The 107241-nt window shown below is 61.8% G+C and overlaps 5 protein-coding genes across 6 annotated transcripts; 2 read left to right on the top strand and 3 right to left on the bottom strand.

The window, feature by feature from the left end:
* Window positions 1–10204: 10204 nt before the first annotated feature.
* GPR132 (G protein-coupled receptor 132) lies at window positions 10205–17644 on the bottom strand. The gene is made up of 6 exons (XM_061181509.1): window positions 17638–17644; window positions 16495–16742; window positions 15281–15405; window positions 14672–15115; window positions 14152–14321; window positions 10205–11226 (listed from the first exon to the last, which is right to left on the bottom strand). Exons 1-6 carry the CDS (start codon window positions 17642–17644, stop codon window positions 10205–10207), a joined length of 2016 nt encoding a protein of 671 aa, XP_061037492.1.
* A 2745-nt stretch (window positions 17645–20389) lies between these two features.
* LOC133084750 (proline-rich protein 36-like) lies at window positions 20390–36496 on the top strand. The gene is made up of 19 exons (XM_061181510.1): window positions 20390–20630; window positions 21212–21709; window positions 21885–21995; window positions 22087–22248; window positions 22354–22424; window positions 22592–22693; window positions 22868–22993; window positions 23282–23373; window positions 27256–27309; window positions 27779–27941; window positions 28096–28139; window positions 28841–29344; window positions 30081–30106; window positions 31144–31280; window positions 34261–34340; window positions 34424–34496; window positions 34676–34891; window positions 35244–35781; window positions 35982–36496. The coding sequence occupies exons 1-19, from the start codon at window positions 20390–20392 to the stop codon at window positions 36494–36496; spliced, it is 3753 nt and encodes a 1250-aa protein (XP_061037493.1).
* A 6077-nt stretch (window positions 36497–42573) lies between these two features.
* On the top strand, window positions 42574–57120 carry LOC133084751 (collagen alpha-1(I) chain-like). The gene is made up of 12 exons (XM_061181511.1): window positions 42574–42798; window positions 49989–50030; window positions 51407–51826; window positions 51929–52148; window positions 52558–52707; window positions 52755–52867; window positions 54306–54512; window positions 54722–54789; window positions 54902–55248; window positions 55666–56162; window positions 56230–56848; window positions 57017–57120. Exons 1-12 carry the CDS (start codon window positions 42574–42576, stop codon window positions 57118–57120), a joined length of 3012 nt encoding a protein of 1003 aa, XP_061037494.1.
* Window positions 57121–58284: 1164 nt separating this feature from the next.
* Window positions 58285–82346, bottom strand: JAG2 (jagged canonical Notch ligand 2). 2 transcript variants are annotated; one of them, XM_061181381.1, is made up of 26 exons: window positions 82263–82346; window positions 81739–82089; window positions 74057–74114; window positions 72022–72273; window positions 71795–71855; window positions 68184–68314; window positions 67956–68075; window positions 67694–67807; window positions 67404–67517; window positions 67174–67287; window positions 67046–67092; window positions 66767–66937; window positions 65816–65966; window positions 65569–65721; window positions 65370–65483; window positions 64977–65090; window positions 64770–64883; window positions 64513–64629; window positions 64026–64053; window positions 63859–63944; window positions 63378–63491; window positions 63164–63279; window positions 62212–62460; window positions 61527–61658; window positions 59927–60083; window positions 58285–59666 (listed from the first exon to the last, which is right to left on the bottom strand). In XM_061181381.1, exons 1-26 carry the CDS (start codon window positions 82326–82328, stop codon window positions 59200–59202), a joined length of 3711 nt encoding a protein of 1236 aa, XP_061037364.1. In that variant the 5' UTR covers window positions 82329–82346; the 3' UTR covers window positions 58285–59199. The 2 variants fall into 2 exon arrangements, with proteins under 2 accessions (XP_061037364.1, XP_061037365.1); XM_061181382.1 differs by lacking the exon at window positions 61527–61658.
* Window positions 82347–87898: 5552 nt separating this feature from the next.
* NUDT14 (nudix hydrolase 14) lies at window positions 87899–95407 on the bottom strand. The gene is given in 6 exon segments (XM_061182928.1): window positions 87899–88074; window positions 88077–88138; window positions 91131–91368; window positions 91570–91634; window positions 92247–92290; window positions 95327–95407. Coding segments are annotated over 6 exon segments (666 nt in total).
* Window positions 95408–107241: the final 11834 nt, after the last annotated feature.

Here is a 107241-nt window from a genome sequence, read left to right on the forward strand (position 1 = left end):
CCTGACTACTGTAACTAGTGCTGCAATGAACATTGTGGTACATATCTCTTTTTTTTTTTTTTTTTTTATAGCTACTTTTTTTTTTTTGCCTGTGTTGGGTCTTCGTTTCGTGCGAGGGCTTTCTCTAGTTGCGGCAAGCGGGTGCCACTCTTCATCGCGGTGCGCGGGCCTTTCACTATCGCGGCCCCTCCCGCTGCGGGACACAGGCTCCAGACGCGCAGGCTCAGTAGTTGTGGCTCACGGGCCTAGTCGCTCCGCGGCATGTGGGATCTTCCCAGACCAGGGCTCGAACCCGTGTCCCCTGCATTAGCAGGCAGATTCTCAACCACTGTGCCACCAGGGAAGCCCCGTATCTCTTTTTGAATTACGGTTTTCTCAGGGTATATGCCCAGTAGTGGGATTGCTGGGTCATATTGTAGTTGTTTTTAGTTTTTTAAGGAACCTCCACACTGTTCTCCATAGTGGCTGTATCAATTTACATTCCCACCAACAGTGCAAGAGGGTTCCCTTTTCTCCACACCCTCTTCAGCATTTATTGTTTGTAGATTTTTATTTTTTTATTTATTTTTTTAAAAATTTATTTATTTATTTATTTATTTATTTATGGCTGTGTTGGGTCTTCGTTTCTGTGCGGGGGCTTTCTCTAGTTGCGGCAAGTGGGGGCCACTCTTCATCGCGGTGCGCGGGCCTCTCACTATCGCGGCCTCTCTTGTTGCGGAGCACAGGCTCCAGACGCGCAGGCTCCGTAGTTGTGGCTCACGGGCCCACGGAGTTGTTGCTCCGCGGCATGTGGGATCTTCCCAGACCAGGGCTCGAACCCGTGTCCCCTGCATTGGCAGGCAGATTCTCAACCACTGCGCCACCAGGGAAGCCCCTGTAGATTTTTAGATGATGGCCATTCTGACTGGTGTGAGATGATATCTCATTGTAGTTTTGATTTGCTTTTCTCTAATGATTAATGATGTTGAGCATTCTTTCATGTGTTTGTTGGCAATCTGTATATCCGCTTTGGAAAAATGTCTATTTAGGTTTTAGAATGGCTGCCTTCTTTTCAGCGTTGATAACCCCAAAGACATGTTTATTTTAATTAAACCAACAACTCCAAGTTAGCTTTAATTCACCAAAATTAATCCCAGATCACATAAACCCCAAAAGCACCTAGGCCAGTCTGTTATATTTTAATTCATATAAGGGCTTGTTTGTTTTTAAACCACTTAATTAGAGCCCTTTTACAAATTAATGTTAACAATAACAACCAGAGATAGAAGAGAAAAATAATACCACACAACTACAACACATATATAGACACACATGAAAATACAGATAGATGCAAACAGGGACCTTACAGTTTCATTTAAAATTCTAGCCATGTCTTAGATATAAGCTCAAAAGAATAGTTAGATCCAAACTGTGCTGTAAGGATCCTTTTAGAGCTGTTTATGAAGTCAATTTGTCTTTTAGAAGCTTCTGCATACCAATCAAAGAACGCATTACATGGTCTCCAGAGACGTTTGGAATCCTCTCTTTTAAGGGTGCCCCTTAAGGTGGACTTATTTCAAACAAAGTTTCCCCCTTTAGAACAGGATGGTGACTTACCAAAAGGCTTCAACAAACAGAAACAGAAAGCAAGTTTTCTCTGAGAAGTTTTGGAGTATATTTGTCTATAATCAAAAACCTAGGGCAATTGCTATTTAAATCTTTCCTTCTAGTTGTTATTTGCTCCAGTTAAGGTAGAAACAATAATTAAAGGTTTAGCATTTGGATCCAATTTTAAAGGGGCAGGTTTTTGCTGAGGAGGAGAGAGGGAGATGGTGCTAAGGGCTGAAGCTGAGACAAAGGGGGTGGGGTCTGAGTCAAGGGGATGGGGCCTGAGACAAAGGGGTGGGATCTGAAACAAAGGGGTGGGGCCTGAGTCAAGGGGGTGGGGCCTGAGACAAAGGGGTGGAGTCTGAGACAAAGCAGGCAGGGAAGACAAGCAAGACAAAGAAGCTAGGGGAGGTAACACAAGGAGCCCCAGGCTTCGTAAGCCATTTTGTTCTTTTCTAGGTTTTTGTTGTTTTGGCCAATTTAGAAATGGTATCTTGCAAAGAGGCAATTTTAGAGTTTTGTGCACATTTGGAAGCTTTTAGGTGCCAATAAAAATAAATCTACCATTCATTTTGTTTAATTTTAGGACCACGGTCCTCCAGTGTAATCCTAACAAAAATGAGTTTGAGATGAAAAGTTCCCCATAATGTGCACTGTAATTCCGGATTACTTTTAGTTTGTTTGGCCCACTTAGTTATAATGTGCATATGGGGGTCCATAGTTTTTGAATATGAAACTGGCCAGAGTCCCTGAAGGCGGGCTGCCCTCCGAGAATTCAGGAGACTGGGATGCCATTTCCCTCAGTTCTCCTGGAAACCCAAGATAGTTGCTAGAGTCCGAGCCCAGATTCCAAAGGGAATAAAGGTCCCGGTTAGCGTGATCCCCAAAAGAGAACCCGGCTGCCGCACTCCAGAAAACAACTGAGCACTTACCAAGGACAAAGCCTTGAACCAGAAAGGACAAAACCTTTCCAGGTCCCATGTAAAGTCTGAGAGCTCAAAACACAAAAAGTGCGGGGTGTGGAATCCAAGAGGAGACGCACCAAACCGAAAGCAGGTGGCAACTCACAGACATGATGAGCACGAGGGGCTCAGTGTGGGCACGTCACTGCATTCCACGAGCTGTCATCTCTCGGGGTTTGCCTCCTTTGGACCCCACTTCTGACACCAAATATGTCAACTTTAATAATATAGTAGCCAGTTACTTTACCAGCAAAAGTGAGTTTATTCAGGAATAGCCAGAGGAATAGCAATTCTGCATATGCGAACTATGGTGGGCCCCAGGCAAATCCAGAGAACAAGGAGGAGGAACTTGCTTTTATAGGGAAAAGAAGGGAGTTGGGCGGGGCTGTGATACCCAAAGGGTGGGAGCGAGCTCAGAGTCCCGAGTATGAAGGCTTCTCATTGGTTGGGCTGTCGTGGGGCAGAGAGAAGTTTTCTTCTTCCTGTTGGATTGTAATTGGAGGCACCTTTTGTGTGAGATGTAGGTAAACGTCGTTTCCTGTTTTGGGTAATTGATAATGCATAGTAGGCATGAGAGCTTCCCCTACAGGCCTGTCCTGGCTCCTACTTTAGTTTCTTTAATTCCACAAAACTGTGTGTGCTGCTTTTCTGTAGACTGGAAATTATTTCAAAACTAATATTTGGATAAAAGTATATACACAAAATAATTCTATATAGTTTCCATGGGTACCTATATAGGCAAGCAAACGTTTAGGAAAAGTGCAACTTCTATAAGTATACATGGATGTAATAATAAAGGAAAGAAAATGGTGTCCTTGTGAAACTGAAGAGACACGGCAGGGGAGGCAGCGTGAGAGAGCTGAAGGAAGTAAAAGGGGTCGATCAGCATGTGGCTGGCACACCTTCTGATGTGGAGCAGGCCCTGGGCACAGGAGCTGTGGTGGACTGGAGGCAAATGCCACTAGCCCTGAAGAGGCCAAGGAGCAGGATGGGCAGGTGCAGAGCACAAAGGTCCTCCCCTGTGTGTGGGCTTCCTGCTCAGATGGCTTTGCCCCCAGAGTCTCAGAGTGGCTGCAGCAGCACCAGACCTTGCACCCAGTCTCACAGGAGTTCTGGGGAAAGAGAGAGCCTTTCCTCCAGGAGGCAAACTGAAGTCCTGGCCCACCTCTCACTGGCCAGAATTGAACACATGCCTTTCCGATGGTGTTTGGCTTAGGGCAGAGGTTCTCCAGGTGTAGGCCTGCAGCCCCCAGCAGCAATATCTTCTGGGAACTTGTTATGGATGCAAATTCTCCAACCCAGAAGCTCTGGGGCTAGGCTCTGTCTGTCTGTGTTTCAACAGGCCCACCAGGGGATTCTGATGTAGGCTGAAACTTGAGAAGCAATCAGAGCCCACCCAGAGCCCACCCAGAGCCCAAACCCAGCAGTGGAGGGGCGGGCAGGGCAGGATGGGCTGTCATCTCCAGGCGGGTCAGGAATGGTCATGATGGAGGAAGGTGATTATCTCCTGAGCATCAGAAACAACAGGTACCCTGCTTACCTCACCTGACACCCTGGGGTGAGGCTGGGAGGTGGTCTGGCAGGGCTGAGGGCAGAGCCCACTGGGGACCCTCAGCCACCCTGCCCACCCTGCCTGCCCATTGCCTGAAACCTAGGCCTCTGTCACTAGGGGGCTGTGGAGCCCCAGAGCCATGAGTGGGGGATACATGGGGGCCACTGGGGCTGAGGCCTCTCAGCTCACCCTCCTTTGAGCTGTGGTGGCCCCAGAATGTCCCTTCAGGGGCCTTGGGGCTGCAGTCTGGATGAAGGGGGTCTGATGTTTCTTTTTTTTTAAAACAGCTTTATTGAGATGTGACCACATACCATACAGCTCACCCTTTTAAAGTGTACAAGCCAGTGTTTTTAGTGTATCCACAGATACGTCAATGTTAGAACACTTTCATGCCCTCAGAAAGAGCCCCCTGCCCTTTAGTTATCACGCCCTACTGCCCCGCCCCCAGCCCCAGGCGACCACTCATCTCCCCTCTGTCTCTATGGATTTCCCTATTCTGGACACCTCTTAGAAATGGCATCATGCTTTATGTGGCCTTTTGTGTCTGGCCTCTCACTTAGCATGTTTTTGAGGCTCATCCACACTGTAACAGGTGTCAGAACTTCATTCCTTTTCGTGGCCGAGTAACAGTCCGTCGTGTGATAGACCACGTTTTGCTACGGACACCTGGCTACTGGGGATAATGTTGCTCCCAACATTTGTGTACACGGATGCTTTCAACGCTCTTGGCTACACCCTCGGAGTGGCGTTGCTGGGTCACGTGTAAATGTGAGGCACCGGCTAGACCGCGTCCACAGCAGCTGCCCCGGCTGGTGGCGGGTGCGCTCTGGGTGCCTCCCGGGAGGGCCTCCCTGCTGCGCGGCCCTGGCCACCTCCGCTCTGCCCGGCGCCCAGGGACAGGGCCACCGCCGGCCCTGCTGGTCCCCGCCCTCCCCGCCCCAGGGGTGTGCTCCCATCCCCCGGGGCCCAGCCCCGAAGCCCCGTGACCCTGCAGTTTCTCCGGATTCGCACGAGGCCGGGAGCACCGGTTGATGTCACCGTCAACCATCACGTCACTGTCACTTGTCACCGGGCGCAGGGCCTCTCTCGGCTTCTCTTCCCCTTCTCAGACCGGGCTTTGGGCCCGGCTCCGCACGCCCTGCCTGCGTGGCCCCGCGCGGTTTCTCCCGTTAGAAACGCTCTAAGGGGTCCGGATCCGGCGAGGAAGGGGCGCCCAGACCCAGGCCGCGGTGGGGCCGCCTAGTCCGCCGCCGCCGCCTCGGGTGGTGCTGCCCCCTGGCGGCCGCGGGCCGGACATGCACGGTGCGCTCAGCCTCGCGGGCGCCCTCTAGGGGCCGTCACTGGGACGGGCGGGCCTTGGTCATCAAGAACTTGGGTCTTCGCAGGACCCCGGGGAAAGACCACCCAGGAAGGTGAAGCGAGGCTCTAAGTTTTGAGCGCCCACTCGGTGTCAGGCACAGCTTAAGCGGGGGACAGACATGATGTCAGTGAACGTCCCCAACAGCCCTGCGGGCAGGTCCTGTGGCCATTCCCAAATCACAGGTGACAACGCTGGGGTGGCGGGGGTGAAATACCTCGTCCAAAGCGAGCTGTCCTCCAACGTCCGGGGTTTCCGGAAGGTCTTAGAGTAACACGGGGAGCGCGGCTGTTTCCCCGCTAGGACCGAGCGCTCCCACGAATGTCAGCGTGCTTTCCTGTCTGCTCAGGAGGGCCTCCCCGGCAGGTCCCTCTCGCTGGGTCAGGAGGCTTTGGGCAGCAGTGTGCCTTCCTGGGGCTGTGCCGCCCCCTCTAGACCAACTCCAGACCACGTGACCCCAGGATTCCCAGCCAAACCGTTCAGAACTCACCTCCTCCGCCGCTGCCGTGGCTTCTCCTTGGGCCTGTCCCCACGGGGTCCGCCTGGTGTGCACACCTGTGGGCTGCGGCCACTCGCGAGCCCGGCGGAGTGAGGGTGGGCCCCGGAGGGGGCCTGACCCTGCACCGGATGTGCGGGTGTATCTGTCAGGGCTGGGAGCCGGGATGTGTCTGGTGGAACGGGGCTGTTAGGTTGTTGGCTTTTCAAATATTTGGACACATGTGAGTGCTGAAGTGTCGGGGGAGCCTGGGTGGGTCTCCCCAGCTGGCAGGGTGCTCGCCCACGCACGCAACCATCGGTCCCTCAGGGAACAGCAACGGGCCCTGCTCGGGGAGCTGGGAATACATCAGTGAACAAATAGCAGGGTGTCCCTCCAGGGAGCGCTGGTCTGGGACACACTTGAGGAAAGAGCCCAGGAGTGTAGGCTGGGCTGCTCGAGGTGGCTGGGCAGCCCCGAGGGGTCTCGGGGCTCCCCTCCTCAGCTCCTGCCTCCTTCCATGGACCCCAGGACAGCAAGGGTGGGCCTCACTGTGCCTGGCTCCCTCCCCACCTCGCAGAACCGCGGGGAGCACTTTGTGGAGGGGTGGGTGGAAGAGGGAGGAGGGAGGGAGGGAGGGAGGGGGTGGACGGAAGAGGGGGAGGGAGGGTCAGAGGGAGGGGGGTGATGGAGGGAGGGGAGGCTGTCTGGCCGGCTCTCAGGGTCTGTAACCCCACTATGAAAGTGAGAAGTTTCCCTGAGCAACGTGAGTCAGACGAAGGAGAAAGGTTGTGGTCGGTGAGGGAAGGTTCAGCCACGATAAGACCGCCCTGGGGGGAGGGGAGGTGTGCGTCCGGGAAGACTGTGCCTCAGGCCAAGGTGAGCCCTTGACCACCGCCTCCCCAGCTGCTCCCCAGGGTCTCGGCCGCAAGGGCAGGGCCGCCTCACGCCCTGGGTGGCCCTGTGTCCAGCACGGAGCTGGCAGGTGACTGGAGCCCAGCCCCTCCCTCGGGGCCCCCCCGGGGCAGCCCCTCCACTAAGGGCTGTGGATGGCGGATTGGGATCTGGCTGGGCCCTGAGCACGGAGCCTGCCCTCCCCAGCAGTGACAGCCCCTGCACGCAGCCACCTTCTAATTTCATGTGGCCCCATGTCATCCTGCAGGCACCCTTTGAGACTCCCGGGGGCGGAGACCCTCCAGGCCACCCCTCCCGGCAAAGTCCTGGCAGCCCCTCTCCTGAGCCAGCGGCTCCGGGGCCTGAGCCCTGCCTCCACCACAGTGGGGAGTTGGTGGGCCGGGCAGCGCTTGATGGGATCCTGCCCGGGAAGAAAGGGGCCGTTTATTGGTTGCATGATGTCAGCAAAAGATGGAAAAGTAGGCAGTTCCCAGCCTGGGTGTGAAGAGGTGGTGGTGAACTAATGGGGAAGCCCCTTCGCTGGGGGCTGGGGGCTGGGGACTTGCGTCCAGGGTCACATCACACACACACACACACACACAGGCGGTCCTCTGAGACAGTCCCGTGAGAGGACAGAGGGAGAGACGAGGGGCAGGGGGGACAGGCCAGGCCCACCGCTAAGGCTCAGGCACCCACTACGCCCCGGCCAGTGCAGATGAAGCCCCACGGCCCGAGGGTGGAGGGTGCGGACCCGTCGGGCACAGTTCTCACCCAGCCCCCATCCAATTCCCCTGCGCCTTGCGCAGCCTGGGCTCCCTGGTTCGGGCGAGGCAGGCTCTGAGCTCCCCAGGGAGAGTGGACAGAAAGCAGTGCCCCGCCACAGAGCCGCTGGGCCAGGATGACTGCGGACCCGGCAGGGCCAGCGCCGGGCGTCCAGACGGCCACTGGGGCCCACCACGCGGCCTTGAGATGGAAGGGGCAACCCGGAGGGACACAAAAGGGGGCACATGAAGACAGAAGCAGAGATTGGGGTGATGCAGCCACAAGCCCAGGGACCCCTAGAGCCACCAGAGGCTGAAAAAGGCAGGAAGGACTGTCCCCTGGAGCCTCTGGAGGGAGCGCAGCCCTGCCGACACCTTGATTTTGGACTTGGGGCCTCGGAGCTGTGAAAGGGTAAATTCGTGTTGTTTTAAGACATTTCATCCTGGTTTGTGATCCATTTGTTTCGGCAGCCCCGGACTTTCATGGACGGGGAGGTGGGGACCCTGCTCACAAGGCCCTGGGGCTCCCCTCGGTGGGAGCACGAGCTTTACCTCCGTGACTGAAATTGAGGCGTAAGATGCCGAAACCCCAGGGCCAGTGACGCTGCCCGAGAGGCTAGGGTGCAAGGACGGTCCTGGGGGGCGGTTTGCCAGGTGAGGGGGCTGGAGGGAGAGCCCCAGGCTGGGATTTCGGATGCCAGGAACTTTTCCTGAAACTGCCAAGGAAGCGGCATGAGGCTGCCAAGAAAGGGTATTAATGAAAAAGACAGAGAGACTGGCATCATTCTTTTTCTTGTACAGCAGGTTTTCGCAGCAACTGGGACTCCAGCGCACAGCCGTGGGGTGCTTGCGCGGTAACCGTGTCTTCCCACGTTTGTCACGGTCACCGCCAAGTAGACGGTGACAGGTGCGGAGCGACAAGGGGTGGGCGGTGGGTCTGGGGGCCACTCCCCCCCGGGAGCCTCAGAGCAGGATTCTCGCTCCTTCCTGCCATTCGTAGTGGATAGACTGGTGGCCCGCGGAAGGATCCGCCTCGTACTACTCCCCGGAATCTGGGGGGGGGGGCCTTATTTGGAAATAGGCTTTGGCTAAGGATGCAGCGCTGAGCTCACCCTGGATTATCCAGGGGAGCCCTAAGTCCAAAGAGACAGAAGAGAGACAGAGAGGGGGGTGAACCTGGGGGGGGGCGCGGCAGTACCAGAGGCCGAGAGCGAGGCATGGAACCCGCTCCCCTGAGAGCCGCCAGAAGGAGCCCTGCCCACGCCTTGATCTCCGACCTCCAGCCCCCAGAAGGCTGAGAGAATCCTGTTTGCTTTACGGCCCCCAGTTTGCAGTAATTAGTTACAGCAGCCCCGGGAAGTCATACGTCAGATGTTGTTGAAACGTCCTGTGATCCCGGCCCTGAATACTCCAGACTGTTCTAGAAGCCGGCCCATCACCTGGAGAGCCCAGGCGCACGCCCCTCCCCCAGGGCTTGGCCCTCCAAGCGGTCCCTAGAGGGAAACGTTTGCCTGAGAAGATAAAATGACATTACCCCAGGTTAGGAAGTTGGCACCGACGAGTATTCTTGCGCTTTTATTTCTAAACGTATTTTCTGAATCACATATCCTCTCAGGGTCTCTCACAATGCAAAACATCAATCGCTGCCTTAGGGAAATGCGAACATAAGCGGTGGGTGTGGTCAGCCCCCAATGCCGACCCGCTGAGGTAGGTGTCACTGGCCCTGTCACGGATGGGGGAACGGAGGTAGCGCTGTGACCTGGCCTGGCCCTCGGCGGCTTCTCCCCGACAGCGGGGCTGGGAAGCCTCGGTGCGGAGGACTCACCGCCGTCCTCGGAGCCCGTTGGCGGCGTGTCACCCTGCCTGGGTTGCCCCCCGGCCCTCCCGGCTCATGGGCATTCCTGCCACGAGCACCTCCCTCCGGAGGCCACGTGAGTGCACCCCTCCCCCCGGCTCCCGTCAGGGTCTGCAGCACAGAGAGGCCCCAGCCAAGGCCCCACGAGCAGCCACCGCAGGAAGGGGCACAGTTTGCACTGACGATCTGGGGCAGAAGAACAAAGGCCCCGCCGTGTACTATCACAGTCATCCAAGCAACGCTTGCAGAAAAGCACTGAAAATAAAGCCATCACGCAGAGGCTGACAGGCACCTACCGCACGCACGGCCTGTGCCAGCTGCCGGCAGCACCAAGCAGTCACACGGCCTCTGCCTGCGACCCTGCGGTGCGCTACCAGCCGAGAGCACCAGCCAGAACAAGCCCTCCTGCCTGCCACGGGCTCTCCCTGCAGCTGGCAGACTCGCCTTACCCTCGGCGTCCTGCCTCCTCCCTCGTGGGGCTTCTGCTCCCAGTGGAAAAGCCTGGGGGGCTGGGACCCCCAAGGAGCAGAAGCTCCAAGAACGAGAAATCTGTGGCATGTCATCCAGAGGGGGCTCCGCAGCCAGTGCTGTGGACACTGGCGGGCAGGCTCCGTGGGGAGCCGAGCGATTGGCCCTGGACTCCCATGCTGGGTTCAGCAAGGCTCCTCAGTCGGGCCCTCCAGGGTGCATGGCGAGGCCCACGTGCCCGGCGGTGGCCCTGGTGGGCGGACAGGCTTGGGGAAGGCGTAGCCGTTTGTGAGCTATGTGGGCGATCGTGCCTCCTCTGAATCCTTCGAATACGTGAGCTTGGCGACGTCTGTCTTCATGGACCACTTTTTCCACGCCCCGTGGATTCTGGACACTTCTTGGCGTGAAACTTCCGTGGCCAGCACATATATGATGGGGTCAGCCACGCTGTTCACCGTGGCCAGGCTCAGGAACACCACGGAGACCGTGTACAGGTTGACTTCGAAGGCGCACACAGGGCCCGTGTCTCCTTTGTAGTAGGAAAAGGCTATGGCTTTGCCCAGGAGCACCAGGTGGTAGGGAGCGAAGCAGAACAGGAAGATGGTCACGACCGCGATGGCCAGGCGCTTCACCTTGGCCTTCTGGGCGGCACTCAAGCTGGTGCTCAGCTTGATGCTCCTGAAGATGCGCTGGTTGGTGAAGGCGATGATGGACAGAGGGACGGCGAAGCCCACGGCGAAGCGCGTGTAGTAGTACCCGGCAATCTCGCGGTCCATCGGCAGCGTCTCGAAGCAGGTTTCCTTCTCCTCCATCTGAAACACCGGGTAGTGGACGAGCCCCACGAGAACGAAGACAGACACTGAGACGAGGATGGCGGTCTTCCGGTGGCGGTGGCCTCGTGTCTCCAGCGCGTACACCACTGCCAGGAAGCGGTCGCAGGAGATGCAGCACAGGAAGAGGATGCTGACGTAGAGGTTGCAGAAAAAAACGTAGGCGGTCACCTTGCAGGCCCGTGGGCCCAGGGGCCAGCGGTGCCCGTTCTGGATGTAGACGACCCAGAGCGGCAGGGTGCTGATGTAGAGCAGCTCGCACAGCGCCAGGCAGAAGAGGTAGACGGCCAGCACGTGGCCCTGGCGCACCTGCAGCAGCGTCAGCCAGGCCGTCAGGCAGTTGGCTGGCAGGCCCAGCATGCACACGGTGCTGTACACAGTCACCAGGAACACCCTGCTGTCGTTGAAGGGCACCATGCAGTTCTGGGGAGATACGCCAGTCAACAGGGTCCCTGGCAGAGGGCTGGTCACTGGCGTGGCGTTTCCTGTGGGGCAGAGACAGCGTGAGGGGGCGTGTCGCTGGGAACCCCCTGAATCAGATGTGATAGTGCAAGAAGAGGCAAGAAGGCTCTTGTCAGCTGCGGACTGGACGTGCCAGGGTTAAAGTTTTCCAGATGGTTTCCTAATGTGACCCTAAATCATCCACCCCCCAGCCGATGGCCTCGAGGATACAAGGTCGGCAATACCGCGTCCTGGTCACTAACAGAGTCATTTTCCAAAGTGTTGTTTGTGGGCTTGAAGAGAGTTTATTCTCTATTCGCCTTCTGTTATGAGTTGAATTGTGTGTCCCCAACCGCCAAAGAAAAGATATGTGGAGTCCTAACCCCCAGGACCTCAAAACGTTACTGGATTTGGAGATGGGATCTTTACAGAGGTGATCAAGTCAAAATGAGGTCTTTAGGGTGGGTCCTAATCCAGTATGACTGTGTCCTTATAAAAAGGGGACATTTAGGGGCTCTCCTGGTGGCGCAGTGGTTGAGAATCTGCCTGCCAATGCAGGGGGCACGGGTTCGAGCCCTGGTCTGGGAAGATCCCACATGCCGCGGAGCGGCTGGGCCCGTGAGCCACAATTACTGAGCCTGCGCGTCTGGAGCCTGTGCTCCGCAACAAGAGAGGCCACGATAGTGAGAGGCCCGCACACCGCGATGAAGAGTGGCCCCCGCTTGCCACAACTAGAGAAAGCCCTCGCACAGAAACGAAGACCCAACACAGCCATAAATAAATAAATAAAAATTTAAAAAAAAAACACAGAAAACAAGTACCTGGATTCTTTTTAAAAAAAAAAAAAGGGGGACATTTAAACCCAGGGACACGTGTGAACGAAAGCCGATGTGAGGACAGGGAGAAGACGGCCATCCCAAGCCGAGGAGAGAGGCCTCGGAAGAATGCAGCCCGTCCACACCTCCATCTCGGACTTCCAGCCTCCAGGGCTACAACAGAAGAAATGTCTGTGATTTAAATCATCTGGTCTGGGTTTCCCTGGTGGCACAGTGGTTAAGAATCTGCCTGCCAATGCAGGGGACACCGGTTCGAGCCCTGGTCCGGGAAGATCCCACATGCCACGGAGCAACTAAGCCCGTGCGCCACAACTACTGAGCCTGTGCTCTAGAGCCCATGAGCCACAGCTCCAGAGCCCGCGTGCCACAACTACTGAAGCCTGCATGCCTAGAGCCTGTGCTCTGCAACAAGAGAAGCCACCTCAATGAGAAGCCCGCGTACCACAACTAAGAGTAGCCCCTGCTCACCACAACTAGAGAAAGCCCACGCACAGCAACGAAGACCCAACGCAGCCAAAAAATAAAGTAAAAAAATAAATCACCTGGTCTGTGGTCCTTTGTTACAGCAGCCCTAGCAAACAATACATCTTTTGGATTTATTGAGTTTAGTTTTTAGTCTATTTCTCCCTTTATTGGTTTGGAGATTATTAAGCTATTTTTAATCTTTTCGAGAGTACCCTGGATGTTTTAATGTGCATATTTAGTAGTGTCTAAAGTTAGAAAACCTTAACCTCCTGGTGGGCACAAACCCTAGGACGCTGCTGCTCTAATGGCCCCACGTTTGGCTGATGTGCAATTCTGGTCCCAGTTATGTGAGTCATGTGGGTTCTTTGCCTGTTTAACCCCATAGGTCAGATGTTATTATTATTACTATTCCTGCCATGGTTGTTGTTGTGACTTCACACTGTCCATCCCTGTTCACAGCTGCCCACATGTCAGCCAGTCTTCTGCCCGCTCCCTTTCCTTCATCTGCTGCATTTCCGAGGTCATTCCCTCCTTTCCTTGAAGACAGCCCTCGCAAGCCCTGTGGACGAGATCCTGCCCCATCTTTGGTTCATCTGAAATGCACTTTTACCCTGATTCTGGAGGACGGTTCCCCCAGGGGTCTGATTTAGCTCCGGCCCCGCTGCAGCCCATCTTCTGGCTTCTGAAGCTGCGACGGCGGCCGCCTGCTGTCTAGTTGCCGTGCCCTCGGACCCCTGAATCTGAGACTCTGTACACCCCAGTGCTCCAGATGCCCCTCTGTTTGCTTCCTGGGGCTCTGGTCAGGCACGTGCTGGACCTCTCGCCCCGTCCTCACCTCGCTCTGCACCCTCCCCCCCGCCCCCATCCTGCAGGACCGTCCTTCTGTCCAGGCAACCTACTGACATTGAACTTGAGTTTGTGAGCTCTTTGTATCTGTGTCTAATTGGCGGTTTTTTTAAACTCATTCACTGCGTTAAAATTCAGGGATCATGTCTTTCATTTCTAGACACTCCATCTGGCTCCCTTTCGAGTCTCTTGTTCTCTGCTCATGTTTTTCCTTCCGTCTCTGATCTCCTTACATTCACCCAACGTACTGATGTCACTGTGCGTGACCCTCCCAGCACCTGCAGTCTTGGAGGCAGGACCCCCGCCACGGCACAGTGCCTGCACACCCTCGCACAGGCCGGCTCCCTCGCACGTCTTGTGGCGGTTGTGAGCTCACGCCTGATGGGGCGTTATCCGTGGGCGTTTCCTGAGTGGGAGGGGCTGTCCTGCGAGGGGTTGTGGGCTGGCTGGAGCCGGCCGCCTGGGACCTCTGCCCCAGCTCGGGTGGCCGGAGGGCAGGAGTGCTTGGATTTACTCCAGGGCTGGTTTCCATCCAGGCCTCATAGCGGGGCTGAACTTTGGGGTCCCTGTGCAGGTGTCCCAATTCAGAGCCCACGCCCTCCCCACGTGGGAGCCAGGGCTCACCTGCTGTCCCCTCAAGAAACAAACGATAAGGAATCAGTCCATAAATATGAAATGAGCCCTGAAACCTTAGGCCTGTCAGCGTCCCTCTGTTGATTCTAGGCGTCAGTTACACGGGACAGTCGCCACCGTCAGCCATCATATGAAGCCCAGCTCAGAGGGACCTCGGCATCACACAACCCAGGGCTCCCCACAGCCCACGGCCCGCTGCCCGCTCCCGACTTTCCTCCACCCCCGTGGGCTCAGCCAAGCTTTCACGACGCTCTTCAGATGTATCACCTGGGCTTTGTGGGGTTCGCACTGGGACCGTGCAGAGCCGGGCTGGTGGGCCACAGCGTGGGAAGTGGAAGCTCACCAGGGCTTTGGAGTCCCTGCTGGGATGGGGGGCTGGGAAGAACCACAGACTGGCACTGGGGGCTCCTCCAAGCTCCAGTGCCTGCTTGTCATGGAGGACCCAGGAGGAAGGCAGGACCTGGATGCCCACCTGCCCTCCCCTTAAGCCCCGCCTGGGACGCCAGTTACCACCCCTCTCAACAGGGGGAAAGAAGCCAGTGAGGAGGGGTGCTCCAGGCCCCAGGCACCTGCGAGGTGGTCCCCTCACCTGCCTCCCCACCAGGTGTTTCCGAGGGGACAAGGAATGAGTCACAGGACAAAGGGCCCTGCTGTAGGGTTGAGCCCCCTGCCCCCCGTCTAAGGATCCACGGACACTGTGGTGACTCACACCGGGGGCTCCCCAGGCTGAGAGACCCCACACGACGTGGGGAAGGAAGCCAGCGTGTCCCAGGCGCCCTCCCTCTCCCGCCCAGCCTGCCTCTCCTGGGTCCCTCTCGTGGTGGTGACCCCAGCACCCACTGCCTGACCTGTGCCTGGAGCCTCCTGGACCCTCTCCCTCCTGACCCGCCCCTGGGACCTGCCATGCGACAGGAACATCTGGGTGGCCATGGGGGGACACGCTCCTCCCAGAGCCTGTGCCCTGGCCTCAGGAGATGCTGTCCCGTTTAGGCCCTGTGCATCTCCGACAGCAGACTGTGGACGGAGCAGCCCCTTGAGGTCAGCGGGAGCCGCAGGCAGCGCCCGGACGCAGTGGAGCTTCACGCTGCCGCCCAGCTGCAGCAGCCTCTGGCGGTGATGGCCCCGTGATCCGGCCAGGGGAGTGGCCAGCAGGCTGGACAGGCCTGGGGTGGCCTCAGTGACAGCGGAGAATGTGGCCCTTGCTGCCGCAGCCCAGTGACCCCTGAGGCCTGGAAGCTCTTTAGATGCTTAGGTTGAAGACCCCTGGACCTTTCCACATGCACATCCAACAGCCAAGGAAACCTCAGTGCATCCCAACGCTGACATGGCCGTGGGGTCGCGGGCAGCCGTCGGGGATCCCTCGGGCTTCGAGGGCCCTCCCGAGGGACTCAGCCCCAGTGCCCATGCATGGTTTTCAGCACCCTCCGCCCCCAGCAGGGCGACCTGATGCAGAAATTAGCGGCAGGACAGTGAAGGCGGGCAGAGAGCAGTGCTTGTTCTTCAGCTGAAGGCTCGCTGTGAAGGTCCCCAGGGTGATGGAGCTGTCGGCCCCCCAGTGTGCTCCCGACACCCTTTTGTGCCACTCACTTGTTTTTCCCAATTTTTAAAATTCTGGTAAAATATACATAAGATAAAAGTGACCAACTTAACCATTTTAAGTGTCCACTTCTGTGGCATTAAGTTCACTCACATTGTTGTGCAACCGTCACCATATCCATTTCCAGAATTTTTCATCTTGCAAAACTGAAACTCCGTCCCCATTAAACACTCACTGCCCACCCCTCCCCCAGCCCTTCCTGTGAGTGGATCGTAAAGAATGTGTCCTTCTGTGACTGGCCTCTTTCGCCTTGCGTCATATCCTCAGGGTCCATGTGTCAGAGCATCCTTCCTTTTTAGCACAGAGTAATAGCCCACCGTGTGGATGGACCACATTAGGGTTTTCCACTCATCTGTCTCTGGACACTTGGGCTACTTCCACATCTTGGCTATTGTGAGTAGTGCTGCCACGAACATGGGTGTGCAAATACCTCTTCCACACCTGTGTTCACTTCTTATTTATTTATTTATTTATTTTTGGCTGCGTTGGGTCTTAGTTGCCACACGCAGGCTCTTTGTTGTGGCGCGTGGGCTTAGTTGCCCTGCGGCGCGTGGGATCTTAGTTCCCTGACCAGGGATCGAACCCGAGTCGCCTGCATTGGAAGGCAGATTCTTAACCACTGGACTGCCAGGGATGTCCCAAGTTCACTTCTTTTTTGTGGATTGCTGGATCGTATGGTGATTCTCTTTTTTAGCTTTTTGAGGAGCCTCCATACTGTTTTCCCCAGCAGCTGCTCCATTTTCCGTTCCCACCAACAGCGCACGGGGGTTCCCATTTCTCCACATCCTCGCTAGCCTTTGGTATTTTGGTTTTGACAGTGGCCATCCCGATGGGAGCGAGGCGGTGCCTTCTCTGGGCCCCCACCCATGGCCCTAACCTCTGGGACGTGGGCTTCATTCCACGTGCAGACGGAGGGTGTCGGGGAGTCATCAGACCCGGCTGTCAGCTCTCCACACGAGAGTCGGGCTGCACCAAGCGGAGGGGCCGACGGTGCGCAGGGGAGCACCGGGCCGCGGAGGACGGTTCTCAGGTGGGAGAAAGGTGACCCCTGTCTGCCCAGGCTGGCCCTGCTTGGACGGCTCCTCCCTCCCAGCCATGCGAGTCCTCCAAGGCGCCAGCCCAACGCCCTGGACCCCAGCATTGCCCTGGCTCCATCCCAGCACCGACCCTGTCTTGCCACACTCTGGGGGGCAGAGCGCAAGGGAACCCAAAACCCAAGTGGAGGCCCAGGTGCGGCCTGTGGGCCCCTCGCTGCTCCCAGCCACCCCCACCAGCACTGCCCACCCCTCCCAGGGTGCCGACTGGACTCAGTATAGCTAGTGCAGCCACATGCCACCTGCTGGGGCCACGAGGCTGGCACGTGGCCTCCCGTCTTCACCTGCCCACGCCCAGTCCCCTCCCCCAAGCCGTCTGGTGACCAGCACTGGGCACACAGGTGAGAGCCTGCCCCTCCCACCACGGGGCACTCAGAGGACCCTGACTGCTTGGGAAAAGAGTCTCCCGGGCTGGGGGCACACGAGCCCCCAGGAGGGGAAGGAGGCTCTGTGGGGCATCTGTGGCTCGGCACGGGGTCTCTCACAAGAAGTGGGCAGGATACGAGGCCCAGGTGGACCCCAGAGCCTCCACTTCTCCTTCAGTCCTGTTCTTGGTTCTTTTCTAGCACTGCAAGAGAATTAAGTGGGTGCTTCCTGACGTCTTGATGGAAAGCCTCTGGCTTTATTGTTGCTGAGTTAGTTTTTATTTCCAGAAGTCTACTTTTTTTTTTTTTTTTAATTTATTTGGCTGCGTCAGGTCTTAGTTGCGGCATGCGGGATCTTTTTAGTGGCGGCATGCGAACTCTTAGTTGCAGCATGTGGGATCTAGCTCCCTGACTAGGGATCGAACCCGGGTCCCCTGCATTGGGAGTGCGGAGTCTCAGCCACTGCGCCACCAGAAAAGTCCCTCGAGAAGTCTACTTCTGTGTGCTAATTTTTGAAGTAATTTTCCCTGTTATGAGACAAAGTACATTGGTAGAAAAATTCTCACGGGCTCCCTCCTAAATGTTCCAAGTCAGAGGAGGCATGGCGTGGGGCTCTCACCTGTCATGTCTGCCAGCTCTGGGCTCAGGATAGGGCTGCGGTGTACGTCATATGACGCTCCTGTTGAGACGTTTCCTCCGAGTTTCACGTGACCTGGAGAAAGGGTGGGTTGAAATTGCTTTAGGGAAATCAGATTAAATCACAAATTAAGTTATTTGACAAATGGTTAGTGAGCATTTGTTAAGTGCCAAGTCTTGTATTCATCCTGTGGGATACAATAGCCAAAGCTTAATATAAAAAGGACTCCCACAAATCAACAGAAATAAGTGTCAAAGCCGGTCATTCACAAGAAGTAAAAGTACCTCCTACAAATTGGAAAACGCTCACTTATATGGTCAAAGAAATGCGAACGTAAACAACCAAACAGTGGTCTTTTTCTTGCCTATCAAGTTGGCAAAAATAAAGAACTTTAATTCTTAGTGTTGGCAAGAGAGTGAGGAAGTGGGATCCTTCACTGTGTTGGGAGCATAAATGGGCACAGATGTTTTCTAGCACAATTTGGTAACATGTCTCAAAAATCTTCAATGTGGGCTTCCCTGGTGGTGCAGTGGTTAAGAATCCGGCTGCCAATGCTGGGGACACGGGTTCGAGCCCTGGTCCGGGAAGATCCCACATGCCGCAGCGCAACTGAGCCCGTGTGCCACAACTACTGAGCCTGCGCTCTAGAGCCCGCGAGTCACAACTACTGAGCCCACGTGCCACAACGACTGAAGCCTGCATGCCTAGAGCCCGTGCTCAGAAACAAGAGAAGCCACCGCAATGAGCAGCCCGCACACCACAAGGAAGAGTAGTCCCCGCTCGCCGCAACTAGAGAAAACCCGCGCTCAGCAACAAAGACCCAACACAGCAAAAAATAAAATTAATTAATTAATTAATTTTTAAAAAGTCTTCAATGTGCTTCACTTTTTTTAAAAAAATAAATTTATTTATTTTGGGGCCACCAGGGAAGCCCTGTGCTTCACTTTTGAGCAGATAAAATCCTTTCTAGGAATTTTTCCTGGTGAAAGAATTACCTGAGATGCAAAGTGCATGGACATTGCTCCTGTGAAAGGGACCGGGACCCCTGGGAGACCGCCCACGACAGAGGTGGACAGGCTCGGGGGTGCTGGCAGATGGGGCAGAATCCTGGCCCCCCCATCTCTCTGCTTCCTTCCTGAACCAGAGGTGCCCGTAACGTAAGCTCCATCCTGTCAGCCAGAGAGGGTCTGGGGGAGGCGGGCTCTCTAAACCCTTCCTCAGCCAGCCTGGAGCCAGGCCCAGACCCCACCCACAGCCCCTGTCAGGGGGAGCCCCCAGCCCCGTGGGGCGTCTGCAGGTGCAGGCCCCGCCCCCCAACACTGGGAGGGCCGGCTGTGCTGACAACAGATGAACCACCAGGAAATAACAGAAAGCCAAGGTGTTTACCTGAAACTGCAGAGAGTTCATCGACTTAGAATTTGTAAGCAAGACCTCGAAAATACAGACAAAGGTAAGGCGCTGAGGCAACAAAGAATCAAGAAATGCATTGACCTTTCGAAACTGACGTTCTGACGGACTGGTGGGCATGGGCCTGGAGGGTCAATGGGCCTCCCCCGTCCATCCCTGCACCTCCTTGCTCAGTCAGCCCCCTGCAAGCGAGGAAGTGAGGAAGGGGGCCACCCAGGGGTGCTCTGGCCGAGGTCTACGCCTGGCCCTGAGACCCGCAAGCCGAGCGAGCATTCTGCCCTCTGAGGAGATGGCCCAAGGTGCTCAGGGTGGCCCCCAGCGGGGTCAGCGTGGCACGCGGGTCTGTGGCCCGGTCAGCTCGGGGGTGAGGGAGGGCTGAGCCTGATGAGGGGGGGTCCAGGAGGGCCTCCAACTGTGAGGGGGGCCCACGTGAGCTGCAGGGGGGCCAGCCCACCTGGGAGCTGTCCAGTCGCCCCTGAGCCCCGGGAGCCTGGGAGGGACACAACAAGCCTCACCCTGGGCCCGATTCCTTTGTCAGAACGGAGATTCTGGAAAACTGGGAGGTGGTCCCTTCCCCCAGGGGCTGCACCGCCCACTCTGCCCTGATGCAGATGGCAGCAGAAAGGGGACCACTGTCTCTAGAAACCACTTCTGCAAAAGCCAGAGGAAGCGGCCCAACTGACACTGTGCGGTCCTGGGGCCCCTGCTCGGCCCCCCCGCCCTGTGCAGCCTGTGCAGAGCAGAGCACTGATTCCAGATCCGGGGCCGCGTCCCTGACTGTCGGGCGCCCACAGTCTGCCTGCACTGGCGGGGTGCGGGGGTCACACTGAGAGGACCGGGGGCCACAGGAGGCCCAGGCCGGAGCAGCCAGGCACTGGGACCGCCCCACGCCCCGGGGTGCGGTCCCGCCCTGCTCATGCCCACAGGCCCGGGCACCTGCCCCCGTGCCCACCCCCGGCCTTTTGCCCAGCAGAGCTCAGCCCAGCCTTGGGCTTCGTCCTGGCCTTTCCCTGCCCAATGGACACATGGCTTCAGGTCTCCGCCCCGGCCTCCTCCCCGGGTGGCCGTGGACTGTCCCCTCCTGGTGTCCCCACCCTGCCAGCCCCAGAGTGCCCGTGGCCCCTCCCCACTAGCAGCTGGGGCTCTTGCCGGCCAGGAGCCGGTAGGCCTGGGTGCCCCCTTGTCCTCTCCCGGGGTCGGGTGCCAAGAGGGATGCATCTTCCACGCCAGCAGCCTCACCACCCTTCCTGCCCAGCATGCCAGCCTGGTGGGCTCAGGGCCTCCGTCCCTGCTCTGCGCTCCAGCGGGGCTGTGACAGCCACAGGCCATGGGGTGGGTGGCCCAGGTCAGCCCGAAGCCCCTACGCACCCACCCCTGGGCTCGAGCGGCCCCTGCCTCCCGCCCCCACCCCCTCTGGCTCTGGGCACCACCCTGGTGCCTGCACATCCCCAAAGGGCCCACGGAAGCCCCACAGGAAGCACTGCGTCCGGATGGACGCTCACATGACATGGTAAAGAGTGACCTGGCCCCCAGCGCTGGCCCCTGGCGCCCTATGCCCTGCGTGTGCAGTGGGTCCCTCCCGTCATTTAAGATACACTTTCAGACGTTTCACTCTGGAGCTTTTCAAACAAACGCAAAAGCACAGAGGACGAGCCCACGTCCAGCAGGCGCACTGCCCTCACCTCCCGGTACCCCATTGCGCGCCGTGGAGCCTGGTCCCCAGCTACTGAGCATCGCTGTGGGTCTGCTAGAACGTCTTTACCCTTTCGCTACGGCTGGACCTTTCGGGTTATTTCCAGCCTCTCACTCCCACCTCCTCACACTCAGAGCTTTGACTTTATTTCTGTCCCTGTGCGTAGGTTACACTTTGGGGAGGGAGCTCCTGACTTACCAGCCCCTGCAGCCCCTGAGCGCCTTGCTCTCAGGCAGCTGAACCGAGGCCCCCATCTCACCAGCACAGCGGGAGTCCATCTCCATTTCTCCCATTTAGATAGATTTTTTTATAGTGTGCCTTCTAAAACGCACCTCCATTTCTTTGATGGCTAGGGAGGTGGAACACCCGCAACTTGTCCCACCGTCGCCGGAGGCACTTCCGTCCTCTCCCTTCCGCCTGGAGGAACCCCTAAAATATCACCTTGTTGCCATCCAGGCAGAGACGCCAGGAAGAACCCCTTCCTCAGTGCCCAGCCCCTGCCCACCGTTCTCGGCAGACACCTACGGGAGCCCCCCCAGCTCCTGGCGCTGGACACCGTCCCAAGAAGCCTGCGAGCTGCCCAGCCTCAGGACCAGGCTGGCTGCCCACCCCAGCAGAGACCCCCTGGCCTTCCGTCCCTCCTCTCGCCCACGTGCCTCTGGCCCCACCAGCCCCTGGAGGCCAGGGTGGCCGCGCATTATACCCACCCCGCCAGCTTCCCCACCACCTCCGAGAACCAGCGACAAGCACGCAGCCCCTGGGAAGTCCCTGAGTGTCTGGGCACGGGGCAAGGAGAGCTTCCCGGGCGGATAAGCCCCCGGCTCCCGTCTCCGAGCCGGCCCAGCCCTGCGGCCGGGGGGCGGGGGACTCTGCAGAGGGGAATCTCAGCAACTCGGAAGGGACAGCAGAGGGACTGTCCCTCCCCCCGTCCCCTGCCCCCCCACCACATTTGTGGTGCCCTGGGGTCTCTCTCGGTGAAGGAGCCCAGGTTAAGACCCTCCACCAAGCCCCCACTTTTATGCCAACGAATCACTCTGCTTTCAGACCCCCACTGCGACTGCTCCCCGCACAGGGGCCCGGGACTTACTCAGGGCCCCCCGGGCGCCAGCCTCGTGCTCCCTCCCTGCAGGCGCAGTTCAGAGCTTTCAGGAAGTAGCAGGAGTGTCTCTAAAACTCCCCAAACCGCAAACAGAGCGAGACCCGGGGTTGGCCAGCCCGGCGGGGCGTCTTCTCACTGGTGGTGAGACTGTGGTCTCATCTCTTTCCTGAAAACGGCCTCAGTGCCCCTTCTCCTCGTGGTTCTGGCAACACCCAGACCTGCCTTCCCTCAGGACCTTCCCAGGCGGCTCGGGCCGAACGTGGGACCCGCTCGCGTGAGCTGCTGGTGCCTAGTGTTCCCAGACAGCTGCGGCTGGACACCCAGGGGCAGGGACCCCCGGGGAGACGGACCCCAGCTCCTCAGGCTCAGGCCTGGCATGGCCCCTCACAGGCTGGTGAGCACAGAGCAGGGCCGCCTGCAAGAGGCCTTGCCTTCCCAGGGACACCCGTGGGGCACTGGGAGCAGAGATGCTGCCCGGCCCTGCCCACCGTGGCCCCAGGACAGCACCTATCCCCAGCGCCCAGACATCTCACACGGAGCCCGCCCTCCCCGCTCCCCGTCCTGGGGTGGGTCAGCACACCCCGTCTGGGTGGTGTCTCTGAGCCCCTAAAGCCGATTCCAGCCAGGCCAGGTGGCCTCTGAGGGTGGGTTTCTCTTGAGAGGCCGCGTGGGATCCCCCGGGGACCCAGTGTCCACGCTGGCCGTGGGGGGTCTGTGTGTCTCTCTCCGGCTTGCAGGATCACAGCCTAAAGCACACGGCCAGTGTCCTCGGAAGATGCGGGGGGCTGCAGGCGACCGCCACCTTGCCTGACCACCCTGGGCTGGTTCTGGGTTTCGGGGTGAGACGGAGGCACCGTGGGCCCCTCCCTGCGTCCCCACTGCAGACCTGGCTCTTCAGCCCAGGGCAGGGCTGGGCCCACCAACATTTGTGGGTGATCTGTGTCCAGCACCACAGCAGGGGCGGTAGGCGGCATTGGAACTGAGGCCACCGCCCCCCTCATGTCCGGGGCCAGGGGAGCCTGGGAGGGCGGGCCCCGGGCCCCAACTCTGCACTTTCCCTCGGGACGTTCGTCTGGCGGCTGGAGGCTGGCTCCCTCTCGGTCCCCCCACCTCCACCGCGCCGCAGCTTCCCAGGATGGGTGGGGACGTGGAGCACGTGCGGGTCTGAGCACAGGCCCCCCTCAGCCTTCCCGGAGCACCTGCCCAGGGCAGCTCTTCCCCGATGAGCAGTGGCAGGGAGAGCTGAGGTCTGGGTGGGCCGGGTGGCTCCCACACCCCTGGGGTCCGAGTGAGGCAGGGCCTCAGCCGGGGCAGAGCCCACGTCCAGCCAGTGGGCCAGGCACCCTCAGGGATGGCGGGGGACAGCTGTCATCATGGGGGCGGCCCAGGCCCTCCCCGGGACTGTTCCCTTCTGCACGCCCACCTAGAGGTCCGCGTATTCCCGGGCTGCCCCGCACCCAGCCGATGGGCTCGGGCGTGAAACCCTGGCCACCGTCACCCTCTGTGCCGCGGCTGTCGGGTCAGGGGTGGCAGCCGAATCCTCCCCTTGGGGTCTTCAGGGGGGTCTGGGAAGGGAAGCCTGGGCCCCTGGGGTGGGAGTGGAGGGCTGTGAGCTGGGGGGGTGGCAGCTGTGCCCACCCCACCCCCTTCCGAGCACAATTCCTGACCAGCAAAGCAGGTGTGGGGAAGGGGTTTCGGGGGGTGAGGGGGCTGGGTGCTTTTCCTGGAGGCTGAGTGTCTTTCAGGCAGGACAAAGGGGGACCCTGTAGCCCCCTCTTGACAATGTCCCGGGGGCCCCCTTGAGAAGAGGCCACTAGCTTCCGTGGTCCCACTTCCACCAGGCAGGTGTCTGTGAACCCAGAAGGGTTTCCTCACTGATCCTGTCTGCAACCTCACTTTCGTCACCTCATGACAGGGGAACATTATTCACCATTTTAAGTGGGTCGAATATTCATGGATTCAAACTCGAGAAGAGGTAAGAGGGCGGGCGGTGGCGACCCTCTCCGGCCATCTGCCGGGCACCGTGCACCTCCGGGTGACGTCTCCACTCTCCTCACTGCTCCTAAAGGTTTTATAGGGGACGGGGGGGACCACCGCCCACGTTCAACAGGCACGAAGATCCCCTGAGATGGGCTTCTTGTTTGTGAGCAGAATCGGGGCCCTTGGCTCGGCACCCAGACCCTCCAAGTTCACCTCCAGAGCCACGTGCGTGTCCTGCCCGCCCTCCGCACCCCTCGGCCCCCAACAGCCAGGCTGGTTGTCCCCAGGTGTTTACAGCAGGGACGGCGCAGCTGGTTGATGTCAGGCCTCTTGGTCTCCTCACTCGGAAGCAGCACCCCGACCCCTTGCGCCCATGACATTCGCTTTCCGAAGGGACCTGTCTCCTAAAATGTCGCACATTCTAGATTTGCTTGATTGGGTCCTCCCGGGATCATTGTACGTGGTTCTCCATCACGGGCTTCCCGTGACTGGGAAGTGGTTCTAAAGCCCCGGCAGGTTCAGTTCGACGTTTCTGGCACCGGGATCACGGCGACAACAACCACTGCTTCGACAGGGCCGGTGATGGGTGGTGGGGTGGACCCCTCCCCGGCACCCTGGCCGCCCCTCCTGGCGCTGTACCCCCCACTCCCCATCCCAGGGCAGCCACCTTGCTTGGTCGGCTAAGTGGTGACTTTCCCATAATGTGACGTTTCCACCTGTGTCCTCCGGCAGGTTCAGGGGGGAAATGAGTGTCCCCCCCCACTCCTCCCACCCGACAGGCAACGGTCGCCTCCTGCTGTAGCCCAGGTCTGGGACTCTCTCTCACCCTCTCCCCGAGTATCATTAAGGACTCGGGGATTTTTATTGTGGTAAATTATACATAACGTAAAATTTACCATTTTAACCACTTTTAAGTCAACAGCTCAGTGATAAATATACTCACATAGTCGTGCGACCACCACTACCGTCATCCCTGGGACTCTTCATCTCCCCAGACAGAGACTCTGTCCCCATTAAATACTCACTCCCCATCCCCTCCTCCAGCCCCTGCCCCCAGCATCCTACTTCCGTCTCTAGGACTCTCTCTGCTCTAGGGGCCTCATATGAGTGGGATCACACAGGATCTGTCCTTTTGTGACTGGTTTATTTCACTCAGCATGAAGTCCTGGAGGTCCACCCATGTTGGAGCAGGTGTCAGAACTTCACTCCTCATTACGGCTGAATCCTATTCCACTGTGTGCATGGGCCACATCTGTTTATCCATCATCCGTCCATGGACACGTGGGTTGCTTCCCCCTTTTGGCTGCCATGTGTAACGCTGCTGTGAACACGGGTGTGCAGGACCCGTGGGTTTTTGTATCTTCAGTGTGTTTCCATCGACCACAGTCGTTACTCTCGAGGACACTCAAATTATCCCAAACTCGATGAACCATCCACCTTGCCTCTGTGGGGATGATTACATGGTCTGTCTCTTTAGCTTTGTTATTATGGTAAATTTTGTCCATCGATCACCAAACACCACATGCCTGGAGTGAGCCCTACTCCGTCGTGTGTGTCAGTCCGTTTGTGCGACGCCGGATCCCATTGGCTGAGATGATCGTTTTTTTTCTTCTTCCAGTAAGTCTGCCAGGCTTCCCTGACTGCTGACCTCTCCCCCCTCCCCCACTTTTGAGCCTCAGTGATGCTGAGTCACTGAATCGCGCTGGGGGAGGGGGAGGCAGGGGGCTTCCGGGGGTTTCCATGGGACTCAGTGCTTTCATAAGAGGGCAGGAGTTCCCCGGCACCAGCCAGGGAAGGGGCTTTCAGGGCAGTTTTCCTGAGAGAGAAGAGGCTGGGAATGGAAAGGGGCTTTTGAGAAGCTGTCACCCCAAGAGCCTGGTGATTCTGAAACTCATTACCAGCCCGTGTTCCTCTGACCAGGGCACACTCTGAGTGTGAATCATGGGTCATGGTTTCAACAAAGTTATAGTGTGCCCTAGATCAGCCCAGGACAGGCTACCCATCACCTCAGAAACCCCAGACAACCATGCTGAACACACAGGGGTTTTCTCTCTCTCTCTCTCTCTCTCCCTCTCTCTTGGGGCTGGTCCAGCAGCTTCCATGGCCTTGGGAAACCAGGTGCCTTGTCTCTTGGTCAAAAATGGCTACTTGAGCTCCAGCCTTCACATCTACATTCCAGGTGTCAAGAAGGAAGGAAGTGGAGGACGATGGGGCCCCTCCCCTTTGAGGAGACATCCCAGAATCCCCACCCAATGCTTCTGGTCTTGCCTCCTCAGGAATGCAGTCCTGTGGCCACGCCCAGCTGCAGAGGTGGCTGGGAAATGTGGTCTTTGATTTCACTGTGTCCACTGACCCTGGGTGCTCTTCCTAAGCAAGAAGGGGCATTTGGGTATTGGGGGTGTGCTGCCTTGAGCACACATGGTCACCAGCTTCCCTTCCACCTGGCGAGGGCAGGTCCCAGACTGGTGGGTGAGGCGCACACTGCCTAGGCCCAGGGATGAAACTGCCCCCAGATGAGAAAAGCATCCAGAGGGGGGTTGATCTGGGAAGAGGACCCCAGAGACCAGAGAAACTGGGAGAGGGGGTTTGGGGGAGGGATGAGGAGGGGAGATGGAGGGGAGAAGCCCCCAACGTAGAGGCTGGATCAGCTCCTCTGAAGGTGGCTTTCTCCCCCCAGAAACCCCAGGAGACCCACCACCCCCAAGCCTGGGAAGCAGGACCCACATGGAGAACCGAAACCATCAACCCACGTGGCTTCTGGCCCACGTGGCTCTGGCCCACCAGCATGAACAGGATTTGCTACACCCGCCTCCACTGACAGAATTGTTCTCCTCCCAGGGAAGCTAAATATGGCAAATAACCTTACTGTTCATTCCAGAATTTCCAGAAGGACCCATCAGCTCTTCAGTAGAAAGCATCAGGGGACTTCCCTGGTGGCGCAGTGGTTAAGAATCCGCCTGCCAATGCTGGGGACATGGGTTCAAGTCCTGGTCCGGGAAGATCCCACATGCCGCGGAGCAGCTAAGCCTGTGCACCACAACTACTGAGCCTGCGCTCTAGAGCCCGCAAGTCACAACTCCTGAGCCCACGTGCCACAACTACTGAAGCCCACGTGCCTAGAGCCCATGCTCCGCAACAAAGAGAAGCCCGCGCACCGCAATGAAGAGTAGCCCCCGCTCACCGCAACTAGAGAAAAGCCCGCGCGCAGCAACGAAGACCCAACCCAGTCAAAAATAAATTAATTAATTAATTTTAAAAAAGAAAAAAGAAAGCGTCAAGTGACACTTTGGGTGATATTTTGGGGACCCATGATCACCAGTGTCTGTTGGGGGCACCAGCGGGTTCCAGACATAGGACAGGGTCACCGTCACACCGAATCCTGCTCGTATGACAGGGCCTCCCCCTCTGTCTGTCCCTCTAGTCCGGGGGATGCCTGCACCAAGTTAACCCACGACGACAGAACAGGAGAGCACAGGTGCTACAATTAACAAGAATTAATACTGAAGGTTTGCGAGGAGCTTCTGCAGGTGGAGACGTGCAGGGGAGAGGCACCGGCATCTGCGTGGACGTGGCCCACGGCCCTCTAGCCACGGCGGGTCCACGAGCCCCCAGGGCGGTCCCTGGCCTCCCCAGGGAGGGAGCCTCAGCAGGCAGACACCCGGTGTCCACGGTTCTCAGCACGCCTGGCCGGGGACCCCGAGCCAGCCTGGCCGGCAGGCACTCACCCTGTCCAGGGCTACCCCCCGAGGACTCGGGAAGGCGCCGGGTGAGCGAGCCTCTCTGCAAGACAGGATGTGCACAGGGCCACACAAGGAGGCCATTCACTCGGCCAACAGCTGTTTTATTAAGCACCTACTGTGTGCCAGGCCCAAAGCAGGGGCAAGATAGTCTCCCCACCCCAGGTAAGGGACCCCTGCCCTCCCTCAGCCCTGCTGCCCTCCCAGGAGTGTGGCCCTCGGGCCCTTGCGGTCCAGCCTCAGCGGCCTTTGGGAGCTGCTTGTTTTGCCCTACGGATCCCATGACACAGGAAGGGTCCCAAAGACCAGGGCCACCCCCAGGCCGCCCCCAGAGGGACGGCAGTATAGCCTCTGCCCAGCAGAAGTGCAGGTGCGTGCAGCCCTTCACCTGCCCTGCCCTGGCGCTTTGGAAAGCTCGGTTCAGCGAGAGCTGAGGCAGAAGCGGAGAGGCAGCCAGGAGCAGCCCGCATGGCAGGGTGGCGCGGCTCACAGACATCGTGTCCGAGCGTCTGTCTTCTTTCCAGTCTGCCTCCCGGCTCAGCTGTCCAAGGTCGGCCGCAGATGGCAGGTCGGGAGTGAAAGCAGAAGCCTTCCCACTGGATCCCCTGCCTCTGAGGCCCCGAGGGCCTCACTTCCTTGCAACCCATCCAGGCCCAGGACCTTGCCCGGGGTCCCCAGCTGGGGCGATTTCGTCCCCAGGGGACATTGAGCCTTTCTGGAGACAGTTTTGGGTTTCACAGCTGGGGTGGAGGTGCTGCTAGCATCAGGTGGGGGAGGCTAGGCATGATGCCAGACAACCCCTAATGCCCAGGACAGCCCTCTTCCACCACAAAGAATTTTCCAGCCCCAAATGTCGGCACTGCCTTCGTGGTAGGGAGCCCCGAAGGCCTGTGGGCGGGTTTAAAGCAGGCCCCCTGTTAAGAATTGCTCTGATGCCCCCGTGGGAAGAGGGTGGGCGGGGACACAGGCTGCCTGGTAGCCCTGCCAAGAGGGGCTGCCCCTGACCCACCACCAACCCAGACCCGGGAAGCCCGAAGCTGCTGCGAAGCTGCCGAGGTGCCAGGAGGGCGGGGCGAGAACGTGCTTCGAGGTTTGTAGCTGCCCAGCAGGGTCTGAGGCGCTGTGCCCTCCCCCACCTGTCATCTGCTGCCACTGAGTAAAAAGCAGAAGTGACCTGGGGAGGAAAACTGCCAGGGGTGGGGCTGCCGGGGGTGTGGGCTGAGGCTCCCCTCCCCTCTCGCTCCCTTCTCGCCCCACCCCGCTCCCCAGACAGACGAGGCAGAGGCGGCAGCCCCACGTGGAAGACACCCCGGCTGACGTGGGAGCCCGCTGCTGGCGCCGGAAGCGATCGGTTTCCTCTGCAGGGTGCTGGAGCTCCGGCCAGCCTCCTTGCAGCAGTCTGGGTGACACCCGGGGGGCTGCTGGGCTGGGGGAACTAGGGCTGGTCTGGCCATCAGCTCAACCCAGTGAGCGTTCGCGGAGCACCTGCTGTGCGCGCTGCCCCGCGGAAGGTCCTGGGAGGCAGGGGTCACGGCCCTCCAGGAACCCACAGCTGGAGGAGGGCGTCCCTCAAGTCAGCAGGCACCGGAAGAGGCACTGTGGCCGCCCTGGGAGTGTGACCACAATCCTGGTGGGTGGGCTGAAGCATTGCAGCGGGACCTGGGGCCTGCGGGCGGCGGGCGCAGCCGAGGGCGGGAGGACACGGTCGGGGGACCGGGGGGAGCGCGAGGGCCGGGCGTCGGGGGAGGGCCAGGCCTGCAGCTGGTCTCCGGGGTAACCATGTAGGGAGGTGCAGCCAGCCCACCGAAGGGGCTTTGCTCAGGGCTGGGGAGAGTCCAGGTGGGAGAGGCGTGTGCGTGTGCGTGCGCGTGTGCAGCCATCTCTTCCACTCCAACCGCATAGGCTCCTCCCACCTCAGAAAATTCAGGTCAGTGGCAGAGCTGCTCCCTCCCACTTCCTGCCGCTCACCCGAAGCTCCGCACCGTGACCTGTCACTGCCCTCACCCACCTGGACGGGCCTCTTCCACCCCAGCCCTGCTGGCACCCCATCAGCTTCCTCACCACCTGTGACACCAAGGCTTGCTGGTTTACCCACACACGAGTGAACCCGGGGCACGCGCGTGTGGCACGTAGGCTCACCTGCACTCACACGCACACGCACGCTGTCGCACACGGACGCGCAGGAACCCTGGCAAGGGCCCCAGGCGACCAGGAGGAGCTGGAGCGCTTGGAATCCCCCCCGACCCCCACCCCCCCGCCCATCCCCGGCCCATTTTCCTCCCTGTGCGGGTCAGGTGGCCTGGCTCCCCCGGTTAGGATGGGGTGCGGACAGGACCCCGGGAGGGGCGTTAGCACCTGCAAGGTGTGGGGCAGAGCCGCCCCCGGCTGAGCTGGGACACTGACGTCAGGCCTCGGCCGCAGACTTGGCTCCCCGTCTGTCCGGCTTCCTTCCCCGGCGTGGCCCGGTCCCTCCTGCACCCGCCCCCTTGTCCCTGTGCCCTCTCGCTAGGTCTCTGCCGGCCAGGCTCGGGGGAGGTGGGGAGGCATCCATCTCTGCCCCAGGAGGGTCAATTCCCTGGGCTGCTTGGGGTCCCTGAGGCTCCATATGAATTTTAGGATGGACATTTCTGGGGGGAAAAATGCACATCACTGGGATTCGGGTAGGGTTTGCGGTGACTCTGCAGATCACTTTGTGAGAACGGTGAGCCCTCCGGTCCCTGCGCGTGGGATGTGGGCCCTTCACTGTGTCTTTCTTCACTTCTCCCAATTCACTTCTCCGTGGCTTCCATTATACAAGGCTTTTCTCTCCTTGGGTCAGTTCATTCCTAAGTATTTTATTATTTTTGATGCCACTGAAAATGGAACTGGTTTCTACCCCAGACCAGCCACATCAGCTTCCCTAGGGAACTTGGTAGAAATGCAAATTCTTGGGACCCACGGTAGGAGAAAAAGAAAAGAAAATGGAACTGATCTCTTTATTTCCTTTCCAGTTTCTTTGCTGTTAGTGAATAGAAACACAGCTGATTTCCAGGTTCACTTTGTATCCTGCTACTAAGCTGACATCATCTCTTTGTCCTAACAGGTTTTTTGTGGAACCTTTAGGATTTTCTACATCTCAGATCACACCACCTACCAACAGAGGTCATTTTACTTCTTCCTTTCCCAGCTGGATGCCTTTTGGGGCCAGTTCCCCAGGGATGGCCCATTCTACTGGTTCTGCACAGAGAGCCCTCTTCGTCCTGTTTACAGCAGTGTGACTGCGTAGGAAACTTGTATTTCCTACTTTATTCTGCAAAAAGGCCCCGGGCTCCACCGTGAACTTCCCATTATCACTGGCGGCTGTGTGCTGGCCCCCGAGGCCTTCCTGCGGGCAGAAGTGACAGGGCCCTTCTAGAAGTGCGAGTGCTGCTGCTACCTTCAGCCTTCACGTGTCCTATCTTGCCTTCAGGTGCCACAGTGGCATCTGTGGTCCCAGGCTGAGCCCCAGAAACCCCGATCAGCGTCGGGGAGACAGTGGGCAGACTTCCGTCCCCTGCTGTGGCCATGGGCTACCGCTTCCGCCTGCGTGCCAGGCTCCCTGGCCCCCCAGCCCCTCCCTGCCCGTCGGAGCCAAGAGTCGCCTGTCAACGTGGTCAGGAGAGCTGACCCTGGCTTTGGGTCCCTGTCCTCCACCCTTTGTGTCTTCACTTCCAGCCCCAAGTGTCCGCATGTGAAGACTTTTGAATACTGCTTCAATGGATTTGCTAGTCATAGGGCCATTCAAGATTTTTATTTCTTCTAGCCCATTCTATTTTTCTAACGATTTGTCCATTTCATCTATGTTTTCAGAAATGTTGACATATGGTTGTTTACAGTACTCTCTAATTACCCCTCTTTTTAAATTGATATGTTTGCACTTCAAAAAATTTAAATGTGTATACAGTAAGATTCACTCTGCAGCGTTCGGCTCTGTAGGTTTTGACAAATGCATACGGTTGTGTATCCACCAGAGTGATGCCACAGAACAGCTCCATCACCCCAAATTCCCTCCTGCTGCCCTTGCTAGACAATCCTTCCCCGACCCCCAACCCATAGCAACCACTGATCTATCTCCCTCTCTCTCAATTTGTCTCTTCCAGAATGTCACGTGAAGGGAATTGTACAGCCTTTTGGGTCTGGTGTCTTTCCCACAGAAAAGGCACTGGAGGTTCATCCCTGCTGGGCCCGCGGAGAGCCCCTTCCTCTCACTGCATCTCGTGGACGGACCTCAGAGGTCACCTCCTCACCAGCTGGAGGACACCTGCTTTGTTTCCAGTCTGGGGTGATCATAAATAAAGCTGCTGTAAAGATTTATGCATAGGCTTTTGTGTGAACGTAAGTTTTCATTTCTTTGAGGAAATACTGGGAGTAGAAATCCTGGGTCACCAGATGGTGAGAAGTGACCCGCACTTTTCCACGGGGCTGCACCACTTTGCATTCTCACCTGTGATATGTAAGAAATTTTTGCTTCACAATTTCGTCAGCATGTGGTATTGCCATTTTATTCGTGTCACTAGTTTCCGCCATTCTCATGGGTATGCGGTAGCATTGCACCCGTGGTTTTAATTTGCATTCCCCTAATGACAAAGGACGGGGAGCATCTTTTCATGTACTTATTTGCCATCATCCATGCTGTGTTCAGATCTTTGGCACTTTTTTTTGGGGGGGGGGCTGCATTGGGTCTCCATTGCTGAGCGTGGGGTTTCTCTAGTTGAGGCGAGCGGGGGCTACTCTTCATTGTGGTGCACAGGCTTCTCATTGCAGTGGTTTCTCTTGTTGTAGAGCACGGGCTCTAGGCGCGCGGGCTTCAGTAGTTGTGGCACGTGGGCTCAGTAGTTGTGGCTCACGGGCTCTAGAGCGCAGGCTCAGCAGTTGTGGCGCATGGGCTTAGTTGCTCCGCGGCATGTGGGATCTTCCCGGACCAGGGCTCGAACCCGTGTCCCCTGCATTGGCAGGTGGATTCTCAACCACTGCGCCACCAGGAAATCCCTGGTCCATTTTTAAATCAGGTTACTTGTTCCTTTACTGTTGAGTTCTGGAAGTTCTTTATGTATTCTGAATACAAGTCCTTTATCCGATACACGGTTTGCAACCATTTTCCAGCAGTCTGTGGCTTCTCATTTCCTTTTAAATCTAAAATTGTATCTTCTTTTTGATTCACGTTTTTTAATTTGTGTTTTTTCTTTCCTTTTTTTGTGTATTTATTTTTCTCAGAAGTTGGTCTGTTTCGTTGGTTGATTCTTTTCAAAGAACTAACTTTGTCTCCACGGACCTTCTCCATCACACCTTTGCTTCCTATTTCATCCATTCCCAAGCTTATTTTTATCTCTGTTTTCAAACTTTCTTTGGGCTTATTCTGTCCCGCCCCGCAAAATCTTCTTTTTTTCCCCCAACATCTTCTTTTTATTTGATTTACAAAATTCAGGGATACCTTGCATTCAGTGTAAAATCTTCCCTCCTGCCCCTTTGCTCCCCCCACCCCACGCCCCCTGAACTTCCTATGACGGGGACGCGGCTCACAAACCCTGTGGCTTCCTTCTTTTCCACACATGCAGCTGGATACGCAGTGTTTTATATTCTCATTCAGCGCTAGGTATTTAAAAATTTCTATTATGATCTCTTCTTTAGCTCACGAGTTTTTAGCAGCGTGTGTATGTGTGTTACAGTGCTTGTCTATAAACATATCCCCTACACTGTATTATATTTTCAAACACACGGCACAGTTAAAAGAATTGTACAGGGAAACCCCACATACCCACCACCTACGTTTTACAGTGCACAACTCACTGTCTCTTTCATTCATCTCTCCATCCATCCATCCACCCATCCACCCCTCTGTTCCTCCCTCCTTCCCTCCATCCACCCTTCCATCCACCCCTCTGTTCCTCCCTCCTTCCTCCATCCATCCATCCATCCATCTCCCCACCTCTCTATCCATCCACTGTGCCCCCTCCCTTTTCCCTGTAAGTCCCACTTTCTTATCTTGAGAGCCTGACTACAACTGGGGGTGCTTCTTCCACACCCTGTGCCCTGGTAAACGGGAAACCAACGACAAAGACCCGATGGCTGGATCCTTGGGGCTGCTGCCTGCCCACCACCCACCCAAGGGCCTACTGTGGGCTCAGGACAGGGGTCTCAGACATTCCAGGGGCTCAGAGGTTGCCTCCTAGGAGCCAGGCAAAGGCTGAACCTTTCTCTTGACTGTGCAGGGTGTGGACAACCCTGGCCTGCGGGGTTAATCCTGTACTGCACAGGCTCTGAAAAGGGTCCTCTGAGGGTGACAGTGAAGCCAAGCCTTGCAGGGTGAGTTCAGGGAAGGGCTCAGAAAAGGCTGAACACTCGGCGACTGGGACATGGGGTGGGAGTGAGGTGGGCAGGGGAGGGGCAGGTGAGCAGGCCCTGGGCATTGCAGGGAGTGATGGCCGGGCTCGGGCAATGCCACAGCTAGAAGTGGGCTATCCAGCCAACTTGCTCCTCCCTTCGTGGGGCTGGACCCTGGGAAGGCAGGTGTCTGGGGGGGGGGGGTCCCAGGGCTGGAGGTTGGCAGCGCCCACCAGAGGGAGAAACCTGCTTTGAATGCAGGGCTGGTTCCTGCAGCTGAGCTTTGGTACAGGGTGGGGGGCACTGCTCTAGGCTGGGCTCCCCCCACCTCCTCCCCCACTGTTCCCCAGAGTGGCCAGGCCCTGGTGACAGACGTGCCCTCCCAGCTGTCCAGCCCCAGGCCCAGGCCCCCACGGCCCCCAGGCTCAGGGCAGGGTCCTCTGGTCCCTGATGACCTCTCCTGGCTCAGCCACTTCCCCAGCTGAGCCTGGGGCCCAACTTCCCCTCCTCCAGCTGGGCCAGCTGTCCGCCCTCTCCGCCCTCCAGAGGCCCAGCGTCCCCACAGCCTGCTTCTCTTCGGAACAAGGTGCACCAGCACCCAGGGAATGCTCTTCTCTCCCCGCCCCCCCTCCATTTCCAAAGGGGAGACAAAGGCATAGCCTGGGCCAGGTGCTTAAGGTCACCTCACAGAGACACAGCTGGGGACCCCAAGTTTCATCCACCTAATGCTCCACATAGCCGCCTCCCTGTTCCCCTCTCGCACAGAAACTCCAAAATGAGGCGAGGCGTCCGCATTTCGGGAAGCCGCGGGCCGGCCTGGAGAACCGTATCTGCTCCGCTCCGCCGGCCCCATCGCGCCGCCTGGTGGCCATGGCCGGCACTGCGCCCTCCGGGCCGAGCTCCCGAGTTCCCTCTCGGCCGCCGGCGGGCGCCGGCGCCTCCCTCTCCTCGCGGCCCAGAGCCCCTGTCCGGGAGGCGCCGGTGAGGGCAGAGGAAGGCGGAGGTGAGGTCCAAGACCACCGACTCGGCCAGTGCTCAGGGCTTGCTCCTCCCCCCAGCGCCGCCAGCGTTCCCATCAGCAACCCAGGGGGTACCCCTCAGCACCCCGGGCGCAGGGACACAAAACCCCACCCCCGCCAGATGCGCTGCAGACCTGGACCCTTCGTTTCCCCCGCAGTGAAACGCGCGTGCGGTGCCCAGGGGCACGGGGAGGGGCGGGGCATCCACCGGAGGGAGTTGAGGGTTCCGGGTTCTCAGCCGGCCCGCAGCCCCCTGCCCCATGCGGGATCCCGAGATGCCCTTCTCCCTCCCCTCCTCCCATCACCCCGTCTAGACCCTGAGCCTGCTCGCTTCTCCCCCGGCCCCCGTCGCCCTGAGCTTCCTTGCCCCCTCTACCCCGGCCCCCGCCCGGACCCTCCCAGCCCCTACCCCCAACTCCCTGCCCCTTTCGCCCCCGACCCCTCCACCCCTACCCCCTCCCATCCCCTCCCCCGGCCTAGAGCCGCCGCTGCGCCCTCCGATGCCCGGCTCGCCCCGGGCCCGCCGGCGGGGCAGCCAGGCTGCGGCGCGCACCCACCCTCGCCCGGCGGCGGGCCTGAGCGCGCCGGGGCCTGTTGAGACCGCCGGCAAAGCAGCGCCGGGGCGGGCCTGGGGCGAGCGAGGAGATTTCGGTCTTGGCGGCCCGGAGGGGGCTCCAGGCAGCCCCCGAGGGAGCCAGGCGGACAGAGCGGAGGCGCGGGGCAAGCGGGCGTCCTGGGTGCCCGCGCGAACGCGCGCCGGAGAGGACCGCGACCGGGTTCCCAGGCAGGACCCCATCCCGGGCACAGACGGGGTTCCCCGTGGTGTCTTTTATTTGCACAATACTCTGCGAGGTAGGTACTGCTATGGTTCCCATATTCCAGATGAGAAAATCGAGGCACAACTGGGATTCGCACCCAAGATCCAGACGCCGCCCCCAACTCACGTAGGGGTTTGCACAGAAACAGTTGGTGGGTCATGACCTGGGGGATCGTCACCGAGCCCCAGGGTCTCACCTGTCGGGCAGGACCCGCTCCCCCCCCAGGGTGGTGAGAATTCCCGGCGCACGTGCTGGCACCCAGGGCCAGGGGCGTCCACTTCCGCAGTCAGGGTCCTCCTGTGCCAGCCCTCCCCGCCCCTCCCCGGGGGAGCGGCGACCCCTCGGGGCGCGGAAACTGGGAGGCGGCGGAGGGGAGACCGGCTCCTGCCAGGGCCGCTCTGGGGGTGCAGGGCTGGGCCCCCGACCCCGCCGTAGGCCCGGGGGCCTCCCCCGCCCCCTCGGGAATCCAGCTCTCCGCAGGGGCCGAGGGGGCCGAGGAGGTGGCGAAGCCGAGCGCGCTGACACATGCGCCTGGAATTCCCGGGGGGGCCGCCGACCTCGGCGACCCCTCCGAACCGGGCCGGCCCCAGCCCGCGGCGGCAAGAGGAGGCCGGCTCCCCGACGGGACGGGGCGCGCACCGAGCTCCTCCTCCCCTCAGGGCCGCCAGGCCCGGTTCCTCCAGGTGCTGCAGCCCTGCCGCCCTGCGCGTCCCCGCCCTCACCTCACAGCCACCGCGCCACTGGTGTGAATCCCAGCTGCCTCGGTTGCCCGCTCTGTGCCAGGGGCGTTCCTTCCATCACTGGAGGGTTCATCAGGGTCTGGGAGTTGATACATAAACGGTGCCTGGAACGGTGTCTGGTGAACCCCCAGTGAGGGGGTCTTGTTACAGCTGCCGAGGAGAGACAGGCCGCGGGACCCAACCACGGAGCCCCGTCCCCACCCCTTTGGGTCGGCTCACACGTGCGTGTGTGGGGATGGGTCATATAAGGGTGTGTGCCCTGTGCTCCTTTGTGTGTGACGGTGTGGGCCTGTGAGCGCGTGCTGGCGTGAATGTATGCTCACGCGAGCGTGCATGTGTGTTATGGTGCGCGGAGGCCCCGCCCTGGAGGATGCCGGGAGTGCCCCTGCGGTGAGGGGGAGAGCTGAGGGCCTCTCCCCGCACAGGGCCACACCAGAGTCTGTCCTGCCGCGGGCCCACTGGTGGTGGAAGGAGCAGCGGCCACAGGCTACAAGCCAAGCCTTGTTCTTTTGCCCTGTGCCCAGAGGCCAGGCAGGTGTCCCTGAACCCCAGCCCAGCCCTTCACCCAAAGGCCAGCGCGGCCCCATGGACTGGCCCGGCCCCTCTTCGGCCTGTGACCCCCGCCCTTCAAGGCTCCTCTCTGTGCTCCCCCCCGGGGTTTTGGGGGCCGGTGGACGACGCTGAGTTCCGTCCACCCCCAGCCTCGTCCCTCCTGCCCGCGACCATCACAGTCTGCTGGCTCTGACCAGACAGGCAGCATGGTGCCTGTGGCTGGACCCCAGGCGGGGGCGGGGAGGCAAGGGGGGAGCCCGGGCGGACTGGGAGCCCCTCCATCCATTCACTCACCAAAGTCCCGTTCAACAAGCACGGTGGGCCTCCCAGGCCAGCGTGCTGCTGGCCGCTCAGGGACAAGTTAGGGTGGGCCTCTGAGGGGGGAGGAGCAGGGAAGGCCTCCCGAGGTGACACGCACTCGGGTCTGAACGGGAGTGGGCGTTGCAATCTCCCGAAGACCTCGGGAGCCTGGCCAGCTCTTCTCCCAGCCGGACTGGCGGAGGCCTCAGACTGACCACACCCCACAACTGAGCACCCCCCGCGCGTCTGCACCCCCCATAGCTGGGGCCGCCCTCCTCTCAGGCGCAGACCCAGCCCTAGTCCCTGCTTCCCCTGCGGTCATCCTCCAAGGGACAGTTTGCCTCGGCCCTAATGGCCTTCAGCTACCCACAGGATCCGCTCCAAACTCCTGACCGGTTGTTTGCAGCCTCCCCTGCACGGACCAGCCCCCAGGGACGCTGCTCCGGCCCAGCAGCCCCACTGCCTGTGGCCCCCACAGCGCTGTCCCCGGGGCCTGCCCTCTCCCCTGCCCCTCTCCCCCTCCCCTCTTCAGGTCCTTCCTCACCCACCTGGCAAAGGCTCTTCCCTCACCCAAGGGCAGAGGTTGGGTGGGCTCATGCCACCAGTGGCCACCAGGGGGCGCCATGTTTTGGATGTGGAGTTGGGGTGCATCAGAGCCTCTTACCTGGGAGCTGGGAGTGGGGACTGGGGGCAGAAGAGACTGACTGTTGGCTGCCGCCTTCTGGGCTTCTTGAGGGCTCTGCCAGGTGGTTACTGTGAGCCCACTCCCCAGGTGAGGAAACTGAGGCCAGAGACGGGGATGCCACCCAGCCTGGCTCTTGGGAAAGTAAGGTTCGGGTCTCTAAGGGTTCTCCAAGTCCACCTTGTATCTGCTGTGTTGCCCCCACCTTGCTGTGTGACTTTGGGAAAGTCACCTGACCTCTCTGGGCCTCAGTTTCTCCACCTGTAAAGTGGGGGTGGGAAGGCATTGCCTTGGCTGGGCAGGGCCAACTACTAGTCAGAGCACTGGGCTCTGGCCTCCAGCCCGTGCCTGGCTGGTCTCCGTCCCCCTCCTCTGGAGCAGGGCTCCACCCCCCACTCCCCCAGCACGGGTGCCTCTGAAGGCCGCGACCTCAGCAGGCCAGGCCTTGTGCCCATAGGGTGGGGGTCTGCAGGGCAGTTCAGCTCTGCTCCAGCCAGCAGGGAACAGCCTCTTCCAGGGTGCTTCTGGGGCTGCAACCAGGACAGGCGAGGCCGCCTTCCTGCCAGCGAGCAAGTCGCCGCAGGCTGAGTGCGTACGTGTGTGAGCACATCTGAGTGCGCCAGGATCCTGTCCCTCAGCGTGACCCCTACCAGGGCGGCCCACCAATACCCTCTGCCTTCCGAGGCCGCTGTTTGCCCAGACGGGGCAGGCTCTGCACCTCCCCTGGGTGGTGAGAGTGACCCTGCCATGAGCAGAAGAGACCCAGGCCCCACCCACTGCCTTGCACCCTGGACCCCACTTTGGCCCCACAGAGGCCCTGACCCCAGGCCGGCAGAGGGTGCCGCCTGCCCAGGTGCTGGCAGCGGCGGGGTTCCCACGCTCCCTGGTGCCAGCCTTGGCATTCCAGCCCTGCCCCACCCTTGCCTTGTGGCGACCAGGGCACCCGGAATGTGGCTGTGGATTCCGTCCCCCGGGGCCACAAATTCCTGTCTCAGTGGGCGAGGGTGGAGGACGGCTTTCCACCCTTTGATCCTTGCCAATTCCAGGGAGCTGGGCGCGCCCAGGCCTTGCCAGCCAGGCCACAGGGGAGGCTGGGAGGGGGGCAGGTCTCAAGCCCCTGCTCCCCCAGGCTCTGAACCCCAGCTCCCAGGGCCCGGCCCTGCTCCCCAGACGCCCCAGGGAATTCCCGCCCGCCAGGAGGTGGTCCCTGCCTCTCACCTGGGGGCCCAGATCTGCTCCCCACCTTCGGCCTGTGAGTCTCCAACACCAGCCCTGCCCCTCCCCCAGCCCACCCTGGGGTGTCCGGAGGCCCACTCCCCCCTGCCAGCTGGGCCTTGCCCTGCTCACCTCCACCCTCACGCCCCTGCCACAGCTGACCCATTCTGAGACCCCAGGACGCCCTGGCCTCATCCTTGACCGCAATGGAGCCCGTGCTGATCCTGGGCTCGTCACCCCCAAATGTGCTTCTTTCCTGCCCTTCCCCCACATTCTCTCTGAGCCGCTGACAGTTGCTACTCACTCAGTACAGTAGGTCACCTATCCCACGTGCCAGCGCCACTGAGCACCCTCGACCCCGGGACAAGGGGCACCCTCTGAGCCTGGGTTGGGGGACAGAATCTCAAAACCCCAAGCGGGAGGGATGGCGGAGGGGTCTCATCGGGAGCTCGGGGAGGCGTGGGGCTGGGGCTGGAGAGGCGCCTCAGCTCTGCCTCCTCAGCCAGCAGTCCCTGGGTTTCCGCACCTGCAGATGTTAATTACCGTAATTAGCACCCCTCCCAGAGGCCAGTGGGCCCTGGAGCTGGCCTGGGACCTGCTCCTTCAGCCTCAGCCACGTGCCCCCAGCCAAGGAGAAGGGAATCAAGGAGGGCTCCACCGAGGGAGGGGAGGGCCCGGCCTCAGAGCCACGCCGCAGGGCTCGCGGGGATCCTTCGGTGTCAGTCACTCTCCTGCCCACCTGCTGTGTGCACACCCTCTCCACCCAGTCAGGCCTTGCCCCCGACCCCTACCCGGCCACGGGACTGCCAGAGACTTGGGGTGTCCTTTCCCAACCGGGTGCCGCCCTCTGGGGACACGGAGAGGGACGGGGCCAGGCCCTCACGGTCTGCACGCAGTGGCTGAGGAGGAGGCATCCTGCGACCGGAGCAGCCAGGGACGCTTCCTGGAGGAGGGGGCACGGCGAGGTCCCTTAGGTGCAGGAACGCATTCTTGAGCAAAACTTCCACCCAAGGTGGAAAGATGGAGCGCGGCGGGGCCCACGCAGAGGCCGGGGCCTTCCACGCGGCCGCGCACCTCATCCCAGCACAGCGGCTGGGCCGGCTGGGCCTGCGGATTCCTGCGCCACCGTCGGGCACTTGGCCGACGTGGGGGAGGGGCGGGAGGACGGGACCCCGATCCCCCAACACCTGCCCGGGCCCGGGGACGGCACGGCCCCCTGGCCAGACGGGGCGGCTCGGGGCGCCGGGCGGCGGCACACCGCGCTCCAGCGCCCGCCCTCAGCCCGCGCCCCGGCCCCGTGCGCATTCCTGGCGAGGCCAGGCGCCACCGGCGGGAGGGCGGAAGGCCCCCCCCGGAAGAGGTGAATTCCTCCTCCGACAGCGGGGACCCGAGGCCGTGTCCACCTCGGGCCTGGGCCCCGGGCACGCTGGGGGTGGTGACGGGCCGAGGGATGGTCCCCAGAGGGGTGGAGTGACGGCGCCAGGTGGCAGCCGGTGGGGACGGGCGCTGCTGAGCCCGGGCAGCCTGTCTCGACGCTTCCCAGCCGGCGGGGCTCGGGCAAGGAGCGAAGCGAGAGCAGAGGCGGAAGCGCGGGCGGCCTGTGTGGTCGCGCAGGGAGTGGCAGGGGTCGGAGGTCCGAGCAGGAGCTGGGAGGCTTGCTGCAGCTGGTGTCCATCCCTTCAGCCGCGCCTCCGCGCCTCCGCGCCTCCGTTCGCTCACTCCACACGCACCTGCTGGGCGCCAGCGTCCTGCCGTGAGCTGGGCCGAAACATCCGCCACGACCAGGGCGATGGGCACCCTCTCTGCCTTCAAGGGCGGGGCAGTCTCCGCGAGGTCTGCAGGGGCCGCCAACAGCCGGGTGCGGAGTGCGGCAGGGCGTCCTGGGGCCCTGCTGGAAGGGGGGGGCCCACCAGGGAGGGCTGGGCCCTGGGGACCAGCTGGAGGGCCGGCTGGGCTGCAAGGCTGCTTCCCCCAAGCGACCAGGTCCTTTCTCACTCCCATGTGCTCAGCTCACCTGCAATGACCACCGCACCCCCAGGCCCAGGTTGGGCATTGGACACACCCGCAGGCCCCAGAGGGAGGGGATAACAGAGGAGGGGTTGGGGGAGAGCATGAGAATGGTGGCACAGAGGCGAGAGAGGCCAGAAGTGCTGAGAGGGCAGGAGAGTTGGGGTGAGTCTTGAGGGGTACAGGCAGGGACCCCGAGGAGTGAAGGTCGACCCCTGAGAAATGCCTGGTGTGGTGCACAGGGCAAAGGTTGAATGCCAGCTTGCAGGTGAGGCGGGATGGAGAAGCCTGGGCTGCAGCACAGCCGTGAGGGCAGTAGGGGCCGTGGGAGGTGCTTGCGCAGGGGAGTGATATGGTCAGAGGTGAGTTTTGGAAAGATCACCCCAACAGACACCGTGAAAGCACGATGTACAGGGTTGTAGAATAATCCGTCTCTCAGGCGGGACCCATGTTTATTGAATAAATCCCCTAATATTGGATATTAATTAAGATGGTTTCCAGATTTCCAATTAGAGGTAGTTCTGCGTGGGACATCACTGTCGCGTTCGGACTCACGAAGACAGATTTCTAGAAATAAGTAAGGACTCCTGATGGTCACCACCTGCTGGCTGGCGAAGCTGGGCCAGCTTCACACCCCTCCAGTGGCATGTCATAGGGCTTCCCCTGCCTCTCTGCCCGCCATGCCTCGATCCTCCCCCCAGGCCTCTTCTCTGGCACTAGGACCTGACACACCCTCCTGGGCGACTTCCAGGAACCCCCAGCTCTGATCTCCCTTGTGTGCCAGGGACCCTGCCCTCTGTCCCCAGCCCAGACGCCTTCTGAGCACCGATGGGGGTGTCAGCTGGCCTTGGGACCCTCCCTGATCCCCCCTCACTTCAGACGCACCCCTCCCCTGGCTGCTCAGGCCGGAACCTGGTGGGAGTCATCCCTTCCTGTCCAGCCTCCTAACCCTCCATCCACTCCAGCACACCCGAGGTAGTCCTTCCTCACCTGCCCCCTCCCTGCCCTATTCCAGCTGCCAACACAGGCACGCATGTGACAGGACCCTCCCCTGCTTTAAAGCCCACCATGGCTCTCCAGTGCCCACAGGAACAAACCTCTGCTCCCATCAAACCCCTGCTCAGCTGTTTGCACACCCCCCCTCCTATGTCCATCCCTCATGCTGGGGGACACAGAGTCTGACCTAGACTCGGGGGTGGGATGTGAAGATGTTGAGGGCCCTGGGGCCAAACTGAGGAAGCTCTAAGAGGCAAGGGCTCAAACATGGCCAATTTTGCAGACCCTGTCCTGATGCTGCCCCTCTCCTCCCCCACTCCGGACTCACGCAGCCATGGCACGCTCCGCCCACAGCCCCATACCTCCTCCCTGCCCCCGGCCCTTGCCTCTGCCCTTCCCAGGGCCCCAACCCTCTTCACATGTCACCCCTGAGCCTGAGTCAGACCCTGTGTCCCCAGCTGTGGCAGGGAAAGCCCTCACCAAGGGTCCGCAGAATGAGACCCTCAACCAAGGCCAAGGCCAAGTCCCGTGGCTGGGACTCACATCCCAGAGAGATCAGGTGACTGGCTTGGTGTCATGCAGCCAGCCTAGGGTCCAGGTGGCTGGGCAGAGGGGAGATCCCCTGGCTTGCCCCCTCCAGGCTCAGGGAGGAGCTGACTCTAGATCTCCTGCAGGGTCCAGGCCCAGGCCCCACGCCCAACATGCACACACACACAGGAAGCAGCTCTGCTGAGCCAGATGGCAGACAGGCATGCTCCAGCACGCCCTGGCATTCCTGGCCAGATGGTCTGGGAAGAACCAGTCAGGCTTGGTCACACCACAATGTCTCTCTCAGGAGCTCAGACCATGGAGGGCTGAGCAGAAAACACCAACATGGCCCACTGACCTGTGACCAATTGTGTGGGGCAGAGGGGCCAGGACGTCCTGTCCCAGGAGACACAAAGCCCAGCATGGGATGGGCAGCCTTGGGGAAGGCCAGGTCCCAGCACCATGGATTAGGAGACTAGAGCACAGCCCATGGATGCAAGTGCTGGGGGCCAGGGCAGCTCCATCCAGCTGTGGGCCAGCTGGGATCAAAGGCAGACCCAGAGGGGCCACGATGCCTACAGAGCAGTGACCCACCCCACTGCTCAGAGCCTCCTGCAGGTCTCCAAACCCACAGAAATTTGGGCACCAGAACCGGCAAGTGTGGCCAAGGCGACAGCAGCCTGAGGGCAGCAGCCTCACCCTCACAGCCTGGCCCCAACCCACAGGCATGGCAGAAAAGTGTCATCTATTCCAGTGTTCTGTTAAAGCTTGGAAAGATATTTCAGGGCTTTTTGTCCCCATAAAGGACTTGTGGATTTCAAGATTAACTCCTGAATATTTTACAATTTTTGTTCTTTTTGAAAATAACATCTTTTCTGTTATATATGTATTTTTCAGTGACTTAAAGGAATACTATTGACTTTAGTATTGGGCAGCTCTGTTAAACTCTTATTAGTACTAATAGTTAATTTGCTGATTATTTTGGCATTTTAGTGTAAGTTAACATGTTATAAAAGACATGATGATACAGTTTTATCTCCCTTCATCTAGTTCCTAAACTACTGATTTCTTTTTCTTGTCTTATTGCATTGGCCAGGACTTCCAGAATAATATTGAACAGTAAGTGTGAGAATGAACATTCTTATGTTATTACCAACCCCAAAGGGAATGCATGCAAAATGTCTCTGTTAAGCCTGCCACAGATTTGAGGGAAATAGTCCTTATTAGTTAGGAAAAGTCCCTCTAGCTTCTATTTCTTAAGTTTTGTTTGTTTGTTTGTTTTAAATCATGGGTATGTGTTAAACTTTATCAAATGCTTTATTCTGCATCAGTGTAATGATTATATTTCTTTTCTTCTTTAACCTGGTGAATTGCTGTGTTAAAATTTCTGATATGAACTATCCTTATATTACTGAGAGAAACTTTATGTTACTTTAAATATGGTTGGATTTTAGTTAGCTAAAATACTTTAAGATTTTAAAAATTCATGATCATAAATAAAACTGGTTTAGAATTTACTTACCATGTGCTTTTTTTTTTTTTTTTTTAATCTCTATACTAGCTTCATAAAATGGGTTGGACCATTTTCCCTCCATTTCTCTTTTTCTGGAACAACTTATACATCACATGGGTTATCTGTTCCCTGAGGGTTTGGTAGATATAACCTGTGATAACTGCTGGGTTAGGAGCTTTGGGGAGTGTGTGTGCATGTGCACGCTGGGAGAGAGGTTTGGTTACTATTTTAATTTTTTAAACAATTATTAAGCTCTTGTGGTTTTCTCTTCCTTCTTGTTTGGATTTCAGTATTTTCAATTTTCCATGCATCTATGCATTTTGCCTAGGTTTTCAAACTTATTGGTGTATACTTAAAAAAAACACCTCCTGTGTTTAGAATAATGATCATATGGCAAGAGTTATTTACCCTCTTTGTCCTATATTTTGTTTTACCTCTTTTTTCCCCTTAATATCACTCTTTTTTCTAAATATTTATTTATTTATTTATTTGGCTGTGCTGGGTCTTAGTTGCGGCATGCAGGGTCTTCGTTGCAGCATGGGAACTCTTAGTTGCAGCATGTGGGATCCAGTTCCCTGACCAGGGATGGAACCTGGGCCCGCTACATTGGGAGCGTGGAGTCTTAGCCACTGGACCACCAGGGAAGTCCCTCCCTTAATCACTCTTGAAATAAACTATTTAGAGAGCCAACTTTGATTTTGTCATCATTTCTACTCTTCATTTTTGTTCCCTCTTGGTTTATGTTTTTATTATTTCCTTCTTTCTTCTTAATTTCTTTGGATTTATTCTGTGCTATTTTTATAGATCCTTGACTTAGTTGATTTTTTTCAGTCTTTTTTATTTTCAGATAAACATAGTCAAAGGTATACAATTGTCTCTAATATTGTTTTAAACGTGTCCCACAAATGTTAACTTGTAAAGGTTCCATTATTGTTAAATTCTAAGTATTTTGTAATTTATCTTATGAATTCCTCTTTAATCCAAATGTTATTTTAAAACATAACACAACATGTTATGGGAGGAGAAGGGAATGGGGGGAGGGGGAGGGGGAGGGAGAGAAGGCCCATCAAGCCGAGGTGGACAGCACAGGAGGACAGACCTTGCTGGACCTCCTCGCTCCCCTCCTTTTCCAGATCAGAGGGCACTTGGCTTTGAACTGCTGCTGTGAGGGACTCTGCCCTCCCTCCCGCGTTCCATGCCCCTAGAGGCTGACTGGCCCTGGGACCTGGGAAGTTCTGCCCTGAGAAAATTGTTGCCGTGTGGCTGCACTGAAATAATCAGGTTGAACAGCAAGAAATCATTGTTATGTGTCTGACTTGACCTAAAAAAGGGCAATTTCACAGGGTTCAATCTAATGGGAAAAAGGCCGCGTGGCGTGGAGCGTGGATGGGATGGAGCTCGGCAGGACAAGGATAGATGTGCCACCCATAGCGGGTGAAGACACGGGGGTGGAGGCGGGGGGGCTGCCCGTCCGTCTCTCACTGCAGCCCCCGCCATCAGCGATCACACCGCTCCCGTGCTCGGGTTTAGAGACCCATTTAAAAATGGAGCTTCGGGGGCTTCCCTGGTGGCGCAGTGGTTAAGAATCCACCTGCCAATGCAGGGGACACGGGTTCGAGCCCTGGTCCGGGAAGTTCCCACATGCCGCGGAGCAACTAAGCCCATGCGCCACAACTACTGAGTCTGCACTCTAGAGCCTGTGAGCCACATCTACTGAGCCCGTGTGCCACAACTACTGAAGCCTGCACACCTAGAGCCCGTGCTCCACAGCAAGAGAAGCCACCGCAATGAGAAGCCCACGCACCGCAACGAAGAGTAGCCCCCGCTCACTGCAACTAGAGAAAGGCCGCACACAGCAACGAAGACCCAAAGGAGCCAAAAATAAATAAATAAATATAAAGAAATTCACCAAGACCTAAATCAATGGAAAGGTACACTACAGGGATGGGTGAGAAGACCCAATTTTATTAAGACGCGGAATCTCTCCAAATTCAACACAGCTCCAATCAAAATCCCAGCAGGAGTGGTAGGGCCATTCCTTAAATCAGTCAGACAGCTTCTTAAAAAGCTAAACATACACTTAACCTACAACCCAGCATTTGCACTCTTGGGCATTTATCCCAGAGAAGCGAAAGCCTCCATTCACACCAGTGCCTGAACACTAATGTCTATGGAGCTTTCTGTGTAACAGCCCAGACTGGAAACAGCCCAAATGTCCTTCAGCAGGTAAACAGCTGGACAAATCTTGGGGCGTCCATGCACTGGGGCAGAGCTCAGCGATACGTGGGAACAGACTGTCCATCGTCAGCTCGATGGACACAGACGAGGTGCTTCTGCGGGAGGAAAGCCCATCTCAAATGTTGCAGGTTGTGTAGTTCAACTCACACAACATTCCTGAAATGACAAAATTGCACTGGTGGAGAGCAGATTAGTGGCTGTCAGATTAGTGGCTGTCAGGGGTGGGGAGGGAGGGGGACTGGGAAAGGGCAGCAGGGTGGGTGTCTTTGTGGTGGTGGTGATCTTGGTTGTATCTAACTTGCGGTGGTGGTTGCAGGAACCTACATTTATGAAAAAGTATCAAGGAGCGATACACAAAGACACACGCACAAAGGAGCATCTGCAGAAACTGGCAATGTCTGAGGAAGGTCTGTGAGCTGGTTCATCATATCGTGTGGGTCAGCGTGCTGCCTTTGGTAACACAGCACAGTTATGGAAGATGCTGCTGGAGGGGGATGCAGGGTGATGGGCATGCAGGACCCCCTGTACTATTTTTTGCTACGTCTTGTGATTTTATAATTACTTCAAAGTAAAAAGTTAAAAAACAAAACAGAATCTCAGCAGGTTTTTTGGGGGGGAGGGGTAGAAAGTGACAAACTGATTCTGAAATTCAGATAGAAATGCAAAGGACCTAGAATGGCCAAAAGAACTTTGAAAAAGAAGAACAGAGTTGGAGGAAATTCCCTGGTGGTCCAGTGGTTAGGACTCGGCGTTTTCATTGCTCGGGCCCAGGTTCGATCCTTGGTGGGGGAACTAAGATCCTGTGAGCTTCGCAGCACAGCCAAAAAAGAAAAAAGAAAAACAGAGTTGGAGAACTAATACTACCTGATTTCAAGACCTATTATAAAGCTACAGGAATCCAAAAACTGGAAACAATCCAGATGTCCACCAACGGGTACGAATGGATTAACCAATGGTGGTACATCCATACAATGGAAAACTACACAGTAATAAAAAGGAATAAGCTACGGACTCGTACAACAGGGAATGACCTCAAAATAATTAAGCTGAGGGAAAGAAACCAAGTCAAAAAAGATTACATCCTGTATGATTCCATTTGCACGAAATTCCAGGCAATGCAAAGTAATCCATCATGAAAGAAAGCTGATGAGAGGTTGCCTGGGGCTGGGGGCGGGGGTCACAGAGGGGCACAGGGACACTTTGAGGATGATGGCCGAGTTCACTCTCGATTGTTGCCATGATTTTGCGGGTGTATACTCACGTGAGAACTTATCAAGTGTGTACTTTAAGCGTGTGCCATTTATTGTATGTCAAGTACACTTCAGTAAAGCTATTTTTTAAAGTAAGGAATATGTGATGATAACTGTAAATTTTTCTCCACAGTTGAGCACATATTCTGTTCCTTGGGAGAAGCCACGGTTCTTACAGCAGGAGTGTGCATGTAGAAAGCATCTGGGGCGTTTATGTCCCTGAAACCTAAGGTCACTGTCGTCCAGTTTGGGGAATGCCTGTGAGGTCATATTATATGCACATAATGCACATAGATGGATATGCATGTATGACACAGATAGTCATGATTTTTTTTTTTAATTATTTACTTATTTATTTAATTTTAGGCTGCATCGGGTCTTAGCTGCGGCATGCGGGATCTTTCATTGCGGCGTGCGGGCTTCCTCTCTAGTTGTAGCGCTTGGGCTCCAGAGCGCGTGGGCTCTGTAGTTTGCGGCACGTGGGCTCTCTAGTTGAGGCGTGGGCTTAGTTTGCCCAGAGGCATGTGGGACCTTAGTTCTCTGACCAGGGATCGAACCCATGTCCCCTGCATTCTTAACCACTGGACCACCAGGGAAGTCCCGTCATGATTTCTTTTAAAAGAACACACATAGGGCTTCCCTGGTGGCACAGTGGTTAAGAATCTGCCTGCCAATGCAGGGGACACGGGTGCGAGCCCTGGTCTGGGAAGATCCCACATGTCACGGAGCAACTAAGCCCATGAGCCACAAGTACTGAGCCTGCGCGTCTGGAGCCTGTGCTCCGCAACGGGAGAGGCCGCGACAGTGAGAGGCCCACGCACGGCGATGAAGAGTGGCCCCCGCTCGCCGCAACTGGAGAAAGCCCTCGCACAGAAACGAAGACCCAACACAGCCAAAAATAAATAAATAAATTAATTAATTAAAAAAAAAAAAGAACACACATAGATCATCTCAATATCACTAATCATTAAATAAATGCAAATCAAAACCACACTGGGACACCACATCACACCCATTAGGATGACTACTATAAAAAAAAAAAAAGACAAAATATTGAGTGTTGGCGAGGGTGCGGAGAAATTGGAACCCTTGTGCACTGTGGATGGGAATGTAAACTGGTGCAGTCACTGTGGAGAACAGTATGATGGTTCCTCAAAAAACTAAAAAATAGAACTACCATATGACCCAGCAATCCCGGTTTGGGTATTTATCCAAACAAATTGAAAGCAGGATCTCAAAGAGAGATCTGCGTTCCCATGTTGATAGCAGCGTTATCACAACAGCCAAGAGCTAGAAGCAATCTGAGGTCTACGGACAGATGAAAGGATGAACAAGATGTGATCCATTCAGACAACAGAATATCGTCCAGCCTTACAAAGGAAGGAAATTCTGACACGGGTTACAACAAGGATGGCCCTTGAGGACATCATGCTGAGTGAAATAAACCAGTCACAAAAAGATAAATACTGCATGATTCCACTTGTATGAGGTACCTAAAGTAGTCAAATTCCTAGAATCTGAAGCCGGGGCTCCAGGGAGGAGAAAATGCAGAGGTGCTGTTTAACGGGGACCAAGTTTCCGGTTTGCAAGATGAAAAAGCTCCGGAGAGCTGTTGCACGACATTGTGAATCTACTTCACACTACTGAAGCACACGCCCAAAAACGGTTAGGATGGAAGTTTTACATTGTGTTTTTTGCCACAATTGAAAAAATTTTAAATAAATCATGATGGTTACACAACAGTGTGAATGTACTTAATTCCACAGAACTGCATGCTTTAAATGGCTAAAGTGGTAAATTATTTTATGTCTATTTTACCACAATTTCTTAAAATGGAATTAAAAAAAGAACACAGAATAGATATCATGACTCCTTTTCTGGATCTTTCTTTTCCAACTCAGCCATCCAGTGGGGCAAGCTTCCCAAGGCTGCGGACAGCGCTTCAGTGCGCTCTTTGTAAACCTCGCCACGTCCCACACCGCATAGGCTGTCGCAGCTTGGGTGGCCCTCCCCGACGGGTGGCGTGGTTTGGGCTCTGGTTCTTGGTGACTACTGGCCACGCACTATAAACAGCCCAGCCTTAGGACCCTAATGCTCGGTGCTCTCAGGCTGCACCAAAGGGCCAAGCACTGGGCGCTCGTCCAAGTGCCAGGTGCTTTCCCGACGGCTGCAGCTCTTCCCCCTTCTCGGCCACCAACCGTCCGCTCCTGCCACCCCCAGCTTCCCTCCACCAGCCGGGTGCGCGATCCTGATGAGGTCAAGGTGCTATTTCACTCTGAACTTAACTCGCATGTCTCAGATGGTTATGAAAGTGGAACGGCTTTTCTATGTTAGTTTCCTAACACAACAAATCACCACAAACTTCACGACTTAAAACAAGACAAATGGATGATCGCACGGTCCTGGAGGTCAGAATTCCAACCTGGGTCTTGCTGGGCTAGGATTAGGGTGTCAGCAGGGCTTTGTTCCTCCTGGAGCCTCCAGGGGAGAATCTGTTCCTCACCTTTTCCAGCTTCTGGAGGCGCTGCGTTTCCTCGGCTCGTGTCCCCTCCTCTGTCCTCGGCAGCTCTCAGTGGACGTGTCTCTGCCCTTTCCCGGGGCATCATCTCCCCAGCTTCACTCTCTCCCCAGCCACCAAGGTTTTCTAAGGACTCATGAGAAGACCTTGGCCCCTCCCGCATCTCCCAGGACCATCTCCCCATCTCAGATCCCCACTTAGTCACATCCACAAAGCCCCTTTGCTCAGGTACGGTCCCATCTTCACAGGTTCCAGGGATCAGGACACGGAACTGCCCACCACACTTTTTCCTTTGTTGCCGTTTGATTTTCTCTTCCAAGAATTCTTTCCTCACCTTCCTCACCTAGTTTTCTATTAGGCATATTTGTTTTCCTGCTCGTCTGTAGAAGCTCTTTGAATATAATAGATATTAGCGCTTTGTCAGCGTTATATTTAAGTCCTTATGAATTTTGTTGTATAGAAGGTGGAGCCATGTGTGCGAACTCCACTTACTAAACGATCGATCCGTCAAATCCCACTTTGTCACGTGGGTTCTCTTTATATCGGCGTCGAATTTTAGACTCCCTTCCGCTGAGGAGTCAACGTGAGCGCCTGTGAGCCCGATGAGCACATGCAAGCGGGAGCACGGCTGGGTTCGCTGGGCCGGGAGCCGGAATGGCAGGACTCACCGCGTCTCTCTCCTCCTGAGCTCTGCCCCTCCTGGCTCCTCTTCTTCCTGCTCTGGATTCCGAGGATTTGATGCCCCTGTTGTTCACTCCTTATCTCCCTGTTCACGGGAAGTTCTGCTCTCCCATCCCTCTCATCCCCCCCTGTGAGTGGAGACTTACCTGCTTTTCTGTTCAGACATGACTCTCCTGCTGTTAGCAGCTGGGCAGCCAAACACCTGTGCCCTGACCTGCTTCCCGCCACCCCACACAGCAAGGATGAGCCTGTGGGATCACACTCCCCCCACCCCTCCATGGGATGAGATGTGGACACGCCCACTACCCCTCCCCTCCCCCACCCCTCCATGGGATGAGATGTGCACACGCCCACCGACCCCTCCTATCCCCATGAGGTCCTCACCCTGACTCTGGCCGAGCTTCCCTTCATGACACTTTCCCCCTCCTCACCCTGGCAGCGTGGCCACTCCCGCGGGACCCTGTCCCCTCTCCAGCCGCCCAGCTGCTCCCACCTGCGCCCCACCACCGAGGGCAGCGGCCAGGCTGCAGGGTCCCTCGTGCGCTCTACACTCGTCAAGCCCCCCACACCCTCTCATATCCCCACCTCGGGCGTCCACACCGAGGATTCCTGCAGCTGGGCAGGCCCCCAGCCAGGGCGAGGGGCGGGCTCCCTCCTCCAGGCGCCCCCATCTCTCCTCACAAGACCCGGGGGTCGACCCCCACTCCTCTCCCCGAGGGATGGGGAGGAGAAAAGCCACCTGCCCTCAGGACTCCCTGCAAGGAAGGCAGGTGTCTCTCCAGCCCCCGCCCCCCAGGCCTGCAGCCTGCACCTGGGCCTCGGCCTCGGGAGGGAGGCGCCCTCCAGCCTGGTGCTCCAGGTGGGGCCTGGGAGCCCACTGCTCTGACTCGGGGGCCCAGCTGGCTGGGGAGCCCCACCCCACGCCCGGCAGCCTCTCCTCCTTCCCTCTGTCGGGTGACAGGTGCGGGAGGGAGACAGCCGTCCAGCGTCCTCCGCATCTGCTCGTCTGGGGCTGGCCTGGCTCTCTGTTCTGGACACTTCCCTCCTCTGTGTGGGTCGTGAGGCACTCTCGGGGCCCCCGGACCCCGGGTCTCTCCCGCGCCGGCTGCAGTGGGGTCCCCGCGCCGGTCCCCCTCCCTCGGAAGCCTGCAGGGGTCTGGGCGCCCGGGGTGGCGCTGGACGTCTGGTGCCCTGTGCGCGTGTCAGGTCGGGTCGGGGGGCGGCCGGCGGCGCTTTTTTTTTTTTTTTTTTTTAATTTATTTATTTTTGGCTGTGTTGGGTCTTCTGTTCGAGTTGGGTTTCTGTGCGAGGGCTTTCTCTAGTTGCGGCGAGTGGGGGCCACTCTTCATCGCGGTGCGCAGGCCTCTCACTGTCGCGGCCTCTGTTGTTGCGGAGCACAGGCTCCAGACGCGCAGGCTCAGTAGTTGTGGCTCACGGGCCCAGTTGCTCCGCGGCATGTGGGACCTTCCCAGACCAGGGCTCGAACCCGTGTCCCCTGCATTGGCAGGCAGATTCTCAACCACTGCGCCACCAGGGAAGCCCCGGCGCTTTTAAATATGTTGTGAGTCCTCCCCCCTTGGGTGTGGGCAGGACGCCCAGGTGAGCTGTTGCAGCGACGGCACTGGCAGGTCAGTCATCCAAGCCTCGCAGCTTCTGTCCTGCGGGTCCCGGCCCCCGGCCCCCCTGTGAGGATGCTGTGGGGGCCACCGGGCGAGGTGCTCAGGCCCCACCAGGAGCCACGTGAGGGAGCTTGGAGGCAGAGCCCCTGGTTCCGGCCAAGTCTTCAGAGGACGCGGCCCTGGCCGACACTTTGACTGTGGCCTCGGGAGACCCCGGGCCAGGACTGTCCCACGAAGCCGCTCCCAGACCCCTGACCCACAGAAACTGTGAGATGACAAAGGTTTGTCATTTTAAGCCACTACATTTGGGGTAACTTCTCACGCAACAGCAGATAACCAATCCTAGCACAGACAGACCCTGGAGACGTTGCAGTTCAGGTCCAGACAACCCTGATAAAGCAAATATTGCAAGAAAGTGAGTCACATGAATTTTTTTGGTTTCCTAGTGCATATAGAAGTTATGTTTACACTATACTGTAGTCTATTAAGTGTGCAATAGCATGACGGCTAGAAAAAAACTGTACAGACGTTCATTTTAAAATAATGCTGTTGGATGTACTGAGCCTGCGCTCTAGAGCCCACAAGCCACAACTACTGAGCCCACGTGCCACAACTACTGAAGCCTGCGCGCCTAGAGCCCCGTGCTCCGCAACAAGAGAAGCCACAGCAACAAGAAGCCCGCGCACCGCAAGGAAAGAGTAGCTTCCGCTCGCCGCAACGAGAGAAAGCCCACGCGCAGCAGTGGGACCCAACACAGCCAAAAATTAATTAATTAACTAATTAAAAAATAAATAAATAAAATAAAATAATGCTGTTGGATGAATGGCGCTGATGGCCTTGCTCGACACAGGCGTGCCACAAACCTTCAATTTGCAAAAACGCAGTGTCTGCGAAGTGCAGTGAGGCGAGGGTGCCTGCACAGACAGGACGTCCAGGGCCCTGTGCACGTCGGGCTGGGAGAGGAGGTGCAGCAGGAAGCAGCAGCTCCCAGTCTCGGGGCTTAACACACACGTGGGCTTCTTGCTCCCACTGGGGCCGGCTGCGGGCTGGCTCGGCGCCCAGGTCTCAGCTGGTGGCGGGTCCCAGTCACCGTGGGGCTCGGTGGGGTTGGAGGGCAGAGAACCAGGGTGACAGGTCACTCATGCATGTCACCTGCCTGGGGAAGGAAAGTACCAGAAACGCCGGGGGCATCAGTGCTGCCTGCTGCACACTCCACCTCACTCGTGCCCTTCATGGGTTGGGCTCATCTCCCTGGATCCATGCGAGCCTCCTTCGCTTCCAAGAGAACTTCCCGGCGCCTGCTGAGGCACGGCCTGGGACAGGGCCCTTCCCTCGGAGCCAGGGCTCTCACTTTGTGTCTGCTTCTCCCGCCTGCTCCTTTCTCTCTTCCTGGAGCTCCTGTGACTCACGTCACCTCCCCTGAATCTCCACCCAAGAATTTCATCTTTTCCCTTGTGATCTTCAAGGCACTACTTTGCATCTCAGCACTGACCACCTGTTCTTTCGATCCTGCTGTTGAATCTCTCGCTGCGACCTCGTGTTTTAGCTGCAGAGCCATTTCGAGCCATGCTTTGATCTCCTGCAATGCTTTCTCTCTCTCTCTCTCTCTCTCTCTCTCTCTCTGTCTCTCGCTTTGATAATTAGCTCTGTGGCCAGTTTCTCCTGCAACCGTTGTCTCATGGGGCAGGTACTGGGGGTCCTGACGGGGCCTCCCTCTAGATACCGACCCCCCCGAGGGCTATTTTTGTGTCTGGTTCTGGGGGCCTGGGGGGCCCGTGGGAGCGGAAGACGCAACAGCTCTACCCACAGCTGGAGGGGAGGGTGCAACAGCCCCCAGCCCCATGGGGACCTGGGAGGATGCAGGAAGGGCTGGGATGTGAGGTGCGGCTGCCACAGGACCTCTCGGAGGTTTTCTCCCAGGTGCAGGTGCGGGGTGGGGGGGTGGCCTAAGCGTGAAGAGGATGACATTCGGGAGCTCGGGGGTGCAGGACCCCCACGTGGCGCACCTCTGCTTGATGAGCGGTCTCTCCCACCGGAGCAGACCCCCGCCCCCCCGCCCCCCACCCAGCTCAGAGCCCGTTTCCTGACCTTGTCTGAGCATCACCAGCCCCGTCCTTGCCGGCTCTCTTGCTCAGGCGCCGCCCAGCTGCCACCCTGGCCTCGTTGCTGGCCCTGAGCCTGGTCGAATGTCAGCAGGGCTCCGGTGAGCCCTCCGTGGCCCCATGGCAGGCTTCCAGAATCCGCCAGGGCCAGGGAGACCACAGACTGTTGTAGCCAGGTCCTTCCTCTCAGGCCTCAGTCTCCCTTTTGTATAGTGGTCTCCACGGCCCTGGCACCCAGATGCTGTCAGTTGGAGACCCTCACAGGTCCCTGACGACCCAGCACCTTGGAAGATCTGGGTCTGGGGGTCTGATGAAGGAGGGGCAAGCCGGGCTGGGTCCCAGGATAGCTGGAGCTGGGCCACCACGAGGCCAACACCAGCCCGGCCCGCAGAGGTTAATGGGCCCGGCCGCCCTGGGGACGAGTGTGGAATCTCCTCCCCGCTCCCCAGGGCCCGGTTTCTTCGGAGACTCGGCAGTCAGAGCTGTCACCAAGCAGAGCCAGCTGCTGCAGTCCCTGGGGCCGAGCACTGAGGAAGCAGCGGGCAGCCCTGGGGTGGCGGGTACAAGAGGCCCCGATCCTGGCCTCAGAGCTGCTCCACGCCTGCAGTGGACGCAGGGTCGTGACACGGCCCTTGGTCCAGGCCCGGCAGTGATGGGGCACTGCTCCCTGCTCTGACCACGTGGGGATGAGGGGGTGGGAGAGGCTGATCTGACCCCAGCCTGAAGGAGACAGTGTCGCCATGGGTGGGCGCACCGGTGCCGCTCCGCCCGTGCCGTGGAACGTGCGGTGATGACCACTGTGCACTGGCCACTCTTCACCAGGGGGACACACCGAGGCTCCCTGGACTGGGTCCCCTGTCCGTGGAGAGAGTGCCCACTGCCCGGGGCAGCTCCAGTCTCCAGCACCTCTCCCAGCACAGCCTGGCCAGGCTCCCACCTGAGGCCTCGGACTCCACCGGTACCCACCCCATCCCCAGGCCAGCGCCTCAGTGCACAGCTGAAGCCCACCGACCTCCCTCCCGATGACTGCCCTGACCCCACCAGCATCCTCTCTCGACTAGACAGCACTGCGGTCATAGATGCAAATGAGGGGGACACGGAGACCCTGCTGGGCCCACTCAGCCTCCCCAGACCCCAGCTGGGAGCAAACCAAAGGTCCTGGCCAGGCTGTCCTCTCAGGGAGCCCCCGGCCCCCGAGGCCTACACCCCTGAGCCTCACGCTGCCCCCAAGCCCACTGCCCACCCGGCTCCGGGGAGGTCCAGACCCTGCTGTGGTGACACGCACCTCAAGGACAGTGAAGAGGCCCCCTCAGCCTCCCCGTCTGGCTCCCCCAGACCCACCGACCAGGAAGGGGAAGAGGCGGGGCCGCTGGGAGGAGGCCCGCAGGTGCTCCGAGCAAGGCGGCTGCAGAGGGGACCCGGGGACCCCGCACTGCTCCTGGACTTCACGCCCACTCTCAGCTGCCACAGCTGGGCGCTGCTCCGTCACACGGGCAAACGGGGGAGCCTCAGTCTGGGGGCCAACTGTCCCACGGCCACAGCTTCTTGCTGTGCCGGGGGAGTCGCAGGAGCCCGGCACCAGCCTCGGGGAGACGCGGGGCAGCCTCGGGGACAGCACCGGCGCCCGTGAGCGTGCTTTCCTTTGTCTGAACTTCCTAATTAAGCGGCTGTCCCTCTGGGGGGTCAACTGCCCACCTACCCACCCAGGAGAGGACAAGGTGCTGGCAGGGGTGGGACAGAGGTGCCTGACCCTTGCCGTGGGGGCCGGCCTCTGTGTAGCCAGGCTAAGAGAGGGCAGAGGCCGGCAGGGCGAGCGGCGCCCTGGGGCCCGAGGGGCTGCAATCCCACCCACCCTTCGTGGTCTCACCAAGAGCAGGGGAGGGGGCCGTGCTGGAAGTGAGAACGAGCCCCACCAGCCAGGGGCACACCAGCAGGAGACGGCGGAGCATGGGCCGCGCCAGTGCGGCCGGCAGCGTGAGCTGGGCCTGGGGAGGCACGTGGACGGCCCTGTCCCCACCGCTGCCGGGCACCGGGTCACCCAGGCCAGGCCTGAGGTGGGCTCAGGATGCTGGCGGCAGGCTGCACGTGAAGGTGCACACGTGGGCATAGCGTGCACAGTGGCCTGCGACAGCCAGCCTCCCCCCAAGCAGGAAGTGTCCGGTGAGCCCCCCAGGCCCAGGCCAGGCCCACCCCCTCGAGGTCACGGGGGCTTGCCCAGAATGTGGGGGACCCACTGGCGTCGCCCACGGCACATGTCCTGAGGAAGGGACTCAAGCAGCCCAGCCACTGCTGCCTCTGCCCCCTCTCTGCTCGCCCCACACCCGCCAGGCTCCGCTCGCCTTGGGACACCCCACCGGCCCCCCAGCCACGCCAGCCGCTCACAATCTTCCCACCTTCTGCCTCTGGGCTGCCTGGGGACCCCTTTCTTCTGACCTCTTTTTCACTAATTCTTTCTTCAGCAGCATCTCAAAATGACTGTTTAGTTTTCAGTTTAGGGGATGGCGCTTTGTCATTTCTAGAAATTCCACTCATTTTTTTTTCAAACCCACTTGGTTATTTTCCAGCTCCCACCCGGCCTGTTGGCATGGCCCAGCTGTCTTGTTTGAGCACGGCCAGCAAACACTTTTTTTTTTTTTTTTTAGTATTTATTTATTTGGCTGCACCAGGTCTTGGTTGGGGCACACAGGATCTTCGTTGCTGTGTGCGGGATCTTCAGTTGTGGCATGCAGGATCTAGTTCTCTGACCAGGGACCGAACCCGGGCCCCCTGCATTGGGAGCGTGGCGTCTTAGCCACTGGACCACCAGGGGAGCCCCAGCAAACACATTTCATACTCTGGGTCCGAGCATCCGACGGGCACCTGCAGCCTGGCACGGTTCTGACGGCTGTTGCCCCTGGTGCTGGGGTTCCCTTCGTGCTGGGTCTGGACTGTGGTCTGTTCACTGACTTTGGAAGATCACGAGGCGCAGACAGTTCCAGAACAAAGGCCATTGGCATTTGTTTCTCCCAGGCACCTGGGGGCCCAAGTTAGGTAAACATGGCTTAAAAGGAAACCGGAAGCTCCGGATCTTTCTGGCTGCCCGGCGGTGGCAGCATGAGCGCCACACGTGCGCGAGGCTGGCGTAAACCGTGACTTAGTTAGCGACCACCTGGTCTTCTCAGCGACCTGTGCACAAACCGACAGGTGCCAGAGCCTTCAACGGCCGCCCCGAGGCCACCACGCTGAGTCCCAATTTGCCCAACCCACGGGAGCCAAGAGCCACTCACGGTGCAGCGTCTCACACTCTCAAGTTTTGACCTAATTCCTTGAAACCTTGAGAGCTCTTCATTGCTAAGTGACTTGACACAATTTACAAAGCTCTGCTCACCTGTTTTCAGTACGGAGCGGATGCAAAGCGCCTCCCTCGCCTCATTTCCAGGAAAGCTTCTGTCAACCACACGGATGCGAACGTGTTCCCGGCCCCCAGGGGCCCTGGGGCAGCAGGACATTCCACTGCTCACACACGGCCCACACCCCCGCCCCCGCGCCTGGCTCTGCGCCGTGGACGCCCCCCTCCTGCCCAGACTCGAAGTAACAAAGGAACAGCACCCAAAGAACAAGGGAGGACAAAACATTTAAGTTATTAAATCAAATATACAGAGTGATTCATTTAATATGTACATATTTACAAAAATGCACTTTCACGAGGAGGGGCGGCCGGGGCCGGCAGGTGGGCAGCGGCCTGGTGCCCACGGCAAACGTTGACAGTTGCGAGGGGAGAGTCTGTGTGAAGGCACTTGTCACAAGCTTCAATACTGCCGCCGTCCTGGGGAGAACAGAGCAGTCAGGAAGGGCACTTCTGAAAGCACAGTTGAGAGATCTCTGGAGCGAGTGCTCTGGCAGGAGCAAGCGAGGACAGCAGACTGGAGCGCGGACGGACTGGCGAGCTGGCGAGGGTCTGCCCACGGGCCTCAGGCCACGCCGACCGCCACGGGCCCCACCAATGACCTCGAGCCCCACTGCCACCACAGGTGCCACCAACAGCCACGGGCCACGCCGAACATCACAGGTCCCACTGAGAGCCACGGGTCCCGCTGTCAGCCTCGGGTGGTCCCACCGACAGCCATGGGTCCCACTGGCTCTTTGGCCTGGAGCCACTGAGAACCCCAAGTGAGGAATAAAGGAAGATTCTGTAAACAGTGCACCACCTCTGGGAACAAACGCTCAACGACTTGGTGAGAGCACAGACATCCTTGCTTTTCCCTGCCACACGGCGAGTGCGACACACAGAAACGTTACAAAAATAGCAACTATCCGAGAATACTCCGTTGTTTTCCGCCTGACAGTTATCCAATAATTTATACAAGGTTAAAGAAACATAGAAAATAAACATCTGCTTTTTGCTTTTGGTGTTTTTTTTTTTTACACAAAATAAAGAAACTATGCACACGGCCTCGGCCTCCTGTGGTCCGGCGGGTGGCGTGGCACCCGGCGAGGGGTCCCGGGTCCCGGCCCAGCTGGCGGCCGCGGCCCTACTCCCGGACGGCACGGCACGCGGCGCTGAGGCTCCCGACGGCGCGGTTGTCCACCTTAGGGCCCGAGGCCCAGCAGGCCGGCCTCCCAGGCGAGCGGCCGGGGTCTTTGGTGAACTTGCGCGAGAGGAACTTCTCGGCCTCCGGGGAGTCGTGCTCGCCGCGGCCGGGCTCCTCGTCCTCCTCGTCCTCCCTGCTGCCCGCCGGCCCGGGCAGCGCCTCCCCCACCCCGCGCGGGGCCGGCGTGAAGTTCTTGCAGGGGAACAGCGGGTCCCTGGGGCCGCCCGGCCGCTCGATGGGGTTGCGGATGGGGTTGAGCGGGGCCCACTGGTTGTTGGCGCCCTCCTCCCGCGGCAGCCGGCTCCTCTCCCGCTCTTTCCTGCGCTTGCGGGTCCACCACACGCAGACGGCCACGCACACCAGACACAGCACGCTGAACACGCCGCACAGCACCGACACCAGCAGACCTGGGGCGGGGAGCCGTGAGGGGACCGTCGGGCGAGGGTCCTCTGGCTCCCGGTGGTGGGCTGGGGAGGGGGTGCGTGGGGGGCTGGGGGCCCTTCACTGGCAGGTGCACAGCAGCTGCAGCGTTGTGTGGATTGGACGGCCCCCCGGCAGGGCCGGGAGAATTCGCAGCCCCTCCCCTCCAAGCCCCACGTGCCTGAAAAGATTCCCACAGGCCCAGGGGGCCAAGAAGCGGCCCCCCTTCCCCCTTCGTCCTGCTCACCTGTGGAGGAGCTGCCCATGACGACCGTCTCCACCTTGACCTCGGTGACAGCCAGCAGCAGTGAGCTGTTCCCCCGTCGGGTGATGGCCGCCACGATGGCATGGGCCGCACTCTGGATCAGGCTGCTGTCCGGCAGGTCGCGGGCCGGGCTGAAGGACTGAGGCAGAGGACAGAGCTGAGGGGCAGCCCGCCGGCGTCCGGGGGCCTGTGACCCCCACACCCCGTGGGACAGCGTGCCCGGCCCCGTGTGCAGCCCCAGGGCACACTGAGGTTCCCATCCAGGCCAGCGGCTCTCGGTCAACGGCAAGGAGGGATGCGGGTGGCTGTGGTTCCACGAGCAGGGCCGTCCTGGAGCAGAGTGAAGGGCTTGGGAACCTGCGGCCCCAAGGCTTCCTGGAGGGAGGCTCATCGAAGGGGGATCCTGGGGTGGGGATGCCCCACGCTGGGCAGTTCATGGGGAGGTGGATGAGGCCTGGTCTGCACTTTCCTGGTCTGGACCCCCCTGCACCTGGGGCTGGGACGGCTGTCCCTGCGGGTAGGCTCCCAGCCCCAGCCAGCCACGCCTGGAGTCCAGAGGATACCACAAACCCAGCACTGGCCCCCGATGCCGGGGCTCCCCTGAGCCCTGCTGGCACCGTGTGGCCCTGCTGCCCAAACACCAGCACCCAGCCAGCACCCCGAGAAGCTGCTCTGCCCCTTCCCCCTCGTCTCTCCCCGCACACCCCCAGCCACAGCCTCCCCCGACCCCGTGGTGCCCATTTACGTCGGGTACCCACCTGGGCCCCAGAGCAGGGCCCCAAGGACACCCACTCAGCCGAGGGCCCGGGCGGGTGGCCAGGCCCTGACCACACATCCCAAGGCGGCCTGAGACCACAGGCACCCCTGCTGCCATAGACACCAGGAACACAGCACAGGCGAAGTAGGGGGCCGGGTGCAGCCGAGGCGGCAGGAAAATGAGGCTTCCACCCACAATCCCGCCCGCCCCGTCCAGTCGGGCAGGCCCTGGCCTTAGCGCCGCACCCAGGCCACAACTGACCCCCATGGTCCCGAGTCAGGGTCCCACATGAGGGCTCCCCATCCTGAGGCCCCGGGCTTACGAGCTTCCTCACTCCCCCCACCCGGCCCTCAAGGGATCCTCCAGCTATGCCCCGTTGCTGTCCACCCTGGCCCCTGACCCCTCTCCTTCCCTCTCTGAGTGCTGCCTCTGTACCCCGACTCCTGCTGTCACCCGGGGCCTCCCACAGTTCTGCGGACCCCTGCCCAGACTCCCAGCTGCACGCGCTGGCCCCGCGGAGCTACACGTGCGCCCTGCCTGGCCCCTCCTGCCCCCCTCGCCGGGCTGACAGCGCCCCTCCTGCAGGCCCGCCCCGGCTCCGCCGGCCTCCAGCAAGGGCACAGGGAGTTGCCACAGCCCTACACCGCGCAACTGTGCCGGAGCGGACTCCTGGGTCTGTGGTCACCCCGTGTCCCCAAGTAAGTACCTGGGAGCCAGCCTGGCCTGGGCCCTCTGCCCCAGTCCCCGCCAGGCGCACGTGCAGAGGGGGGACCCTGGAGAGGGGGGCGCTGAACAAGGGTGGCCGCCCCACCCGCCAGTACCCACCATAGCCACCTCCACTGCGCTGGCCTCCGAGGACGGCCGGTCACAGAGCAGCACGAGCCGGCGGTCCCAGGCCACCGCCCTCGTGGCTGGTAGAGCGCGGATCCCTGAGCAGACGGCGCCCACGGTGGTGCCCTGAGCAGAGACGGGCGGCACGTGAGCACGGCCCGGGGACCGAGGATCTGCGGGCGTTCACCCCCAGCTGGCACCTCGGGCAGGTGGTGGGACACGCCCTACAGCCTGTCTGAGGGAGCAGAGCAGGGGTGCGGGCGGAGGGGGAGGTACTGGCTCCCACAGCGGGACACAGGCCACCACCGTGGTCAGGGCTGGCTGGGGCCTCACCCGGTGCTTAGGCCAGAAAGACGTGAGGACAGGGACGCAGCCGGAGTGAGAAGTGCCCGCGGAGCTGTGGGCTGCCCCAGCCTCCCTGGAAGGCCACCATCAGCCCAGGCCCCGGGACAACTGGAGGGACAGGCACCTCGGCCCAGGCTGGCCACTCCTGGCCACTCCCCTGGGACCAACACTCCACCTCCTCCGACCGCACTCGGCCAGGCTCCCCAGCCGCCCTGACCCCACAGGCGCCAGGCAGCCAGCAGGGGTCTTGGGCCATCCCGGTGGCCACTTGAGGAAGGATGCGGCGCCGGGGCTCTGCGGACCTTCGCGGTGCCCAGGGGACGGCGCTGCTCACCTGGGGCACCTGGTCGCGGTTGAAGTGCAGGGTGAGGCGGGCGCAGCTGTTGTCCAGGTGGCCGGAGCGCGGCCGGCAAGGGGTGCTGGGCAGCCAGGGCTCCTCCGCGCCACACTCCCCCCAGGCCATGCAGGGCGGCTGCAGGCACTGGCCCGGGGCCTTCTCCTGGCACTGCTGCCCAGGTGGGCACTGGGTGCTCAGGGTGTCAGGCCGGCCAGCCAGCAGGCAGGGCTTCCGGCCGCACCACACCTGGGTACACGCAGATGGGACCCGCAGACACACCGGCACCACGCGGGGAAAAAGACACTGTCGGGTCAGCGAGTCCCAGGGCAGGGCAGGGCAGGGCAGGGCAGGGCAGGGCAGGGCAGGGCAGGACGGGGCAGGACAGGGCAGGGCAGGGCAGGGCAGGGCAGGACGGGGCAGGACAGGGCAGGGCAGGGCAGGACAGGGCAGGACGGGGCAGGACAGGGCAGGACAGGGCAGGACGGGGCAGGACAGGGCAGGACAGGGCAGGACAGGGCAGGGCCCCGCCCTACCCCCAGCGCTCCCAGGCTGAATGTGGCACCAGAAGGACCCCCACCAGAGCAGGGCAGGGCAGGGCAGGGCAGGGCAGGGCAGGACAGGGCAGGACAGGGCAGGACAGGGCAGGGCAGGACGGGGCAGGACAGGGCAGGGCCCCGCCCTACCCCCAGCGCTCCCAGGCTGAATGTGGCACCAGAAGGACCCCCACCAGAGCAGGGCAGGGCAGGGCAGAGCAGGCCCAGGTCTTCCGGAGCCTGGCTCACCCGTCCCCCTCCCCCAGCACCCTCACAGGGTCACGGATGAACGACGGGGACCCCAGACCCAGGGCACTGGGACATCAGACCCAGCAGGGCAGTGCGGGGAGGCCAGGCAGGGAGGGAGGGCCGGGCAGGGCCGGCTGGAGAGGCTCTGGGGCAGGAGCCCCCTGCACCTTGCTGCAGTCCCGGCGGCCGTCCAGGCAGCGGCAGCTGTTACAGTCCTCCACCCAGGAGCTCCCGTGAGGGAAGGGCACTCCCTGTGACCAGCAGGACCTCCCGAACACGATCACTGCAGAGAGGAGGAGAGGTGGGGGCAGCCGTGAAGGCCAGGTCTCGCCCTGCCCCCACCTGGCATGGCCCTCGCCCACTATGTCCCCCCACACCTACCCTCCTGGCACCGCGGGCCAGACCGGCCAGGAGGGCAACTGCAGCGGTAGCCGTTGATCTCGTCCACACACGTGGCCCCGTAGGCGCAAGGTGAGGACTGGCACTCGTCAATGTCTGCAGGGAAAGCGGGCGGGCTCAGCGGGCAGCAGGAAGGTGGCTGGGGCAGCATGGGAGGCCCTGGCGAGTGGGAGGAGCAGCCCCCGGCCAGCTTGGGCCTCGGGTTGCCCTGGGGGGCCCTCTGAGCCGGGCCTGGCGCCATCACTGTCACCAGCCCGAGGCTTCGATAAGCACCACCCCCATCTGCCTCTGGGACGGGGGAGGGGGGGCCTCTGGGTACAAAGACCTCAACCCAAACTAGGGTCTACCCCCTTGCCGGGCGGCGGGGGACAGACAGAGGAAACTGCGGCTCAGACTGAGGTGGGAGCAGCTCCCAGGGCTGGGGTCCCACAGCCCTGCCCGCCCGGTGCCCCCGGCCCCTCACTGATGCGGCAGTCAGGGCCCGCGAAGCCCGGCGCACACTCGCAGCGGAACCAGTTGATGCCGTCCACGCAGACACCGCCGTTGTAGCTGCAGGGGAGAGGGCGGGTGTCAGGGGGCCCAGGACAGGCCGAGTTCCCCGGCCCGCCCGCCTCAGGGGCTGCCACTCACCAAGGCAGAGGATTGCAGTCGTTGGTATCTGTGTTGGCGGAAAAAGAGGACAGTGGGCACGGCATCCACCCGCCTGGCACCCATCCGTGCCGAGTCTGGGGCACCCCAGGCATGCAGGGCGGGAGGATACCGAGCTCCCCGCCAGCCCACCGTGACCAGGCCGGAGGTTGGGGGGCCAAGGCAGCTCTGGGAGGAGAGCCCATCCTGGAGGCGACTGGCGTAGGAGTGCGGGGCGTGCGAGCAGGACGCCCAGGCCACAGGGCGAGTGGTTGGCGGGCGACAGACAGAGGGCAGAACACAGGGGAGGGAGCTGGGCTGCGGAGCTCAGGGGGTGTTGGAGGTGGCACGGCAGATCTTGGGGTTCAACTGGACTTTGGTGGCCAAGTGCAAGGGGCAGGTCTGTGAGGCAGATTCGAGAGGGAGCAGGACCCGGAAGCTGGGGGAGAGAGGAGTGGGTCCCACCCCACGCCCACGCCCACGGGCTCACTGTGTGTGCAGGTGCGGCCCTCCCAGCCGTCCCGGCAGATGCAAGAGAAGGAGTCCCCGCTGCCCACACAGGTGCCCCCATTCACGCAGGGGTTGGGCAGGCAGCTGCTGTTCTTGGCTGCAAGGGCGGAGGAGGAGAGGAAGGAGAAGGAGGAGGGGGGCTTTCATCTGGGCTGGGCAGACTGGGGGCTCCACCCCACGCCTCCAACCCAGACAGCAAGGGACAGGCACGGCCAGCGTGCCCTCGGGGCTCCTCACCGACGGTGCAGGTGCTGCCCTTCCAGCCCGGGGGGCAGGCGCAGCGGAAGGTATCGCCACTGTCGTAGCACGTGCCACCGTTGCTGCAGGTGTAGGCGTCACACTGGAACTCACCTGCGGGCACACGGCCGCTCAGGGGGCGCCCGGAGCAGTGGGCGGCATCCCGGGGGGCAGCCCCCAGGGCAGCAGGGGCTCGCGGGCACTCACGCGAGTGGCAGGTCTTGCCCTTCCAACCATCGTCACACGCGCAGTAGAAGTCGTTGACCAGGTCGTAGCAACGGCCGCGGCTGTGGCAGGGATCGGGAAGGCAGTCGTTGGGATCTGGGGGTGAGGACGCCGGTCAGCGGGGGGTCACCGGCGCTCAGGGAGGGCTGCCCGGGGGAGGAGGCGCCGGAGCTGGGCCAGGGAGAGACAGAGGGGGTGGGGAGGGAGAGCGTGTGCCCCTCTGCCACACACACACACATACACACACACACACAGGCGCCGCTTCCGGTCACCAGCTCGCCACGTGGAGCCGGTGACCACCTGGGGCCGCTGGGGCTGAGGTGTCCGGTGACAGGCCACGTGGGGCCCGAGGGAGGGGCAGCACGGCCCACTCACTGGTGTCACAGAGCTCGCCCTCCCAGCCGCTGGGGCAGAAGCAGCGGAAGGCGTCCACCTCGTCGATGCAGGTGCCCCCGTTGCGGCACGGCTGGCCAAGGCAGTCGTCGACGTCTGCAGGAGGCGGGCGTGAGCCAGGTCCCCAGGCCTCCCGGCCCCCGCCCGGCCCCCGCCCGGCCCCCGGTCCACAGCCACTCACTCTCGTGGCAGTAGGTGCCTGTGAAGCCGCTGTCACAGACACAGGAAAAGTTGCCCCCGGGCTGGCTGACGCAGTGTCCATGGGGGCCACACACGCCGGAGGGGGCCACGCGGGCCACCCTGGTCCCGGCCTCGAACCCGCAGCCATCAACCACTGCCACAGAGATGGGAGGGGTCAGCCCCACCTCTGCAGGCCCCACCCACTCACCCTACCCCACCCCTTCAGGCCCTGCCCACACTGCACCCACCTCTGCAAGCCCCGCCAGGGCACGGCTCCCGGGGCTCAGAGCAGTTCTTGCCGCCCATGTCCTCGGGGCACGCACAGTAGTAGTCGCTCTCCAGGTTGTAGCAGCGGGCCCCGTCCTGGCAGGGGCTTGGCTGGCAAAAGTCAATGTGCACCTGGCGGGGGGGCATCCATGAGAGCCCAGGCCCTACTGCTGGTGCTGGACGACGAGCCAGGCCTCTCTTGTGTCCATACAGGGAACCCCCAAGATCCAGGCCCCATCCGGACTAGACACCCAGGCCTTTGCAGCCAGAGCCTGCAGGACCGCCCAACCCAGACTGCCCAGGCCCCTCAGCTGGACGGAAACACCTGCGGGGGCCAAGCCCCTCCCACCACCCTCGCCTCCAGGGCAGCCCTCTTCCGCTGCATCCGGCCTTCGCCCCTCCTACTGGCAGGAAGGCCAGCTATTGGCCCCCCTCCCCAGCCACCAGGGCCGCCCTGAGCCCTGTCCGTGGGTCCTTCCCAGAAGCATCACTGCCAGGCTCCAGACCTGCCCCTTGCACCCCTGCAGCCCCACTACTCTCCCCTGCAACGACCAGGGCAGGTCTGAGGGCGATGGGTGCGCGAGCCTCTCCTCAGACCAGCGTGTGGCACCCCCACCCCACCCTAGGGCCCCTCTTTCAGGGGCCCACGTGCCCCACCCCGTCAAAGCCACCTGCCCTCCAGCCACAGCGGGAATCAGACAGACAGGGCTTGGGGCAGCCAGCTGACCTGCCAGGGCTCCCGGCCCACCCCGCCAGGAGGGGCTCGTCCTGACAAGCAGTGACCCTGCAACCCTCCTCTGCCCCTGCCCAGCCAGGCAGCCCGGACTCTCTGCAGGGCCGACGCCCACTGTGGCCCCTCCTGGCCACTCGGACGGGCCACCTGGGGCAGCGGCTGGAGGAGGGGGGAGGCAGGCAGCACGCGCAGGCCTCACCTCGCAGAGCGGCCCCGAGAAGCCCTGGGGGCAGTGGCAGCGGAAACCGTCGACCAGGTCCTCGCAGAGGCCGACGTGGCAGGGGCTGCTGGCACATTCGTCCAGCTGGCGCTCACAGTGCCGGCCCCCGAAGCCCCGTGGGCACACGCACTGGTAGCCGTTCACCAGGTCCTGGGTGGAGTGGGGGGAGTGGGGGGTGAACCTCCCGCAGCCGCCCCCGCAGGAGGCTCCCCCCGACGCTCCCCCGACGTGCGTGCACGGCACGGGGCCGGCCCTCACCTTGCAGGTGCCGCCATGCTGACACTGGCCCCCACAGTCGTTGACGTCTGCGGGCAGAGGCGCGGGTCACGGCTGGGTCCCCCTCTCCCCCAGCCCTGCCCGCCTGCGGCCCGCCCACCCGTACTGACTGATGTGGCAGTTGGCGCCCTTCCAGCCCGGGATGCAATCACAGTAATAGCCACCAATCAGGTTTTTGCAAGAGAAAGCATTAAGGCACGGCTTCCCTTCACACTCATTGGCGTCTGTGAACGAGACAAGGGCAGCGATGGGGCCCGGGCCCCACCTGCCCCGGCGCCCGCAGCAGCAGCGCATGCCCAGTGCACAGCCCATGCACACACGCGCCCCGCGGGCCCCTTACCCAGCTGGCAGGTGGCCCCCCCCCACTGCTCGGGACAGATGCACTCGAAGCCGTCCACCTGGTCCACGCAGGTGCCCCCTGCCGCACACGGGTTGGAGGTGCACTCGTCAATGTCTGCAGAAGGTCAGAGGGAGAGGTGTGGGGTGGGAAGGAGGGACACGGGCCTGGCTCTTCCTGTCACCCCTCCCCTGACCACAGCCAGCCGCGTGGACGCGGCCACTCCACCCCCACCCTCCAGACCCCTCGGATGCCAGGCTGAGTGCCCCAGACGCACTGGAGTGGGCACTCACCAAGCGCACAGGTGGGCCCGCTCCAGCCGGATGGGCAGTGGCACTCGAAGCCAGAGGGCACCTCGTGGCAAGAGCCCCCGTTGGCACACGGGTTCGAGGCGCAGGCATGCTCGGCTGTGTTGAGAACCACAGGGAGTGGGTGTGGCGGCCCAGGCCCCCTCCTTCCTCCCCAAGCCCCCAAGGCCCCGAGGTGGGAGTGGAGAGTGCCTGCCGCACAGAAGGCCAGAGAGGTGGGCCCCGCCGGCTCCCGGCCCCGACGTACCCCGCTCGCAGTTCTTGCCCGAGTAGCCGTCGGGGCAGGCACAGCGGTACTGGTCGGGCTCCGCGTTGATGCACGTGCCCCCGTTGGTACAGGGGTGGTGGCTGCCGCAGTAGTTCAGGTCTGGGGGCGGGGGTGGGCGCTCAGGGAGCAGACCGAGACCCTCGCTCCCTACCTCCCCGAGGCGCCGAGCTGGGGCCTCGCCACCCGCCCCTCGCCCACCAGGCGCACCTTTGTTGCAGAGCAGGCCGCCCCAGTTGGTCTCGCAGCTACACTGCCAGGGCTCCACACAGCTGCCGTGCACGCAGCCCGGGTACGGGACGCATTCGTCACAGAATCTCCCCTGCCAGCCGTAGCTGCACCTGGGGAAGGCCGAGGGCCGTGAGGCCACGTGCGTTGACAGCGGACCCCAGGAGCTCTGGCCGCTCCCAGGGTGGCTTGGGGACACGGGCGCAGAGTCACATGGGCCGCCCGGGGCCGGCAGCCTCAGCCTTTCAGCCGGAACGGGCCCCAGGCCAGGCGGGGGCGGCGGTCCCGCCGGCCAGCCCGCACCGTCACGGGCACTCCCAGCCGCCGGCCTCGCACGAGTGGCCGCAGCTGTCCAGTCACTCCTCCCGGAGCTATTTTGGGACTCACCCCAAGCAGGGCCCCGAGAGCAAGCGCCAGGCAAGGAAGGCGCTGCTGGGACCCCAGGAATGAGAGGGCCAGGTGCTGCCAGGCCTGGGCAGGCCAGCGGGCCATCAGGAAAGGACTCCTGGCCTGGCCCCGGCCGGTAACCTTGGGCACAGCACGTGACCTCACCTGTAACTCAAGGGCAGTAACTTCTCTCTCCACAAGGCCCAACCACGGGCACATCTCACAGATGGGGACACTGAGGCCCACAGGCTGCCCCAGTCCAGCCCTGAGAGAAGCCAGATTCAGGGCAGTTCTTGAGCCAGAGGAGTCACCCGCTCCCTGGCAAACGGCCTCAGAAGGCCTCTTGGCTCCAAGGCCATGACCCCGAGGCCTGGCCCTGCCTGAGCTGTGGGCCAACGTCCTCTCTGGGAAGTCCTTCAAGAGGAGGGGCAGAAAGACGCCCAGGCCATCAGCGAGGGCCCGGAGCTCAGCCAGCCGGGGGCACTGCTCTCGGGGGAGAGAGACCAGCACCCTGTGCTGGACGCCCCAGGGCCCGGCGGGCTGCCCTTCAGGCCCTGGACGTGACCCCCAGGGGACCCTCCCTAGAACTTCGTCCCGCAGGATGGAGTGACGTCCGTGCCATCACCCACCACGTGGATTTATTTTTGGAAAAGGAAAGAGCCATAGCCCTTCCCGGGCCGCCCCCGAGTCCCATGGCACCCAGAAGGGACGCTGGCCACCTCAGCCAGTGCAGGACAGGGAAACCAAGGCCGGTGAGAAGGGGCGCCTCCAGCCCCCGTACCCGGGGAGGGGTGGGCGGTGTGTGTGCCGGCCTGGGCCGCACGCCCCCACCCACCACCCTCCCTCCAGGGGACCCCCGCCAGGGAGCACTAGGGTGCCTCGGGCATGCTCTCGGCCCTGGGTGGGGCAGCCCTCTCCAGGCCCCCGCCCCACCCCAGCTTTCCTGGCCCCAGAAGCCCAGGGAGGAGACGGCAGGAAGGCACGGCCATCTCCGCAGCATCCGGTGGGGGTTTGTCCTGCGCTGAAACCTGAGCCCTGAGCCACGGGCGGCAGCTGGGCCTCACCCACAGGCCAGGGAGAGAGGCGGCTAGGGCTCACCTAGAGCCTCCGTCCCGAGAGTCCCGCGCCGCACCCCCGCCCCCTCCGCGCCTTCCTGCACAGCCCACACTGCAGTGGAGGGCGGGCCTCTCCCACCCTCCTCCCACCCGGCTGCTCCGTCACCGGCCACCCAGGGCCGTTAGCAGGGCCCCAGGACTGAGCTGCCCACGGGGCGGGGCCAGGGTGTGCGGGGCTGAGACCCAGCCCCACTGTGCTGAGGACCCAGCTGCGGACCTGTCTGCCCGGAGTCCCAGGGCTCATGCCCACCACACAGGTCACAGGGCAGGGCTTCAGGGGAGGGCCCTGCCCAGGGCAGAGAGCAGTCCCGCACCCAGTCTCCCACCCAGGATCTGGTTCCTGGAGGTGCCTGTCCCTCAAGACATGAACCCGCCCTGGGCCAGGCCCCCAGGTGCCCTCTCACCGGCGCTGTGCTCCCCACGCCACTTGGAGACCCACTCAACTTGTCTGAAACCTGGCAGAGTGAGTGGCCGGGTGGGTGCAGCCCCAGCCCCCCACCTGTCCCTGGGCAGCCTGCCCGCCTCCCTGCCCTGGGCCTGGCGGGTCTGCTCCACATGCCACTTGCCAGGCCAAAGCCACCACAGGACGAGCAGAGGGTCACCCTCCCGTCCCGGCTGCCGGCTCCCAAACACTGCCCTCCCTGTCCAAACTCAACGGGGGAGTTACTAAATTTCTCTGCTTAGCGCCCTTATCTGAAAAGCACAGCTGGGAGCAAACCCGCCCCCCAGAGGGGGTCCTGGGACGAGTGAGACCCAAGGCTGGGGCAGAGGCCTCACTCACTGCACCTGCTCACCTCTCTGCCAACGTGCAGGCCCCTCCCAGGGGCTCGCCCCTGAGCGCCCACCTGGCCCCCCAGGCCCAGCTCCTGGGCCATCCTCATGCACCCCCGGCGCCCACCCTTGCTCACACACCCTAGAGAGCCCTGCTCTAAGCCCTCCCAGCTCCAAACCCCGGCCCCGCCCCTCCAGCTGTCCCAACCCCCCACCTTCTCCGCTCACTACCTGGCAGAACTACTCCTCCCTTCCCACAGCCGCCTGACCCTGCCCAAGCCGGCAACTCTACCTTCCCCCCAGTCAAGGTCTCCGATAGCCTCCACTGTCTGCACGAGGCTGCGGGGACCCCTCACTCTCTGGCTCCCTCTGACCCCCGGCCAACCCTGTGTCACTGCCCGGTTCCCTCTGACTCGTGGCGGTGGCCTCTGCCCGCTCCTCATCGTACAGTCACCAGCAGGAGGCTGGGACGGGCTCCTGGACCTCTTCTCCTCTCCAACTGCCCCCAGTCGGCTGTCAGCACCGCCCGTGTGCCTCAGGGGCCCACCCGTGTCTTGGGCCAGGCCTCTCCCCGCAAACCCAGGGCAGGGCACCTCCACATCCCCTGCCGCTCTCACCCCTGCCTGCTGCGCCTCAGCCCATCCCTGTGTCCAGTGGCACAGGATATAGAAGGCTTGGGGTCCTCCCCGATCCCCCCCTCTTCCACTCCAGGACGTCTGCAGGACCTGCCCACCCTTCCACCCCCCACTGGACCGTCACCATCACACACCCCCTCCCCAGCCTGGCTCCTCCCACACAGCAGCTGCTCTGGTCCTTCCATCCCACCTCACTCAGCTCCAAACTCTGCAGCAGCCCCCCCCTTCTTTTCTAGGCCCCCCCCCACACTCGCCACCCTCCCCCTGTCCTCCACCCAAGAGCACAAGCCTGCCCTGGGCCTGGCGGATCTGGCCACTGTGCCCTCTGCACCTCCTGTGCTGCAGACACCTGCCCTCGGGGGGCTCTCTGCCTCCCGGCCTCTGCCCCTTGTGTAAGACCGTCCCAACCAAGTTACGTGAAATGGCCCTGGCCGCCCCCCTCCCCAGACCCCCACCACCTTGTCCTCGTGGGGCTATCGCTGTCGGGCACGCCCAGGCTCTGAGGCTGCGTGCGTCCCTGCACCGATTATAAGCTGCGTGGGAGCAGGGCCCGTGTCCCCACTCACTGCGGCCCCAACACCCAGCTCCCCAGCGCCGCGTACACAGCAGGCGCTCAGCCAAATCCTGCTGAGGGAGCAAGTGTGCCGCCTGGAGAGCAAAGAAGGGGCAGGCGTCTGGCACTCACCTGCACTCCCCAGGCACAGAGCATCCCCCGTGGAGCAGGTTACATCCTTGTTTACACATGGCTGCAGAGAGAGAGATCAGAGAAGCGCCGCTGCTGCCAGCCATGCACGGGCCCCCACAGCCCTGAGGCAGGCACGGGGTGGGGGGGGGCCTCCAGGTGGCGCCCCGCACAGCCCCCCGCGTGGTACTCCTGCGGCCCCTCCGCGTGGCCCCGCGCAGCCCGCTCACCCTCCTTGCACTCCTTGCCCATCCAGCCGTCCATGCAGGCCTTGTTGCCGTACTGGTCGCAGGTGTAGTGGCCAAAGAAGTCGTTGCGGGGCCGGCAGAACTTGTTGCAGGTGGCGCTGTAGTAGTTCTCGTCGCAGCGCACACGGATCTTCAGCTCCAGGTGTGCCACGTGGCCGCTGAAATGCAGGCTCTTCCAGCGGTCCTCCGGGTTGATCATGCCCGCGTGCGACACCCGCTCGATCAGCAGTTCCTCTTGGGGGGGCGGCAGAGTCAGCCAGCGCAGCCGCCCCATCCCCCTCGGAGGCGCACAGCCCGCGAAGCCACGCGGCCAGCGGCCTCAGGCCACAGAGCCGGGACAGCAGGGCCACCGCAGGAAGCGCGGGGCTAGAGGGGCCTCCTGCTCCCCAAACGCAGGCGGGGCCGGCAGGGCTGGGCGGGGGCGTCCCCGCCTGCGCCCCGCAGCCCGCGGCCCTGCTCCTACCGGCACCCCCACCGGGCACCACGCCCACCCCTCGCCACTGGACGTCGCTGGCCACCCTCCCGCCCCTGTTCCGGGACCCCCTCTCTCTGAGGGCCTTCCCGGCAGCAACCGCACCGCTCACTACCGCCCCCTCTGAAAACAAGCCTCTCTCGGCCCGAGAAGGCACAGATCCAGCGACCCGATGGCTGGGCCTCCCTTCAAACCAAGCTGCCGCGTGGGTGGAAGCGCCCCGAGCTGGCAAGCACAGGCACAGGGCTCGTGGTACGTCTCCCTACACGTTCGTACCAGTTTGGGGAAGGTTGCAATAAGAGGCTAAGGATCCCGTGCACCCCCCGACCCCCGAACTACAGGGAAGGCCAGGCTCCTCCCAGAAGCGTCTCTCCCTGCACCGACCCATCGCCGCCCGCCCAGCCCCGCTGACCGCCGCTTCCAGCCCAGCCCCTCTGCGTCCCCACAGCATTGTCACCTGTGGGACCCAGAGGCTCGGTCTGCCTTGGCATCCAACTGCCCGCGTGACACTGCCCCCAAACGCAGCGCGTCCAAACTGTGCTCCGGCCCGTCCACACGACGGCTTCTCGGCCCTGCGGCTGCTCAGGTCACCCCTACCTGCTCTCACCACGTCCAGCCCATCAGCAAGCCCCGTGCCTTGACCTTCAGAGCGACCGGAGCCCCTCTCACCCTGCAGGCTGCTCCTGGCCCCAGCACCCCCAACCGCCACCTGGGTTCACACAGCGGCCTCCTCGCCCATCTCCACGCCGGCCCCGCAGCCTGCCATCCACGCAGCAGCCGGAGCAACCCCGCTCCAGGAAAAAGCCAGCCACGAAACCTCCGCGACCCAACCCCGGCCTCGCTGACCTAATCGCTGCCTCCACCCTGCCGCAAGGGCCCCGTGCTACTCTCCGAACACATCGGGCTCACTCCTGCCTCAGGGCCTCGGCACTCACTGCTCCTGCCGCGCGTGCAAATGCTCTTCCTTGTCTGTCCACGGAAAACCTCTCTGCCCTACCACCACAGGGCCCCGCAGACGCCGTGCAAGGTCGGCCAGCCACCAGGTGAGCCTGTGGGGGAGGGCCGCCAAGCCCCACGTTCCAGGGCAGATGGGCAGAGAGGGGCTCAGAAAGCCAGAGAGAGCTCTCGGCAGCAACCCACTCCGCTGTGCCACTGACCCGGCCTCAAAAGAACAGGCTTGGGTTTGGGCATCAGCAGGAGGCTACAGGAGCACTGGGGAGGCCCAGGTGCGGGCCCTCGGCCCTCGGCGAGGACACATGCCCATCAGAACAACACAGGGGAAGCTGAGACTGGGGAGGAGGGCAGTGCATGCGCAGCTCAGCAAATCACAAGTGTGGCAGAGCTTCCTGGCAGCCAGGGCAAAAAGGGAAACAGCGCAAAGATCCTCAAGGTAGAGGCAGCTTTCCTGCCACGTGGGCCTTTGTCCCCAGCAGGCAAAGGACCAGGAACCTGGCTACGTGCACCTCCGTGAACGAGGGGGTCAGCCTCCCAGTGCCCTGAGGAAGGCCTTGCAGGCAGCGGTCCACCCAGCCGGGGCTAACTCACCATCCGGGGTGGTGCCATTGTCCCAGTCCCAGGCCTCCACGATGAGGGTGAAGGAGCGCTGCGGACACAGGGAGGGGCCCGTCAGGTACCCGAGGCCCCGGCCCAACCCTCCCCGCCCCGTGCCTCGGCCACACCCCCACTTCACCCCTCGGCTATGAGGAGGGGTCTCCTCAGCAGACCCCGAGATGACCCCCTGGAGGAGAGAGACTGCCCCTCCAGGTCACGAAGGCTCAGGGGGCGTGAGCTCGCGGCTCCTGCAGCCCCGTGGCCCACCGGCCAGCCCGACCGGCTTGGGTCAGGACGGAGAGAAGGGAGAGTGACCCAGACGGAGCAACGGGCAGAAGGCGGGCACAGCTGGAGCAGCTGCAGACAGGGGTCCCGGGTGGCCCAGGACCAGAGGGGGTTGAGTGGGAGCCCCCTTGGCAGCTCACGGGGGCCCAACCCACCGTGGGGAACAGGAGGTCCCACCCCCAGCCTGCCTGGGAGGGACGATGCCCCGTCACCAGGCCACGGGACGGCAGGGGCAGGCCCGAGCGCTGGTGCCGCCCGCCCCCCCCGGGACACAGTGAATGTCTGCCCCACTAGCCCGCCTCACCCAAGACCAGGAAAGCGGCCCCTGCTGCACAGATAGGGAAACTGAGGCCCAGGGACTGCCCAAGGCAGCCTCAGCCTATGCTCTCTCCCCCTCCCTGCCCCCAAGACCATCCGGCCCTAGGGCGCCAGGCAAATGATGGGGTGAGTGATGGGGTGACATCACTGAGCAGCCCCAGGACACCACCGCCCCGCCTGCCGTGAAGACAGCCAGTCACTCCCAGGCACAAGCTCGCGCCTCGCCTCACCCCCCCCCCCCGCCCAGCTCTTCCCCGCCCGGGACCCTCCATGGCTCCCCCCTCCACGCTGCTCGGCCCCCTCTTCGGACCAGCCACGAAAGTGCTGACTACCACCCACCCAGCCCTAGCCCCACCCGGGCTGGGGGCTCACAGGACAGGGCCACCTCTGGGACCACGGGCTGGCCGGCTTGCTGCCCGAGGGCTACTGCCCTGGGGAGGCCAGACTCCTCCCCACCCTCGGCACCCCCATCTCCCAGCTCCTGCAGGCTGGTTTCTTCGCCCCTGCAGCCGCCTGCCGGCACCCCACCCCACTCAGACCTGGCTCTGCCGTCCCCCACATCCAATCACATCCAGCTCCCTGCGGGCTGCCTGCCACATCCAATCACACCCACAGCTCCTGGACACCCAAGCGTGGTCTTCCCTCGGGGACCCTCCTCTTGTCCCCTACCCCGTGCCTCCAGCTGCCCTTCCTCTTCCCGCCCCTCCCACGACACAGCCTCAGGGCCCAGGACACACGTGCCCACCCTCAACTTCGCTCAGCTCACCTACGCCGCTGCCCCTGCCCTGAGCCCAGCCCCCCAGCAGCTGCCTCCCAGACACCCCTGGATGACCCGCAGGAGCTCACGCTCACAGCCGCCACCCTAGGACCCACACCCACCCAAGAAGCATGAGCAGGAAGCGGGGAACCATCCTCCATCCTTCTAGAACCCCACCCCCCGCCCCCATGGAGCTGTCCCCAGGCTCTCAATCCCACCTCTTGAGTCTCCCTGAAACCCATTCCCTCAATCCTGCCACCGCCCTCTGCCAGGCCGTCAGGATCCGTGCCCAGGCTGCCCATCCCCACCAAAAGGGCTCCCGGCAGACACTGGGGCCTCCACACCCCCGTCCACACCCCCAATGACCCCCAGGGCTCTGTCCACATGTCCCCCACTGCTCAGCCTTCTTGGGGCTCCCCGTGGCGTGCGCCCTCCTCACAGGTACCCAGCACGCCCACCCTGCCCCTGGGCCTTTGCACACACAGCTCCATCCCTCTGCCTGGAATGCCCCCCTCAGGCCAGCCTTCCCCTGGCCATTCCCACTCTTGGTGACAGCCGGAGCGCCCAGCTCCTCCCTAGGCCGCCCTCACTCGTCCATCCATCCGTCCATCCATCCATCCATCCATCCATCCATCGGTCCGAGTGTGCACCAGGCACAGCTCAGCCACCGGGGACCGGAACCTCTGCCCTGGCGGACAGGTGAGTCAGCGGGGCACGGAGCTGCTGTTCTAAAAGGGGGTCAGGGCAGGCCGCGGAGAGGGTGCCTCTGCGCTTGAGGCTGCAGAGTACGGAAAGAAGCATCCCAAGCGGGAGCCACGTGGCAGGGCCTCGGGCTGGAAGAGCAGGGATGTGGGGACAGGCGACTCAGAGTCAGACTGCGGGGCTGCCAGCCCCTGTGCCAGTTTTGGTGCTAACGCTTTGGAGCAAAGTGGGTGGCTGCCAGGTGGGTCTGAATGAGACCAGAGACCAACGAGGCTTCAGCAGTCGTGCTGGCCACCTGGCAGAACGGGCTATAAGGGAGGACACAGGAAGAAGCAGGGAGCTGACGTGGGCTGCGCCCAAGAGGGCGGGACCACGGCGGTCAAGGCCCCCAGTAGGGCAGGTGGAGGAACGCCCCAGGCCGGGCTGCCCATCCCACGGGGCGCTCACCCTTTGGGGCAGCCGGAGTCCACCTCCCCACACCTGGGCTTCGGGGAGTAGGGAGAGCCTCCTGGCTCCCAGGAAACCCCACGCCAGCCACTCAGGTAGGATTACCGCCACCTTCGCCAGAGCCCAGGGCTCCGGTTACCTGCTCCCGCGGGGACGTGTGCTGCCCGCCCACCCGCAAGGGACCCACCGCCCGCCAGCTGGGTTCTCTACACCTGGACGGCAGGAAGTCATCCAGAGAGAACCTGAGCCGGTGGGTGGGGCGGCACCAGTGCTGGGCCTCCACCTCTCTCCTCCTCCCGACTGGCCTCTAGGACTCAGCTGCCCTTCTGCAAACGGCAACCTTTCATTCCAGTGGTGCTGCCTTGTGGGCCACGGGCCCGGCAGGGCTTTGTCAACCCCAGATCCCTACAGAACAGGAAAAAGGCAACGGGCCTGGACGGGAGGCCTCGAAGGGCGCCCTGTCATCCCAGGGACCGGGCTGGGGGTTGGGTGCCTGGGCAGGGTCGATGACAGCTAGGGGCCGGGGGCGGGTTCCCTAGTAAGCAGGCAGAGGAACACCCCTGGCCAGGCACAGTTGGGCCACCAGCCTGCCCAACCTTGAGAGGCCCACCCAGCCGGCTGGCCTTAGTCCCTGAAGACCCAGCCACACCTCTTCCAGAAAGCCTGCCCTGACCTACCCGCACCAGAATCCCAGCCCGACCACGGCCTTCTTCCTGGCCCACCCCCAAGGCCAGGTCCAAACCCTTTGTCTGACCCCCCAGAAAGGATGATGGGGCAGCCGCCCAAAGACATGGAAATGGCACAGGGCAGACATGGGGCCGGATGTACCACACCCCACGGCCCAGGGCACCCCAGGCCAAGAAGGCCTAGCACAGACCCTGGACCCACTGCCCTGGTCCACGGGCTCCACCTTGGTTCCTCTCCCACAGCACCCTGCATCAGCGCCCGGCCCCCCACGGAGCAGAGCTTGATGCCGGGCGCCAGGAGCTCTAAGCACAGATACATTTCCTGAAACCCGAGCTTTAGAAAGGCCCAAGCCTCTGCCTCCATTGTCACCCGACAGGGAGGGGAGGGGGCCGCCTCCCCTCAAGGCGCTGGACCCCAGGCGCCCCGGCAGGAGGAGTGGACCAGCAGGAGCGGACCGCCGGCCTCCCCACAAGGGAAGCCAAACGCCCACACTCCGCACCAGGGACCAGCCAGGGCCTTGCCTGGGCGTGCCCCTCCCACCCCACTGCGGGCCGGCAGCCCACGGTCTCCCGACACCTCATCACACGCACGTTGCGGGACCGCAAAGCCCACAGTCAGGTCGACCCTGGTCACACCAGGCTCACGGTAGCCTGGGGGATGAGGACCCCGGTGCACCTGGGGTCTGGGGGGATGCGGACCCTGGCTTAGGCCTGAGGATTAGAGATGCCTGTCTCCACCGAAAAGCCCCTCATTGGCCCAGCCTGCCCTCATCCAGACACCACCCCTGAGAGGATCCCTGAAAGCCACAACCCCTCCACGGAGCCCCTGCCCAAACCCTCCAGCAAGCTCTTCCTCGCCACGCTGCAGCCTTGCTCTCCAACCCACCTCTCAAGGCCCAGGGACAAAGCCCCAGCCCGTATCCAAGCGCTCTGCTGGCCGGTGCAGCCCTCCCGGTGTCCCCACTTTGCCCGAGAGCCCCACCCTGCTGCCCCAGTGTCAAAGCCTTGACCAAGACCCCTGACGTACGAGGCAGGTGACTGGGCATGGAGCAGGTGCAGCCTGCCGAGCCCCACCTGAGCAGGACCCCAAGGCCCGGTGGGAAGGTATGGAGAGGAAGGGGGCAGCGGAGGCCCCGGGAGCAGTGTGGGGAAGGGGCCAGGGTCCACGTTAGCCCCCCCCCCAGTCCCCAGCTTCTTGGGGGTCGGGAGCACACGGAGGGTGGTGCCACACACCACCCAGGGCAGCTTAGGCACTCCCAGGCGCAGACCTTGGCCTGGCCCACCCTGGGATGGGGGCTCGTGCTGCTGACAAGCCCCCTTGGCAGTTGGACATGGGGGGGCTGGGCCCCGTGTTCACATCCTGGCAGACCTCCCCCTTGGGTGTGCATGTCCCCGACTGGCCCAAGTCCCCCGCCCACCCCTGAGTGCATCACAGCCCCCGCAAGGGACTCCGGCCTTCTGCTGGGCAGCCAGCGAGGAAGGGGGGAGACTAGACCAGCCGGAAGGCCAGGCTGGGCACTGAGCCCTGCAGCCCTGTCCCCCCCCTCACAAGACCACACGGTTGCACCACGCGGCCAGGTCCCAGGACCTGCTCTGGCCCACGACCTCAGGTTGGCTACACCGTCAGAAACGGCATCAGGCCTAGGCCCACCTAGGTTCTCCTCACGACTCCAGCTTGGCCTTCACGAGCGGCCACACCCCATCCGTGCCACCACACACAGCCACCCCCTCAAACCCACAGGGCTCGCTCCAGGAGAGGGGCCCTCGACCTGTGGGCCAGGTCCTGGGGTCCCAGATACCAGAACGTAAACCAAGTAGGCGGGTGTGGCCTCTAACTAGGCAGCACGTCCCCTCACTCAGGGCCCCTGACGCCACACTGCACCTCCATCGGCCAGCCCCACCCGGCCCCTCCAACACCCCCAATGGCCACCTACCACAGCCAAACAGAACTCACGTGTGTGCACGTGTACACACATGTGACCAAACATGGCCTCCGCCCTGCTAGCGACGGGTCAGGCACTGGGGCCGACAGGGCATCACCTACCTCCTGGGGGGACCAGCGGGACGCATGCGGACATCCATGCGGCGGGATCAGGAGAGAAGGGGCAGGCCTCACACCCAGGCTGACCCCACCTCCCTCACCTCCAAGACCCTGGACACGCCTCTCTGCAGAAAGCTAAGCCCGACACCAACCTGAAACCACAGGCGGTAGACAGCGCACGTGCCCCGACCAGGCCTGGGGCAGCGGCGGAGGGGGGCGTTTGGGACTGGCTGAGGGTCACTGGGGTAGGTGCAGCGCCCAGACCAGCTGCCGGTCCTCCCCCTCCAGGGGCCTGGGCCAGGTGCAGAGGACGGGTCCCGCACCCGTGCACCCCCAGCCACCTTCAAGGCCCTGCTCACACCCCTACTCCAGGGTCCTGAACGGGAACCCGCCCACCTGAAGCCCCGAGGCAAGGCCTTGCCCCCTCCTCGGTCCCCAGGGCACCAGACACAGTCCTTGCTTTCTCCGGTCAGGGTCAAGGGCCCTAGTGGGCACACTGGGCTCCCAACTCGCCCCAGCCCAATTCACCCCAGCTCACGGGATGAAGTTGGACTTGCAGCAGGCAGAGGCAGTGTGGCCCCAGGGCTGCTGCTGGCCGAGCGGAAATACCAGTGCGTTGGCATCGCCGCACCAGCTGCAGGCCTGGCAGCCAGGCCACACTACCGGCAGGGAGGAGAGGACAAGAGCAGCCCCCCCAAACACACGGCTACCCCCCCAGCCTCACCCCCGCCCAGAGGGTGGGCCACCTGCTTCCTCCGAGAGGACCCAGCTGGGAGCAGGAGGAAGGGAGGCGAGCTGGCCCAGGACCTGGTGCCCAGTCTGCAGGCTCCTACCTGGGGAGACCAGGGCCTGCCCCGTCCCGTTCCACCCCTGGCCGGCCAGCAGGGCCGAGCGCCTGAGGGACACGCGTTGGCCCGCCACATTCCTCCAGGCCTCCCTGCCCCCACGCCCACTGCTGCCAACTCGAGCCGAAAACACATCCTCAGGTAGCGATTTCGAACCGTGCTGGCTCCGGCCCAAGTGCAGATGACAGGCTGCGGGCCCTGCTCAGACCTGCCTGCCGCGCCGCTGCGGGGGCGAGGGGGCTGGGCTCATCCCGGCGCCCGGGGCCTCCCAGGCCGCCCCTGCCGTTTCCACCCCAGGGACACATTCCCCACCCGAGGCCCCGGGGTCAAGGGAGACCCCAGAGGCCAGCCAGGTATGTGGGGGCAGGGCTGTGGCCCCAGGGGGCTGTAGCCCGGGGTCAGGAAGGGGGTAAATAGGGTAGGGGAGGCCCCCAGCCCAGGCTGAGGAGAAGGTGCCAGCACAGGGCCCGGAGCCGGGTGGGGGAGGAGGGCATCGGGCCCAACTTCAGCCAGCCCGACCTCAACCCCCCGTCTCTTCCAGGACCGAGACATCAGGTGGACATATTCCTGTTGGCTCCCGCTGGCTGGTCCAGCCAGAGGTCCTTAGTCAGAAAGACAGCCCTTCAGTCGGAGCCTGGCATCCTGCTACAGCCAAGCCCACCCCAGCTGCGGGGACCTGCTCCTGCACACCGAGGCCCCGCTTTACAGGGTCCTCTCTCATCCCTGCCCCCACCCAGTTCCATGCATGCAGCACAGACACCTGGGAGGGCCGGGGCCCGGTGGCTTCAGGCCACATCAGGCAGCAGGAGGCCTTGACCTGCCCAACCACAGCTCCCTGCAGCCCACGGAGATGAATCACATCCCTACCAGCATTCTCAGGCCCAAGGCTCCTGCCTGACAGGCCAGCCCCAAGCCCCCTCCCAAAAAAGAATAAAACCAAAAACGCAAGACTGTAAGGTATAAGGAGCCTGACAGAAAACCACTGCACCAGGGCCCGCTGAACCTTCCCCCCGGGTCTGGGCCAGAGGCAAAGGCTGCCACCAACACACGTGCCCGAGGTCCGCTGGGACCCAGGTCCCCCGGCGCCCGCCGGAGCTGCCCCCCCCCCACCCCCGCCCCCGGGCATCCAGGAAACTGCAGGGCGGGCGCAGGCTGGCCGAGGGCCCGGGCGGCTCCGCCAGGGCCTGCCCCAGACCAGCCCCAGCACGCGCGGCGCACATGCCTCCGCGGCCTGCCCGGGCCCGAGGCGCCTGGCCGCGCCTCCCCACCCAGACAGACACGCGCAAAGCGACGCAGGCACACGCCGCGGGCCGCCGTGCACACGGGCCGAGGCCACCCCGCCCCGCCGCGACCCCCGCGCGCCCACGTGGCCGGGCGCGGACCCGGACCCGCGGAGCAGGCGCCCGGGGTCCGCCCGCCGCGCGGCACCCCCTGCCGGCCCCACCCGCCGGGTCCGGGCGCGCGCGGCTCGCACGCACGGCCGGGGCCGCAGGTGCCGGGAGGCCGAGGGGCCGAGGGGCGGCGGGCAGGGCGGGGCCGGGGTCCGGGCGCGGAGGGAGGGGAGGGCTGGGGGAGGGGGGTGGGGGCGCACGTACCGGCCAGGCGAACTGGAAGGGGATGACGACGAGGCCGGGGTCCTGGTCGCCTCCGGCCCGGGCCCGGGCCCGCGCCCGGTCCCCCGCGGCGCCCGCCGGCGGCAGGTAGAAGGAGTTGCCGCCCAGCACGGGCGTGGCGCCGTGGCCGTAGCTGCAGGGCCCCGTGGGCGTCACCTTGGCCTGGTACTCCTTGAGGCACACGCGCACGTACGTGTCGCACTCGTCGTGGCCGCAGCCCCCCGCGCGCGTCGTCCGGCCGTCGCCGTCACAGCAGGCGCCGCTCAGCAGCTCCCCGTTCACGTTCCGCAGCGCGCTCAGCTGCAGCTCGAAATAGCCCATGGGCCGCGCCGCCTAAAAATAAGGCAGAGGGAGAGCGCAGGGAAGCGCGGGCCGGGGTCGCGAGCCGGGGCGCCCCGCCCCCACCCGCCGCGCAGCCTCGAGGGATTCCGAACCGCGGCGCCCGCAGGCGGTGCCGCCGGCCCCGAGGGACGGCCCGGTGCGCCCCGTCCGCGCCCCCCGCTCACCTGCACGCAGAGCGCCAACAGCAGCAGCAGCTGCCGGGGCAGGCGCCCCCGGCCCCGCGTCCGCATCGCCTCCTCGACCACGCCCGCCGACCCGCCGCCGCCGCCGCCCCTGCGCGCCCGGCCCCGGCCTCCCAGTGCCCGCCCGCCCGCCCGCCTGCCCGCCCGCCTGCCCGCCCTCCGAACGCCGGCGGCAGCGGCAGCGGCAGCGGCAGAGGAGGCGGCGGCGGGCGGGGTCGAGGCGGCGCCGCGCGGGCCCGGGCGGCGGGCGCGCTGGGGCTGCGGGCGCGCGGGGGCGGCGGCGCTCGGGCTCGCAGGCTGCCGCGCTCCGGCCCGACCCGGCTCCCTCGCGGCGGCGGCGGCGGCGGCGGCGGCGGCGGCGGCGGCGGCGGCGGCGGCGGCGGCGGCGGCGGCGGCGGCGGCGGCGGCGGCGGCGGCGGCGGCGGCGGCGGCGGCGGGTCCCGGCCTCGGCTCTGCGCGCCCGCGCTCCCGGCGCCCGCAGCCAACAAGTTCGGGACGAGACTGACAGCTCGCTCGCCCATTCGTCACCCGCGTACCTGCATATGCATGAGGGGGCGGGGCCTCGCCGCGGGGTGGGGCTGGGGGGGGGGTGCCGGGGGCGCCCAGGATTTAAAGGCGGCGGAGGACTCCTCCTGCTAGCGCCTGTACCCGGCGCACGTTTCCCGGCGCCCTCGGGCGGCGGGGCGGCGGGGCGGCGGCGGCGGCGGCGGCGGCGGCGGCGGATCCACTAAAGCCTCCGCCGAGCCGGGAGAGCGGGGCCGGGCGCCGCAAAGCGGCTTCCCCTCGCCCGAGCCCCGCCGGGTATCAGGAGCCAGGGGGTGGGGCGCCCCCTGAGGTCACCGCCGTGGTCCCCTCCTATCGGTGCGCCGCCGCCGCGCTGCTCGCGGTCCCAAAGGAGATGCCGCCTCCTGCACAAATCAGGGCTCGGCCCCACGCGGGGCGGGCGCGCCCTGGGACCCGAGCCTGCCCGGCCCTACTGCGCGCTCCCCTTCCCCCGTGAGTGCCCCCATCCGTGCCGCTCCTACCACCTCCACTCCGGCCGCAGGGGGCGCTGCTCCCCTCCGACGCCCCGGCCCTCCCCGACTCACTGCCGGCGGGTCAGGAAGCCAGGGAACGAATGTTCTTCCAAGCGGACTGTGTGCCCAGTTCGGTGCTGGTGCGGGGGTCGCCAGGCCATACTTTCGAGGAACGCCCAGGACGGGTGTCGGGGCTTGGGCGGGGGGCTGCGAATAAAGGACGGTGGTGCACCCCCAAAAGGACAAGGTGAGGGCCGCCGAAAGAGGCTGCTGCTGCTTTCCCGGTCGCCATATCCCACCCTCTGTCATCACCTTGTTGCCCTCTACTGGAGTAACCTCGCCTCGCCTCCTCCGAGGCTCCTTGTCTCCAAACAACCCAGCCTCTCCGCCAGTCAGCGTTCCTTTCAAGGCTGGAGCTCGCCTTGGCCGTTAGGGATACCGCTTCGGTCCAAAGGGGTCTTCCCGCTCAACTTCATAGTAACTGGGCTTTCTTCATTCCCCTGGCTCCTCCGGCCCTGGGCTGGATGCTGGGAGTGCAGCCCCTGCCTGGAGCTAATCACTGCTACAATTTGGGGGGGGCGGGTGCTGGAAGCCTTCCTGGAGGAAGAGAGCTTTGAAGGAGGCCAGGTTCAGGGGCAAGGGCAATGGCAGAAGGAACGCAGAAGCACGGGCACTGCCCTCTCTCACACTAGGGTATGTAGGTGCAGCAGCAGCCTAAAGGACCTAATGCCCTGGTCTCACCGCCCAGCCTGCGGGGCCAGGCCTCAGGGCCTAAAGAGGTGGGCCTGGCTTTGCTCACTCCAAGCGCCCATCCCTACCTGAGCCCCTCTGTAGGCTGGGAGGGGGCAGGACACAAGCCAGGCACCGCCATGCACAGTGACCCCCACCAAATAAGGGAATGTGAGCTGTGTTCAGAGCCTTCCAGTTGCTTTCTTCCTGAGGGTGGGCAGCGGTTACTGCTGTGGGGACAGGGGGTTCCCCGGGGAGAGGCTTCCTCCTCTTTGCTCTGGCCCAGAGACAGTACTGAGTACTGGAGGCTCTGTCCCAGGGGTCCAGGGCTCCAACCTTGCCCATGCCCACTGTCCTCCACCCACTGCTCTCCTGCACTCAGTCAAGCGGTGAGCAAGGCAGACACAGCCCTTGCCCACCCTCAGGCAGTTCCCAGTGGGGACTGAGGGACGGGTGGGCAGAGAACATAGACAAACAATGTAGAACAGCAAACTGTAAGGGTGAGGCATGCAGCAACACATGGGGAAGAAGCCTGCTAAGACCCAGAGGGCAGGCCAGGGTCAGCCAGGTGAGGGGCTGGGAAGAGCACATGCAAAGGCCCTGGGGCTGAGGAGAACACATGGCCAGGGCAGAGCAGGTGAGGGGCAGAGGGGGCGGCTGGAGGTGGTGGTGAGTGCCGGCTGTGCTGGGCCTGCCTGGCTAGAGTCTTCCTGCTAAGACTGACGGGAAGTCACAGAAAGCAGCTGAGCTGGGTTGGGCTGCACGTTTGTGATTTACGTTGTCACAAAGATCCCTGGCTTGGGGGGAGGGGCAGCACAGGGCGAGGTCAGCAGGGAGGCCATAGGCGGCCACTGCCATAGTGCAAACGAGAGGGGCCGGTGGCCGGGCCAGGGCCTGGCCATGGAGGGGCGGAGGAGGGGGGACTTCCAGCGCCAGTAAGAGGCGGAATCTGGAGAACAGCCCCCCCCCCCGTGTGCCCCTCCCTCGTCCGAAGCTTCCTGCTCCTGGCCAGCTGTGGGAGGAGACGATGGCCTGGACTAGCTCACACGGTGGGTGGTGTGGCTGATGCCGGGCTTGCTGTGTGGCCGGTTCCAGAAGCTGCTGCGTTTCAGCTGAGGCTCTTGCCCTGCTCAGGGCTGTCTTCAGCATGAAGGCACCAGTGAGGGATGCTCACCCATCTCAAGGTTCCAGCTCAACCTGCCAGGGGATGCGGCCGCCCTGGAGCCCTTCCCACTGGCCAACCCTGCCTCAGGGATACAGGGAGCCCCTGCCCGCCCTGAAAGCCTGGGGAGACAGTGGTCCAGCCCCATCTGCCTCCATCCAGGCCCTTTGGGAGTGGGACGGGCTCCCTGCCTCCTGGCCCAGGGCACAGAAACCCCCTCGCGCTCATGGTCCCCTTCCCCCTCCTGCCCCCTAGAAGCCACAGCCCAGACCTAAGGGACCCAGGAGAGTTTCAAGACAGGAAGCTGGCCGCTTGAGGGAAGGGGCAGGCATTGGGGCTGCTGGCAGAGGGGATCCTCCCTCCTGGGGTCCCCTCCTACAGGGATTTCTGCACCCCTTGGGCCAGAGGGCTGGAGATCCAGAGGCAGCCAGGCTCTTGCCTCTTCCCTTGCTGGGCCAGGCTGCCCTGACTCTTCCAGGAAGACCCCCAGCATTGTTCTGGGGCCCACTGGGCCACAACACCCCTCAGTCTCCCCGCCCCACCCGCCCGCTGACCCAATGGCTCCCTCTCCAAGCTCCCCACACCAGCAAGTTCTGGGATGGGTCTCAACTTGTGCCGGACAAGGCACAGACGAGGTGGAGGCTGCTCCGCCTGGCCAGGGGGCTTCAGGACCAGGCCGGGGTACAAGCTGCTGGGCGTCTGGACAGAGCCGGCGGGGCTCGGGAGTGAGCTGCACTTCCGCCCGTGTTCTGCGGTGCTAAATATAGCGGCCAGGGAGGGGAGTTTCCGGTTACAGCCCCCCCAGCCCTGTGCCGGGAAATCGATGCCAGCTCCATTAGGTCCGGCGGTGGTGCCTGCTGACCCGCCCCATCGGGCTGCCGAGCAGAGTGCGGGGCTGGACTGCACCCAATCCGGGCCCCCCCCGCCGCCCCGCCAGGCTGGAGCCCGGCATGCTCCCCGGGGCACGGAGAGCCCCCAGCCCCAGCCAGTACCCACTAGGGGCCCCTCTGAGATGCTGGGCAGCGCCTGCAGCCCAGCCCAGAAGGCCAGCAGAGCTCAGGAGGTGGGCATCAGGCAGTCCACAAGACGCAGGCAGGGTGGGGCGGCTCTAGGCTGGGCAGAGCTGCTGCCCTGGGAATTCTCCAGGTGTCCTGGGGCCCGGGGCGGCCCACTAGGCCTCCTCTGGATGGGGCGGAGCTGGGCTGCTCAAGACCCCAGTGCAGCGCGACCCTGCCGGCCCCCTGGACGCACACCCACGCCTGAGTGCCCCTCCCCAGCAGCGTGTCACTGCCTGGCTGGGCTCCCAGGAGGCCCCACCTGGGTGGCCCCACCTGGGTCACAGCCGGCATTTGCATACAGGTGATGCTGTTTGAGTGGGCCCCTTGGGTGCAGCTGTCCCAAGGCAGCCTCAAATGCCAGGCTTGGGGGGCTGTTGGCACTGAGCCACTCCCGGCGGGAAGGCCAGCGGGAAGGAAAGTGCCTGCCTGCCTGGGGTGGGCCTGGGGTGGGCCTGGGGCGGGGCAGGGGGGCACAGGAGGGCAGGGGGACCTCAGCCCCGGGGAAGTGCCCCCACCTGACAGCAGGGTCTCAACAGAAGCCAGGGCAGCATGTCCTGCCTTGGCGTCCTCTACCATTCCAGCCCAGGGTCCAGTCCCAGGGGACACTGGGCACAGGGCACAAAGTCAGGTTCACGGCAAAGCTCCTGGTCACTCCAGCTCCCACGTGGCTGGCTCACCTGCCTGTCGGGCAGCATGCCCTGGACACCTTGCCCTCTCCAGGGTCAGTGGGCCATGACCCAGGCTGCCCCCCTCCCATCCCCTAGGGCACTGCCCAAGGGGCTGACCAGAGGATTTGGGGGCCTCTGGGAAAAGGCCAGGCCAGGTCACCACCCTCAGAAGGGGTCAGGCCGGCCTTCCCTCCAAGAAGCCTGCCTGGCCCTCAGGCTGGGCCCTCATCCCCAACTGATGGCCCAGCCACGCCCACAAATGCCCATGACCATGGTGACCAGCACACATTTTTCACGGTGGGCTCCAGCCCACCCGTTATGTACAGAGATCTTACTCGGTGCCTGGCTGAGCAGACATCCAGCCCTCCTGCGGCCCCAAGTGCGTGCCAGTGTGCAAGGCAGGGGTCCTATGGGGCTTTCAGGCTACACCACACACAGGTTGGCAGGTGGGATGAGACCTCATCACCAACACAGGGGACACAGGGCTACTGAGAGCCCCAGTCAGGGAGGGGACCCCTCACTGGCCCCAGAAGCAGGGAGCACGTGCCTTGTGGGTCTGTCCGCATCCTCCCCTGACGTGGCTGGCTCAGCCACCACTCCCGAGGCCATAGCTCCATCCATTGCCCAGTACCCAGTGGGCCCTGAGTGCTTGACATGGCTGAGCCCGTCCCCAACCTCTCCTACCCGCATAAGTGGCACTGCACGGCACCATCCTCCCTGCCCCCCCCCAGCCTGTGGCACTACCCGGGGCCTGGCCTAGCCCTCTGTCAGCCGCCAACTCCCCACTGCCCCCTGCACAACCTGCAGCCGAGGCTTCCGCTCCGGTGGAGCTGCGGGGCTTCCACGTAGACCGCGCCCTCCCCTGCCCCCCAGCCCACCCCGGTCACAGCTCGCAGTCAGTAGACACAGGCTAGAGCTACACCAGCCTTTATTGGGTTTGCAGGGCAGGTGTCCAGAACTGGGCTCGTCCAGACACCCTGGAGTTTCACTGGGGACCCAGGCCAGGGGCCACGCGGCTAAGGAACCACGAGATACCAAAGATGACGCCGAGGGTCTTGGGAACATGCGGGTCATCTGCGCAGGCCCGGGCGCCATCCGGGGGCAGGTGTACAACCTCAGTGTGCTCGCCCCCCTCGGCCGGGCCCCCGCCTGGGCCCCCCGCTGGGCATCTGTCACCCCTGCGTAGAGCGTGGTCTGGCTGGAGCCGGCCACTCCCACACCAGACCTACGGGTTGAGACAGCATCTGCTGAGGCATCCACACAGGCCCCGCTGGCCACCCCTGCCCCTTCCACAGCCCTCTCTCGTCCGCTCCTTCCAGCGCCTGGTAGGCGTGCTCCAGGATGCCCCCGGCCCCCCAGATGCCCCCCTGTGGTGTACACGCTCCGTGTAATCCCCTCCCTTCAAGTGTGGGGGAAACCTAGGAACATGTTGGATGTGACCTCCCACCGTGAATAGGCTCCCACGTGATGAGGTTAGGTCAGGTGATGAAGGCGGAATTCTGCAGATGTAATTAAGGGCCCTAATCAGGTGACTTTAAGTTCATCAAAAAGGGAGATGATCCTGGGTGGGCCTGACGTAATCAGGCGAGCTCTTCATTGCCAGTTTAGGGGTCAGAGATGGAAAGAGTCAGAGAGACACTTGAAGACAAGGTAAGCCACCATGCTGCAAGAGGGCCACGTGCCAGGGCCTATGGGCTAGGAGCCGACCATGGGCCCCCCGGCGGACAGCCAGCGGGAGACAGAGCCCTCAGTCACGGCCACGAGGAGCTGGGAAGACAACCCTCAGCCCCAGATTAGACCTCAGCCTGGCCAACGCCTGACCGCAGCTTGGCGGTCAGGCTGCGAGACCCTGAGCAGTGGGCCAAGTCCCCAGCAAGCAGACCGCTGACCCACAGCAACCGTGAGGTTGTACACGGGGGTCGCTGGGAGCTGCTGAGTCCGGCAGGTGGTTCTGTGGCACCAGCACTCTGCTCACGCCGGGCCTCAGCCAGGCCTCTCCCCGCACAGCGGGCCCCGGTTCGCACCCGGGGCTCTGGCCGGTGCAGCCTGGGTCTGCGAGCACTCCCGTGTGGGCACCTGCAGGACGCCTGTTCTGGGCTGGGTGGGGGGCTGGGGCTCACGGCAGGGTGGGGCGAGGTCCCCAGGGCCAGGACCAGGGTTCACAGGGTGGAGGGGGGTGTCAAGGAGTCCCCTCCCTCCCTAGGTGGTGGCCGGGAGGGGGCTTCTGGCCACCAGGAGGGGCACAGGCACCCAGGCAGAGGGCAGGGGCCCAGACTGGTGCCGGTGGAGGTCAGGAGTGCACAGCCATGGTGACTGCTGGCCATGAGGACGGGGTGACAGACAGGAGGCGAAGGGCTGAGCATGGTTTGCAGGCGGAGAGGGGAGCCAGAGGGTGTCTGGGGAGACGTCCAGGGGATAAGGGAGACCCCAGGCCAGCCCAGGAGGTTAGCTGAGGCCAGCCGGGGCCTGCAGGGTGGAAGCGGCCCCGGAGGTGCGCCCCGCACTTGGGGCAAGGAGCAGAGCTGGAGGAGCTTCCCTCCCACTCCCCAAGCCTCCCACCCCCAGGCGGGGGCCCCACCCAGACTGACCTCACCCAGCTGCTTCCTCCGCCCTCCGGCCCCTTATCACCCTCGGACCCTTCCTGACAGCCCATTTCCGCCGGCAGCTACAGCCTGCGCCTTTGATGGAAGCAGCGGTCTGTGGGGTTTCCAGTCCCAGTTTCCGCCGGCGTGTGACGGACACCGGCGCCGAGAAGAACGTGCCCGGCCAGGCCGGGCACTGCCTCTCCCTGCTCACTCAATCACGTCCTCAGCTGGGGGATCTCAGACAAGCGCTGGGCCTTGTCACCTGGGACGGGCAGGTGAGTGGCCTGGCTCACCCCCGGGGCCACGGAAGGAAGCCGTGGGCCCTACCACAGGGCAGCACGAGTTCCTGCTCATGCAGCCCGCCGTCGGGCTCCCGGGGAGAGCTGCCCTGGCCCCCACTCCAGCCCCGTCCGGTCCTGCCTCCCCACAGCCAGCCATCCTCATCTCTAAAATGCAGTCTGAGCAGGCCACTCGCTGTCCAGAACCCTCCTTGGCTCCCCAGTACCCTCAGGATCAGGCCGTAGCCCAGAGGCCAGGGCCGCTTGTCCCCTTGCCCCTGAGCCTTTGCCATGCAGCCCCTCTGCCAGGACTCCACCCAGACTCACCTGCTCGGGGGACCCCAACCCTCCAGGGCACCTCCACCTGCCTTCCTCCTGGCCTGCCCGCTGGCTCAACCCCTACCCGAGGTCAGGCCCCTTGGATTCTCCCGACCCCCCGGACCCCCAGCCCAAAGGCTCAGAGGCCAAGTGGCCACTGGCCAGCCACGCGGAGGACGCCTGCAGATAACTGAGGCCCCTCACACCAAGATGTCTGGCTCTTTGGTGTAGAAACCCCACGTTTAAGTTCCCCGGACTAAAGGTCAACTCCCCCCCCACTCCCAGGCCGGGGGCGCCCGGACGAGGCCCTGGGTGTCGCCGAGGGGGCCCAGGCCCAACACTGAGCGGCCCCTTGATGGACTGAGGAGGGTCCCTCCACCCCTGGAGAAGGCCGCCAGGGGCTCAGCATCAGGGCGACACCGTGAGACCCTCCTCCTGCTCCCAGACTTCACCAAGGTCAGGGACCCATCGCGGCATCCTCAGGCCAAGGGTGGGCTTCACCCCGACATCCTGCCCTGGGAAGACGGCCCCAGCTGCCGGCCTCACGGGGGGAATGAGGGGCAGGCGGGCACCTGGGCTTTGGCGGGGGCGGGCCGCACTTCGCCCCCCAACCCCAGCCCAGGACTCGGCCTTTCCCTCGCCCCTGAGCCGCTGTCAGAGCAGACCTGTGACTCACCCCCACCCCCAGCGCTCGGCGCTTAATCCCACAGGAAGTAGAGGCATCTGTCGGCAGCAGCTGCCACCCAGAGCCGGAGCCGAGCCGGCCCCGCCGCGGTGGAGGGCACGGGGCCAAGCACGCTGCAGGACCAGCCCTGAGGGCCCCGGGTTCCAGCCCAGATCACGCCCTGAGGTGCGTTCCGTCCAACCTTCCCCCAGTGTGGGAAGGTTGAAAAACAAGGAGCAATCGCCCTGCTTGCACACCCCTGGGAACCGGGTGCTCACTGCCTCCCAGGCAGCTCGTCCCATCCCCTGGGCTGCGCTGGCAGCAGACGGCCCTTCCCCAGCCCCGCAGGCCCACGGGCCCAGCCCCACTCACTTGTACGTGGCGACCCGGCGCAGGTCGGAGGGGGCCGGGTGGTAGCCGCACTCCTCGCACGCTTCCTTGCAGGCCACCTCCTCCAGCGAGAGCCCGGGCTGGTCCACGAGGCCGGCGCACAGCTCGAACGTCACCCCTGCCGAGCCCGGCAGCGCGGGCCGCAGCTCCCGGGGCCCGTCCTGGTCCACGGCGGCCAGGGACCCCGGGAAGAGGCGCTCCACCTCGCCAGCGTACACAGCTGGTCGGGGGAAGGCAGACCGCGGTCACCGCCCTGTGGTGGCCAGCTCCACGTGACGCGCTCTGGCCGGACCCCCTTGCCGGGCCTCAGTTTCCTCTAGAGCCCTCTCCCCACGTCTGCACTCTGACCCTAGGACCCCAGGGGCCTGAACGTGAGCCTGCAAGCCTCCCCTCCCCCCATACCCCACTTGGGCCGCCTCACCTGGCCGGAACTGCTTCACCAACACCAGGCTCCTTCGAGAAGAGTTGAACATGAGAATGGTCACACTGCAGGGGGAGGGACCCAGCTCAGCATAGAAGCAGCCCCCTCACCTCACCCCCCTGGGGGCCCAGCCCACCTCCTCTCCTCCACAGCCCAGGAAGGTGGTGTCCCTTGCTCAGATGGGCAGACTGAGGCCCAGGCTGGGTCACAGCTTGCCAGGGTCACACAGTCAGGCTAGGACCCAGGCCTCCTGTATTCCAGCTGGCAGGACGGGGACCGGGGGGTGGGAAGGACATGCTGGGCAGCTGGGCAGGCCGGGGGTAGAAGCAGCTGAGGGCGGGTGACTGACGGGACACGTGGCCCCTTCTGGCCAGCTGCCGCCAGCCACACTCCTGAAGCCACGCTGCCATCCGGCCCATACTCCCGATGCTCGGGGGCAAGGGCACCTGGGCAGCCTCTCTCAGGTCCAAGAGGGCCTGCCCACCACCATGGTCCAGGTGGCCTGAGCTGGGACCCAGCTCGGGCTCCAGGCCTCGGGCTGACCCCTCAGTGAGAGGACAGGGAAAGTGGGGACTTCAGACACACAGAGGCGGGTGGGGCTCTGTGCCCCTGGGCCCGGTGTCCCTGCAGACGTCAGCCTGGGGCTTCCCCGGCGGCCAGCCAGGCTGGGCCCTCACCTGTCATGGGTCTTCATGAAGTCCCATGACTTCTGGGTACCATTCTGCAAGAGGCAGGGCAGCGGTCAGGGAGGGCTGAAGGGCTGGCAGCGCGGGTGGAGGTGCTCCAGGGAGTGAGAAGGCCACACAGACCCACTGCACCAGGCCAGTCATGGCCCGGGCCCATCGGGAGCGAGGAGCTGCAGCGGCGGGGAGGGGGTAGCCGCCAGGGTGGGCAGGGAAGTCAAGGACAGCCTGATGCTCTCAAGGGGTGAGGCAGAAAACTGGGGCAAAGGGTGGGAAGGTGTCCCAGGCACAGCATGAGCCGCCAGCCAGCACAAGCTGAGCATGAGAAGCTGCAGAGAGATGTACGCTGTCACCAAGTGTGGGAAGGACCGCGGGGGTGTGGGGGAGAGGCAGGCATGACATGTCCTGACAGTCGGGGCGAGGGGCAGGAGGGGTCCCAAGTGGGTAGAGCAGAGATCAGCTTTTCATTGCTGAAGCTCCCTTGGGCCACTGGACAAAGGGCAACAGGAGGGCAGCAGGGGCAGGCGGGCCTCCTGAGAGCGCAGCAGCCCCGGGAGCAGCTGGGGAAGGGTGTGCCTGCGCCGGGCAGGCGCTCAGCCCGCAGGACGTGATGATTCAGCGATGATGACTGGACAGTGGATGGCCCTCTCCCCGGCCCGGCTTCTGTCTCGGGCTGTCTCTCCTGTGTCCTGCGGTCCTCCTGCTCTGTCACTTCCTTCCACCCTCCTGCTCCCCGACCCCGGACACCCTGTCCCAGCAGCTCCCAGGGCTCTGAGCAGCATTCAGTGAACAACAGGCAGTGCGGGGGGCCAGGGCCTGGGCCAGCACCACCGGGGGCGGCCAGAACCGATGCTAACGGGGTTCCAGCCGGCAGGGGGCATGAGGGGCCAGAACCCTGCCAGCTGGACACCACTAAGTGAGGTAGGCTCCCGTCCTCCGGGCTGTTCCGCCTGGCCCTGACCCCTCCCCCAGGGGTCTCTGAGGACGGGGCTGGCCCTGGGGCCCTAGAGCCCAGCCCTGTGGACGCCCACCACCGGCCTGCTTAGCCCACTGCCGCTCAGCCACTGGGTCAGCCCCGCGCCCTGGCGAGCTCCTGGCCCCACACTTGGGGCCCCATCCGAGCCACGAAGCAGACATGGATCTGAGCACCAGAGACACCGAAAGTGCAACCAGGGCTGCAAAAGAGGGAGGACACTAAGGAACAGCCTGTGTGAGGACTTCCTGGAGGAGGTGACACTGCACCAGGCCCCACAGAAAAGAAAGGGCATTCCCAGCAGTGGGCCCCGACAGGCAGAGGCCCACATGCTGGTCTGAGGGGAGCTGGGAAAATTGGTCTGAGCTGGGCCTGAAGGCAGAGGTGTTCTGGACGGGCAGTAGCCTCGGTTTCCAAGCGGGAGGGAGAGCCGATGTCCTGTCCTGTGCAGGTCGGGCTGCCCGGGAGGCCGTTGTGAGGCACCACCCCCAAGAGGCAAGCCTGGGCCTGCCTGCAATCTGGCCACCCCAGGGCCAGCCACCCCCCAGGACGAGCTCCGGGGAAGGCCTGCCCCCGAGTCTGCCATGTGCCAGCTGTGTCCCCTGCCTCCCTCAGGGTAAGTGTCACCTCGTGCTGGTTTCAGGTACCCTCTTGGATCAAGATCAAAACATCTGTCAGACCCTCAGGTCCAGCCAAGGCAGGGTGCAGGGGAAGGTCCAGAGGGGCCCACTGAGGACCAGCCAGCCCCTCCCAGAGGGTCAGGACCCAGGCCTGGCTCATCTTCCAGGGCCCTGGGAGGGAGGAACAGGACTGGAGTTTAAACACAGCCCCCTCCCCCTCAGAGCCACGCGGGTGCCCTGCCTCTGGTTGGTCTGTCTGTCCATCCACCAGATCTCCCCTGGCCATGGGCGGCTACTGACCAAAGGCTGCAGATGCCCCTCAGTGACACTTACCACCCAGCCCAGTGTCCCATGGCCCCTGGGAAACACCACCCCAGCCCCCAGCCTGTGTCCATCGCAGCCTACCTCAGCTTTGGTTACCAGCATCCATCCACACTCCACAGGAAGTGGGGGAGGGTGCCACAGCCATAGGCCACGTGCCTGGACCGCACGTGCCACAGCGGTTACGTGCCTGGACCACCCTGCGCCCACCTGCTGCCCCCAGAGCCCCAGCCCCTGGAGGCTGTGCAGCCACAATTAGGCATCCCCGCCCCAGGCCAGCACCAGGGAAAGGGCAGCAACCTCCGTGTCCCTGCACTCTGCCCCTCAACCAACCCCGGCTTCTGCCCCAGGCCGGTGCTGCCAACTTGGGTCCATCCTGGGGATAGGAATTCCCTGTCCCCTAGAGCCAACGGGACAGCAGCGACAAGGGAGGGGGGAGGGGAGTGCAGCCTCTCTCAGGCTGGGCGTCAAGAGGGCTTCACAGGTTAGTGAGAGTAAGGGGCCTGGGGAGGAGGGGAGGCACAGGATGCTGCAGGCCAGGGACGGCCCGGCAGAGGGGCACCAAAGACCTGCACCACCTGTCCTAACTGAGGGGCAGGGAGGGCCTGCACCAGCCTCGGAGGAGTGCAGTCCTCACCTGGACGGCGTGGAGCGACTCGGTGCAGCGGCAAGCAGAGGGCGGGGCCGAACTGGACAAACAAGTGTTTCCTGTGAGCCTGCTACTTGCACAGCGCCAGGGGAGGCGGTGTGGTCCTGCGCTCCCTCCCCGGGCCGGCAGGAGGAGGTGACGCCCCGGTAGGCAGCCCACCTGGAGAGGCTCTCCAGTGCTCACCAGCTCCCTCGCCGGCCTCCTCTGCCCAGAACGGAGACCACCACCACCGGGAAGCTTTCCCTGATCCCCGGGGCGCCCGATACGTCCCACCGCAAAAAAGGGCCGGGGCCCAGCAAAGCCTCCTTGGAGGAATGAGTGGTCCCCCGAGGTGTCCCTGCCCAGAGCCGGGCGCTCAACAGGTCTGCGAACCCGGACTCGGGCAGAGCGCTCGGCTGAGAGGCGGGGCCCGCGGGGCGGGGGCACGAGCCCATGGGCGGGGCCATGGGCGGGGCCATGGGCGCGTGGGCGGGGTCTGGGGCCGGCGTCGGGCCGCGGAAGGCGGGTTCACCTGGCGGTAGTGCAGCCTGAGCGGCAGCAGGTAGGGCGAGGCTGCGCAGCGGCCCACGGCCGCCCCCTCGATGCGCTCCATGGCGGCGCGCGGGGTAGCGCGGGCCCGGGGCGGACGCGGGCAGGGTCCGCTCAGGACTCGAGCGGGCGGGCGTGTGACCGGGCTCTGGGCATGCCCGGTGCGCGCGGGGCGGGGCGGCGCGGGGCGGCGCCGAGCAGGGAGGGCGGGCCCAGCGCGCAGGTAGCACCTGCCCCGGTCCCCGTGCAGGTGGGGGGCTCGTGACCGCGGGGCGCTCCCGGAGCCGCGCAGGGCGTGAGCAGGGCGGGGGGCTCGCCAGGTGGGCCCCGCGACAGGGGGGGATCAGCCGAGTGTGCGGCAGGGCGGGACGGGCGCAACTGGAGGGGACGGTCTGAGAGGTGATCGCCGGTGCTGGAGTGGGGGGGTGACTTGGGCGGGAGAGAGACGCAGCGCAGTCTGGGGGAAGGGGGGATGAGCTGAGCGGATGCCTCCCCCACTGGGGCTGACCAAACCCCGAGACTGGGTCGTCCGGGGCGGGGACGGGCCTCCAGGGAAGGAGCGACTAGGCCCTGAAGAGAGAAGCTGGCGGTCACAGCTGCCTCGCCGCCGAGCCCGAGAGGAGGAAGGCAGAGGTGGATTGGGGGCTGCGCACGGGGTCCTGCGTGCGCCGTGGTGGGGAGAGAGTGTCTACACCTCTAGGGGCCCCTGGGTGGAGGGAGAGAAGGCTCTGGAAAGAGGGCAAGGTGAGAGGAGCCTGAGTGGGGAAGGGAGAGGGACCAGGGTCTAGGCAGAGCCAGGCCCTCCCCGCGGGGCTCCGGCGGGCTGGCGGGGAGCTGGCCTGGACCCGACTGTCCCCCTGTCTCCCCCTGCCCCACGGAGAGGAGCTGCCGCTCTCTGTCTCCGGGGCTGCACCTCAGCCGGCAACTAACTGCTCTTCCCTCCCCCAAGAAGCCCCTCCCTGCTGAGGAAGGGCCCCCTCCTTGCTTGGATGTGGATCCCAAGGACCTGCTTCAAATGCGGCCGCTGCCTCCCCAGGGACAGGCACAAATGGTGGGGTGGGGCAGCTGAGCCCTGACCTGCACCTGCTCTCTGAACTATGGCCCCGGGGGGACAGCCCAGGTGGGCTTGAAATTGACTCCCATGTCCCCGTTATCCATTGCTGTGTAACAAAGCACCCCCAAAATTCGTGGCTTAAAGCCCCCCTTTGTTCCTCTCTGTCTTGGTCTGTGGATGGCCCTGGCTCAGCTGGGCGGCTCCCCCTTGGGGCTTCTCTGCAGTGTCGTCAGGGAGCAGCTGGGATGGGATCTTCCGAAGGGATGCACGTCCAGGATGTCTGGTGCCCTAGCTGGGTGGCTGGCTGGCCGTCTCCCTGAGCGTGGCCTCTCAATGTGGCTGGCTTGGGCTTCCTGGGAGCATGGCGGTCTCAGAGTAGTGGGATTATTCCATGGCAGCTCCCCAGTCCTCGGTCACGGGGCCAAGCTTCTCACGACCCAGCCCGGGATGTCTGACAACATCATTTCCACTGCGTCCTATGGGCCAGAAAGTAAGTCCTGGCCACCCCACATCCGGGGGGGGGGGGAGGTACTTCCCGAGGGTAGGAGACCTGGGACACATGGTTTATAAGGGCCATCGTAAGAGACTAGCCATCACCCCCATAACTCTGTAGGGCAGTGCACCTCCCAGCCTTGGCCTGGCCACATAGTGTCCTGGAGGCCAGAGAGCCCATCCTAGAAGCTGGTCCCATCCTGCCCAACAGCCAGGCGGGCCTCTTCCTCCACACACGCGGGACCCAGGGTGTGCTCCCTCCCTCGAACACAGGCCATTTCCTCCTGTGTGTGCGTGAAAATGAGAACAAACCACAGAGCCTGCACAGCAGCGGCCCAGACCAAGGAGGAGCCTTGCTCCCAGCCCCTCCGCCCACTGGCTGGGCTGGCCCCGGAAGCTGCGGCGCAGATGCAGGGAAGCAGCAGCATCTCCACAGAGCATCGCTTTGCTCACATTGTGGGGGAAGTAGCATTTGACATTGATGCAGGCCGAGACAGCGTGCAGTGTAGATTGCAGAACACGTGTGCCTTCAGAATGTCAGCAAGGTGCCACCCCTGCAGGAAGCAGCCTGGCAGTGCCTCAGGCGGTTAGACATAGAGTTACTGGGTGACCCAGCACTTCTGCTCCCGGGTGTCTATCCAAGGCTTCGAAACGGACTCAAACAGATACTGGCAGTATTCACAATAGCAAAAGGTCAGAGCAAGCCGTGTCCATCAACTGATGACCAGATAAACAGTGTGGTCTAGCCACACAGGAGAATGTGACTCAGCCACAAAGAGGAATGAAATTTTTCATTGCAGCACTATTTAAAATAGCCAAGACATGGAAGCACCTAAATGTCCATCGACAGAAGAGTGGATAAAGAAGGTTGGTACCTATGTATGGTGGAATATTACTCAGTCATAAAAAAGAAGGAAATAATGCCATTTGCAGCAACATGAATAGACCTAGAGATGATCATACTAAGTGAAGTAAGTCAGAAAGAGAAAGACAAATACCATATGGTATCACTTATGTGTGGAATCTAAAAAATGGTACAGGGACTTCCCTGGTGGCTCAGTGGTTGGGAACCTGCCTGCCAATGCAGGGGACATGGGTTCGAGCCCTGGTCCGGGAAGATCCTACATGCCGCAGAGCAACTAAGCCCATGCGCCACAACTACTGAGCCTGCGCTCTAGAGCCCGCGAGCCACAACTACTAAGCCTGCGTGCCGCATCTACTGAAGCCCGCGCGCCTAGAGCCCGTGCTCCGCAGCAAGAGAAGCCACCGCGATGAGAAGCCCGCGCACTGCAATAAAGAGTAGCCCCCGCTCACCGCAACTAGAGAAAGCCCGCGCGCGGCAACGAAGACCCAACGCAGGCAAAAAAAAAAAAAAAAAAAAAAAAAAAGGTACAAATGAACTTATTTACAAAACAAATAGAATCACAGATGTAGAAAGCAAACTTATGGTTACCACGGGGGATGGGGGGGAGGGATAAATTGGGAGATTGGGACTGACATATACACACTACTATTTATAAAATAGGTAACTAATAAGGACCTACTGTATAGCACAGGGAACTCTACTCGATACTCTGTAATGACCTATATGGGAAAGAATCTAATAGAGTGGATATATGTATATGTGTAACTGAATCACTTTGCTGTACACCTGAAAGTAACACAACACTGTAAATCAAGTATCCGTCAATAAAAATTTTTTTTAAAGAGGCATGAAATTCTGACACGTGCTACCACAGTGAGGAACCTTGAAGACGTCATGCTGAGTGAAAGAAGGTAGACAAAAGGTCCCGTGTTATATGATCCATTTACATGAAACGCCCAGAATAGGTAAATCCATAGGGACGGAAAGCAGATTAGGGGTTGCCAGGAGCTGGGGGAGGGGAGAAGGGGGAGTGAGTGCTTCATGGGGCAGTTTCCTTTCCCGCCGATGAGAATGTTGTGGAACTAGGGAGCCTGGTGGTTACACAACACAGCACTGTGAATTACACAACACCGTGAGTGTGCTAAACGCTGCCGAAGTGTACAAGGTAAGACGGTTAATGTGATGTGAATTTCAGTTCACTTTTTTTAAAGAAGGAAAACTACACCAGTGAGACCGTTCCGGAGCATTCCACGCTGGCCGTGGACACCCAGCCCCGTCGGCCGCACTCCCGGGGCCCTTTGTGGCAGGTCGGGACCAGGCCCCTGCAGCCTAGCCACGGGCCTGGGGACAGGGGGCACGGTGGGGGTCTGCAGTGAGGCCTGGCGGGGCGTTGCTCAGAGGCGGGAGGCCAGAAAGGCAGAGGGAGTTCAGCCGTGTGTCCGGAGGGCTCGCTGCGGGCGGGCAGCGCGAAACTGGGGCTCGGACGGCGTTAGGACGAGAACACGGCGCCGTCGAGGGGGGCCGGGCGGCGGGGTGGCTCGCTGACAAGGCGCTGTTCGCAGAGACCCGAGGATCCAGGAGGAGGAGGAGGACGGGATGGAAGAGGGTGCCACGGCCCACGGGGCCGCCAGCCGGGCTGTGCTGGACCCCTCAGAGGGCACTGGGAGCCGTGGAAGGTTCCAGACAGGGGCACGGTGGTCAGGCTCTGCCTCTGGAAGGTCGCTGTGGCCGCCCGGCAGGGGGAGCAGGAGGCCAGTGGGAGGGACTTCGGCCGTTGTCCAGAGCGGGGGGGGGGGGGGGGGGGGGTGTGCAGGTGGGTGGCCTTGGACCCCGTGGGAGCAGGTGCAGGAGGAGGTGTCTGGGTGGGGGACAGCTCGGGGGGGCGGGGCCTGAGCCACGAGGAGCCTCTGAAAACCCGCCTCTGGGTTTGGGAATGAGGGGGCTTTGGAGACCCCGCCGAGCCGCGTTCAGAGGCGCTCGGGTGCGGCCAGGGTGAGCGCGGGCTGGTGCGCGTGGAGACCCTCACCCTGAGCGTCAGTGCCCCAGGGCTGCCGGGACAGGCCACCGCGAGCTCGGTGGCTTGAAACGGCACAGACTGGTTATCCTACAGCTGTGAAGGCGGAAGCCCTAGCGGGCCTCCCTGGGCTGAAGCCGAGGCACTGGCAGGGCTGCCTTCCGGGGGCTCCAGGGGAGAACCCCTTCCTGGCCTCTTCCAGCTTCTAGAAGCGGCTGCACGCCTTGGCTCCTGGCCCCTCCTCCACCTTCCCGGCCAGCGGCCAGCAGTCCTGTTCTCTCTAGGGCTCTACCTCCTGCTGTCACATCTCTACTCTGACCCCCGCTGCCGTCCCCCACAAGGACCCTGTGACGACACCGGCCTCCCCTATGATCCTGGATCCCCCTACCTCAGGGTCCTTCACTTAACCACGTCTTTGCCGTGTAAGGTTCCCCATTCGAGGGTTCTGGGAGTACGGTGTGGACGCGAGAGCCAGGGCGGGGTCCCGGGTGGGATTCAGTCTGCTGGGCCCTGGCAGGACTGGGGGAAACTCCTGCTGGCCGCCGCCTCCCCTTCCTCTGTAAGAGGCAGGGACGAGGTCATCTACCAAGAGTGGGGTGGGCGGAGAGGGTGGCTGCACGTGGTCCCCATGAGGTCGGGGGCCTGGAGTCCCGGTCGCCTGGTGAGTGGGGCTTCCTGCTGGCACAAGGCTGGGGGAGGCCCTCGGACGGCGCCCGGCAGCCTGGGCAAGTGGACAGGTGGACATCGGCTTCCTCCAGGGCTCAGCCTTTTCCCAGAGGGGGTGACGGGCAGCCCTTGGGTCCAGAGAGGTGAGGAGACTGGTCAGGGAGTTCCTGATGTGACAAACCCCAGGGATGGAGGGTGGTGAGGACCGGAGGGGCTGGCGGGCAGCGGGAAGCAGGGGAGTCGGGCTGGACTTCCAAAACAGGCGCAGAACTCAAGCCTGGATGCAGGCTGAGCCAGAGGGCAGTCGGGGAGGGTCAAGGTCAGGGGCATGGGCGTGGGGGCCTGCTGGCTGGTGGCAGAAGTGGGCACAGAGGAAGCCTGAGGCCGGGGCCCGAGTGAGGGGTTGGGCGGGGCTCCAGGGGTGACACTGGCGAGCTGTAGGGGTGTAGCGAACACCAGGTCCAGAGGATAGTGATACCCTGAAAGCAGGGAGTGGGCAGAGGAGGAGAGGGCCTGGGGCAGCTGGCAGGGGGCTGGGTTCACACCAGCTGGTTACTGATGACGAGCTGCCCCCAAGTGTGTGTTTGCGGGGGCGGCACCCTACCCTCTGCATCTCTGCAGCCAGGAGCAAAGGGCATCCAGGCTGGGCACCAGTGGGTCTGCCATGCCAAGCAAAGGGGCTGAGGGCCCAGGCGCAGTAAGGCTACCTTCTGGGGCTAAAGGTCTCACCTTTTGAGGTCCTCAGGGGGATGCCAGGGGCAGCAACAGAAAGCAGGGGCCGTGCAAAACCCCTGATCTTTCTGGGCACCTGGAGAAGCCTTTTCTTTTTTTTTTATGGCCGTGCCGCACCACTTGCAGCATCTTAGTTCCCCGACCGGGGATTGAACCCGGGCCACGGCAGTGAGAGCACTGAGTCCTAACCACTGGACCGCCAGGGAAGTCCCAAGAAGCCTTTTCTTTTCACCTGAGTTAGGGAGTTTTAGTGATGGTTAAGTGTTTCTTGTTTGTGGTGGATTTTTAGTTTCATTTGGTTTGAGTGTTTTGCTCTTTTTTAAGTTAATTGTTTTTCAAAGTGATGCACATACACAGCAAAAGGAAAAAGAAAAACGTTAAATATTAGTGCAAGACTCATACACAAAACTACCAGTCCCCAGCCCACCCCTCTCCACAGTTCGACCCCCCAGAGGCGGCCACTGTCAACCCTTCAGGCTGATTCTTTTGATGTTTCCCCTCCAAGTGTCTCTGCTCACGCGGCCATTTCTTGATTTACTGGTTGTGGGCATTTTCCTCTGACTGCCTTGGTCACGCCAGCTCAGCCACAGGCAACCAGGAGAGCCACCAGAATAGCTCCAACAGCGTGGGGTCGGCAGTCTCCCACGAGAACTCTAGAAGGAGGAGGCCCCAAAGCCTTCCATAGAGCACGTCCCCGTGGCACAGCAGGTCAGCCCGTACTCAACCTCATGATCTCAACATAGCTGCTGTGGCCCAGGCATCACCTACAGACTCAGTGGCATCAGTAAAGCAGAGGAGAGTCTCTTTGCAAATTAGGAGGAAACGCTTGCCCAGAAGCCCCCATTGTGAGGACCAGTGACCATTCACCTCTAAGATCTGGGCCAGGGTGTGGGGGGCACAGTGTCTTCCCTGAGCACACCCCAGGGAGGGTGAACGCCCCCAACCCCAGGCTAGGACTGTGAAGAGGAGGTGAGGCGGGAGGGAGTGGACATGGGAGAGGCGTCCACTGCCTCAGGCACGCGGCCCTGGAGGGTTCCACACCCGCACATCCCCCTCAGGATCGCCAGCTGAGTCAGGGCTGGGTGTCGCTGTCCTTGATGAGAGGGTGCACCCCGTAGCATCTGAAGTGCATTCTGGTTGCCCTTCCTGCCACAGGTAATTCTGATTTTCTGATTTAACCCCTGCTTTTTCCTCCTTTCCTTCTGTGATGTTTAATTTCATGTATGGACTTGGCTGGGCCACGGGTGCCCAGGTGTTTGGTGGGACTTTCTTCTGGGTGTCTCTGGTTGAGAGTAACATCTGAACGGGTGGTCTGAGTCAAGCAGGTGCCCTCCCCTTGCGGGTGGGCCTCGTCCAGTCCTGGAGGCCTCAACAGAGCAGAAGTGAGTGATGCAGAATCCACTCTCCCTGCCCGACGGTCTCCAGCTCGGACAGCGGTCTCCTGCCTTTGGACACAGACTCAGGCAGGACCTCACACCTCCGGCTCCCCTGGGTCTCCAGCTGGCCGGCTGCAGACCTGGGGACTTGTCAGCCTCCATAACTGTGCGTGAGCCAGTTCCTCATAATAAATGGGTATATATATCCGTCCTACTTTACACTTCTATATATAACACACTCACATATGTGTTCTGTTTCTCTGGAGAACCTGTCGCCCCCACCAAGGTCAATGCCCCGGTTGTCCTGCAATTGGTCTGTCTGGGTGGCAGCTCCCCGGGGCCCTCCTCCTTTCGCTCTGGGCTGGTGCTTCCTCCTCCAGGACCCAGGGGTCTCCTGTCTCCCAGATGAGCTGCATCCCCGGGTCGCTGGCCCCATGCCTTCCCCTTCCCTCGTTTCCTTCCGCATTTCGCTGGTGCACGTCCTCCTCGTCCTCGAAATGCCTCGTGAAAGCTGATCAGTGAGGACCTTCACGTGTGTGGAAATGTCACCAGCCCCTCACCCTGATGGATGCCTGACCAGATGGGTAATTCCAGTAGAAGTGTCATTTTCCCACGACGAAGCTTCCAGCATCAGGCTGACCGCTGAGCTGCCGTGCCTTTCTAGTCCCTGACCATTTGTGGGGAACTCCTCTCCCTCTGCAGCCATTTGGGTCCCCAGCTTCCGTAATATCCTGGGTTTCTCAATCCTTGGCCAAGTAGCAGTGACCATTTCAGTCTAGAAACAGGTGCCCTTCCGTTTGGGAAATCTTCATATTGTTTCTTTGATCATTTTTTCCTTCCATTTTCTCTCTTCTGTCTAGAACTCCGGTTAGTTGGATGTTCGATTACGTGAACGAGCCCCTAATTTTCTTAACTTTCCTCTTTATTTATGTCTCTTTGTCTTTACAGGAGAGTTTCTCAGTATTATCTTTCAGTCCATCTGTCTTTTCCATATTTCTCCCGTTGTATTTTTAACCTGATGGGGGCTGTTCTCTCTCCCACTTCCGTGTCTTCCCCCCGAGTGTGGGTACAGTTGGGTTTTTCTGGCCCACACTCACTCTCTCTGTTTCCTTTAATTCGGGGGCTGGGGGTACCCCGTCTGTGTCTGGGTGGGTGTGTTGTCAACTGGGGGGGCCACACTGCAAACTGTCGAACCAGCCCCCTGGTGGGGCCCCCAGGTTTCAGTGCCTGGGGGTCCTTTCTGTGGGCCTCTCGGTGTCTCTCTCCAAAGGGGATCCCTGGGCCCCCGGCCTGGGCACAGAGCAGAGTGACCTGTGGACGCCTGGGGGGTCTGTCTTCAAGCTTCCTTCTCCACCCCGCTACCCTGCACCAGCATCAGCCTGTTTCATCGCTCTGGTTTGGCTTTTTTTTTTTTTTGGCCTCACTGTGTGGCATGTGGGATCTTAGTCCCCCGACCAGGGATCGGACCCAGGCCCCCTGCATTGGAAGTGCAGAGTCTTAACCACTGGACCGCCAGGGAAGTCCATCATTGCTGTGGTTTTGAGTGCATCTTCATACCTGGTTCTACAGGCTTTTTTGCTTTTTTTTCAGAATTAACTTACTTATCATTGACCTTTCTTCCTTACAAATGTTAGAACAAGTGTGACAAAACCAATGGCAGGAAGGTGAATTGGGGTGGCATCGGGTCTGCAGTCACCTGGGAGGGACTCAGGGTCTGCACGGCTCCCCGTGTGCCCGGACGGAGCAGATCTCCTCGTTTCTCCGGATCGCCTGCGTCCAGACTTCCTCGCTGCCGGCTGACCCACTCCTGCGTAGTTCCCCTCCTCCTGGGAACACTGCCCTGCTTTCTGTCAGGACTCTGCTGGCTTACTGCCATGGGAAGGGGCGCCACTGATTTACAAACACCGAAACGTGAAATGTGTACATGCAGAAGAGCATGAAAAACGTCTTTGTATAAAGTACAGTTTAGAGAATAATAGTAAAACAGACACGCAGGAGCCAGGTCACAGAATATAGCACATTTCTGGTGCCCTGGAAGCTGCAGGGGGAGGACCCTGCCCCCAGCAAAGTAACTTCCTCCAGACAACATAGACTGTCCGCTGCCTCTTCTGAACCTGTCAGCATTCGGTGTGTGTCCCCCGGGCTATAGTCTCTTTTGTCTTGACAAACTGCTCACCTGGAGGCACCAGGAGAAGAGAAGCCGAGCAGAGCCATGGGGTCCAGGTCTGGCCTCAGCCTCCCTGAGGGTTTTTAGGAACTGTTCTGGGGCCATCAGTGGGCAGGGACACAGATGACCTAGGGATATCCAGGCCCCCCACAGTCGGGGCATCTGGCTGGGGGTTGGGCTGTCCTGTATTTCTGCTTCTGAACCCACCAGGGCAGAGGTCTCCCAGTCCTCCGGCACAGGTCAGATGGGCCAAAGGAGACACTCCTGGGGAAGCCCCATCCTCAGCTACCCCCGAGGTGCCATCTCTTGCGTCACACTGTCTGACCTGGATGGCCGACAGTCCCAGGGGCACGGTTGTCCTGCAGACATCTCCCTTCAGAACCCCCTGTGCACTCATCTCCCCCCGGCTCCTGAGTTAGATGCTGGAGGTCCGTTTGCCTGGTCTGTCTATTTCTTGGTTTACTCTCATTTTGATGGAGCACATCCTTCAGTAGCTGCTTGAGACACAGTGCATGCATGGAAGATACATTTTAACACCTTGCATGTCTGAGAAGTTTTTATTAAACCCTCACACTTGAACGATAGCTCGGGCAGGTATAGAATTCTAGGTTGGAAATCACTTTCCTCCAGCACTTCGTTGGTACTGATTCCTTGTCCGCTTACCTCCAGGGTGGCTGCTTTCACTTCTCAAGCCATGCTGAGGCCTCTTTGGGGACCTGATAATATATGTTAATTTGGAGAACGTCCCATTTGTACTAGAAAAGAGTGTGCGCCTCTTTCTATTTCTTGTGTTACCCACACAGTCTGCAACTTTGCTTGTGATGCTTGAGCTGTCAGTGTCTGAGACGGGAGTTGGAGGGTTTCCATCTCCAACCACCGTTCTTGGGTCAGTTGTCACCTATTGTTTTCTGTCTTCTGAGGCTATGTTTTTTTGGGGGATTTTAAAAAAATATTTATTTTATTTAATTTATTTGTTTAGTTGCACCGGATCTTAGTTGTGGCAGGCGGGTTCCTTAGTTGCGACTCGCCAGCTCCTTAGTTGCGGCAGGTGGGCTCCTTAGTTGTGGCATGTGGGATCTAGTTCCCTGACCAGGGATCAAACCCGGGCCCCCTGCGTTGGGAGCGCAGAGTCTTAACCACTGCGCCACCAGGGAAGTCCCTGAGGTTATGTTTTTAGTTGCATACATGTTGTATGTTTTTGATCTGCTGTTTAGCTCACAAATATTGGATCCTGCTGTCTCCTAATTTAAAATGGTTAAAACGGTCAATTTTATGTTAGGTATAATAACCAGCAGAAAAAAAAAATACACAAAACAAGACAAGCAGAGAGCCTTGTTCCTCTTGACTGAAGAACCACTGATGAGCGACCACCTCCGCAGGGACCGCACTCCAGCCCTGGTCCACAGAAGATGCACGGTCGGGGCAAACTCACGACAGCCAGCGGGAGAACCTGAGGATGAAGAGGTTCAAGACGCGTGCCGGCAGTCACAGTGCGTGGGCCTCGTGTGCGTCTTCATCAGGCCAACTGTACAGACGCCGTTCCTAACAGCGACCAGGAGCCCGGAACCCTGAGAGGTTCTCAGCGTGCTGACGGCATTACGGGCACATTCTGGGAATACAGCTGAAGTACGAAGTGACGCCTGGGATCTACTCAGCACAACCAGGTTGGAGGAGGCGTGCGAGGGGGCGAGAGGGACGGGGTGGGGGTGGGGTCTAGGTGACCCGGGGACGTGCAGGACGGGCGGGAGGGGACAGTGTGGAAACACATCACGGGACCTCCTCCCTGTGCCCCATGGACCTCCCCACCGAGTCCTCATCTTTTTTTTTTTTTTTTTTTTGCCACACCGCACGGCACGCGGGATCTAGTTCCCTGACCAGGGATTGAACCCTCGCCCCCTGCAGCGGACGCGCGGAGTCTTAACCACTGGACCGCCAGGGAAGTCCCCCGAGTCCTCATCTGTAATGAAGGCAAATCCTCAGACTTTGTGTCTCCGAAGAGTCCCCGCCTCCACTCTGTTCTCCTTCTGGGAATCGCGAACCTGCTGTTTCCCCATCCTTCTCCATCCTCCGCTGTGTCGTCAGGGTGGCCCTTCATCCCTCCCGAGTCCGTGCCTCTTCTTGGTTCTCTCTGAGCCCTGGCTCCTGCCTCCGGCTTCCTGAGCACCCACCCTTTGGGCTTCTCTGTGAAGCCCCCTCCGGTCAGTCATTCCGCCCAGAACAGCCGGGCCCTGTGGCTTCTTTTTCCGCCTCGGCCTGGACGCCCGGGCTCCACCACAGAGCTTGCGGAGCTGGGAGAGGTGCTCAGGACCAGGGGCGGGGGCCTCTCCCTACCCCGCCCGCAGGGCCCACCAGGGCCTTGACCAGCAGCCCAGCCCCTCCTGCTTGCCTCCACCCATCCTAAGCCCCCAAAGCCCCCGCACCCTCCGGCCTTAGCCCCTGCCCATCCCCCCACCTGTGCCGGCGCTAATCTGGGGCTCAGTGCTGGGGGCAGCCCTACACCTGCATCCCCAGGTGCCCAGACTCCTCACTGGG

Source organism: Eubalaena glacialis, chromosome 2 (assembly GCF_028564815.1).
Source record: "Eubalaena glacialis isolate mEubGla1 chromosome 2, mEubGla1.1.hap2.+ XY, whole genome shotgun sequence".
NCBI lineage: Eukaryota > Metazoa > Chordata > Mammalia > Artiodactyla > Balaenidae > Eubalaena > Eubalaena glacialis.

What these genes read in the sequence shown, in the direction of transcription:
- LOC133084751 (XM_061181511.1), top strand. Translation starts at nt 42,574, where the DNA reads ATGGCACGCTCCGCCCACAGCCCCATACCTCCTCCCTGCCCCCGGCCC. An exon ending in CTCTCAGCTGCCACAGCTGG is followed by an intron (nt 56,163 to 56,229) that starts GCGCTGCTCCGT and finishes CCACGGCCACAG; the next exon opens with CTTCTTGCTGTGCCGGGGGA. An exon ending in CCCCAAGCAGGAAGTGTCCG is followed by an intron (nt 56,849 to 57,016) that starts GTGAGCCCCCCA and finishes CACACCCGCCAG; the next exon opens with GCTCCGCTCGCCTTGGGACA.
- GPR132 (XM_061181509.1), bottom strand. An exon ending in GACCCCACGGCCATGTCAGC is followed by an intron (nt 15,116 to 15,280) that starts GTTGGGATGCAC and finishes AGGCCTGTCCAG; the next exon opens with CCTGCTGGCCACTCCCCTGG. An exon ending in TCGGGAGCGGGCAGCGGGCC is followed by an intron (nt 11,227 to 14,151) that starts GTGGGCTGTGGG and finishes TCTGCCCCACAG; the next exon opens with GAAACGCCACGCCAGTGACC.
- LOC133084750 (XM_061181510.1), top strand. Translation starts at nt 20,390, where the DNA reads ATGGGGTGGGTGGCCCAGGTCAGCCCGAAGCCCCTACGCACCCACCCC. An exon ending in CCACGGCCCCCAGGCTCAGG is followed by an intron (nt 34,341 to 34,423) that starts GCAGGGTCCTCT and finishes CCCCTCCTCCAG; the next exon opens with CTGGGCCAGCTGTCCGCCCT. An exon ending in CTGCTTCTCTTCGGAACAAG is followed by an intron (nt 34,497 to 34,675) that starts GTGCACCAGCAC and finishes CCTCTCGCACAG; the next exon opens with AAACTCCAAAATGAGGCGAG.
- JAG2 (XM_061181381.1), bottom strand. Translation starts at nt 82,328, where the DNA reads ATGCGGACGCGGGGCCGGGGGCGCCTGCCCCGGCAGCTGCTGCTGCTG. An exon ending in GGGCAAGACCTGCCACTCGC is followed by an intron (nt 64,884 to 64,976) that starts GTGAGTGCCCGC and finishes GTGTGCCCGCAG; the next exon opens with GTGAGTTCCAGTGTGACGCC. An exon ending in TGGCCCGCGGTGCCAGGAGG is followed by an intron (nt 63,280 to 63,377) that starts GTAGGTGTGGGG and finishes TCCTCTCTGCAG; the next exon opens with TGATCGTGTTCGGGAGGTCC.